Source organism: Canis lupus, chromosome 11, assembly GCF_048164855.1.
Source record: "Canis lupus baileyi chromosome 11, mCanLup2.hap1, whole genome shotgun sequence".
Classification (NCBI taxonomy): Eukaryota; Metazoa; Chordata; class Mammalia; order Carnivora; family Canidae; genus Canis; species Canis lupus.
This window is the reverse complement of record NC_132848.1, coordinates 19,869,086-19,978,532: the sequence shown is the minus strand read 5'-3', so window position 1 is coordinate 19,978,532 and position 109,447 is coordinate 19,869,086. Positions and strand designations below refer to the sequence as shown.

The window sequence follows — 109,447 nt, the reverse complement described above, 5'->3', positions numbered from 1 at the left end:
CGTGCCTGATACTCAGCCCCCAGTCTTCATTCCCAAGCTTGTCCTCTGTTGTCTTCCCCGTCTGTTATGTGTTGGATTGTGTTCCCCAAACGATATGCTGACATCCTGACCCCCAGTAGCTGTGAAGTGGATCTCATCCAGAAACAGGCTCTTTACAGATGGTGAAGGTAAGAGGAGGTCATCGGGGTAGGTCCTCGTCCAACAACTGGTGTCCACATAGGAAGAGGGAAATTTGGACATGGACACACAGGCCGTGAGAAGGCCGTGTGGACAGAGGCAGAGACTGGAGGGATGTAGCCGTTGGCCCAGGGAAAGCCGAGACTGACAGCCACCAGCAGCTGGCAGAGACGGAGGAGGATCCTGCCCTACAGGTTTCAGAGGGAGTGCTGGCCTCTAAACTATGAGACAATACATTTCTGTTATTTTAAGTCATCCAGTTTGTGGCTACTTGGTTATGGCAGCCATAGGACACTAATCCACCTTCTTAGTAAATAGTAACTTCATGTTTCCTGGGTGAGAGGCATTGCCTTCCTGTGCCCATCTGATCCATCAGGAAATCTTATTAGTTCTCCCTTCAAAAGGTGTGCAGAACCAGCCTCGGGTCACCATCTGCTCTGCTACCGGGCCCAGTCACACCTGGATTATTTCAGTATCCTGACTAGTCTCTCTGTTTCACCTGTGAACCCGTATACTCTTTCTCTACACAGCAGCCCAAGTGATACTGCCACCTTGCAGTGGCTCCCCATCTCTCTCAGAATAAAAGTCAACGTCCTCGAACTCACAACCAAAAAACAAACAACTAGCTTAAAAAAGGGTTAAGGACTCAAGCAGACATTTCTCCAAAAAAGACATACAGATGACCAATAAGCAAATGAGAAGGTGTTCAACATCGTTCATCATTTGGGAGCATGCAAATCAAAATCACAAAAGCTGCCACTTCACACCCACGAGGGTGGCTGGAATCAAAAAGTCAGATAATAACAAGTGTTGGTGAGGATGTGGAGAAGCTGGAATCCTCATATGTTACTGAAGGGAATGTAAAAAGGTACAGCTGTTTTGGAAGACAGCTGGACAGTTTCCCAAAATGATGAACATAGAGTTACCACATGACCCAGAAATTCCACTCCTGGTTACATACCCAAAGGAAATTAAAACACGTGTCCACACAGAAACTCATCCACAAAGGTTTGTAGCAGTATTATTTGTGATAGTAAGTGAAAATAAGCCAATGTCCATCGACTTATGAATATCAAGATGTGATACACCTACAAATGGAACAAAAAGAGGTAAAGTGCTGAAATGTACTATGTGGAGGAATCTTGAAAACGCTATGCAAAGAAAAGATGCCAACAGGCCACATACCGAATGATCCCATTTATATGATATGTCTGTAATAGGCAAAGCTATAGACACAGAAATCATACTAGTGGTTGCCAGGGCCTCAGGGGAGGGAGAAATGGAGACCGACTACTAATGAGTATGGAGTTTCTTTGGGGGTGGTGATATTCTAAAATCAAGTGTGGTGAGGGTTTCACAACCTTGTGCCTATACTAAAAACCACTAAATTGTATATTTTAAATGAGTGAATAGCATGGTATGTGAATTATGTCTTAAGACATAATTGTTGTAAAAATATATTGAAGAAATAAATAAGTAAAAATAAAAAATAACACCAGAGACTTCTGGTTTAAGAGTAGATGATGTGGACTCCTCTCTCCGTGCTCATCCAAGTAAATATTTTAAAACCAGGAAATAATACAGCACACAATTATAGGAAAAGGAAGAGAGTCTGGCTGGAGACCTAGGATTGAGGAGGAGTTACACAGAAGCCTGGAGTCTCCCATCCCCTACCCAGCAGAAGGCTGTCCAGGTCCAGTATCTCCAGACCCACCAGTGGCAGAAGGTAGCCCAGGCCCACTGTCTCCCTGCCTTCCCCCAGCAGTGAGGGGAGCCCAACTATCCTCCCATGGGGGAAGAGGCAGAGATTGAGGAGGTACTCTCCATCCCACAGATCCATCCTTTCACACAGCTACCTACTAGCTCTGGGAAGCCTAGGGAATCACCTCTGTCTCCACAGAGAGCACCAACAGAATTAAATGGGAGCCTCTGTGGCCCCAGATGAACTAAACAGACCAGAGTAAGAAAGGAAGGGGCTTTAAAAACTAAATTATCATTGGAACCACAACCCATGAAAATAGGTTAGGATGTGCTGCACCTAAACAGGATGACTGCCTGCTAAAACAGAAAGTTTAAATAGGATTCAGAGTCTCCTAAGATAATATCCAAGTTGTTTACAATTTTTAAAAATCACTTGTCGAGGCGCCTGGGTGGCTCAGCGGTTTGGTGCCTGCCTTTGGCCCAGAGCATGATCCTGGAGTCCCAGGATCGAGTCCCACATCAAGCTCCCTGCATGGAGCCTGCTTCTCCCTCTGCCTATGTCTCTGCCTCTCTCTCTGTGTCTCTCATGAATATATAAATAAAATCTTTAAACAAAATAAAAAATAAAAATCATTTGTCATACCAAGAACTGGGAAATTCATACTTGAAATAAAAAAAAAAATCCAGATTTCACATTGTGGTGAATCAGATGTTGGAATTACCTGATGGGGTCTGTAAAAACGCTTCAACAACTAATTATAAATTACCTTAAAACTAATGAAAAAATAGAAAGTCTTAGAAACAAACAAATGGAAATTACAGAACTGAAAAATACATCAAATAAAACTCGCTGTACCGAGGCTCAACAGCATAATGAATATGACAGAAGAAAGTATCCATGAACCAGAAGATAGAACAATAGAAATTACCCAATAGAGAGAAAATAAATTGAAAAATAAATAAATAGATCTAACATTTGTATAATCGAACCCCAGAAAGAGAAGAAAGGGTATGAAGCCGAAAAAATATTTGAAGAGGTAATGGCAGAAACTTTCCAAATTTGGCAAAGGACTTACACATTCCAGAAGCTGGGCAAATCCCAAATAAGATAAAGAAATCGGTGCCACACACAATAATTAAATTTCTGAAAACTAATGACAATGAAAAAGATCCTGAAAGCAGAGAGAAACAGCACTTTGCCTATAAGAGTAGAACAATGGGAGTAATAGTGGGTTTTTTTGTCGTAAATCACAGACGCCGGAGGGAGGCACTTTTCTGGAGTGCTGGGAGGAAATATTTGTCCATCACGATTCTACATCAGGTGAAAACATGCTTTGGGAATGAAAGGGAAATAAAAACATTGTCAGACAAAGGAAACCAAAAGAATTTGATCCTTGCAGAACTACCCTTAAAGAACATCTAAAGGAAAGACTCCAAAGAGGAAAGAAATGATAACAGAAGGCTTAGAACTTCAGGAAGGGGGGGGGCACCTGGGTGGCTCCATGGTTGAGCGTCCACCTTTGGCTCAGGGTGTGATCCTGGAGTCCTGGGATCGAGTCCTGCATCAGGCTTCCTGCATGGAGCCTGCTTCTCCCTCTGCTTGTGTCTCTGCCTCTCTCTCTCTCTCTGTGTGTGTCTCTCATGAATAAATAAAATATTAAAAAAAGAAAAGAACTTCAGGAAGGAAAGAAAACAAAGGAGTGGGCAAAATAGAGGTGAGTGTAGTGGATCATCCTTATCATGCTTTCTTGTATTGCATGGCTGAAGCAAAACTTGTGACTATCTGATATGGCACTAAATATATAGAGGAAATAATTTAGATAATTATATTTTTGTAAGTGGGGATAGTAAAGGGAGCTAAGTGGAAGTAGGGTTTCCATGCTTCATTCCAAGTGCTAAAATGGAGTCAGTGGCCTGTGACAATTTGTGTGTACTATCATACTAAGAGCGCCCCTGGAAAAGCTATACAAAACATTGACTCAAAACACATAAAAAAATGAAACAGAATTCTAAACAATGTTTAGTTATCCTACAGGAAGATAAGAAAAGAAGAAGAGATGAATAAAAGAGGGAACAAACAGAAAACAAATAATAAAATGGCAGACTTAAACCTTTATATATCAACAAAAAATAATGTAAATGGTCTAAATACACTGATTAAAACACACAGATTGTTAGAGTGGATTTAAAAAAAAAAATACAGCCCAGCTAGGATGCCTGGCTGGCTCAGTCAGTAGAGCATGCAACTTTCAATCTCAGGGTCATGAGTCCAAGCCCCATGTTGGTCGTGGAACACACTTAAAAAATATACAACCCAATTATGTGCTGTCTACAGGAAACTCACTTTAAACATAATGATGTAGGTAGGTTAAAAATAAAAGAATGAAAAAAGATATATATGATGCAAGTTTAGTACAAACGTGGGTGTGGCCACAGTCCCAGAATCTCAGGATCCAGCCCCACGTCGGGCTCCCTGCTCAGCGAGGAGTCTGCTTCTCCCTCTCCTGCCTCTCCCCTCTGCTCATGCTCTCTTTCTCAAATAAATAAAGAAAATCGTGGGATGCCTGGGTGACTCAGTGGTTGAGTGTCTGCCTTTGGCTCAGAGCATGATCCTGGGATCCTGGGAATGAGTCCTGCATCAGGCTCCCCGCAGGGAGCCTGCTTCTGCCTCTGCCTGTGTCTCTGCCTCTTTCTGTGTGTCTCTCATGAATAAACAAAATCTTTAAAAAAAAAGAGAAAATCTTAATAAAATAACAAAAAATAAAATTATAATGAGGGACATCCATACCCCACTCCCAGCAACTGGTAGAACTAAGAGACAGAAGGTCAATGAAGATATAGAAGAACTCTAGGCCTCCTCACCAATGGAATCTAAACAATATTTATAGCACTCTCTGCCAAAGAACAATAGAATACACCTCCTTTTCAAGCCCTCATGAAATATTAACCAAGATAGACCATATCCTGGGTCACAATACAAACCTCAACAAATTTAAAAGAATATAAATCATACAGACTATGTTTTCTAATTATAACAGAATCAAACTCGAAATCAACCGCAGAAAGACCAGGAAAATTTCCAAATACTTGGAAACTAAACAACAAACTTTTTTTTTAAGATTGTATTTATTTATTCATGAGAGACACAGAGAGAGAGAGAGAGAGGCAGACACACAGGCAGAGGGAGAAGCAGGCTCCCTGCGGGGAGCCCGATGTGGGACTTGATCCCAGGACCAGGATCATGCCCTGAGTTGAAGGCAGACACGCAACCACAGAACCCCCCAGTGACTAAATAACAAACGCCCCCCACCCCTAAACAACAAACTTCTAAATAATCCACGGGTCAAAGAGGAAGGTTTAAGGGCATTCAAAAATATTGAACTGAGAGGCACCTGGTGGCTCAGTCGATTGAGCGTCTGACTCTTGATTTTGGCTCAAGGTGTGATCTTGGGGTCATGGGATCGAGCCCTGCATCAGGCTTCATGCTCAGCAGGGAATCTGCTTGGGATTCTTTCTCTCCCCCTCCCTCTGCCATCTCTCTGTCTCTCTGTCTCTCTCAAATAAATAAATAAAATCTTTAACAAAAATATTGAACTGAGAAAGGTGAAAATACAATATATCAAACTTTCTGGGACCTAACTAAAGCAATGCTAAGAGGGATATCTATAACACTAAATCCATAGCTGAGAAAAGAGCAAAATTTTCAAATCAATAATCTAGTTTTTAAAGATTTTATTTATTTATTTGACAGAGAGAGAGAGAAAGAGAGAGCACAAGCAGGGGGAAGGGCAGAGGGAGAAGCAGGCTCCCTGCTCCATCCCAGGACCTTGGGATCATGACCTGAGCCAAAGGCAATCACTTCACCGACTGAGCCACCCAGGTGCCCCTCAAATCAATAATCTAAGCTCCCCCTTTAAGTAGCTACAGAAAAAAGAAAGTGAAATAAGCCCAAAGCAAGAAGAAGGAAGAAAATTACATGAGTAGAAATCAATGAAACTGGAAACAGAAAATCAAAGAAAGAAAAAGCTGGTTCTTTGAAAAGGTCAATAAAGTTGACAAACCTCAGACAAGACTGACTGACAAAGAAGTAAAAAGAGAAACAGCAATTACTAAAATCAAGAATGAACCAGGAGGCATCACTCCAGAGCCACAGACATCAGAAGGGTATTAAGAGGCCTGTGATGGTTAATTTTATGTGTCAATGTGGCTGGGCCACGGTGCTCAGAGACTTAGTCAAACACTATTCTGGTTTTTTCTGGGAGGGTATTTTTGGATGACGGTTACATTTAAATCAGTGGACTTTGTCAGGAAATGACAGATGTTGGTGAGGATGCGGAGAAAGGGGAGCCCCATACACTGCTGGTGGGAATGCAAGCCGGTGTGGCCACTTTGGAGAACAGTGTGGAGGGTCTTCAAAAGATTGAAATAGATTTACCCTGCGACCCAGCAATTGCACAGCTGGGTGTTTACCCTAAGGATACAGATGTTGTGATCCAGAGGGACACCTACACCCCAGTGTTTATAGCAGCAATGTCCACAAGAGTCAAACTATGGAAAGAGCCCAGATGTCCATCAACAGGTAAATGGACAAAGAAGATGTGGTCTGTATGTACAACGGACTATTACTCAGCCATCAAAACAAGAAATCTTGCCATTTGCAACAACAGGGATGGAACTAGAGGGTGTTATTCTGAGTGAAACAAGCTAGTCCGAGAAAGATACCTGCCATATGATCTCACTCATGTGGAATTTAAGAAACAAAACAGAGGATCATAGGAGAAGGGAGGGAATAATAAAACAAGATGAAACCAGAGGGGCACCTGGGCGGCTCAGTTGGTTAAGCATCTGCCCTTGGCTCAGATCATGATCCCAGAGTCCTGGGGTCGAGCCCCACATTGGGCTCCCTACTCAGCGGGGAGTCTACTTCTCCCCTTTCTCTGCCCCTGTTCCTGCTCTCTCTCTCCCTCTCTCTCTTGCTCTCACTCTCTCTAATGAAGAAATATAATCTTTAAAAAAAGGAGACAAAATCAGTGAGGGAGACAAACCATAAGAGACTCTTTCTTAATCATAGGAAACAAACTGAGTGTTGTTGGAGGGGACGTGGTGGGGGGGGACGGGGAAACAGGGAGATGGGCATTAAGGAGGACACGTGGGTGTTACAGAAGACTGATGAATCACTAAGCTTTACCTCTGAAACTAGTAATGCATTTTATGTTAATTGACTGAATTTAATTTAAAAAATCGTAGTGAGAGAGAAAAGTAAGGGACCCTATAATTTAGTGTGAGGAATTGAATATGCACATAGGAATGGAGATGTTGAGAACACTTACAAAGTCAGTAAAAAAAAAAATCTAGATACTGAACTTGTAACAAGTAAAGAAGTCATGCAATAAAAAAAAAAAAATCAGTGGACTTTGGGTAAAGCAGATTGCCCTCTATTATGTGGGTGGGCCTTGTCCAATCAGTTGGAGGCCTGAAAAGCACATAGGCTGGCCTCCCCCAAGCAAGAGGGAATTCTCCGGCAGACTGCCTTTGACTTCATATCAGCTCTTCTTGCTTCTACCGCAACTATTAGCAATCAACACAAGGAAACTGAAGTTAGAAATGCAACCATTTACAATGGCTCTAAATCAGACAAAATACTAAGTGTAATCTCTAAAAAGCATGTGTAGAACTCGTATGCTGAAAGTGACAAAATGCTGATGAAAGAATTCAAAGATCTAAATAAACGTAGAGACATACCATTTGCATGGTTAGAAAACAAAACAGTAAAAATGCCAGTTCTCTCTGAATTGATACACAAGTTCACCACAATTCCTGTCAAAATTCCAACGAGATTTTTCTTAGATATGGACAAGATTGTTCTAGACTGTATATAGAATGGTGAAGGAGGGCAGCCCCGGTGGCGCAGCGGCTTAGCGCCGCCTGCGGCCCGGGGTGTGATCCTGGAGACCCGGGATCGAGTCCCATGTCAGGCTCCCTGCGTGCAGCCTGCTTCTCTCTCTGCCTGTGTCTCTGCCTCTCTTTCGCTCTAAATAAATAAATAAATAAATCTTTAAAAAAAAAAAAAAAAGAATGGTGAAGGAACAATTCTAGCTATAATAACTTTGAAAAGGAGAGTGAAGTGGTAGGAACTGGCCTGCTGGATTTCAACACGGTATAGCTATGGGAATCAGGTCTGTGTGGTATTGGCAGAGGGAGAGACAGATCATAGGGAAATAGAGACCTTGGAAATAGACCCACACACACAGGCCCCACTGATTTTTTTAAAAAGATTTTATTTATTTATTCATGAGAGACACAGAGAGAGGCAGAGACACAGGCAGAGGGAGAAGCAGGCCCCATGCAGGGAGCCCGATGCAGAACTCGAGCCCATGACCCAGGGTCACGTCCTGGGTGGAAGGTGGCGCCAAACCTTTGAGCCACCCAGGCTGCCCAGTTGTACTGATTTTTGACAAATGAAAAGCATTTCAACAGAGGAAGATAGACTTTTCAAGACCGTACTGGAGCAACTGAATGCTCAAAGGGCAAGAAAGAGGGGAAGTAGGAGGAAGGGACTGGGGGGGGAGGAGGGGGAGAGGAGGAGGGGAAGGAGTGGAAGGGAGGGAGAGGGGGAGAAGAGGGAGTTGACAGGGACAGGTAAGAGGGGAAGGGGAATGTGGAAGAAGAGGGGAAGGGGGAGGGGAGGGAAAGGAGGGAGAAGAGGAGAGAGAAGGTGGAGGGGAAGAGAGGAGGGGAGGAGGGGGAAGGGGAGAGAAAGGTGGAGGGGAATAGAGGAGGGAGGAGGGGGAAGGGGGAGGGAAAGGAGGGGGAAGGGAAGGTGAGGAGGGAGAGGGGAGGGGGAGAGGAGGAGGAGAGGAAAGGAGAGGAGGGGGAGAGGAAAGGAGAGGAGGGGGAGAGGAAAGGGGGGGCGGGGGGGGGTGGAGAGGGAAGGAGCGGGAGGGCCATGCCGGGAAGCCCTGCGAGGAGCCTGGGGGGAGCAGGGGGCGGGGAGGGCACATCCGCGGCCACAGGAACTGGCCAAGCACGGCAGGGACACAGAACGCGCAGCCCCGGGGTCAGGAGCCCAAACAGGCCGTCCAGGTCCACGCAAACCCCGCGGGCGGGTGGGAGGAGCCCTTCAACCGAGCTCGAGCGCGTGGGGAGGACGCACAGGGTCGGGCGGGGCGTGGTGCAGGCGGGGCCACCTGCCCACACAGCTTGGCGGCTGCTCTGAGGACCAGGGCGCAGCGGCCACGTGCCCGGGGCCGCGGGGTGGGGAGGACGTGGGCCCGCGTGGGCCGCGAGCGGAGGAGTCAGTGGGAACAGAGCGCGGGGCGACCCGGGGATGGGACGGGGCAGGAGCGGCCCTGCCAGCACCGGGAGGCTCCCGCGGCCAAGAACCTGCGGAAGGAGGGCCGCCCTGCCCGCGCGAAGTCGGAGCAGCAGCAGCCAACTGCGTGGGCATCCGCGCCCTGGCTGCGACCCTCCGACTCTCCCTTTGTTCACTTATTTTTAGATATTTTATTTTTTTGACAGGTGGGGACGGGAGGGAGAGAGTGTCAAGCAGACTCCGTGCTGGCACTGAGGCTGACACAGGATTCGATCCCACAACCCAGAGGTCATGACCTGAGCTGAAAGCAAGAGTCGGTGGCTCAACAGCCTGGCCACGCCGGCAGCCTCCCCACTGTTATTTTTTTAAAAAGGAATTAAAAGCCCATCAGTTGCTGTTGGGTAAAAGCAGCAAACACGTGAGGGGATCCTTGCAGTCCCAGGCGTCTGTCATGAGCTCTGCAACGTTTTCAATTAAAAAAAATCTCAAGAAAAAAAAAAAATCTCAGGGCAGTCCGGGTGGCTCAGCGTCTTAGGCGTGATCCTGGGGTCCCAGGATCGAGTCCCACGTCGGGCTCCCTGCATGGAGCCTGCTTCTCCCTCTGCCTGGGTCTGCAGGATCATTAATAAACAACTTTTAAAAATAAAGTAAAATAAAATGAATCTCAAAAAGAAAAAAAAATCTCACTGCGTTTCCTGAAGAAATAACGTGAGGGGCCCGGCAGGGCCTCAGGGCAGGCGGCTGCCCCGGGAGCGAGGTAGCCACCGCGGGGACCGTCCCCGTGCCCTGTGCCCCTGGGTGCGCAGCGCCCTGCAGCCTGAGAGCTGCACCAGTGCTGCGGGGCCCCGGGGTCACCCGCGTGAGGCCGTCCGTGGGGTGCACACGGCGCATCGAAGGGCAATACCTACAGTGAGGCCCTGTCTGTGTTCTGAGCCGCCAGCCTGGGTGTGAAACCGGGGCTGAGACACACAATGAGCTTGTTTTCCAAGTTGTCCCCCCTGGGGGGTGGGGGGGTGGCTGACGGTTCTCCCTGGTTCTTTATTTTGCTGTTGGCCGGGTGGTTGGGCGGGGGTGGGGGGGGGTGGGAATAGTATTCCTGTTAGGACCGGCTTGCTGGATCAAATACGGCGTGCCCAGTTAAATTTTAAACCCAGGTAGGTAATTTTTTAGTATGAAGCTGTCCGGTGCCACATTTGGGCCATATTGTTACTTTTACTTGCTAGATCTGGCAATCCTGGTTATGACCAGGAACTCCAAAGCCGTTTCCGCCTGGAAAATAAAGTGGAATCTGTTGCTGCTGCCGCAGGCAGGGTCACCGGGACAGGAAGGCCAGGGCTAGCGCGCACCCACCTGAACCCCAGGCACCCCCTTCTCACCAAGGAGGTGTCCTGGGCTCCGTCGGCTCCACCCAGCAGCAGACAGGGCTGCTCCCCCGGGATCCTCTGCCTCCATCTGTCTTCCTCCCGAGCAGACCCTCACGCCCCTTCCTGAGGGTCCCCTCCCAGCCTGCAGGGCATCCCCCTGCCCCGCCCCCATGCTGGTTCCTGCCCCAGGGCCTTGGCGCCTGATGTTTTCCGGGCGCAACCCAGTCACAGCCCCCCCCCCACCCCATGCCCCTGATGTGCTGAGGCTCCTCCTGGCAGGCTCCGCTAGAACTTGTCCCCGCTGTGTCCCCTCCGTTCTGTGTCCACGGAGGTCCTCGCTGCTTGCAGCGGCCCACCTGTGGCTACCGTCTGCCTCCATCCCTCACCAATTCCTGCACCTGTCCTGGGGCCCCACGGTGTCTGCCGCCGATGCCACAGCTCTCCCCACACCCTGAGTGGTCTTGGCAGTCATCCCCAGCTCTCCTTCACCCGCACCCCCCCTCCCCCGTCTATACCCCAGGGAGGGCCAAACCCCAGCGACACACCCAGGGGGTCCCCAGCCTCTTCCTTGTCCTGGCCTTCTCACCAGCAGGTATCTCCACCGCCGGGGCCTCCGATGGACAGGATCCGTCCCCCTCCGAGCAGAGGCGCAGGTCTGGGTGCTCCGGTGGATGTAAGTCCTCCCCACCTGCTTCACGCCACACTCCTGCTTCCCCCAGGTTGGGAAGGGAAGCCCGAGGTCTCAGCAGCAGGCCTGGGGCTGGCGGCTGGCACCAGGGGTGACTGTGCACCTACTCTGCGCCGGGCTGCCCCTGCCTGTTTCTGGCTGCATCACATGCCAGGCTGGCAGCATCCTACCGTCATCGTCCCCTCTACACCAAGACGGCACCCTGCTGGTGCAGCTCTGGGGTTCCAGGGCTGCGCAGCAAGCTTTCTGGAAGCAGAGAAGTGCAGGCTCTTAGAGCTCATCCAGCCCAAGAGGGGAAGGTCACGGGGCCCGAGTCCCCCAGACACCTCCACATGGCTCCATTAGGGGACTGGGGCTCTCTGGCCTGTAAGGGCACAGATGCCGCAAGGCTGGGACAGCACAGGGTCCCTCTTCCTGCGCGTCCTGGGGCAGCTGGAGCCTCCACTGTGGGCAGTGATCACCCCAGGAGGCTAGAGCAGTCCTAGGGCAGTAGTGATGGGGACACTGGGATGGGGGATACCCGGTGGGGGAATCACAGGGTGGGGGCTGGGGGTATTCTGGAGTACGGAGCCTTTGGGTTCACTGCTGCCAGTGCCCAGTGTATCCTGGCAGCTTGGTGTCCACCTGCCGCCACCTTCACCTCATGATCCCGCCAGTCTCCCAGGAGGGAGTAGAGTGCTCCTCAAAGATGTGGACACAGCTCTTCAATCGGGCCACCGCGCATCCTGACTCGAGAGGCGGTCCGTGTGTGCTGCTGCTGGCTCCACGGCTCCCAGCACTGCACTTCAGGGCTCCTCTGCCATTAAGCTATACGGCCACCCTGTGCAAACAGCAAAATCCCGCCCAGGAGGGGTCAGAGCCAGCCACACCTGGCTGGCCCTCAGGATGTGGACGGTGCGGGAGGGAGGGTGGACCTGGGAACGGTTGCTGCCCTTGTGCTAGGGGAACCTTTCCTGTCCACGCCTGGGCGTGGAGCCCTGGGGACACAACCACCTATCCTGCCAAGCCAAGGCTCAGGACGTGCTTGCTCTGTTCGTGCCGGGCATGGCCTCATCAGTGCACGTGTCAGAGAAGCGGCTGCTCGCCCAGAGCTTCTGCTGAGGTCGGGGAGGCTGGGCACCCGTCAGAGAGCAATGAAGTTGCAGGAGCCGGGAGGGGAGGGGCGCTACCTTAGAGGAGAGGGTCCAGGGGCCGCCCCAGCACAGTGGCATTTGGGCAAAGATCTGAGCGGGTGGGGGTGGGGGTGGGCAGGCAGTCAATTGAGGAAGAGCACTGCAGTTGGAGGAACAGCCAGGGCGAAGGGCCTGAGGTGGGTCGAGTGTAGCTGCAGCCAAGTCCTCCCTGGAGGGAGGGTGGTGTGGGCCTGGTCACCACAGCTGCGAGCACTCTGGCCTCGAGTGGCAGGGGAGCCCCCAAAGGTGTCTGGGCAGGCAGCACGGCAGGGGCTGTTCCTTCATCTAGGGCCGGAGTCCACACCTTTTTGCAAGCGGTTTGGTGGCACATACTCCTAGCTGCTGTGGTCACATGTTGCAAGTACTCCTCCACTCGGCCTGCGTGTTGCGAAAGCAGCTGCAGGCAGCGCTGCGCGATCGGGCTGGGCCGGGTCCCAGTGAACTCCATCAGGACGCTGACATTCGAATTTCATAGCATTTTCACAGGTCATGAAACCCTATTCTTATTTTGACTTTCCCCAGCCACTAAAGAGTGAGAAAATATGCTTAGATCGGGGCAATAAGAAAACCCAGACGAACCAAAGCCCACACACAGGTGGCCGGTTGGATTGGACTGTGGCCCTGGTGCATGCTGCCCCGCGCCCCCGCCTGTACCCAAAAATCACCGATACCCCGTGGCAGGCAGCACTCTGGGAGGCGCGATCCATCCGTGATAACAAAATATGTAAAGAGCCACCGCCTGCGGCCGCCGGGACAAGCAACAAGCGAGTGCATCGGAGAGGGCCCGCGGTCCGCAGTCACGGGGTCCCGCCAGCGCGGCCTGGCCCCTCGCCCGAGCGCGGACACGTGGCAGTGCGCACCTGCCCCGGGGCCCTACAGCCAGCTGTCCTCCGCACCTGGGTGACAGCAGGGCTCGGGTCCAGGCCGGGTCTGCGCCGCTCAGCTGCTCTGCACACCGTCCCACTGCTGCATGACCCGAGCCCCGGGCGCCCGCACCCATCCCCACCCGTCCCCATTCCGCGGCTGCCAAGAGCCCCAGGCCTGCGGCGCGGCCCCCACGGGGCTCCCGTTCTAATCCCTGGGGTGCAGGGGGCAGGCCGCGCGTGGAAGCACCTTATCGCCTTAGACTTAAGGGCTTAGATGCACCGGCGCGAAGGCGCAGCAGCCCTCGGAGCCCCCGGGCGCCACGGAGGACGCTCGCGCCGCGCCGCGCCGCGCCGGGGTAAGCGGGTCTGGGCGCGTCCTGCGGCCCTGGGCTCCCCGCCCCGCCCGCCCCGCCGCCGGGACCGCCGCACCCCGGGCCACAGCGGGCGGACCCTCCAGCCGCCCACCCGCCAGCGCGCCCGGACTGCGCCTGCGCCGAGGCCCGAGCCCAGGCCGGAGCGCGGAGTCTGCGCCTGCGCGGGAGGGAGGCCGAGGCCGGGCGCGGGGACCAGGCGGGCGTGCGGAATCTGCGCCTCTAAGGCCGGTCCGCACCAGCCCGGGGCTGGGGACCGCGCCTGCGCGGCCGGCCCGGCCCGGGGGCGTGGCCGCGCCTGCGCGGTCGGCCCGGCCCGGCGGAGGGCGGGAGACGGCGCGTGCGCGTTGGGCCCGGGCTCGCCCCGTCCGCCGCGCCTGGGTCCCTGGGGCCGCCCGGCCCCGCCCCCGGCCCCGCCCCGCGCCGCGCGGGGCCCTGGGAGGGGCGCAGCGTCCGGCGGCGTCGCGGGCGGCGGGCGGCGGCGGCGGCGGGAGGGGCCGGCGGGGGCAGACAAAGCCGCGGCTAATGAATGGGAGCGCCCGCCCGCGCCGGCCGTCGTCCGCAGGAGGGCGGGAGCCGCGCCGCCCGGAGCCCCGCGGCCGCGGTGAGTGTGCGGCGGGCGGGCGGGCGGCCGGGGCTTGCGGCTCGCCGCGGGCTGGCGCCCCGGGCCCGGCCGTCCTGGCGCGCGGCGGGGTCGGGGTCGGGGTCGGGGTCGGGGTCGCGGCGGGGGCGGGGGCGGCCGGGGGCGCGGGCCGGGGCGCCGGGGGGCGGGGCGGGCGGGCGCGGCCTCCGGGGGCCCGGACCCCGCCCGCCCCCGCCCCCGCCCCGGGCCCCCGGCTGACAGCTGGCGCGCGGCGGGCCGGGCGGGCCGGGCTGGTCGGGCCCGGGGCGCGCTCTCCGGGCGGCGGCGGCGTGTGGACAAAACACCCCGAGTGCTGGAAGTTGGGGCGGGGGGCGGGGGCGCGACCCCGAGGCCTCCCCAAGCCCCGGCCGCCGCCGCCGGGCCGCGCTGCAGGTGGGTTCGCTGCTCCGCGCTGCTTCCAGGAAGAGCCCGCCGACGGCCTCGGTTAAATGTCTCAGGAAGCACATGCCGCGGAGGCTCGCTGGCCCGTCTCGGCGCCGCCGCTGCATCTCGTGAACACGATGCGAATCACCCGCCCCGCGCAATCGCACCTGGTCGGGATCGCAGCTGCTCCCCCCGCCCCCGCCCCCGCCCTCCTCCCGGCGCCCCGGGGACCCCCGCACCTCCCTGCAGCCCTGCGAGCCGCTCTCCAGCCAGGACACCGCTGCTCTCATCCTCCTCTTTGTATAAAAAAAAAGGGAAGTCGTTTGTTTTGAAGTTAGCTCCATCTGCATCAAGTGCACAGCCTTTAAAAAATCCACTTTAGACTTCAGTGAGGCTGGTTTGCCAGAGCAGGGGCACCCTTTGCGACTTTTTATATAGGAATATGAATGTTTGTTGTTTTGGTGGTGATTAAAAAAATTAGGAGACTTGAAAGGATTTAGTTGAAGTTTCTAGGTAAATACTACGAATAAGCCACATTTCGGGGTTTTTGTAGAAAGATTTTGTTTATTCATGAGAGACCCAGAGAGAGAGGCAGAGGGAGAAGCAGGCCAACACAGGACTCGATCCCGGGACCCCAGGGCTACCCCCTGAGCTGAAGGCAGATGCTCAACCACTGAGTCACCCCGGGCGTCCCCTAAATTTCAATTATGGATTGATTTTGGTCAGTAAGCAAAGCTGCCTTTTAAGAGGAAAGTGCGAGCAGGAGTTGGGCTCTGCCTTGAAGTCTTCTGCGGGACGTTGGTGCAAGGACACATGCCTCCTAAAAGCGTTATGCAGGTCCTATCTCCCTGTCGTCCTTTACATTTTCTCCAGAAGACGTAGCACAAGGTAAGATGTCTTCTGTGAATCTTCTCAACGTTTCAAAGGACACGGTTAATCCCCGTGTATTGGAGGACAGCTTGGACTCTTATTCTCCCTGACAGGTGATTACCTGACAGCCGCCCCCTCCCGCACACACTGGTCTGGTTATTCCTGATATTTTGGACCTGAAAGCTCTGTTCTTTAACATTACAACGTGCAAATCAGGAGGTTTGTGAGTAACTCATGCTGTGGAAAGAATGTTGTAACAGGGGAGAAAGATTTAAAGTGAATTGTGAGGGCAGTGGCTTGAATTCCACGTCTGTGCCATGGAGCCGATGCAGGGTATTCAGAGAGCGGAGGAACCGGGTGTCCTGTCCAGCACAGAGTAGGGTCGGGACAGTGAGCAGAACGGGGAGGTGCAGCTGTCGCAGCAGGAGGAGCCGCGATCGTGGTCAGTGCCGTGTGGTCTGCGCCCAGCCCCAGCTCCTTCAGTTGGTGAACTCCGGTCTGATCCCCCCCCCCCCCCCCCCCCCGCCCACGCGGTGGTGATGATTACCTCCAAGGGGGGAGCAGCTGGGTGATGCTGGCATCCGAGCCTCCAGTGGCTCTGGTCTCCAGCGTTCTGCTTCCTCCTGAGCTGCTCTGCACAAAGCACAGAGCTGCGGGTCTTCGGCTGTCGTTCTTCTAACGACGATTTGGTTTTTCAGGCACTATTTAAATCCCAGGGCCTGAGAGCGTGAGCTGTAGGAATCTGTTATTTACGCTCTGTTCTTAGCAAATCTAGCTGCATAGTGTCACAGTGCGCCCCTGGTCCTGATGACTGTAGTGTCTGCAGTGTTTGGACTCACGGATGTGCCGTCCACGCCCCTTCCAGGGGCTGGCCCTCTTTACACCCCCCTTTCCTGCTCTCCTCCCTCACCCCACTTCCCTTCCCCCGGTGTCTCTCCATTCGGAGATGGCTCAGATCACTTCCTCATTAATTACTTGGTGATGTGCTCCGGGTGGTTGATGTTCTGGAAAGCATTGCTGCGAGAAAGCTAGCGCCTTTCCTTCTCATGCTGCCTGTTTTTGAGGCAAGAGGTCCTGGAGGAGACAGGTGCTGGACTCAGGATCCTGGCCTCTTGCTCTGTACCCAGCACAGGCCTACCTGCTGAGGGCAGCCCAGCCTACCTGCTGGGCGCAGCGGTGGTTTGTAAAAGGTGGCCTTGACCACAGGGAACCTAAGCCTGATGCTGGGAATAGACTTAAGCCAGAGATAAAGGGCCAGCCAGTTCTTCCAAGGAAAATTCAGGCAGGTGCGAGCAGAGGTGGTGGGCAGAGTCTGTTCGAGAAGTGTGTTCCAGGAAGACCCTTTCTCGGGGAGTCCAGCCTGAGGGGCCTGGGCCACAGATGGAGGCCCTAGGGAAGAAGCGGCAGAGAGGCTAGCCCCACTGCTTGAGCCCGAGCCCTGTGGGTGCCTCCGGGTCCGCAGCAGCCTGTGCTCCTGAGGGGCACCTGCAGTGCAGCCCTTCCCGGCACTCACCCACCGCTGACAGCGGCCTGGGCCTGGGGTGGGCGGGCTGTCCCCTGCCGGCCCACCTTGGGGTTCTCCGTGTGACCGTTCCTTGATCTGGACCGAGTGCCCCTGGCCCCCTGCACCTGCTCTGTCCTGCTTCACTGCCCTCACGGACGTGAGGGGCCGTGTTTCCATCCAAGGCCACCACTGGCTCATCTGCCCCTGATGGTCTGCTCACTTGCCAGGCGAGGGAGCAGCAGCGGGAGCGCTGAGCTCTTCCGGGAGAGCTCCGGTTACTCTGTCACAGAGGCTGTGATCCACATCCTGTAAGTAAAAGGACACTCTAAAAGTCTTGGTAGCTTCCAACCACAGCAGCAATTTCTGACCTATTCCTCGTGGGACTGCCCCATCCCCATGGGAAAAGGTAGGCAGGCAGGGTGCTGCTGTTGGGTAGAGGGGACCCACAAAACGAGTGAGCAGAACCAGCAAATAGCCCCGGTCTGTGACCCAGAACATTTCAGGGACAGAACGGAGACCAGCTGACCTTAGCATGGGCTGTTTGCTTGCTTTGGAATGTGCTTTGTTTCCAAGGTAGCCTTATCGTGATTTCTGACCACATCTCATGGAAACGGCTCTGGTTCTGGGTTTCTGAAGTTTAACCCTTCGCAGCGGTCCCTGGCTCTTGGTTCTGTGTCCCTTCAGGGCGCAGCCGGCCCTGGGTTCTAGTTTTCCTTTGTGTGAGCACAGTGGCTCTTGTGGAACTTCTTCTGGCTTCGAGGTGCTTGATGCTCTGGCCACACCCCAAGGCTGTGTTAGTTATGCCTACGCACACTCAGGATGTGTGAAAGGTACTCTCAGACGGAGGCCAGATCTTAATTTATGACCCTGCTGGGAAGACTGTTGTCTCCAAGCGGGAACCAGGCGGCAGTGTCGCTGTGGCTCACTGACTCATTGAGAGCATGTGAACCTTGAGTTGGACACAAGTGTGCTTCAGGGTTTTAAACGTATGAATTATGAAGTTTCTAACTTACAGAGAGCGCTGGTCGGAGTCACCCTGACCGCTATCTTCTGCCCAGATGCTGCTTGCTGAACTTTTTCAAAGGAAATCGCAGATACTCACCCCTAAATGTCCTTTTCTCCAAAGAAGAGGCAGGTGGGGACTGTTCTATAGGACCAGCACATGGTGCCCGACGACGTCTAGGATGGGGACAGGGATGTCTTGGCATCACCCGGGCCAGTCCCCGCTCCCATCTCCCTACTTGGCCCCAGTCGTCTTTGGTAGCCCATTTCTCCAAACCAGAATCTGGTTTAGGTCATTATTTTGTCTCTTTAAGTCTCTTTTCTTCGGGAGTAATGTCCGCCCACCCAGTTGTTTCCATGACATTGACTTTCTGAAAAGACTGGGCCTGCGAGTGCCCTGTGTTCTGGATCTGGTTTGCCAGTGTCATCTGACGTGTTCCTCTGCTCCGCGCTCCCCACCCCCCAACTGCTCGCCCCTATGCTGGGATCTGATGGCAAGAGGTTTGATGGGCAGCAGGCGACACATGTTCACAGAGGTGATGCTGTGTGCTTCCTGCCACACCACTCTCGGAGGCTGTCCTGCTTCGGATGCCAGCTTCCCTGTGTTCTTCTCTGTGTGCCCACATTGGATGTCCTGAGTAGGCAGGACCGATGCTGGACCCGCCCCCTTCATCCCCACTCATCAGGGAGCAGCGCTCAGGGCATTTAGCTTCACTGTGGCAAAAGCTTTGTTTTCCCTTTTTCTTTCTTGAATATCGGTGCAGGGTCATGGATTTTTATGTATTCATTACATTTGGGTCTATTAAAGTCTTCTGTGTGTGTTTTGATGTTCACACGGTGTAGCTGAGCAGGTTGTAGCTGAGCAGCTGGGCGCCCCGCTGAGCGGGCTCCTGTCCTCCCTCCATCATTCTGAGAGCACTTCCCTGGCTCCTTTCCCACCTGCCAGCAGCAATTGCTCCAGAGCGCTATGGTCCCTTTCTGTGCAGAAAAGTATTTGGAAACTAAGGGCTCAGTGGTGGTGTGTTCACTGTGTTTGCGTATTATTGCTGCTGTAAGGACCCAGCTGATGGACAGAAGTAGGGAACTTTTTTTTAAAGCATTGTCAGTTCATACCGATATATATATATATATTTTTTAAAGATTTATTTATTCATTTATTTATGATAGACACAGAGAGGGAGAGAGGCAGAGACACAGGAGGAGGGAGAAGCAGGCTCCATGCAGGGAGCCCGACGCGGGACTCGATCCCGGGGCTCCAGGATCACGCCCTGGGCCAAAGGCAGGCGCTAAACCGCTGAGCCACCCAGGGATCTCCATACCGATATTTTTAATGCAAGTTTGAAATTATATGGATTTACTTAATTTCTTTGATTTAAAAAATTTATCTTTTCCTTATCCTGAAAATCTTAATTCTTACTGTCATTGGCATAATTATTTGTTCTATGTTCAAGTATATGTAAGAGGAGATACCTAGGTGGCTCAGTGGTTGAGCATTCGCCTTCAGCTCAGGGCGTGATCCCAGGGTCCAGGGATCGAGTGCTACATTGGGTTCCCCAAAGGGAGCCCGCATCTCCCTCTGCCTGTGTCTCTGCCTCTCTATGTGTGTCTCCTGAATAAATAAATAAAATATTAAAAAAAAAAAAGAAAACAAGTATACGTAAGATAGGGTGTAAAATTACAGTACTGTGTCACTACTACTAATGGGGCTCCTTAGCAAAGTTTAAGGCACTTTGGTGTTTGTTTTTAAGATTTTATTTAAGTATCTCTACACCTGTGCGGGGCTCAAACTCAGACCTCGAGATCTAGAGTTGCAGGGCAAGCTCCGAGCCCCAGGCCCCACGATGGAGCCAGCAAGGCGCCCCCAGGGTGCTTGTGTTCTTGGTGCATCCTAAGTTGACTATGGATAAAGTACTGTGTTTGACAACAAGCCTCTTGATGAATATTCTTTTGTCTGTGGTTATGTTGCCTATTTTATATACAGTTAGTTTTTTTTCGTTTCAGATTTGGAATTTTTAAATTTTATGTTCAAAATAGTTACATGGCTCAAAAGTCAAAGTCATATGAAAGATAGCAGAAATCTTACATCCCTGTTTCCTCCACTTTTTATAGGCAACTGTTTTTATTTCTGTTTTTCCTGCAGAAATTCTGGTTTCCTCTCTCATCTGTCATAAAAGGTAGCAAGTACGGTTTCCTCTGTGCCTGCCTCTGGCTTCTGTGTTCCCGGCCTTCCTGGAGGGTGGTTTTCCAGCTTTGACTGCCCCACCACAGTGGCTCCGGGGGCACGTGTTGTTTCATACTCGGGGTCCCCTGGGTGCGGGGATGTGATGTTAGTGCCCTGCTACTCAGAGCCTCGGGGTGGAGGGTGTTCCCAGCTCTGGGTCTTTGCCAGCCTGACCCAGGGAGACCTGATGTTTTAGAGTAGTGTTCCTTTAATAGGCTTTGATTTCGATGTAAAAAATGGAAAAATATATTTTAAATCAGATGTGTTTGGTAGCCAGAGCGTTTGTGATCGTGACATAGACGCTATGTTCTGGAAGTCAGCGAGGGCTGGCCTGCCCCCTGCGCCGCCACTCCTGCCTCCGCGTCGGAGTCGTCGAAAGATGGTTTCTTTCATTCTTTCAATAAAAAATAAGTTGATTTTCCAAGTGAGAACATTGCCATGCGTTTTACCATTTCTAGCCTATGGAAAGGATCCTCTGATTAGCTCCCTTTTACTTTTTGGTATTTTTCTGTTTGAAACTAAAAGTACGATGGAGTCCAGGGACTTTGGTTTGGGGTGCCTTCTTTCCGTGTCCCGGGCTCTCGTCCTAATTTGGGATCTCTGCGCTTACCGTCTGAGCACAATAGGATTTCTTCATCGCTGTGGTGCCCAGCATCCAGGGAGCCCTCGGGGTGCAGAGAGCTGGGGCGGCCACCTGTCCTGGGGGAGCCAGGCTGCGAGGGCAGCAACGACGTTGGTTCCGGAAGGCTCCTGTGTTTTCCGCAGTGTCCTTGATTACACTATTTCTGTTTGCTGGAGAGTCGAGTCAGAACCAGGGCCGTAACTAGTTCCAGATGCCTTCCAGGGAAATCCTCTTCAGAGTTTTGGGGTAGGTGGCAAAAACCAAATTATTCTTTACACATATGTTAAAATTATCAAAACTGCCATAGTAACATAATCCTTTTGTGGTTTGAAAACCAAAGATAACTTGCTTCTTTTTTTTCTTTAATTTGTGCTGAAATAGTAGGCAAATATTTTCTGTAGTAGTTAACTGCTAGATCAAATGACAGTATTTTTCCTAAATTAGCAACATCATTGCTATTTATGATTATGAAATAATATGAACAAAATTAGCAAAGTAATAGAGAAATGTAGAAAGTCGAAAGTGGAAGTCTTTCATGATTATTGCAGTTAAGTTTCATACACCCTTCAGGACATATATGTCTGGATACACGCTTACACCCAGGGCATCTGGGCCACCTCTCCTCTGCCATGCGGGCCGCCATGGGGGCGCTCCCTCCTACTCAGGTGGGACAGGTGCATTGGGGGCCGCTCAGGTGGCTCTGCCGAGGGATGCCTAGATGATTTCCAGCTTTTAACTCTTTTATTTTTATTTATTTTTTTAAGATCTTATTTATTTCAAAAAGAGAGTGAGCGTGCACACGTGAGCAGGGTGGGGGGTAGAGGGAAAGGGACAAGCAGATGCGGGGCTTGATCCCACGAGCCTGAGGTTTTGAGTGGAGCTGAAATCCCACCCAGGCGCCCCTTATCTCTTACTGTGAAGCATCGCATACATGCAGAGAAGTGCTCATCTCAGTGAATCGTCACCAGGTCAAGAGATGGAAAATTGCCCCTGTGCCCCCATCCCCCCAACCCTAAAGTTAATAATTTTGGCAGCTTGTACCACTGTTGTTCGTATCCCGGGATCCCGCAGTGTGTGTTCTTTCTAGCTGGATTGCTGGGTATGATGGCAGTTTCTCTACCTTCATTGCTGTAGGATATCCCGCTGCGTGGACCTATCGCAGCAAGTGTGTGTAGTCGGCAGCCAGCCCTTGACCGTTGTGAACGCTTCCATGAACCTTCCTGGGTTTGTCCTTCTTTGCACATCAGCAGCATCTTGGTTGTGTGACCCCGATTGGTCATGGGATGATACTGTATGTGGAGTTCAGTCTTACCAGGTGCTAGCGAGCGCACCCCAGTGTGGTGGTGCAGGCCTTCACCGGTGTTGTCGGGCCGGAGTATGTGCGTGTGTGTGCACGTGCGCGTGCATGTAGCCATCTGACAAGGCATACATGATTGTGGCTTTAATTCATATTTCCATGATTTTTTTAGCTGCTTAATATTAGTGTAGTCTGATTTGTCCATCTTCCCTTGATAATTCTATTTTGCTCTAAATCAAGATTATAAGAGTATTTTTTCATTGTAATTTTTATTGTTTTCTCTTTATTTTTTTAATTTTTAAAAAAATGTTTATTTTTATTTTTAAATTATTTTTATTTATTCATGAGAGACACACAGAGAGAGGCAGAGACACAGGCAGAGGGAGAAGCAGACTCCCTGCGGGGGCCCCATGTGGAACTCGATTGCAGGTCCCAGGATCACAACCTGAGCCGAAGGCAGACGCTCAACCACTGAGCCACCCAGGGATCCCCAAGCCTTTTTAATTTTAAGGTATAGCACAGACACAGAGACTGTGTGAAGTAAATGTATAGCTTGAGGGGTTATTATATAAGGTGGATGTCTTTGTGATCATCACTTGGGTGAAGAAATAAACTTTTGCTGGCCCCAGAATCCTCCCCTGTATCCCGTCCCTGTCCTGTGTCCCTCCTGACGTAACTGGTGACCTCACCCTTAGCACAGTTCCTTCCTTCATAGTTTGATGACCCCATCGCGTCCCTCCAAATAGGAGTTAGCGTTCCCATGTTTATTCAGAAGCTGTTGTAGTATTATCTGTAGCTCCCCGCTAGCCCCCGTGAAGTTTTTCGCAGTCAGACTTGTGTTTCTCCCCGTCGAGACTTTGCTGATGTCAGTCCTCCAGTGTACTTTGATCTGTCTTTGGTTTCCTTGAAATCCATCCTTGGATATAGAGGTTTGATAAGATTTGGGTTTGGCCTCTGGTGAGACTCCCTCACAGGGTGTCGTGTTGAGGAGGCGCCTGTGTGTGGTGTCTCTTTTTTAAAATAGGCCCCATGCCCGGCATAGAGCCCAGAGTGGGGCTTGAACTCACAACCCTGAGATGAAGACCTGAGCTGAGATGGAGAGTAGAACACTCACCTCGCTGAGGCGCCCAGGTGCCCCTGGTGTCTCTCCTGTGTGATGCCGGGAGCCAACAATGCCCAGACATACAAGCGTTTATTCATAACACGTTATAGACGGTGACGTGGGATCCCTGGGTGGCGCAGCGGTTTGGCGCCTGCCTTTGGCCCAGGGCGCGATCCTGGAGACCGAGGATCGAATCCCACGTCGGGCTCCCGGTGCATGGAGCCTGCTTCTCCCTCTGCCTTTGTCTCTGCCTCTCTCTCTCTCTCTCTCTCTCTCTCTCTGTGACTATCATAAATAAATTAAAAAAAAAAAAAAAAAAAACATATAGACGGTGACGTTGTGATGTTCTGGCCGAGCGGCTGCTTCCGTGTTCCTGAGCTGGACTCCCGTAAGGGGGAGCTTTCGTCATTGGTACCTGGGTCTGTAGTGCTTGCAGGACACCCCAGGTAAAAATGCTTGATTCTTCTCTTTACCAGTTTTCAAAATAATGAATCACTTTTCTGTCATCCTCCAAAGGTGACCCACTGAGGTTATGAACTCAGATTTTAAACATATTGGGTGAATTTTAAAATCTTATTCACGGTCTCCGTTTGTGTTGAGATTGTGTCATGTTTGGGCAGCAGGGGTCTCTGTAAGCTGGCGCTGCACACTTTGGACACAATCTCAGCTCGTTCCCAAAGGTCCCTTGCTCTCTGGTGTGCGACGATGCCCCAGCGTGGCATGTGCTCTTCCCGCCCCAGACCTGGGGGAGCCATTCTGCAGGGGGCCCTGTCTGTTTTAAGGGGAAATGGTGTTCAGAAGCACGATCTGTCCATGAGGGACACTCAGTGCTGTTGGATCGGTGGTGGTTTCTGGATCTTTGCGGTGGACAAAGCCAGGGTGTGTACTCTGACCACAGGCAGTAACGTTGTTCATTGGACCTTTTGTACGTTATGTCCCCACCTCCCTTGTCCACAGGAGCCCAGGTTCTCTAGGGCGGAGGACAGGAGAGCACCAGGCCATCACTAATTGCTCGTTTACGGTCTTGTCGCTGCGGGTGTCACTCTCTCGGGCTGGCACCAGCAGTGACACTACCCCATATCATGACTCAGCAGTTACTGTTTGCATCAGACCTGCCGTCCCTCCGTCCTCCAGTCATTTCAGAGCCTAGCGCATCTCTCCCAGAAACCCTTGTGAGCCTTAGCTCTGCCAGGAAACCCACGCTAAAGGCTCATGCCTGACTTCTGGTTCAGATATCTTCTCTCCTGGGGTTCTCGGAAGGTCGCACGGAAAATACTACCTGAATTCTTATGTCGATAATAGCTTTTATGTGTCCTTTGTACTTGAAAGTCAGTTTGGTTGTAAAGTCTTCAGTTCACATTTTTTTCCTTCAAAAACCTTAAATACTATTTTCTTGTCTTCCAGCATAAAGCATTGCTGTCAATCAAACACATGGTAATTTTCTTTTCTTTTCTTTTTTTTTTTTTTTTTTTTAAGATTTTACTTATTTACTTGATAGAGAGCACGAGCAGGGGAACAACAGAGGGAGAGGGAGAAACAGACTCCTCAAGGAGCAGGGAGCCCAATGCGGGACTTTATCCCAGGACCCTGAGATCATGATTTGAGCTGAAGGCAGATGCCCAACTGATGGAGCTCCCCAGGTACCCTGTAAATTTGCTTTCTTTACTGTAAAAATGACTTTTCTTTCTTTTTTTTTTTTTGCCTGAACAGCATTTTTGCCATCGTTCAGCATAGATTTGTCCTCCACACGGCATGTTCTATCATTATGGGGCTCCACAGAAGGTTTTTAAGTTTTTACTTTCTATTCCCTGGCTTTGTCCCCTCCACTTTTGTGAGTCAGGGAGGTGCTCTGATTATGTGTGTGTTGGATCTTCTTTACGTCTTTTCCATTCACCTCTCTGGGGTCTTTTTTATTAAAAAAAAAAAAAATTATTTTCCTCTTCTGTTTCTCTTCAGTAATCAGTTGTGGAGTTTATTTGTTCCCATGGTGCTTCTAGCTTCATGTTTATTCTCGAAAAACTATTTTACTTTTATTTCTCATGTTTTCCTAGGACCCATAACATCATTTCAGTGTTCTTCTAGCCTCACTTAGGTTGTCCTTTTGTATTATTTTTAAATATTTTTAGCCTCTTTTGAAAGAAGTTGCAGTTTTCATATGGTTTAATTTGAGGTTATGATTTCTGATGTTTCATAATCTGTGGAGATGCTTTCTGCTCTTCATTATTTTTTCTCTTATCTTTTTGTGAGATTTGACCTTAATTATTTCTGCTGCTTATTGTATTCATTTTCTGGTGCTGTTTTAATAAACTGAGTGGCTGAAGACAACATACCTTTGGAGGTCAAATCTGAGATGGGTCACGCTGGGGTGTTTCCAGGCTCTCTTTCTTTCTGGAGGACATCAGAAAGATGTCCTCTGCCAGTGGGCTCCTTCCTCAGTCTTCAAAGTCAGCAGCACCACATTGTGTGGGTTCTTTTTTTTAAGGTTTTATTTATATGAGAGAGAGCACATGCATGTGCATGAGTGGGGAGGGGCAGAGGGAGAGGGAGGAGCAGACTCCCCGCTGAGCAGGGAGCCCGACCCAACCTGGGACTGGATCCCAGGACCCTGAGCCAAAGGCAGACGCTTAACCGACTGAGCCACCAGGCGCCCCAACATGGCCCTTCTCCTGATGGCATCACCCCCTGTCTCTCTTCTGCCTCCTGCACTGTAAAGACCCTGTGATCACATTGGGGCCCCCCAAATAAGCCGGGGTAATCTTCCCTAATTCCACATGCAGCCTGATTAATAATTCCTCCTGGCCGTGTAACCCAGCATACTCCCAGATGTCAGAGTTAGGACGTGGCCTTCTGACGGGCCGTTATTCTGTCGCTTTTATATTTATTTGATGTTAGTGGGTTTTTTGACATGTAAGGAGATACAACCTAGCAACTTCTAGCTTCATGATGCTTCCTTGTCCTGTGAAAACTGTGGGGCCTCCTTTGTGTATGTGGTGACCAGTAGCTCGTCCTTGCTGCTGCTGTCGGGCTTTGGGTCCAGGTGATGTGGCCTCTTGAGCTGAGCTGGACAGCGTCATAGCCTTTTCTGTTTTCAAAGAGTGTGTGGAGAAGCCATAGTATTTCTCCTGTAAATGTTTGAAACAGTTCACCAGTGAAGCCATTGGGGCCTACGATTTTCCTGTGGAAAGATTTGAAATCACTAATTGGATCTTTGTACTTATTTATAGGGTCCATTCTGGTTTTCTTTCTTCTCAAGTCACTTTCCCATTGTCCATGAGTTGTTGAGCTTGTTGGTATGTAGTTGTTCATAGTATTTTTTATATTTCACTCAATTTGTGAGGAATCAGTGCTAACATTCCCACATTTTCTCAAACTTTGTCTTGTATTCTTGGTTAATCTAGCTAAAGATTTGTCAGTTTTCACAATGTTATAAAAGAACCAGTTTTTGGTTTTGTTGATGTTCTGTATCACCTTTCTGTTTCTCATGTCACTAATATCCATTCTAATCTTTATTATTGCCTCTTTTCCTGCCTTTTTTTCTCCAGGGTTTTTGTTTTGTTCTGTTTTTTGTTTTTGTTTTTACGGTTAATGTTTGTTTGTTTTTTTAACATATAAAATATGATTTCAGATTTTAAAAAGTTTTTATTTAAATTCCAATTAGTGGGACACCTGGGTGGCTCAGTGGTAGAGCGTCTGCCTTCGGCCCAGGGCTTGACCCTGAGGTCCCAGGATTGATACCTACCGGGCTCCCTCCAGGGAGCCTGCTTCTCCCTCTGCCTGTGGCTCTGCCTCTCTCTCTGTGTTTCTCATGAATAAATAAATAAGATCTTTTAAAAAACAAATATAAATAAATTCCAGTTAGTCGGGGCACCTGGCTGTCTCAGTGTTTGAATGTCTTGGCTCAGGTCATAATCCCAGGGGTCCTGGCATTGAGTCCCACATCAGGCTCCCTGTTCGGGGGAGTCTGCTTCTTCCTCTCCCTCTGCTGCTACCCCTACTTGTGTGCACTCTTCTCTCAAATAAATAAATAAAATAATAAAAACATTTTAAAAAGATAAATTCCAGTAAGTTAATATACACAGTGCACTATTAGTTTCAGGTGTACAACATAGTGAATCAACACTTCAGTATGATTTTAGGGTTTTTTTGTGGCCATCCACGTGCACTTGAAAAGAATGTGTATTCTATGGTTTTGGATGGAATGCTTTGAAGAAATGCTTTACATTATTGATTTGAGGCTTTTCTTTTCTAATATAGGCATTTCAAAACTATACATTTTTTCCTGAGCACTTCATCATCTTATAAATTTTGATGTGTTATGTTACTTTCATTTGGATGAAATGAAATTACTTTCTAATTTCTCTTATTTCTGACACATGGATCATTTAGAAATATGCTTTTAGGGCAGCCCCAGTGGCACAGCGGTTTAGCACCTCCTGCAGCCCGGGGTATGATCCTGGAGACCCTGGATCAAGTCCCACGTTGGGCTCCCTGCGTGGAGCCTGCTTCTCCCTCTGCCTATGTCCTCTGCTTCTCTCTCTCTCTCTCTCTGAATAAATAAACAAATCTTAAAAAAAAAGAAAAAAAGAAATGTGCTTTTATTTCCAAATATTTATTGATCTCTCAAATTTCCTTCTGTTACTGTTTTATAATCTAACTGCCCTATGGAGAAAGGACATACTTGTATAGTTTCAGCCCTTTTAAAATGTAGTAATGCTTGTTTCCTGGCCTAGCGTGTGGTGTTTTGTGTGCAGGTGAGGGAGGCATGGGTGGGGTGGTTGTTGGTGCAGGGCGGTGGACGGCACTGGCCCGTCTTCTGCAACCCTGCTGGCCTCCCATCCGCCTGTTGTGGCTGAGCTGCCTTCAGGTTTGCTGGTCCTTCTGCCTGCTTCTGAAGCCCTCTCCTGAGTGTCCCCCTTGTAACTTCTGCATTTCAGCATCATGATTTCTGCTTGGTTCTCTTCTGCAATTTTTCTGTCTGTATTGCTATTTATTTGGTGAGACACGATATTCTTTGTTTTATATGTTGTCTTTATACACCATTTCCTTTAATTTAGCCAACACATTTCTTTTTTTTTATTTTAATTTTTATTTATTTATGATAGTCACAGAGAGAGAGGGAGAGGCAGAGATACAGGCAGAGGGAGAAGCAGGCTCCATGCACCAGGAGCCCGATGTGGGATTCGATCTCTGGTCTCCAGGATCACGCCCTGGGCCAAAGGCAGGCGCCAAACCGCTGCGCCACCCAGGGATCCCAAGCCAACACATTTCTAATGCCTGATTTAAAGTCTTTGTCTAGTAAGTCCAACATCTGGGCCCGCTCAGGGACAGCTCCTGTGGACTGTTTTTTTTCCCCTGTGTATGGGCCATGCTTTCCTGCTTTTGTCATACTTGGTTTTGTTGAAAACTGGACATCAGATCATCCTCCCCTTTGTGTTTGGTGTTATTGCTGGAATCTTGTTTTGTTGTAGTCTGTTTCTCCTGTGGCTTTCTTTCTTTCTTTTTTTTTAAAGATTTATTTATGATAGACGTAGAGAGAGAGAGAGATACAGAGAGACAGAGACACAGGAGGAGGGAGAAGCAGGCTCCATGCAGGAAGCCCAAACTGCTGGGTGTGCCGTCTGGCCAGGGGCTGCGTGTGCGGGTGTGCCTCCGACCTTGAGCCCCTAGCCCTGTCCTCCGGCCTGTGCTCGCAGCAGTGCAGGGGCAGTGGGGGCGGGGTGGGGCGGGGGGGTGCAGGTGCTCCCTGGGCTGTGCGCCCTTCCGCATGGGCGCGTCCTCCTGGCTCCCTGGGAGTTTGCCAGAGCAGCTCAGAGCCCCCGTGGGCGTCTTGGTTCCCGGGTGTCCCTCCGACCCCTCCCGGGCTCTTCCTGGCCTGCCGGGTCGTAGCTGCCGGCGCTGTGCCGCAGAAGGCGGAACTGCTTGTTCCTGGAGCTCCCGGGGAGCGGGCTCTCCTCCCCGCAGGCTCTCGGGCCCGTTTCGTCATGGCTGTGGCCTGTGAATGCGGCTTTTCTGGGCCTGGGACGAAGGTCAGGAGGCGGCAGTGCAGTGGCAGGGACTTCGTGTGGCCAGGAAGGTGGCAGGCCCGGAGGCACGGCCTTTCCTGAGCCAATGCCCCTCGCGCAGTTGTGACTGGCCCCTTGCCCCTTGCCCCGGGCCCTCCCGGCCCTTCCCTCCGCTGCTTCGCCCCCCTGCCACTGGCCCTCTCGGTTTCCAACCAATCCCGGTTGCTCGGGGTATCACACGCCCACGGCGGCCACCCCCGCACCCACCTGACCCCACACGGGCCCTGACGCATGCTTGGCTTGTTCTCTGTGCTTTTATTTGGGACTGAAGGAAACCCCTCGCTGGTCTCGCCTTGGCCTTGCTACCCTCCTGAGGGGGCCCTTGCTCTTCTAGTTCTGTGCCCTTCCCACCGGGAACAAGTGGACCCAGTTGTGTTTGAAATGCAAGCAAGAGCCACCCTCCAAGGAGGCTGCCCAGGACACCTGCCCAGGACTGGCCCTGGGACGCCTGCCCCAGGACTGGCTCCGGGACGCCTGCCCCAGGACTGGCTCCAGGACACCTGCTCAGGACGCCTGCAGGGCTGCCTGCCTGCGGCCCGAGACAAGCCCATGCAAACCGCTGTCTCCACATCTCCACAGCGGAAGCTCGCTCCTCCAGGTAACGGATGCTTAGCACTCAGAAACTACCTTCTGGGTATCGTAGGACTTAGCGAATAAGTACCTCTTTCAAGGCTAGGGGGAACCCGAGTTCTCACTGTTGCAGAGACAAGTTCCAGATATGGACAAAGGGAGCGGCCATGACCCTGGGACATGGGGTTGAGACGGGAGGTGCCGGGGTGAGCGTGCTTTTCTGTCACGGCGCATGTGCGTGTAGCTGTGCGTGCGTATTGATGGTTTTAACGAATTCCGCTGGGCGAGCCCGGGGCACGCGCGAAGGGCGCATCAGGTGCCACTCCACACCCCACCTTCACTCTCCGTTGTACTTGCCTCCTGCCTGCTCATGAGCCCCGTGGCTTGTGCTCCCCTGCCTGATGGACCCCCTGGCGCATCCCCTCCAGGGCAGGCCGCTGGCTGACACATGCTGTCTTCGATCTGTCTGATGGTCTGCTTAATTTATATCAATTTCTGTGGGAGGGACGCAGGGCAGCTCCGCGGTGGCGCGTCTGTCTTCGGCCCAGGGCGTGACCTCGGGGTCCTGGGATCGAGTCCCTAGTCGGGGTCCCCACAGGGAGCCTGCTTCTCCCTCTGCCTGGGTCTCTGCCTCTCTCAGTCTCTCGTGAATAAATAAGCTCTTTGAAAAAAACTTTTTTTTTCTGTAGGATTATTTTCACTGAGTATTAAATTCTAGTTTGGCCCTTTCTCCAGAACTTTGAAGTATCATTCTTTTTCTCTTGGTTCACATCGCTTCTCATAAAAAGTCAGCAGTCTGTCTAATCTTTTTTTTTTTTTTTCTTATGGGGACACCAGGGCGGCTCAGTCGGTGAAGTGTCTGCCTTTGCTTCCGATCATGATCCTGCAGTCCTGGGTTGACCCTATACTGGGCTCCCTGGGCAGCGGGGAGCCTGTTTTTCCCTCTCCCCCTCTCTCTGTGTGTCAAATAGATAAGTAAAATCTTTAAGAAAAAAAAAAAACAACAATAATCTTTCATATGCAGTATTCAGTATCCAGATTTCCCACATTGTTTAAAAAATGTTCATATATACTTTGTTAGTTAAGGTCAGGATTCAAGTATAAATTGTTTGTTAAGGAAACTGGGTTGTTTGTCTTGAAGAATTTCCCATAATCTAGATTTTGCTGATCTCATCATTCTGGTGTTGTTTAAACACGTTCCTCTGTCCCTTGTAATTTTTATTTGTTTTATCTCTTGTTTTCAGCACATCTTAAACAAAAATCTTGGGTTTTGTATGGATTCTCAAGCCTGTGGTCCGCAGGCTTTCATTCGTGCTGGGAATTGTGTTGTCGGGCCGTCTTGTTCCCACAAGAACCTTTTGAGAAGGTTTTTAAACTACAGGTTCAATTTTTTTTTTTAAGGGAAGATCTTTTTTAAAGATTTTATTTATTCATGAGAGACAGAGAGAGAGAGAGAGAGGCAGAGACCCAGGCAGAGGGAGAAGGCAGGCCCCATGCAGGGAGCCCAATGCAGGACTCGATCCTGGGTCTCTAGGATCACGCCCTGGGCCGAAGGCGGCGTTAAACCGCTGCGCCACCCGGGCTGCCCAGGTTCAATTTTTTTTTTCCAGGTTCAATTTTTTAAATACATACTTGGCTTACCTCTTTATTGAGTTTCTATAACATGTGTCTTTCCAGGAATTTGTCCATTTCATCTAAGTTGCTGAATTTATTGTCATAAAGTTATTTGTGTATTTCCGTATTTTACCCTTCTTTCCTGTGAGGTCCAGCCTGGCAGCCGTCTTGGGTCCTGGTGTTGGTGATTTGTCTTCCATCTTCCTGACCTTTCCAAAGAAGCAGTGTTTCATTTCAGTGACTTCACATCTTTTCTCACTGTTGTCTTCTCTCGGTTTACTTTGGCATGAAATTTCCTTTCCTGTTCTTCCTGACTTTTGCCTTTGACCCTTGGCTTAATGTGGAAGGGTTATTTATTTGAAAACATTCCAGATTTTCCCAGATATTCTATTGTTGATTTCTTGTCAGAGACCTTTGATTTCAGTTCTTTCACATTCGTTGAAGTTTGCTTTACTGTCCTGAGAACAGTGGATCTTGAGGAACGTTTTGTGTGCATCTGTAAATAACATGGGTTCTATTTTTGTTGGCTGAACAGTTCAATAACTGTCAATTAGGTCAGGCGACAGTGGCATTTTTAAAGCTTCTATTGCCTTTGGTGACGCTCTCTCTGCCTGTTCAGTTGACTGTTGAATTAGATGTGTTGACATCTCTAATTGTGACTCCCTCGTCCCCCTCGTCGTGTGCGCGTCTGGTGACTTGGCCATTGTCCCTTCTCACAGAGTCCCTGTTGTCCCTGGTACGTCATCCTCAATCTCCATCTGAGGTTAATGCGGCCACTGCAGCTTTCTTGTGATTGGTATCAGCATGTGCACCTTTTCTGTCCTTTGGCTTCTAACCTGTTTGTGTCTTTATGTTTAAAATTTATTTCTTGGGGAGCCTGGGTGGCTCAGTTAGGTGATGGTTAAGCCTCTGCCTTCAGCTCAGGTCGTGATCTCGGTCCTGGATCGAGCCCTGTGTTGGGCTCTGGGCTCAGCCGGAGTCTGCTTCTCCCCCTGCCCCTGCCGCTCCCCCTGCTTTTGCTCTCTCCTGCTCTCTGTCTCTCTCTGAAATAAATCAGATCTTTAAAAAAATAAAGTTTGTTTCCTGTGAGTGATAGAGTTAGTCTTGATTTTTTATCCAATCTGACAATCCCTGCCTTTTTAAAAAAAGTTTTTCTGTGTGTCTAGGGAAACTCCCATTTCTCCTTAACTCACTCTCCAGTCACAGACACTTCTGGTCACGAATGTGTGGGTGCTTTTCCCCACCGAGACCAGGTCTCCAACCCCGCGGGGGGGGGTCCTCCAGCTGCACTCACCTCTCACACCATCTGCCCAGAGCTTGTGTCACGTCCCGCAGGGAAGGGCTGAGTCCCACGGGGGGCAGGTCCCCGGGTTACCCACAGCCTCTGTCCAGCACGGCTCCATGGGACCCCCACGAGCCTTTCTGGAGTCCCACTGCTCCCCGGAGCGGCTCAGAGACCTCGGGGGAGCGCCCACTCCCCTCCTCATTGATCCTCAGTGACGGCTGTGGTGAAGGATACAGGTGAGCAGCGGGTGGAGACATGCAGGGCGGGCCCCAGCACAGGCGTCTCTGTCCTCGTGGAGTTGGGGTGCGTCACCCTCCCAGCACGCGGACATGCTCCCCAACCTACGGGTCCCCTGAACCCCATTCCCCATACGTGTGGGATTTTCATGGCGGTTTGATCACATAGGCGTGATCAGGTGTTCCCTGAACCCCCAGCCTGGGATCGCAGCTCGGCATGTCTGGTGACCATTCCCCACCCGGGAGCCCACCCAAGTCGCCTCATCAGCAGCAGACACTCCAGGCTCCCAGGAGGTCCCCGGGGTCTCAGGAGCTCCGTGCCGGGACCCGAGGGCAAAGACACACACGCGTGTTTCTCACATTATCCAGATTGGGATTTATTTATATTCAGTAAATCACACATTTAAAGTATACAGTCTGATGAATAAATATACATACACATTTAATCTTATTTATGTAGGTAAACAGCTGCTATCAACACTTCAAACCTTGGTGTGCACATAAGCCATATATGTATGTCTACATACAACTGATTTTCAACAAAATTACAAAGGCATTTATCCTTTGTTGAAAAGGAAGTCTTTTTAACAAATGGTGTTAGAACAATTAGATATTCATATACAAGCCAATAAATTTAAATATTTCAAAGATCTAAATATAAAACACAAAGTGGTAAAACTTCTAGAAGAGAAAACACAGGAGGAAATCTCTGTGACTAGGGTTATGCAAAGATTTCTTAGTATAATCCCAAAAGCACAATCCATTAAAAAACAAATTGGTAAATTGGATTTTATTAAAATTAAAGGCTTTTGCTTTTCAAAACACACTGTGAAGAGAAGACAAGCCTGAGACTGGGGGGAAATATTTGCAAATCACATACGTGATAAAGGGCTTGTTTGCAGATTCGTGGGGAGCTCTCAGAACTCGTATCAAGAACTGCCCAGGGATAGGGATCCCTGGGTGGCGCAGCGGTTTGGCGCCTGCCTTTGGCCCAGGGCGCGATCCTGGAGACCCGGGATCGAGTCCCACGTCGGGCTCCCGGTGCATGGAGCCTGCTTCTCCCTCTGCCTGTGTCTCTGCGCCTCTCTCTCTCTCTCTCTGTGACTATCATAAATAAATAAAAATTAAAAAAAAAAAAAAAAAAGAACTGCCCAGCCTAGCGAGAGCACAGACAAATATTTCACGAAGAGCTGCGAATGGTAGATATGCGTGGAAGATGCTCAGTGGTGTCAGGCTTTAAGGAACACACCTCCAGTTTTTGTACATCTTAACACTTTTTTCCTTTCTTACTATTGCTGTTTAATACCAGCCATCCTGGTGGGCATGAAGTGATCTTAGTACTTTGGTTTGCACTTCTTGTAACGATTAATGACATCAAGCCTCTTTCCTTGTGCTTTTTGGCCATTTGTGAGTTGGGTAGTTGGCTTGGTTGTAGCAGTTGTCTTTCCTGGATATTAACCCTCTATCAGATATATGATTTGCAAATATTTTCTCTCATTCTACACCTTGTCTTTTCACCCAGTAGTGTCGTTTGATTCTCATGGTTTAAATTTTCCAGTTTTTTTTTCCTTTCTGTGTTTCCTCTTGTTTTATTTCCATGTATTATATCTGCATGTTATCATTTACCTCCGCACATTGTACCATATCTTTGTGTTCGTAATGCCTGTGTTAATATTCCTGTCTCCGGATTTGACCATCTGCGTCCTAGCTGGGTCTGTGCCCATCAGTGATTTTCTCCTAGTTAGGGGGTCATGTTTTCCTGCTTTTTTGTGTGTCTGGTGATTTTTATTTGATGCTAGCCATTTTGAATTTTACTTTATTGTGTGCAGGGTGTTGTTACATTCCTGTAAGTTCTGTTGAGACTTGTTTTAGGACATGATTAAATTAGTTGCAGTTTGCCCCTCTTGGGGCTTGTGCTGAGGCTGCGCTGGGGTGGCTCCTGAGAGATCTTTATTCTCAGCCTCCTGCTGAGTCTGTGCCCTTCTGAGGATTCTCCTTGCTGTTTCTTCTTGGGAATGCAGGCCATTCCCGGCCCTCTGAGCCCTGATAAATATTCCATTAGATAGTCCGTCTCCTATCTGTTTTCTGTTGGAGCCCCCTGCTCCGCTCCTGCTGCCAGCGTGGCCCTGACTGGAGCGACGGGGACGGACACCCTCGTCCGACCTCAGGACGGTGTTCAGTCTCTGTCACTGAGCAGAAGCAAACAGGGACTCCAGGCTCACATGTCCTTTATAGGGTTAATGAAGTTTTCTTTTGTTTATCATTTGCTGAGAATTTTTATCATGAATGTGTTGAATTGTATCATGTTTTTCCGGCATTGTTGAAATGATGGTGCGGTTTTTCATTCTCTGACTGTGGTGAATTATATTAACCTATTTTCAAATGTTAAATGAACTTTGCAGCCTTGGAGTAGCCCCGTTGGTACTACTGAATCTGATTTGTCAATGTTTTAAAAGGAACTTTCTTTTATTTTCATGAGTGTATTGGCTGTAATTTTAAAATCTTTTTCATTGTGGAGATTTTGAGCATACCCACAAGTAGAACCGTGGCGCGCATCCAGCAACGGCTGCCCTGTGCCTGTTCGTGAGCATCCGCACGTGCATGGTTCATGTATGCCTTCTGTCTGCCCCAGCACCAAACCAGATTATTTTGTAGGAAAGTCCAAACACCGTACCATTTCATGCTCCAAATAAATACTTTCTTAGTGGGATTCAAATATGCACTAAAGTGTTCACATTTCTCCAGCTGTCCTCAGATTTTTTTTTAAGATTTTATTTTTGTATTCCTGGGAGAGACAGAGAGAGGCAGAGACACAGCAGAGGGAGAAGCAGGCTCCCTGCGGGGAGCCCGATGCGGGACCTCCTGTAGGACTTGATCCCAGGACCCTGGGATCACGACCTGAGCTAAACCGCTGAGCCACCCGGGTAGCTTGATTCAAGAATCTTTAATTCCTTCCAAAGGAAGCTCCCCGCCCATTACCAGCCCAGCCCCTGGCCTCTGCTCACCTCCCTGCCTCTGGACACCCCTCTCTGCGAACATTGCATGTGAATTCTGTCGCTCAGTCAGTGTGCGACCTTTAGTGTCCGGCTTCTTTCTTTGAGCTCGGTCCAGCAAGCTCGTCGTGGTTCCTCTGTCGCGGCCAGCACGGTCTTGCGGAGGTAGCGCTGCCACACACTTTTTCTGCTTGTGGATTACATTTGGGCTGTTTCCACTCTTTGTCTGTCTGATGCCACTCATGCACAGGTTCTTGAGTGACGACATTTTCATCTGTCCTCGGTATTTACACAGCAGCTGGATTGCTGTGGTGACTTTTTATACATTTGAGTAGCTGCCAGAGTGGTTTTCCAGGGGGGCACCCCATCTTCATCCCAGTGGCAGTGGGTGAGGGTACCGTATTTCCAGATCCTTGTCAGCACTTGTTAGTATCTGTCTTTTTGAGTGTCGCCATCCTGTGAGTGTCTCATTGTGGTTTTGATTTATGTAAACTTAAAATTGTAATTTTTAAAAAGTCTTTTCCAAAACTGACTTCTTGTTTCTTTTTTTTTTTTAATTTTAATTTATTTATAATAGTCACACGGGGCGGGGGGGGGCAGAGACACAGGCAGAGGGAGAAGCAGGCTCCATGCACCGGGAGCCCGACGTGGGACTCGATCCCGGGTCTCCAGGATCGCGCCCTGGGCCAAAGGCAGGCGCTAAATCGCTGCGCCACCCAGGGATCCCTGACTTCTTGTTTTTATAGTGTCTTATGTTTTGCTCATTTTTGTTTGGCTTCTGTACTAAAAAAAAAAAAAATATATATATATATATATGTATGTATAAAATTTATATATACATGTAATTGTTCTTAGGAATTATGTAATTACACATATTGTTTTACAAACACAGGTCCATATAATCACTCTGTGCTCTGTGGTGACACCAGGAAGTCTTCGTTGTTGTAAACCTGGTGCTGCTGCTGGCTCTCGCTCCTGGTGGCCTGCTTCCTTTGTGCTTACTGAGATCATATTTGTAAGCTAATTTTTCATTCTGAGTATTTGCCTGAACTTTGTGCAATTCATTATTTGGGATGTTTTCTGAAAAACGTGAATTTGCTTCTGGCAGGAGCTAGCTGCTTGTGAGGTGCGCACACTGTTTTAGGGTGGCTGCACTTTCTGCTTTGTGCAGCGGGCGCCAGGTGAGCCTGGCATTTCAGCATTCGCGTTGGTTGTGTGCTGGTTTGCAATGGCCCTGGGCCGGCCCCGCAGCCTTGCCTCCTGGCCCTCGGCCACGGCTCGCCTGGCTGGGGTGGCCACCTGGGTGCTGCCTGGGGCCAGCCCTGGTTGGCGGTGCTTGGCCTCCTGGCGGGCATGTCCATGTGAACATGGTGAGAGAACCGTGCGGCCGAGCGGGCGAGTCCAGGGCCGAGGCGGTCCTGGGCAGGGGCCGAGGGCCATGGGGCCCGCTGGGCAGGGTGTGGACGGCAGCCCTCACCGCTCCATCGTGCCACCCAGTGCCCCAGGTGCAGGCCATCCTCACGGCCCCGGCGGCCGTGCGGGGGCTCAGGGACACGGAGGGCAGCCAGCTGGCCCCGGCGGGCGAGGCGCGGAGACCCCCGGGGCTTGGGCTGCCCTGCAGCCGCTGTGCCGCTGGATGCAGTGTCCTCCCCGCACTACGGCCGAGGCGCAGTTGCCCGTGCCGGCCCGGCCTCGGGTGCTTGAGGCGGGTGCCCGGTGTGCTTCAGCCTCATCCAGGCCAGCGGGGGCGGAGGCGGGCGGGGGCAGGCGCGGGCCAGGCAGTGAGCGCATCGTCCCCTTGGCGGCTTGACCCCGCAGGGCCTGCTTGTGCCCGGCCCCAGGCGGCGGGGCAGCCGCCGAAAGACCCCACGGGTGAGAGCGCTGGGCTGCCCGGAGGGCCGCATGCTGGTGGCACCTGGTGCCCCGACACAGCCCTGGGGCCGCTGTGTGACACGCGCCCCTCCCTGCCCACCCTTTGCTTCTCCGTTTGAGTCCTCCTCCTTGCTGGTGTTTATGGGGTGCTGGCTGAGCCGGCGGCTCGGGAAGGGGGGGGCGCCTTCGGGCCCCACCGGCATTCTGCTGCTGATTTATGGGTCGTGTTAATTGTTTCTCTCCCGGCTGTGTTTACACTAAACCCCTGGTCCTGTAGGAAGAAACAACATACATCTATAGTAGGTTTCTAGAATCTGTTTTCATATGTCAGCATGTTCCTTCTGCCATCTCTGCTGCCGGGCGCGGGGAGGCCCCGGTTGCTGTCGTCTCAGGCCTGTCCATGCGCCGCTGCCCGCACATCCCTCCGTGTGCACCCTGTCCCCGGCCCGTGTGCCAGCCCGCCCCGTCCCAGCCTGTCCTGCTCACATGCCTGCCCCGGCGCCGTTGCACACTGGCTGCGAGCGTTCACTGTGGTGCAGCGGTTCCCGGGGCCACTGTCCCGTCCCAGTGCCCGTGTCACGCGGCGGTGCCTGTGGAGTGGACAGGTGGGACCCGGCCAGACACGGGCTCCCTCTTAGGTGTTCAGCGTGTAGTCTGTGAGTTGGTTGTGTCCCAGGCCGGTGGGGTTTGGTCCCCACTTGGTACATTAACTCTGAGAGCAAAGTGACAGGAAAGCGGCTCTCGGGGGCTCTGGGCCCCGCGGGACCCCTCAGCCACCGGCCGTGGTCAAGGTGTTCTTGTTCCCCGGTCCTTGACCAGTAGGTCCTTGACACTTCAACTCCTGTCTTTATTTTTCGCTTATTTTGTAGTCCTAGGGCATTTTCCTCGTATAAGCAGATTGTGAGATGTCAAGGAGCCAGTGCTCTGGATTTTACCTTTGGGTGATGGAACTTTCCTGGGCGTACTGAGGCCGGTGTCGCCGTGACGGGTCGGTTGGAAATGTGCGACTTAGGTCAGCGCTAACCTTGATCCCGTCTTCTTTTACAGATGATGCCGAAGGGTCATTGTGCTGTCCAGGCGACAGCGGCCCAGTTCCCAGGACAAGACGCGGGTCTCCGCCGCGTCAGTTGGTGTCTGCGCCAAGAAGCAGGTCGTGGCGAGGCTGCGGGCAGGTGGCGCTCTGCGCCCTGAGGTGAAGTGGCCTGCCCTCCAGCCAAATGCCCTCTTCAGTCAGATTTATCATCAGCCACATTCACACGCATCTCGAAAGATGGAATTATTTTTTAAGAGCTGAAGATAACGTACATTTGGGGGCACAGATGAGGCTTTGGATCAGGTTTTCACCCACCTAAGAGAACAGGAGGAAGCAGCCAGAGTAGTTATGGTCAGTCATGGAGAACAACCAGGAGACGCGTCCCAGAAGGGATGGTGAATTTGTTTCTGATAAAATAAATTTTAAAATAGAAGAGGAAGATGATGTTCAAATCCCTAATCCCAGTTTGGAAGGAGTGGAGTTTAAAGCGGAGCCGGACGGGAACCGGGCCGAGGGTGGCGGGGGCCGGGCGGAGGCCAGGGGGCCGCCCGGGAAGTGCCCCGCTGCCGACCAGGAGGAGGAGTACGGCTCCCTGTTCTCCCAGTACAGCAGCACGCTGTACGACGTAGCCATGGAGGCCGTGACGCAGAGCCTCCTCTCGGGCCGGGCTGTGAGCTCCAGGAAGAAGTCTCCGGCCTGGAAGCATTTCTTCATCTCCCCACGGGACAGCACCAAGGCCATCTGCACCTACTGCATGAAGGAGTTCAGCCGAGGGAAGAACGAGAAGGACCTGAGCACCAGCTGCCTCATGAGACACGTGCGGAGGGCTCATCCCACGGTGCTCGTCCAGGAGAACGGCAGTGTGCCGGGCCTGCCCTCCCTGTCACCCCCTCCTCTGCGGCTGCCGCCGCAGCCCACCGACCCCGGGGACCTGGGCGCCGTGCTCTCGCCCGTCAGCCTCGCCCCGAAACTGGCATTAAAGGCCCCGTCCCCCGATGACATGATGGAGGAGTCCACGTCTGCGGTCTCCTTGGAAGAAACCCCCTCTGACGCGCCCGCCTCTGACAAGTACGGTAGGGAGGAGGCCCCGGGGGGCCCGCCCCCCATGCCCCCCCTCCCCTGCGAGGACAGCGCGGAGAACGGGGCGGAGAGGAATCCCCCGCCTCCCAAGAGCACTTCGGGCTCCAGGAGGCGGTCGGCTGTGTGGAAGCACTTCTACCTGTCGCCCCTGGACAACTCCAAGGCCGTGTGCATCCACTGCATGAACGAGTTCAGCAGGGGCAAGAACGGCAAGGACCTGGGCACCAGCTGCCTGATTAGGCACATGTGGCGGGCACACCGCTCCATCGTGCTGCAGGAGAACGGGGGCTCGGGACTCCCGCCGCCTTACGCAGCGCCCCCCACCCTGCTGCCCGCCCTGCCGCCGCCCGATGGGGACCCGAGCTCCGTGTCGTCCTCTCCGGGAAAGCTGGTCCAGGAGTCCCCTTCTGCGTCCTCCTCCCCTGACCGGCTGACGGAGGACCTGCAGGTGCACCTGCACGCCGGGGACACGCTGATGGAAGACGCGTCGGCGCTGTCCTCTGACGACGTGGGCGAGGCCTCGCTGGCGTCCTCCCCCGAGAAGCCGCAGGCTGGCGGGATGAGCCCCAGCCTGCTGGAATGCGGTGCCGTGTTCCAGCAGAATAAGAAGGTCATGAAGAGGCTGAAGTCGGAGGTTTGGCAGCATTTTTCGCTGGCGCCCATGGACAGCCTCAAGGCGGTGTGCAGACACTGCGCTTGCATCATCAGCCGGGGCAAGAGGGGCGACGTGGGCACCAGCTGTTTGATGCGGCACCTCTACCGACGCCACCCAGACGTCGTGAGCAACCAGAAGGGCTCTCTGGGTGCTGGGTTGGCAAATTCTCCGTACGCCACCTTGGCTTCTGCAGAAAGTTCCTCCTCCAAGTTGACTGACTTGCCATCTATGGTTACGAAAAACAATCAGGTTCTATTTCCCGTTAACAGCAAGAAGACCTCCAAGCTGTGGAATCACTTCTCCATCTGCTCCGCGGACCCCACCAAGGTGGTGTGCTTGCACTGCGGCCGCACCATCAGCCGGGGGAAGAAGCCCACCAACCTGGGCACCAGCTGCCTGCTGCGCCATCTGCAGCGCTTCCACGGCAGTGTGCTCAAGCCTGACGTGCCCAGGGCGGCGCGGGCCTCCTCGCCCAGCCTCCGCGGGCCCCTGAGCACACAGCTGTCAGGAGCTTCCTCCTTTGACGACACCAACGAGAAGTTCTATGATTCTCATCCAGTTGCCAAAAAAATCACAAGTCTCATAGCTGAAATGATTGCACTTGACCTCCAGCCATATTCTTTTGTAGACAATGTTGGCTTTAACCGGCTGCTCGAATACTTGAAACCTCAGTACTCTTTGCCCTCACCTTCTTACTTCTCCAGGACAGCCATCCCAGGCATGTACGATAATGTGAAACAGATCGTCCTGTCACACCTTAAGGAAGCGGAGAGCGGTGTGATCCATTTCACGTCCGGAATATGGATGAGTAACCAGACCCGCGAGTACCTGACGCTCACCGCCCACTGGGTCACCTTCGCGTCGTCGGCCCGGCCGTACTGTGAGGACCACCACTGCTCAGCCCTGCTGGACGTGTCTCAGGTGGACTGTGACTACAGTGGCAACAGCATCCGGAAGCAGCTGGAGTGCTGGTGGGAGGCCTGGGTGACGTCCACTGGCCTTCAGATTGGGATCACAGTCACCGACAACCCGAGCATCGGGAAGACGCTGAGCGAGGGGGAGCGCGCCAGCGTGCAGTGCTTCAGCCACACTGTCAACCTGGTCGTCAGCGAGGCCATCAAGAGCCAACGGATGGTCCAGAACCTCCTCAGCATCGCACGGAAAATATGCGAGCGGGTCCACCGGTCACCGAAAGCGAAAGAGAAGCTGGCCGAGCTGCAGAAGGAGTACGAGCTGCCCCAGCACCACCTCATTCAAGACGTCCCATCCAAGTGGAACACGTCATTTCACATGCTTGAGCGACTCATAGAACAGAAACGGGCGATTAACGAGATGTCCATCGAGTGCAACTTCAGAGAGCTGATCAGCTGTGACCAGTGGGAGGTCATGCAGTCCGTGTGCCACGCGCTGAAGCCCTTTGATGCCGCGAGTCGGGAGATGAGCACCCACGTGTCCACGCTCAGCCAGGTTATCCCCATGATCCACATCCTCAACAGGAAAATCGAGATGCTCTTTGAGGAGACGATGGGCATCGACACCATGCTGAAGTCCTTGAAGGAAGCCATGGTGAGCCGGCTGGCTGCCACCCTCCACGACCCGAGGTACATCTTTGCCACGTTGCTGGACCCTCGCTACAAGGCCTCCCTCTTCTCGGAAGAGGAGGCGGAGCAGTACAAGCAGGATCTAATCAGGGAACTGGAAGTGCTCAATTCTACCTCAGAGGACACACCTGTTTCCAACGGGTGTGACCCAGGCTCCCCCTCGAAAGACGCGGTGGGGGAGGAGAACCTGTGGTCACTCATGGCCAAGATGACGAAGAAGGGCCCCAGGGAAAAGACGAAGGTGCCCGAGGACATGGTGCTTGCGTATCTGGAGGAGGAGGTGCTCGAACACAGCTGTGACCCCCTCACCTACTGGAACCTGAAGAAGTCGGCCTGGCCGGGCCTGTCCACCCTGGCCGTCAGGTTCCTGGGCTGCCCCCCCAGTATCGTACCCTCTGAAAGGCTGTTCAGCACACCCACGGAGAACGGTGGCTTCGGCCAGTCCAGGCTCACGATGGAACATTTTGAAAAACTGATCTTCTTGAAAGTGAATCTTCCCTTGATATACTTTCAGTATTGACACTCACAGCGGAACCACCAGGCCACAGCTTGTCGCTCACCTGGCACCAGCCGTCCGTCCCGGGGTGGCGGCGCGCTCCGGGCGGGGCCGTGCGGGGTGTCGCAGCCGGCACCCCGAGGCGGGCACGAGCCTCCCCGTCCAGCGTCACTGTAATGTCTACGAGTGCCTTACTCCCCGTCCTGCAGGCCGGGTGTCACCGCGGGCTCCCCACGGGCCCGCTAGGAACAGCCTGTCTTGCCGATGATGAAATACGATGATTAGGGTTTCATTCATAACTGTAAAGTTTTTTTAAAAGTTGGGGGTTAGTAATTTGTCTTACTAGAAGGGCAGAGGAGATGTAAACAATTTTATTCTCTAGGCTTTTTATTCAATTATGTAAAAACCACGAATCAGGTACTGTATTTTAGTTAAAGATTGCTTTAATTCAACAGAACAGCCTTTATGGCTGTTAAGTGAATTCTGTAAATAGGAGGTGGAGTTCAAGCCATCCTGGCTGAGCAGTTTCTAACTGCAGGCTCTATGTCAAGGAGTACAGAGAATATTCTGGAACATAACTGTTGACCGCAACAGAGGTGTGGCATCGGAAGAGGAAACTAAGACGTGCCCTGGAACGTCGGTTATGTAGCGATCTGGTTAAAGAGCACGTTCCTGGTCTGTGCTCCCCATTCAGGTTTTACGTGGTCGGCTCACGCGGAGGCCCCGACCTGGGTCACGAGCCCGCGCGAGGGGCCGTTCACAGCAGGCCCGCGAGGATGCCCCGCCTCGGACCTGCTGTCTCCACACCAGGAAGCTATCCTTTGAAATTTGTGCACTGACCCCACTGACCCCAATTTGATCAAATTATGTATAAAATTCTTTTTACAAGAGATGGCTCATCAACAGGGAGGAGACCGCTGTACCGCAGTGTAAGACTAGCCTTAGGCGTTTAGCTTTTTTATATATATGATAGGGAGGACCAGCCATCGCCGCCGGGTGTGAAGCCCGAGGACACAACGCGGCGTCCGTCGTCAGAGTCTTTTAACAATGATCTCTCTTCAGAAGTTTTGCTTCCACATCTAGAGAAGGGTTCGTTTTCTTATTTCAAACCAATTAAATACTCTGGATGAAACAAGTTACTCATTTGCCTATGACCTTTTAGAAAAGTTGTTTTGTTAAAAAAAAAACTGTACCTGTTATTAATCTGGATTTGCATTGACTATGTTTTAGTGTATTTATAAATGGTGAACTCAGTTTCTGAAATTAAACTTTTTATTTGCAATTTTCTACTGCTGGAGGACACTGGCTTTTTATTCTGAGGATGATAGGAGGGTCCCGCTGGCACGGCCTTCCCTGCTGGAGTTCGCATCCTGGCGCCCGCGGGGAGGGCTGGCGCGGGGAGGACGCGGTTCTGGCAGCGGGCGGCCTCAGCCGGTGCCGGCGGGCAGAGCAGTGGGCGGCGCAGGTGCCTCCCCACAGGGCCGGGGCGTGCTCGCGAATCCTGCCCACCTGCTCTCCACGGGAATTTCTAGGAGCATCTGCGAAGCGATGTGTGCGTCCGTCCTCCTCGTCCTCCCCAGCCAGGATCCGAGCTGCCGATGTGAGTCCACGGCAGGTGTCACGGCTGTGCCCGAAGGAGCTCGTGTGCCTCTGCTTTGCACGAGGGGAGCTGCACGCGCCGGCCTGTGAGTTCTGGGCCCCGGGGGCCTCCGTGGGGCTAGGGTCACCAGGGTGGGGGGCGGCTGGGAACCTGGGGCGAGGCTTGGCCCCCTTCCGACCTTCTGTCTTCCCTGGGGGTGGGTCCGTGCAAGGATAGCAAGGTGAGCCTGCTGCCCGTCCCCATGCCTGGCCTGTCACCCCCAGCCCTGTCCACTCCTCAACCTTATCCTGCCCAGCCCTGTCCCCTCCCCAGCCCTGTGCCCCCTGCCCTGTCCACTCCTCAACCCTATCTCGCCCAGCCCTGTCTACCCCCCCAGCTCTGTTCCCTACCGAGGCCTGTCCCCCCTCAGCCCTGTCCTCCCTCAGCCCTGTGCCTCCCCAGCCCTGTGCCCCCCCAGCCCTGTCCCTCCCCAGCCCTGTACCCCCCAGCCCTGGCCCCTCCCCAGCCCCTTTGTGCCCAGGGCTCTGTGGTGCCTCCCCGGGGTCCTGCGGCCTCTGCCATCCCTGTGATACACCCCAACCCCCTGACCCCGCGATGCCTCCCAGCCCAGCATCACCAGTTTGGCCAGAGCAGGGCTCCACCCCTGGCAGCCGTGGGGCTGGGGATGGGGGTGCACTGCATGGCCCAGGCCTGGCTGCACGAGGGCAGGAGTGGTGACCCACTGGGCACGGCTGCCCCTGCATGAGCAAGCGCACAGTCACCCAGGACGCGGCCTGCCCCCACCTGGTGCCGAGCGGCCCTCCGCCAGTCGCAGCCCGCTGCTAGCACAGCGGTAGTTAAAGCGGACGCTGCCCTGGTCACCGGAGCCCGTGTCTCGGCCGTGTCCCTGCAGCTTTCCTGAGACGTGGCCACCCGGCCGTCTGTGCGGCTGCTCCAGGGCCGTGACGGCAGCGCCCAGGCCCACGACACACACGTTTGCAGGACACGTTGGTCCTGGGCCACACTGTCCAGTGACATGCGGCAGGGCGGCCCCGGGGACAGAGCAGCCTCCGGGTGGGAGGGATGCAGCTCCTGCTGAGGCCGGCAGGTCTGTTGTGCGCGGAGCCGAGCGGGTGGCGAGCTGGGCCTGGCTCCTTGGTCGCTTGTAGGGAGGAGCCCTGTAGGAGCCTGGTGGCCCTGCAGCGCGCGTGCGTGTCAGCCGAACCCAGGACTTTATTCAAAGTTAAAGCTCCCCTTGCCCCCGCGACCCGGTGGCCGCAGCCCGGACGTCCCCACCACCGCCGAGGCCGGACAGACTGTGTGCAAAGAGCTTTGTGACGACGGGAGGGAGGCGCCGTCTGAGGAGCAGGGTCTGGTGCAGGTGGGTCCTGGGGGCCGGGGTGCGGGGGGCCCTGGCGCATGGGGGGATGCGCAGGTTTCCTTCAGTGAACGGGTCCGGAGCTGCTGTGCCTTCACGTGACTCAGCAGGACAGCAGAGACCGGTCCCCGCAGCCACGAGCTCAACCGGCGACAGCCGGGACCGGCCCCGCGCCCTCCTCCGCACCCGCCAGCAAGCCCCACGCGGGGATCAACAGGAAACCTGGGGAGCCAAGAGGTCACCTGCCTGTTGCAGGGTCGTCTGGACACAGCCGATGCCCGGGCACAGGCTGAGGCGGCAGCCACGTGTGCACACGGGACGGAAGCCTCTGCATCGTCCACACACGTGGTGTCACGGGTCCCGTGCAGGGGTGGGGGGAGAGGGAGAGGGGGTCCTGGCCGGTCACCGAGTTACCAGCCCCGAGCCTGCAGCAGGGACCCTGAGCAGGAAGTGTGCGTGGCCCCAGGCCCACCTCCCCTCCAGTTGCCCGGATTTGTGTAGACCCCTCGCTCGAGCTACTTTAGTTCCGCAGCTACTGTTAGTGGATACCCCTGGGTATAAGCTGGTTTTCATAAAATCGGCAGCATCCAAACGAGTTTTTGGAAGTTATTTTATCTGAACACGTGTCAGTCCTGCGGGATTGTTGCAGGCCCAGCACAGGCCGCCCCGAGGCTCACCTGGGCCTCTGCTCGCAGGCCACTCTCGGGCACCGGGGCCAGCCTGCCGGGGGGGAGGGATGGGGAGCTGGGGGGCCGGGGCCAGAGCAGCATGCAGGGGACGGCCCAACCACTTCTGCCACTTACTCCATGGGGCCAGTCCTGCCACGCGGCCCCCCAGCTTGTGTTGCACTGAGCTCACCTGCCCCCCCCCCCCCCAGTCTGGAACATTCTATGTCCCCAACCCCCACACATGCCGGCAGGTGGTCATTCTCTGGAGTGTTGTGAGGTGGTACAGATCACCGGAGTGCGGTTCACCTACCGCCCACCTGGCCCCCACCTGCCCAGGCCCCTCGCTGCATGTTGTTTCCCCTTCATAATTAACAAGTACGTTGTGTGAAGCCCTAAGACAGTGTAGATGACACATTCTCCATAGAATTTTAATCTATTTTTTTATTTTAAAGATTTTATTTCTTCATGAGAAACACAGAGAGAGGCAGAGACACAGGCAGAAGGAGAAGCAGGCTCCATGCAGGGAGCCCGATGTAGGACTCGATCCCAGGACCCCGGGGTCACGCCCTGAGCCCAAGGCTGACGCTCCACCACTGAGCCCCCCAGGTGCCCCTGTATTTGCTTTTTAAACCACATTTTGAACTCTTCGTTTATGACCTGTGCCCCGTCACCCACCTTCTCGGGGGCAATGCCCTTGGAGCTCCTCGCCCACCTTCCTCACCCCTGCGCTGGGCTGGGCATTCCTGGAGGAACTGGAACCGCGGCGGGGAGCCCAGGTCCAGGCACCGGGGTGCTGGTTCCACAGCGCTGGCTCCTCCAGGCCTCAGGCAGTGGGTCTGCTGCGGTGAAACCTGTACCCCGCCCACCTCCAGCCCCTCCCACACCATCCCCTCAGCCTTAGACCCATGGGGGCGGCGTCTGTGGGGACCTGACGTGCCCCTCCCCCTTCCCATGGGAACCCCGCCGCCTCTGCGTGTCCTCCAGACCCAGAGCTGGGCCCCTGCCGTGCAGTTCCCATCTTCGCCCTGGCTCCACATCATCTCCCGTTGGGGCAGAGGCTCATGCTGGGCGCCCCCACAAGTGGCTTCGGGGTCTTTCAGGAAGGGATGTGGGTACAGGGCGTGGCCCCGAGGTGTCCTTGCACGGGGAAGCAGCAGAGAGCAGCTTATGGGGTGGGGGTGCTCCGGCCACACACAGCGCAGGGGGCAGGGGCAGGTCACTGCCCAGGATGCAGCTGGACGTCCGTCTCCAGAGCTGGCGACGCGAGGGGCCCCAAGGACTCACGGCGCGGGCACAGGCGACTGCCAGGACCAGGAGGAGGGAAGAGGGAGGAGGGAGGCCCGTGGTTTCCAGCGCAGGCGAGCAAGTCAGGGTGGCCCTGTGGCCAGTTTCAGCTTGGAGCACTGCAGCCGCTGCCTCCCAGCCCCCCAGCCGCCTCCCCCAGCCCCCTAGGGCCCCAGCTCCCTCCAGCCCCCAGCCTCTCAGCTCCCCCCAACCCCCTTGGCTCCCCCCAGCCCTCCAGTCCCACCCCCCTCAGCCCCCCACAGCCCCCAGAGCAGCTCGCATAGTTGTGGGAGCCACGTCCTCCAAGGACCGGAGGCCTGCGCTCTAACGCGATGGCTCCTCCTGACCCGGCAGGTGTACACGCAGGCAGGCGGCCGCCGGGCTTCTGAAGCCATTTGTGGGGCAGTTGGAGGAACAGACGCCGACGTTACAGACACCCGCACGCGCGGGAGACCTAGATGTGACCCCGGGCCAGGTGGACGACCCACAGAAGGAGGTCCGTGGACAGATGCAGCCTGCAGCAATCAAAATATAAAAGAACAGCAAAACCCGGCAAGCCCCTGGGAAGGGGCAGACCCTGGTTCCAGAGCTGCTGTGCTCGCGGGTTAGTGTCCCTGACGAGCGTGGAGCCGGGGGCAGGCGGCCCACGGCAGCCATCCCTGAGGCCCGACGGTGGACCTGCCAGCCGAGGACTTTAACATGAGGGTCGAAGACGCTCAAGGAAGTAGAGGCGGATGTGGCGAAAGGCAGGAAAAGGAGGTTGGAACAAGCGGACTAAAAACATACAAAACCTAAGAAAGCAAAGGTAAACGGGACTGGAAAGCACCACAACTGAAGTGGACAGTCCACGCGAGGGACTCGGAGGCAGAGTCCAGGAGCAGCAGAAAGAATCTGCAAACCCAAAGACAGCGGGAATCACCGAATCTGAGCAACAGGAGGAGGAGAGGCTGACGGGCCAGAGCCGAGGGCCCATGGGATGCGGCCAGGAAGCCCCACGCTCATCATGGGAGTCCCAGAAGGAGGACAGCATGGGGCCAGGCAGGAGAGGGGGAAATAAAATGGCTGAAGACTTGCCAACCATGACGACGGACGTGAGCGGGACCATCCAAGCAGCCCAACGAGACGCACTGGAGATCCACGCAGAGCCACGTCTGTAGGGAACGGCCGGGAGGTGGGCATCCCGAAGCGGCGAGGGTCCTCCTGAGGGGCCGCCGTGGCCTCCCCCCAGGGTCCCCGCGGCCAGACCCACCGGGTCACTATCCCCGAAGGGCGAAAAGAACAAAACCGCCCTTCGAGAATCCTACATCTGGCAAGACCATCCTTCCAGACCGAGGGAGAAAGGAAGACGTTCGCAGGGATGCTCGTGACCCACAGACCGCTCTGGGCGTCCTGCCAGGGGCGTGAGGGACGCGGGCAGGACCTGGAGGCCACGCGAACACACAGCTCACAAAGGTGAACACGCGGGCAGTTGGGGGGCACATGGCATCGTCATAACGGGCTTGTGACCCCGCGCTTCGTGTTCTGTATGATTTAAGAGACTGGTCCTTGACGAAGCAAACTAACCACAGACTTCGGTCTGGGGTTCCGCACACGGGGGACAGACTGAGGAGTTGGCCACTCCTCCTGGGTCTCCAGGGAGCAGGAGGACCTGGTGTGAAGAGCAGCGGCCGCGGCTCCGGGGAGCGCCAGGGCCGCTGGAGGCTCAGAGCGGACGGCTCCGAGTTAAAACCTTTGGGCTGTCGGGTCGTGAGGCCCCACAAGCCGGTGAGCTCTAGCTCCAAACCTGGGCCATCCCCACAGGAACAGGAAAACCCTCTGCGCCTCGCACAGAGCCATCCTGAACATGCCAGAGCACCCGATGCTCAGCAAAGCCTGCCCTCGAGGGAAACGTGTTAGCCGAGCCTCACTGACCGACTCCGGCCCCCTCCGGGGACCTGTCCCCGCTGAGCAGACGGGGAAAGAGGGGACAGACTCCGTGAAGCTCAGTGCAGAGCCACAGGCTCCCCGGAGCCGGAGTCTGATCACAGGACTGTAAAGACTTCCTCTCCGCGCTTCTTGCCGCCACCGTTCCGAGGCCTGTGATAGCGGCTCCTCTCGCCCATACATCACGTCTGACTATCAAGAAAAAAATCACAAGGCCAATCACACGACTAAACTAACCCAGTATGAAGAGACAGGGCGAGTTTCAGAACAAGCTTGGCAGGGATGTTGGAATCATCAGAGCGGGAACATAGAACATAGGGTCAGTACGCTCGGCGCTCACACAGGCGCAGTAGACGGCGCCCAAGCACAGACGGGCAACGGAAGCGGAGCAATGCAAATCCTGAGAAAGAACAACAACAAAGCGCTAGAGAGAGGACACTGCTGCAGAAATGAAGAATGCCCTCTGCGGGCTTACTAGACTGGACATGGCTTAGCAAAGAATGTCTGAGCGAGAGGACATGTGGAAAGAATCCTTGAAAACTGAAAAATAAAGAGAAAAACCAAACAACACAGAAGAGAACATCCAAAGATGATGGGACAGCCACAGAGTGTAGCCGACGTGGATGAGAACATCAGAAGGAAAAGAAAGAAAAGGAACAGAAGAAGTATTCGAAATGATGGCTGAGAATGTCCCCAACTCAGCATCAGACACGGAGCACAGAGCCAGGAAGCAAACAGAGCAAAACAAAACAACCAATACCTTTAAATATCATGTTCAATTAATGAATTCTATAAATAAATGTTAAGTCCTGAAGAAGCCAGGTGGGAGGGGGGAACTTCCCTGTAAGGAAATGAAGGTAAGAACCACATCTGACTTTTCAGAAGTCACGCAAGCCAAGGAACGTGGACCAAAATACTTAAGGTGTGGAGAGAAAAATCCCACCAACCTACAGCTCTATACACGGTGAAATTATTCTTTTGGGATTTTTAAAAAGATTTTTATTTATTTATTTGAGAGAGAGAACAGGAGCAAGGGGAGCAGCAGAGGGAGAGGGAGAAGCAGACTCCCTGCCAAGCCCCTCACGGGACTCAATCCCAGGACCCCGGGATCACGACCTGATCTGAAGGCAGGCACTCAACCACTGAACCACCCGGGCATCCCTGGTGTAATTGTTCTTAAAGATGAAGGAGAAATAGACGTTCTCAGACAGACACTGAGGGAATTTGTGGCCAGGAGACAGGCTTGGAAGAACGTTAAAGGGAGTTCATTGGAGAGAAGGAAAGTAATGTAGGTCAGAGACTCAGACCTACGTAAAATAAAGAAGACCACTGAAAAAGGAGGAAGTTAGCATTTCATTCTTAATCTAAAGTAAGTTTGTTCAAAATAATGATAACGTAGAATCACATATGCTTACACATGAGATACGTACCTTTACGCTTATGTAGCTTACGTATGAGAAATGAATGCCAGCAATGACACAAGGGACAGGAGGGAAGAATTAGAAGTATTTTATTATAAGGTACTCACATTACCCATGAAGCAGCACAGTGTTATTTGAAAATAGAGTGGGATTAGCTATAAACATATATTCTAAACTCTAGGGCAACCATGAAAAAAAAAGCAAAAATGAAGTATAACCAATTTGCTAAAGAGGAGAGAAAATGGAATCATAGAAAATGCCTGATTAACAGTCTAACAGAGTCAATATAAAAACAAGGCCCAACCATATGTTGCCTACAAGAAACTCACTTTAGGTTTTCTTTAAAGTTTTATTTATTTAAGTAATCTCTTCACCCACTGTGGGCCTCGAACTCACAACCGTGACGTCAAGAGTCACCTGCTCTACTGACTGAGCCAGCCAGGTGCCCCAAGAAACCCACTTTAAATATAAAGACACAGGGCAACCCCAGAGGCTCAGTGGTTTGGCGCTGCCCTTGGCCCAGGGCGTGATCCTGGAGACCGGGGATCAAGTCCCGCATCCAGCTCCCTGCATGGAGCCTGCTTCTCCCTCTGCCTGTGCCTCTGCCTTTCTCTCTCTCTCTCTGTGTCTCTCATGATAAAATAAAATCTTTAAAAAAATATATAAAGACACATATGGATTAAAAATAAATGGAGGCGGGGGATCCCTGGGTGGCGCAGCGGTTTGGCACCTGCCTTTGGCCCAGGGCGCGATCCTGGAGACCCGGGATCGAATCCCACATCGGGCTCCCGGTGCATGGAGCCTGCTTCTCCCTCTGCCTATGTCTCTGCCTCTCTCTCTATCATAAATAAATAAAAATAAATAAATAAATAAATAAATAAATAAATAAATAAATAAATAAATAAATAGAGGCAAGTATGCTAACGGTAATCAAAAGAAATCAGGAAGTAGCTGTATTAATTTCACACAGCAGACTTCAAAGGAAGGAAAGTTATCAGAGAATGAGGAAGGGGATTATATAATGATGAAGGAATCCATTCTCCAGGAAGATGCAATAACCCTCAATGTGTGTGTACCTACCAACAGAGCATCAAAATATATGGGGCAAAAAATAATAGAATGACAAAGAAATAGCTGAATCACTGTCATAACTGGAGAGTCAACAACCCCGAGACATGGATGGATCCAGCAGGCAGGAACCAGTAAGGACATGGCTGAACTCAACGACACCATCCATCAACTGGATATAAATAAGGTCTGCAGACCACTTCATCCGACAACAGCAGAACACAAATTCTCCTCAACCTCATGTGAACATTTGCCAAGATGGACCACATTCTGGGCGTTAAAACACCTCAACAAATACAAGATAGTAGAAGTCCTACATCTGCTATCAGGCCGTGGTAGAACTAAACTACAAACCAGTAACACACAGACAGCTGGAATATCCAGACATACATGGAGATTAAACAACACACTTTGTTTTTCTCCTTGAGAGAGAAAGAGTGAGCATGAGTGAGCAGAGTGGCAGGCTGTAGAGGCAGAGGGAGAGAGAGAATACAAAGCAGACTCCACACCCAGGGCAGAGCCCAACATAGGCTCTATCTCACAACTCTGAGATCATTTCCTGGGTTGAAATCAAGAGTCAGATGCTTAAAAGACTAAGCTACCCAGGCACCCCTAAACAACACCCTTCTAAACAATGCATGGGACAAAGAAATGAAATCTCAAGAGAAATTTTAAAATAAGTAGAACTAAGTGAAAATAAAAACGCAACTTACCAAAATTTGTGGGATGCTGTGAAAGCACTGCTTAGAGGGAAATTTACAGTGTTGAATGCATATATTAGAAAAGAAGAAAGATCTAAATTAAATAATGTAGGTCCCTTTCTTCTAGGAACATAGAAGAAAAAGAGAAAATTATGTCCAAAGTAAGCAGAAGAAATAATAAGAATCAGAGCAGAAATTCATGAAATCGAAAACAGGAAACGAATGGAGAAAATCAATGAAACCAAAAGCTGGTTCTTTGAAAAGATTAATGAAATTGATAAGCCTGTAGCAAAGCTAACTAAGATAACAAAGAGAAAGGACACTAATCACTAATAACGGACATGGAGGAGGAGACATTACTACAGACCCATGGTCATTAAAGGATTAGAGAATACTATTAACAACCAGGCAAATAAACTTGATGACCTAGAGAAGAATGGACCAACCTCTTGAAAGACACATTCTGCCAAAAGTCACACAAGAACAAACAGACAACGTGAATAGGCTTGTATCTATTAAAGAAACTGAATCGATAATGAATAATCTTCCCAAACAGAAAGCACCAGGTCCAGATTACTTTACTGGTGGATTCTACCAAACGTTTAAGGGAAAATTACACAATTCTCTGCAATCTCTCCCAGTAGATAGAAACAGATGGAATACTTCATGTACGAAGCCAGCATTTTCCTGATACCAAAACCAAAAGTACTACAAGAAAACTACAGACCAATATCACTCATGAACAGAGATGCAGAAATATTAAAAAAAAAAAAAAAAAAAGCAAATCAAATCCAGCAATGTATGAAAAGAATTCTACACCATGACTCAATGGGATTTATCTCAGGTATGCAAAACTACTTCAACATTCGAAAACCATTAATGTAATCCATCAGAGAAAAAAGCACATGATCATAATGGATGCAGAAAAACCATCTGACAAAATCCAACACCCATTCATGATCAAAGTGCTCAGTAAACTAAGCCTAGAGGGCATTTCCTCTCTCTCCACTCCTTCCTTCAAATCTCAAGTCATTTTGTGGACACAAATCAATTTTGAAGCTTGTATAGAGAAGCAAAAGACTCCCACGACAGAATGCTGAAGAACAAAGGTGGAAGACCGTCATTACCTGACTTCAAGACTCACTATAAAGCTACAGTTAGTCAGGACAATGTGGTTTCGGCAAAAGAATATACATGGGACAAAATAGAGAGAGACTGCCTAGATAGACACGTCCATAAATCCAGTTAACTGACCTTTGATAAAGGAGCAAAGACAACACAATAAAGCAGAGATAGTTCCTTCTCCTAATGGCGCTGGAACAAGTGGACATCCACTCAGGGGGAGAAAAGAACCTAGGCACAGACCTACCCCCTTCATAAATATTCACATGAATTAAGTCACAAACCTAAATAATCCCAAAACTATAAAATTCCTAGAAAGTAGTGTGGAGATGACTTTTCAGATACAACACCAAAGAGAGAACTGATGGCTAGATTTTGTTAAAATTAAAATTCTCTGCTCTAGGGACGCCTGGGGGGCCCAGCAGTTGAGCATCTGCCCTCAGCCTAGGGCGTGATCCCAGGGTCCTGGGATCGAGTCCCACATTGGGCTCCCCGCAGGGAGCCTGCTTCTCCCTCTGCCTCCCTTTGTGTCTCTCATGAGTAAATAAATAAAATCTTTAAAATAAAAATTCTCAGGTCTAGAAGGACAACGTCAAGAGAACAAGATATACCACAGACGGGGAGGAAACATGTAAAAGACACATCTGATAAAGGTCCGTTGTCCAAAATACACAAAGAACCCTTAAAACTCAACAATAAGGAAACAATTCCATTGAAAATCAGTTTTAAAGGTGTCACCAAACAGCAGTGACGTACAGATGGCAAGTCAGCATCACATCGTGCACACCCAGCAGGTGCACGTGAACACAAGAGACGCCGCTGCACACCTGTTGGAAGGGCCAGAACGTAGGACATGGACAATGCCAGGGGCTGTGCCCATGGTCACTGGAGCGCAGAGGGACTGTAGGGGGGTCGTGGAGGGGCGCAGGGGGGCCACAGGGAGGCGCCTGGCCGCTTCCTACAAAGCCACCCATACTCTACGTCGGCCCGGCGGCCATGCTCGGTACCCACACGAAGGAGCTGGAGCCTCATGGCCCCAGAGGCTGCGCACGGACGTTTACAGCGACTTTGGTCACATCTGCCAGTGCCTGAACCGCACACGTTCGGTCTGTGACTTCAAATCCCTGCGGCGTCGGTGGCTTGGGTGTGCGGCCAGCCCTGGCAGCAGGATAAACTCGGGTCACCCCTCCCACGAACAGAGGCAAACGCCAGCGGATCCCAAGTCTTCGTGCAGAAGCAACGCGAACAAGAGCCCAGAAGGTGCCAGCCGCGGAGCCCAAGGGTGGGACGCAGGCCATGAACCCAGCCGCACACACGAACGTGAACCTGCAGAAAAGTGCCTGGGAAAGTGCTTTGTGATCAGAACACAGACGACAAGGGAGGAAGTGACCTGTGGCCTGGGACAGAAAGGGTGAGCACTCCCAGCAACTGAAGAGTTTTCATAACGTGGAGGGGAAGTGCCCCAAGTGCACGGAAAACAGACCAAAGGCGGACAGACCACTGACCACACCGGACGGTGCTTGATCCTGTTAGACATTCACCTTCCCCTGAAGACACGAAGAAGCATCCGGAGACACCGCCGCTCGGGCATAAGAGCAGCCGGGTCAGGGCTGGCCCTGCAGCCCCGGAGGGGTACCACTGAGTCACATGGCACCCACGTGCAGCCCCGCTCCCAGGGGCACAGCATGAGAAAACACGCGTGAGGCTGTGCACACGGTGGCCAACAGCCGCGTGGCTCCAGGAAGGGGAAGCCTCAGGTCCAACGAGAGGCTCACCGGGCTCCCAGGGAGGACGGAACCCAGTCCACGCAGGTCTGCTCATCTTCACAGGAAGGAGGGAAAAGCCAGGCAGCAGTTACTCGAGTCACAACACTTGGAGGGGTTGTGGTGGAAGCGACGCCCCGAGCATGCTCTGGGAGCAACTGCCACTTCTGGAAGCAGCTCACCCTCCACACGCGGGCGGAAGGCAGATCCTGGGCCACGCAGGGAGGAGGAGACGCCACGGAGCCAAGGCAGACATGGACTCCGCGGCGGCTGGTCGCTCAGGGGACAGGGGATGGGGGGCAGCGCACCCCACAGAGATGGGGACCCAGAGCTGCAGGTGTCCCAGAGTGTGGGACAGACAAGAGTGCAGGCATGCCTGCCCCTTGCGCATCCAGAGGGGTCTGGGAGCAGATGTCCCCGGCCTCGGTGTCCGCAGCCGCTCCCTGCAAGCAGGGCCCCTCAGCCGCTGACCTTCGGGCAGACAGGGAGGCCTGAGAGCCTCGGCGGCAGGCAGGGAAGCAGCCATGAGGGTGCCCGGGGAATCAAGTGTGAGCCAGCCGCCACCCGGACCGACGACGAGTTTGCACGCTGAGGAATCACAAACGGGTGCTAAATGCCAATGATGCATAAATAATAAACACGGCAGACAGACAGACGGGAGAGGCAGGGCTGGCTCGCAGGCACCAGCTGGCGGGCAGGAGGGGCCACCCGGGCTCCGCAGGAAACATCCACGCACCCCGGAGAGGCCGCAGGAGGTCCCCCCGGGGCCATGTCCACGCACACACTGCTCGTCGGCTGCAGTGGACCACAGCCAGGCCACAGGCAGAGCTCTCACCAGCCCAGACATGGCCTTTCCTTAGGGGAGTGCCAGGTGTGCACGCGTGTGTGTACGTGTCAGCACGTGCGTGATGGTAGTACATGTGATGTGTCCACGTGTCAGTGCACGTGATGCCCGTGCATGTGGGAGCTGAGTACGTGCGGGTGATACACATGCGCAGCCACACCCTCCCCGTGTGCTGTCCCCGGGCCCGCTGGTATTTGACGTGCTCGGTACATAATAACCAACGTGTGCTCCTTCAACAAAGCGTAAAGGTGCCAAGGTCATCACTTGAAACACGACCTGCAAGAAGGGAGTCTGTGCAGTATCACCCGTCGCACGATCTCCACTAAGGAAACACAGATTTATTCGCAGCCCCTCTGGATCCCCGGAGCCCCATGTGCGACGGACCAGGTGCACCTGCGCCCGCAGAGTCCTCCCGTGGACTCACGGACCTCCTGTGGGGTGCGCTCCTTGGGCGGGGGGCAGCCACGAGGTCGGGGCTGCAGAGGAGCGGGGCCTGTGCCCTGGGTCCCACCGTCCCGCATGCGGTCCCATCTGCCAGGACACCGAGGAGCCCTGAGGCCTCAGGACGGCCCACGGCGTCTCTCCAGGAGCACCAGCCTTGTCTGCAGGTTGACGTCGAGGGGGGGCAGCCTGCTGAGGTTCAGACTCACACCCGTGGTGCCTGGGACGCTGGCCAGGACACGGTGCGTGTCCCTGTAGAGCGCCAGGTGCGCGGGGGCCGCCTCCATGAGGAGGTGCGTGTAGGCCAGCATGTGCCCCGACCCAGGCCGCACGTCTTCCCTCTTGTCGTACCTGCAAGGTTGGAGCGTGGCCGTCGACCGTGAGCCCCACGCGGCTCCCAGAGCCCAGCTGCCCCCGGGGAGCCACGCATGGCTGTGGGAGGAGTGCCCAGGGGGCAGCAACATACCTCCAGGCACCATTCACTTCTAGAAACCGAGACACGCCCGTCTGCGCAGCGGCCACGTCGATGTGCAGCGCGACATCTGCGGACGACCATGTGCACCTGCTGAGAACTGCGAGCCGCGCCCGAGCCACGCCTGAGCCGCCCCGGCCCCAGCCGCCCAGCACCCACCTGTCCCGGGGGCCACCAGCTGGTGCAGCTTGTGCATCGCCACGCCGCCGGGGTAGTTGAAGTGGGACACGTACAGGGCTGTGGCCGAGTAGGCGGCATTCACCGCGAGGTGTCCGATCACCAGCACGGAGCCTGCTTTATACAGCCAGGACTTCCTGTAGTTGTTTAGCCTGGAGAGAGCGCCGTGTGTCTCACAGGAGGCTGCGGCACACGGACGCCGCCGTCCGCCCTCACGGTCACCGTGGGCCCCGATCGCCACGGGGACGTGATCATCGGGGAGGGTGGGGGAAGTTCCTCTGTCCAACTCCACCCAAATGCTGATTTAAAGTTCATATTACATTTCCAATCATCTCGGGTTATCGCTCATGTCCAGGTTGGAGGGCAGACCCAGCCCAGGCGCGGCCGGGTTTGTACGGGAAGCGGAGGGCGCAGGGCCACCGCTGCCCTGGGAGCCTGGAGAGACCTCAAGGCCACCAGACCAGGCTGCTTCCTGCCCATCCTCCGCAGAAGCCTGGCAGCTCCCACCCAGCACAGACAGCGAGCCACCGCCTCAGCCCACGGCCCACTCCGGACACGGCCCCGCAGCACCACCGCGGCTCCCGGGCACCCTGTTGTCAGGCCCTCATTCCAGGCTGGGCCATCTCCTGCCCTTGGTAACACCCACACCCCTTGTGGTGGTGGGCCCGGAGCACTTCCCTGTCCTTCCCAACCACCCCTGTCCCTCCCAACCACTCCAACCCTCTCTGACCTTCCCCGACCCCCCGCCACACCCCCGACATTCCCCGACGCCCCCCCAACCTTCCCAACCACCCCTGACCCTCCTTGAACTTCCCTGACCCTCCACCTGTCACACGGCCCGTCCCGCTGAGCTCCCTGCTCTGGCCCGAGGGTCAGGTGACCCCGTGAGTGTCGTCCCACGGCAGCTGCGTGTACACGGGCCCAAGAACCACACACTGACCCATCGGCGGGCCCAGGGCGGCCCCTCCTGACCCTGCGGCCCTCCTTTACCCGGGCACCCATTTGGACCCATCTGTTCACCCGAACGCCTTCCCTGAGGGCCCGTGGCGTGGGCCGTGGCCGCCGAGGAACAGCGGAGGACTCACAGGCAGGCGCAGCCCCGGGCGGCCACGATGTTGAGCACGGGGAAGGTGTAGATGACGAAGCGCAGCTCCTTGTGCGGGAGCAGCGAGTACAGGGCCACAAAGCCCAGAGACAGGAGCAGCAGCGCCAGCGCCCGCCTGTCCACGGCACCCAGGGGCACGAAGAACAGGCTGCAGCCCAGGCCGCGGGGCAGGGCCGAATAGAAATACCACAGCAGCGGAGAAGTCTTGGGTGGGACGGTTAAGGAGGCCACACGCCAGCGAGTCACCCGTCAGCGCGGTCACGCGGGGGCGGGGGGTACAGCACCTGGGACTCCCAGCCTCGCCAGGTGGCCAGCCCAGCCCTCCCCCTCCCCCAGAGGACAGCTGGTCCCAGGGCGTCCACAAGCCGCTGCGGCGTCACTGAAGACCATCTGGTGGCTGAGGCGGAATGGAGCGTCCAGGGGCAGGTGCCAGCCGCGGGGGAGCGGGGGGCCGCCGGGGACGCCTACACACGGGAAGGATACGCCCCAGTTGGAGCTTTTGTTCAGGACCGTGTTGTACCAAAGCACCTTTCCCTCTGGCCACACGAGGTATCGCCAGAAACAGGAGTCCACGGCCACCGTCAGTCCTGGGAGGCACCGGAGACCCTCAGAAAGAACTCAGCCCCCAGCCGCTCAGACCCCACCGCTGCCCGGGTGAACAGCAGCCCTGGGGGCCCCGGACCTGTCAACGGGCCGCAACGTGGCCCCAAGGCACCTGCTTCACCAGGAGGAGCTGGCGCCTGGGGCCTGGGCTCCCCAGGAGGGCGGGGCCCCCACAGAGCTGGTGCAGGGACCTGCCACCCCACCCCCGCCTGGGGATGAGGCCCCGAGGAGGAGCCGGTTCAAGCTGTAACTCCGCTGAGCATCAAGGCGGTTTCATTTAATAAAACAACCCTCCCCGCATCTCTCCCTCCTCCTGGCAGCACACAAAGCGCAGCTTCGGGCAGACGCGCCCCTGCAGCCCCACTCACCTAGGCAGAGCGCCCCGGCCGGGAGGGCGCAGCGCAGGGCCTTGGCCACCGTCAGCCTCCGGGTGCCAAGCAGGAGCAGCAGCGCGAGGCCCAGGAAGACGCTCAGCTCGGCTCTGAACACGAGGATGGCGAAGGCCGACAGCCGGATGAAGCGGGCCCACCTCAGCTGCAGCCAGGCCGCCAGGGCCGGCAGGACTGCGAGACACAGCTGCTGACTCCCGCCATGGGCGGCTGTGCCCCACATGCCCCAGCCCACCCCGTGCCCTGGCCTCCCTCTCCGCCTCCCCCAGCCCCCCCACCCCACGCCCCCCGACCCCGGTCGGCCCCCAGGCACGGTGACCCCACGCCCACACCATCCACCGCCTCCCATACTCCTCGGGGCGCCCGGGACCACCCGCCGGCCAGAAAACCCTCCCAGGCGACCCAGGCCCCGGCCGAGAGCTGGGAAGGCACCTCAGCGCGGCAACAGAGGGACGCCCTGGTCCTCGCCACAGGCCAGCCCATCCTCGGCCTTCCCCGCCCGGTGGGAAGCAGCTCTCGTCAGGCAGATGCCCCCCCGACGGTCGCCCCTTCACCAGCGTGGCTCGGCAGCTACCTACCCACGGGCAGGGCCAGCACGTTGGGGAGCGTCCGCGTGCAGTAGAACATGAGGTGGAACTGCGTGGCCGTCACCCAGCAGAACATGGTGGCCACTGTGGCCCCAAACTGCCGCCTCACTTCTTTTTGTAAAGTCCAGAGTCCGAAGATCACGCCGAGACCAAGGACAGCCCTGACTAAACAAACGTGGCGATGTGCATGGCTGGCGGTGAAGAGCTGGGCACAGGGGGTCCTGAAAGGCCACTGGCGACGGGGAGTCAGTGCCCAGGTGGCAGCGAAACAGCCTCGGATGAGGGGAGTGCTCTCTGCTACAGAACATGGACTGGGCGCAGGGAACGGACAGCCTGGGCCTCAGCACCCCGACCCTAAAGCCTCACTGACTGCGGGCCCCGGGGGGCCACGGGCAGGGCAGGCAGTGTCCACAGGTCTGTGTGACCGGCTCAGCATCTCACCGCAGCCTGCGCCACGTGCACGTGACACCCCAGGGCCACGCGGACGGAGGCCTGACGCCCCACACGGCCCCGGAGCTCCTGCCCTATGTAGCCACCTGGGCAGTGGGGGATCTCCACACACGGGTGGACAGTTGGAGTAGCCAGGAAATCTAGGTCTCGTGGGTGCAGACATGGAAACACGGTGGTTGCTGGCTCAACAAGGAGGTTGCACGGTGATATATACGGGACGTCCTAAATTTGGTTTTAAGAGGTATCCACACGTGCACATAGAAAGATCCAGCAGGATTCGCACAAAGTGCAACCATTGGTGACCTCTGGGTGGGGGAAGGGAGGCCTCCGACGCAGACCACTGGTTCCACGGGGACAGTGGCTTCCAGGGAAACAGGCAGCTCTCTGCGGGGTGCGCAGCCCCACAGGTGACGCCACACCTGCTGCCTCTCCCGCTCTCCCACCTGGGGAGGGGCCCCGGAGCCCCCACTTCACCCTCTCGAGAGCAGAAGCAAGACGCGCTCAGCTCGTTGTCCCATGTTATGCCCCAGAAAAGGCGGGGGTCAGACCAAGACACCTGCTCCGGACGACCAGGCTGAGTGGCCAAGGACGGCCAGGCATCCGACAGAAGGACACTCCCGAGGGGGGGAGCGTCCACCTGGCTCACGGAAGTCCCCTGATCCCACTCGGTGCCTCCCTCATCCTCATCGCAAGACCCCCTTACCTACTAGTTGAGAGTAAAACTTGGGCGCTTCCAGCAGGGACAGCACGTAGACCACAGGGCTGGAGAGCGCCGCCACGGCCAGGGGGCCGAGGAAGGTCCTGGGGACCACTCCGGGAAACTCAAGATGGTCGTACTGCAGGGGAAGGGGAGGTCAGCGCATGCCCGTGGGGATCTTGCATGCGAGCTCTTGCACGCAGGCGCTCACCTTGTCCGTGTCCAGCCGGTAGTAAAGCAGGTCGTGCATGGCCTGCAGGTTGAAGCTCTCCTCCACTTTGGCGTAGGGGCAGGTGATGAGGTGGATGGCGGCGACAGCCACCAGCAGCCCCAGCAGCCGGCGCTGCCGGCCCGCGCCCAACGGCCTCTTCCCAGCCATGGCTCTCCCGCCTCACCCGCCTGCCACGCTCATCGGCAGCAGCGCCCGTGGGCCCTGGAGAAAGTGAAAACACAGATGCCCGGGTCACAAGCTCCCCGAGTCAACACCGGGCATCCGGGTGAGGGGCGCATGGGAACTCTCTAAACCACTGCTCTAACGTCTATAATTTGAACGCATGGAGAAAGTTGAGAGAAATCAGGCTTGGGCACCTCCCGCATCTCAGGAGGCTACCCCACGCCCTGAGCTGGGCACCGATCTTTCCAGGAAGAAGGCCGTATTTGCACAACTGAGTCAGCCCTCCCTGTGGCCGGCAGGGTGGGGGGGGGGGGGAGTAGCAGGACAGGGGCTTCAAGACCAGTTACCAAAGAGCACACACTCTTTTCCCAGACCAAGACCCAGGGACGGAAGGGGGTGTCAATGCTTTGTGTCCCTCTTTCTAAAGCGTGAGGTCTGTGAGGCTGAGACCCCCGGTCCCCCCGCCCCGGAGGAGGCCTCGGTCAGCACGGAGCCAGTGTGAAGGAGAGACGTGGCCCACCGTCCTGCCGGGCGCCGGGCTGGGGGCAGGCCCGCCTGCTGCCTGGCCGTTCCCTGCGCAGCACGTGCATCACAAGCTACAGAGGGAAGAAACCCAGGCGACGTGCGCCTGGACCTCACCGCACCAGCTACGCGGTCCTTAAAAACACGTTAATGCTTTAACTCCCAGTAAAGCCAAGGAAGCCACAGACGTTCACGTACTGTTCTCTGCTCCCCATGCTGCTGTGAGGGGGGGGAGCGTAGAAAGAAACAGGAAGCACACACGCAGCAAGTTGTTGGAACGGCTGCCCCAGGTCCACCAAGACCAGGCCCGTCCCCCAGCGCCCACCCTGTGCGGCCTCCCGCAGGACGCTCCCCTGCAGGAAGATGCAAACAGCTGGTGGCGAGCTGCAAGGTGTGGCTGGCCGGTGCCTGTCGCCCCGCAGGACTGGGTGCTCTCCGCTGGAGCCCATATGCAGGGAGGGAGGGCAGGCGCAGGGAGCAGGCAGGTGGGGAGCAGGTGCAGGGGGCAGGTGTGTGGAGCAAGTGTGGGAGGCAGCTGAGGGGAGCAGGTGCAGGGCTGCAGACAGAGGAGGGAGCAAGTGCAGAAGGGAGTAAGTGGGGGGGCAGGTGCGGGGGGGCAGGTGAGGGGAGCAGGTACATGGGTGCAGAAGGAGGAAGTAAGTGGGGGGGCAGAGGGCAGGTGCAGGGATGCAGATGGGGAGGGAGTAGGTGTGGGAGGGCAGGGGGCAGGTACGGGGAGCAGGTGCGGGGCTGCCAACGGGCGGGGGGTGAGGGGGTGGGCAGCTGCGGGGCAGGAACGGAGCAGGTGCAGGGAGCAGGTGCGGGGCACGTGCAGGGGGCAGGTGCAGGGCTGCCGAGGGGCGGGGGCAGCTGCGGGGCTCCAGAGGGAGGAGGGAGTAAGTGGGGGGTCAGGTGCAGGGGAGCAGGTAAGGGGAGCAGGTACAGGGCTGCAGAGGGAGGAGGGAGCAAGTGGGAGGGCAAGGGGAAGGTGCAGGGATGCAGGTGGGGAGGGAGTAGGTGCAGGAGGGCAGGGGACAGGTGCGGGGAGCAGGTGCGGGGCCGCCGACGGGCAGAGGCAGCTGCGGGGCAGGTGCGGGGCAGGAGCGGGCAGGAGGGGGCAGGAGCGGGGCAGGAGCGGGGCAGGGGCGGGGCAGGGGCGGGGCAGGAGCGGGGCAGGAGCGGGCCGCGCGGCGCCGCACACGGACGCGGCTGACCTGGGCCGGCAGCTGCACACGGGGCCGCTCGCTGCGGAGGACGCCAACCGCGAGGCCCCGCCTGTCCCCGCCGCGCCGGCTCCGCTCCCGCTCAACGCGGACAGACGCCTGGCGGGACCCGAGCGGCCGGCTCCCCTCACCCAAGCCGTGGCTCCTGCGGCCTCGGGGTCCCCGCCGCGCGCCCTGAGAGCCCCACCTCTCCGGCCACCACGTCGTCCCTCGAAGCGCAGCCCCCAGGACGGCCGGAAGCAGCGCGGCGGAAGCCGGGCGGGGACTAGAGGCCGTTGCCCACACCTAATATGGCCGCCAGGGCCTCGCTCCCGGCGCGGCGCCCCCTGCCCGGAGTAAAGATGGCGTCCGGGCGGCGCGCGCGAGGGGCGGGCTCCCTTCGCCTCGCCCCGGCCCCACCCCCTCCCGGCTGGACGCTGACCCGGGGCCCTCCTATTGGTCGCTTCTCGTGGCGAGCCCGGATTGGGCCACATGGGGACGGAGTGGGGGCGCCCGGCCAATAGCGGCGCGAGGGCGGCCGGTGGGCGGGACCCCGCCCGGCGCCGTCAAGTAGCCCCGGGAACGGCCGGCTCCGCGGAGCGCTGGGCGGCCGGTTCCCGCTGGACCTGGGCCCTCCCGCGGCCGCGTCCTGCGCAGCGCTGCCCGCCTCGGCCCGCCATGCGCCCCCCGGCCCCGGCCCCGGCCCCGGCCCCGGCCCCGGCCGCGCTGGGGCTGCTGCTGCTGCTGCTGCTGCCGCCGCCGCCGCCCGGTGCGGCCGCCAAGAAGGCGACGCCCTGCAAGCGCTGCCGGGAGCTGGTGGACAAGTTCAACCAGGTGGGCCGCTCGGACCCGGGCGCGGGGCGGGGCGCGGGGCGGGGCGCGGGGGCTGGCCTGGGCGGCGGGGCGGGGGCGTCAGGGTGGACCGGGTCTCGGACGCAGGGTGAGCCCGGGGTGGACAGGGTCACCCCGCCAAGGACCCGGGACACGGACCCAGGGTGACCCTGGTATAGACAGGGTCACCCCGCCATGGACCCGGGACGCGGACCCAGGGTGACCCCAGGATGGACAGGTTCACCCTGCGGTGGACAGGGTTCACAGACCCAGGGTGAGCCCAGGATGGACAGGGTCACGCTACCATGGACCCGGGTCATGGACCCAGGGTAAGCCCACGATGCATATGGTCATCCTATGATGGACCTGGGTCACGGACCCTGGGTCACCGTGTGATGGGCAGGGCACTCCACCATGGACCTGGGTCAAGGACTCAGGGTAAGCCCGGGATGGACAGGGGTCATGGACCCAGGGTCGCCCTGCGATGGACAAGGGTCACCTTGTGATGGACTCCAGGTCATCCTGGTGATGGACCCGGGGTCACCCAACAGTAAATGGCATTGTCCCCACAGTGGACTCAGAGTGACCCCTGTGGTGGACAACGGATGTGTGGGGGCAGCAGCGGAGCCCCGTGCCCACCCTCTCTCCTCGCAGGGAATGGCAGACACCGCAAAGAAGAACTTCGGTGGCGGGAATACAGCTTGGGAGGAAAAGACACTGTCCAAGTACGAGTTCAGGTGGGTGCCATCACCCCAGCTTTGGGCAGCCCAGCTTCGGCGCTGGACACGTTCCCGTGAATGTTGTCACCTACGTGGACAACAGACACACAGAAGGGTCCCTTCGGTGAGGTCACCTGTGCGCTGGCCCCTACACGGCCCTTTGCTTCCACACTTGTCCCCCTGCCCCCTCCCCGCACGGCCAAGGCGACTGAGTCCCACCCCCCCACTCTGACCCCCACCCCAAGTCCCGACTCTGCTCGTCCCTAGTGTGTGTGTCGAGCGTCTTTTTTCACCAAAGTGCCACCATCCTTCTGGCATGGCACCACGCAGGGCCTCGGGACGTCCCTGTGGGGTGACGCCGACGCCCTGGGCTCGCCTCCGTGTGGGGCTGACGGGCTTGCGTTTCAGTGAGGTCCGCCTGCTGGAGATCACAGAGGGCCTGTGCGTCAGCAGTGACTTCGAGTGCCACAGCCTGCTGGAGGAGCACGAGGACCACCTGGAGGCCTGGTGGCTGCGGCTGTGAGTGCCCCCATGCCCCCTGCGCCACAGCCTGCCTCCCATAGCTCCAGCCCCACTGCTCTCCCCTGGGTGTTCGTTGAAACTAGCATTTGTGACTTAGTTTTTAGTTTATAAATTTGCAATACTTTCAGAATTAGGAGAGTTTGCACATGCTCCCTCAGTCCTTGTTATGCTCTGCAGCAGCTGCAGGCGGGTGGCACCTGGAGCACCTGCTCGCTCCTGGACGGGCGCCCCCTGAGGCCGGGACATGCTGGGGCACGTGCTGTCACACACCGCGTTTTTGTTTTGAAGAAATCTGTCACGTAAGCTTCAATGACCACATTTTTAATTCCTCAGGAAGAAGGAGTATCCCGATTTATTTGAGTGGTTTTGCGTGAAAACGCTGAAAGTTTGCTGTTCCCCAGGAACATATGGGCCACACTGCCTTGGTACGTTGTCAGGGCATCTCGAGCGTCCTCCGTTGTTCCCGGTGTCTGGGTGCTGAGTCCCAGGTGGGCAGAAGCACGGCTGGCACCGGGGGTGCCACCCGCACCAAGCCCCGGGGCTGCCGCGGCCCTGCCACCGTCCCCGCGGGGCCTCTTCCCTGGGCCGGGCAGCCCTGTGTGTCCGAGCCAGCCCTGCTGCCCTCGCAGGGGCTTCCGCGGCCCCGGCCCGGCCCTGCGCATGGAGGAGACGAGCCCCGCGTGTGTGAGGCCAGGGGCAGGGGCGTCTGTTGGGTGGGAGGCGTCACCTGCTGAAGCCAGGCTCTCCTGTGAGAAAGTGCGCACAGAACCAAAGCCACGGTTTGCCGCGGGCACCACGTCCACCCACGGAGGCCGGCTGGTGACGTCTCGTTCTCCCGCCGCGGCCCTGGCTGTCCTCACGGCCCCAGCTGCGGACCCCAGCGGGTCACCCCACGCACAGCCCCGCGCCCGCCTGCGCTCCCCGGAGGATCGTAGTGACTCGGGCAGGAAGCGGGGTGTGTGTGGACTTGAGAGCGAGACCCATGAGCTGCCCTGGGTGAGCAGGGGGCCGAGCGAGGTGCCACTCCCTGTGAGGCAACGTGTCCCTGCCTGCAGGCGTCTGAGTGGCAGGTGTGTGTCGCCTACAGCATGCCAGGGCGGCTCCGAGAGGCCGTGCAGTGGGAACGGGCGGTGCAGCGGGGACGGCAGCCGGCAGGGGAACGGGTCCTGCCAGTGCCACCCTGGCTACCAGGGGCCCACGTGCACCGACTGCATGGATGGCTACTTCAGCTCGCTGAGGAACGAGACACATAGCGTCTGCACAGGTACATTGGCGGCGCCCGCTGAGCAGCCGGGTAGGCACAGGGCCCCCTTCCTGCAGCTGCCGGCGCCCCCACACACCAGAAGCACAAGCAGGCCCGGGGGTGCTCTTGCCTCCTGTCTGAATGACCCCGGGAGGAAACAGTGGGTCCCCTTCCCCTGGCATCCTCCAGAGAAGGACGGGGCGGGTGGACAGGGAGGACACAGCCTCCGAGTCACGTGCCCACTGCTTCGGGGTGACCCGGTCCTGCATGTCCGGGCGGAGGTGTGTGTGCTGGGCTGCAGCTGCGTGGGCAGGATGGCCCAGCTGCAGGGTGTGGGGAGCGAGCAGAGGCGGCCCCGGCCCCCGGCCCCACACGAGGTGCTGGAGCAGTCAGGAAGGAGCGCACCTGCAGCCCCGGGCTGTGACCTCCTGCCCCCATCCCCTTAGGAAGACATGCGGCCTCGGCTACTGGGCACCGGGCCAGGCGGGCCCCCCGGCCCCGTGCTCTGAGGCAGCCTGGCCGGCCCTGGGCTCCCCTCGGTCGGGGCTGCACGTGGCCCCGTGGGGTCCTGCATGCAGAGCCCTGTCCACTGTGAGCGAGCATGCTGGACGTGGGGCGGGCGCTGCCATGCCTCCTATCGGGGCCAAGGCCCAGGGGCGACCACGTGGGCACATGGAGGTTGTGATGCCTGGAGGACGGCATGCGCAGCACCCTTCTGGCATTCTCTCGTCGGTTCTCCCGATGTCGGGAGACTCCTTGGCGTCCCCAACTGTGTTTACCCCCACATCAGGGCCGGGCCCTGGCCTGTGGCCCTCAGAGCTTCCGTGCAGGACGTGCACGGGGCGCTGGGCAGGCCACGGCCTCTGCCTCGAGTGCCCGTCCCTGCCTGGCCTGGGATATGGGGGCATGTGGGGCATGCTGGGCGGGGCTATGTCCATGGAGCGACCAGAAGGGGCGCAGGAAGCCCGCTTGGTTGTTTTCTCGTTAAGCTCAGGAATCTTGTGAATCACAAGGCTCAGTTTTTCTGTTGTTGAATGAAGTTTGCTTTCTTGGGGTTTTTTTCTTACTCATATTGGGTTTTTGTTTTCATCGTGCAGAAGGTAAATACCTGATTTCTGAAGTGATTTCTGTGTCGCGTGGGTTACTGAGAACAGGGTTCACGCGTGCTCACGGGTGTCCCTCCCCCGCCTTCTAGCCTGTGACGAGTCGTGTAAGGAGTGCACGGGCCCAACCAACAGGGACTGCAGCCAGTGTGCCGCGGGCTGGGTGCAGGAGGACGCCGCCTGCGTGGGTGAGGCCGGGCGGGCTCTGGGTGGCCTCTCCTCTCCTCCGCCACCCCCGCCCCCCCCCCTCTGCCTCTCCCGTCCTCCCTCCCCCTCCCATCTCCATGAATAGGCAGGCCTGCTGGTGTGCAGGCAGGGAAACCGAGGCATGGGCCCCCCTTTGGCCTGGAGAGCCGTTCGGTGGGCTCAACGGCCACAGTGCCTGCCCGGTCCAGCCGTTGAATGGGGAGGCGGGCCTTCCTGGCGCACACCCAGCCGCGGGGTTCAGGCCCTGGGCCCCACCCGCCCAGCCTATTGGCCACCGTGCCCTCTCCTTGGCACCCAGTGGCCCCGGGGAGGCCTGGGGGCAGTGGGAGGAATGGCCGGTGGAGCCGGGCTGCCCTTAGGCCCGTCGGGGGCAGGCTCCTTCCTGGGGTCTGGTCCCGAGGGTGGTCGTGGCCCTGACGCTGACCTGGAGCCACGCGAGTCCACGCGGAAGCACGAGACTGTCCTGTGCCTGCTGGGGGTCCCTTGTGGGGGCCGCGCCCCTGGCCCCCGTCACCCCTGCACAAGGGAGAGCCGTGGCCGAGGGTCGTGTCCAGTCACTGCCCGCGTCCTCCACGAGGTGGCCGGGGGTCTGTCCTCACGGCCGTGCTGCTGTGTTCCAGATGTGGACGAGTGTGTGGCAGACACGCCGCCCTGCAGCGACCAGCAGTACTGCGAGAACACCAACGGCTCATTTGTGTGCAAAGGTGCGTGGCGGCGGGTGGGCGGTGGGCGTGGCCGGGCCTCACCGCGGGGCTCCAAGGCGCTCTCCCCACGTTAAGATGTTAAGACCTGTGAGGGGCACCGAGTGATAGACGTTTGCTTTGCAAAATCAGAAAATTCAGATATGTTGAAAAGCAAGTAACTTTTAAAGCTCCAGTTTCCTCCATCCGTCATTTCACGGCGCTCGCCGTCCCCGCTGCCCTCCCCAGTGGGCCCTGTCCCCATGTCGCATCACAGCTCTGGGGTGCCCGCAGCGTGCCGCGCCCTCCAGCTGGCTGTGTTGCTGGAGGTTTGGCTCAGGCCGGTTTCCCACAGCCGCGACTCCGGGTCCTTCCTTGTTTCCTTGGCAGAGTCTCCAAACTGCTCGGGAGTGTGGACGGTAGGGCTGCGGCGTCCCCGGAGGTGGCGACCGGCCACTCTGACCGCGAGGACTCGCCTGTGAGCGTCCCGCGTTGTCCCATATGTCCCTCCTGAGCTGCTCGCAGTGTCCCCACCGTGAGGTGACTGGGGAAAAGCTGCCATGCGGACGCTGGCTTCGGCAAGACAGTCTGCGGGGGCCTGGCAGCCTGCGGTCACAGCTCCAGGGGCACACGGCACACGTCACTGGACCACGTGCAGATGTCGGGGACGCACAGGTCCTCACACGGCGGGCTTCCGACCTGTTCTGCTCACGGGAGGCGGTCCGATGTTCTGTCTCTCCCTTTGTTTCTAGAATGTGATGCTACGTGTGTGGGCTGCACAGGGAAGGGTCCCGGGAGCTGTAAAGAGTGCATCCCCGGCTACAGCAGGGAAGGTGGCCAGTGCACAGGTCAGTGCACTGCACTAAGGGGTCGGGGCCGGGGGGGGCACAGACTCCAGTGCTCCCTGCGGGGCAGGGGGTGCAGGCTCTGTCCTGCGGCCCCCAGGGGTACACGGTCCTGGTGACCCTGTGGCCTGGGGCTCTGCTCCAGCCCCCCACCCAGGCCCCCGTGGCCACTGAAACCCCGTGGAAAGGGGCGGTGGGCAGACACCCCCTGCGTGAGCGGCCCCAGGCCCAGCTGCACACCCGCCCCTGCCGCCCCTGCTGCCCCTGCCCGCCCACCGCCCGACCCAGAGCCGCCCTGGATCCTGCCCCGAGCCCTCCCCAGTTTCCGTGCTCCCTGTGTGGGAGCGAACCAGGCGAGCATGTGCCCATGATGGGCCAGGCAGCCACCCAGCGCAGCCCTTCTTGCAGACGTGGACGAGTGCGCGGGCGTGGAGAGTGTGTGCATGCGCCACAACGAGAACTGCTACAACACTCCTGGGAGCTACGTGTGCGTGTGTCCCGATGGCTTCGAAGAGACGGAGGACGCATGTGTGCCCACGCAGACCCCGGGCATCGGTGAGTGGCGCGGCTCTAATGGGTGTGCGCGGGCGCTCCCAGCTCAGGAATCACCCCAAAGACAGCCCTCGGGGGTGACATGCCCACCCGACGGGAGGGGGCCGCACGGAGACTCAGTGACCGCGGGGTTAGCAGGCTCCCGGGGCCCCGAGGGCAGGAGCCTCGGTCTCTGCTGGCCGCTGTCGGCCGCTGTCGGTGTCAGCTTTCCCTGGGCCCACGGCTACACCCCTCTGGTCTCTGCCTCTGTCCACACACCTCCCGGGGCCTCTGTGTCCATGTCCTAATTTCCCTCTTCCTACGTTGACGCCAGCTGTTGGATGAGGACTCACCCCGATGACCTCCTCTTATCTTGTCCATCTGTAAAGAGCCTGTTTTCACATGGGATCCACTTCACAGCTACTGGGGGTCAGGATGTCAGCATGTGGGGGGGGGCACAGGTCTTCCCGGGACAGAAGTGTGAGAACGTGGAGTGGCGGGGTAGTGTCAACAAAGCACCGATGAAGAATCTTACTGAACAACTGCCCCGACACTGACTTCAGGAGCTTCCTGACCCCAGCAAGGATGGGGCAGGGAGGGCAGGGCAGGGGCTGGCAGGGTGGGCAGGGGCTGGCAGGGAAGGCAGGGCTGGGCCAGACGGGCAGGGCTGGGGCAGGTGGGCAGGGCAGGGGCTGGCAGGGAGGGAAGGGCAGGGCAGGGCCAGATGAGCAGGGCAGGGAGGCCAGAGCTGGGCCAGGCAGGCAGGACAGGGCAGGGTGGGCAGGACAGGGGCAGCGAGGGCTGGGTGGGCAGGGTGGGCAGGGGCAGCAAGGCCAGGGCTGGGGCGGGCGGGCAGGGCAGGGCAGGGGTGGGAGGGAGAGCAGGGCAGGGGCGGGGAGGACAGGGCTGGGGTGGGGAGGGCTGGGGCAGGCAGCAGGGCAGTGGCGGAGAGGGCAGGGAGGGCAGGGCAGGTGCAGAGCGAGGTTCCTCTGAGGAAGCCCTGGCGCCAAGAACAGGGAGGAAGGAGCGGGGAGTAGGGCCACAGCCACCTGTGCCCCCATAGCCCTGGGGCCCGCCCTGCCCACCCTGCCCACCCCTGCAGGTCCCTGCTGTCCCCAGCCCTGCTCCCGGCCGCCAGGGAGCATCGCCAGCTTGTGTCTACGGCTCGGGTCTGCGGGGCGAAGCGGGGTGACCCCGCCGTGCCTCCTGCCTGACGCCCCGGGCTGCTGGTCCGCGGGCAGCAACCCCATCGGGATGGGGGCGCCGCCTGGTCCCCCCAAAGCCTCCCGCCCCAGGTCTGAGCCGGGATTTCACCTCCCGCTGTTGTCTCCCCACAGAGCTCACAGCAGGCCCCACGCAGCCGCTGCCCCCGCGGGAGGACTTGTGACGCGTGTCCAGAGCCCGAGCCAGGCCCCCCCTTAAATTATTCACTGAGCCCGGAGCGCTCCTCACCCCCGCCCCGGAGCTGCGGACGGGCAGCTGCCGCCTTGGGAGTCTCTCGTGCCCGGTTGGCCCTTAGAAAAGCTGCAATTCTCGGTTGTTCTTAAACAGATTTGTATATTTTGATACTGTTGTTTATAATAAAATTGACCGTTGAGGGTAGACAGCCACAGAACACGCATCTGCTTCTGGTTTCTCTGCGTCCTCGCGCGCTTCCGCTGACCCCTTTGCCCTGCCTCTGTGTCTGGGGGGACCAGGCCAGGCGTCCCTGAATTCCTAGAGGGGACACGAGTGGGCAGCCTGCACGGGCGGGGTCTGCTCTTGACCAGGGGCACCTGTTGGGGGGTCCACTGGGGGTGGGGCGAAGAGCACGGTCCTCGCGCGGATACGTGGTTTGCTTGTGGAGACGGGGCTGGAGGGTCCAGGCCACGTGGCTGGGGCAGGGAACTGGTTCCCGTGGGAACCCAGAGGGTCCTGAGTCCCCGCGTGGTGGGGTCACCAGGGCTCTGTGGACACGCGACCCCCCTCCACAGGCGGCATGCAGCGGGGGTGGGGGAGGCCCATGCTGGAAGCCTGGAACCGCGCTGGCTCCTCTGTGGTGCCCTGGGGGCTGTGCCAAGGCCCCACCCTGGGCCAGCAGGTGGCTCTGGGCCTAGGGTGCCCCGTTACCCCCACCACGTCCTGCTCTGGAACCCCCACTCAGGGCCCCCCAGGGCGGCAGAGCAGCAGGCTGACCCGGCCCCCAGAACCCACCAAGGTGGTCTGTCCTCAGGGCCTCTGCACCATCCTGCGGGGGGGAGGGGTATGTGGGGGGGCTGGCTCCTGCCCTCCTCCCGCTCCATCCTCCCTGGCCCCCTGGTTGTCAGCTCCCTGCCCCTGCCCCTGCCCCTCGGTCTGGAGCCGCCTCCCCTGCAAACAGGTGCGTGTCCCCGGCCCAGGCACGGCCTGCTGTGTGAGTAGCGGCTGGACCGGGGGGCCACGTGGGCAGGAGGGCGGACCTGACCCCAGCAGCAACTTGCCACCCAGGTGTGGGGCTCCGGGCATGGGCGGGGCCCGCGAGACCACGGGGTGGGCGGCCCACGTGCACAGGTGGGGGGCCCGGGCGCTGACTGCCATACCGTGGGAGCCCCTCCAGGGGCCTTGGCTCTGCTGGGGTTGGGGTGACTCAGTGGAACCCCCGCCCAGGCCCTGCAGCCTCCGCTCCGGCCTGGGCAGCGTCGGGGGCAGCCTGGGCCCGGAGGCGGCGCGGCCAGCAGGTGGCGCTGCGGGACCGGCCCAGGGACGCCGTGTGGGGACCCGCGAGGGGCGGGGACGTCCCCAGGAGGGCGGGGTCCCAGGGCAGGCTCCGTGGTGGCCAGGCTGGGCCCCTGAGCTCCGGGCAGAGCGGGACAGGACGCAGTGGCCGCGCCCCCGCAGAGGCCCGTGACGCGCCTTCCGCTCCCTCCTCCGCCCCGCGTGCTGCCCGCCAAGGCCCCCGGGACACCCGCCTCTCCCGCTGGCCCCTGCCGCGTCCCTGGGGGACCGGACTCGCGCTCGGGGGCCGGGACGCTGCCCCCTCCGGGGTGTCCTCCTGGCAGGTTCCCCGGCCTCCCCCGCCGAGGGCCCTCCGTCCACCTGGCCTCCTGCGACGGCACCCTCCGGCTAGAAGCTTCTGGCAGCGGCGCCAGAGCCCAGCTCACCCACCCCGCCCGCCGGGCTGTGCTGCACGCTGGGTCCCTGGGCCTGCAGTCAGCCTGTTGGGGCGGCAGCATCAAGAGGGTCTCGGAGGCGCCAACAAAGTGGCAGCGACCGTCCATCTGTCACCCGCCTCGGGACTTTCCTGCCACCAACAGACCACCCAAGGCCACGTCCTCAGGGGGCAACAGAATCCAGGCAGGAAGCCGAGGCCGCACCCTGCCCTCCCATACCCCGCACAGACGCCAGCGCGGTCACCCTGTCCCGCAGTGCCCTACCCTTCCCCGTAAAGCCTGCTTGTGTCACCCGCCACTCCCGCTGTCCCTGCCTGCGGGCCGCGTCCCTCCCGAGCCGCCTTGGCCCACCCTCGCCTGGCATCTCTGCTTCGTTTCACTACCCACCGGATCGAAGCTGACGCGGCCCACGGGCGCCGTGCACACCCTCAAACAGGCTGTGAGCGCGGGTGTGCACAGGTGGCCCGGGGGACGCTGGTCACACCCGGGGCTGGGGTACCACAGGCTCCAGGGGGCAGGCCGGCCCGCTGCTCAACACCCCCTGCACCCAGGCCACCCGCACCCCCCAAGGCTTCAGGGATGCGGGTCGCCAGCTGGGCTGTCCTGGGCTCAGCCCGTCTCCGCTGCCCACAGGCCGCCGTGTTCTGGGGGGTCGGCGTGGGATTCCAAATGCCCCCCGGTGCCGCTCCTTGGTGTCCTTGGCCTGGAAACTTTCATGTCCGCGCCCCCCCCCCCCGCCCACGGCCTCCACCCATATGCCCACACGCATGCTGACCATCCTGGGCCCACGACTGAGTCCTGCCCTACCTCAGCCGGTACAGGGGCCCCTGGAGGCTGCAGGTGTGGGCCATGGGGGGCACCGGGGCAGGGGTGTCGCAGGTCTGAGCCCCGCGTGTGCAGTGTGGCGCCGTTGCTCGTGCCTCCTCTCAAAGCCACAGGGCAGGTCCGAGGCAGCCACTCTGGGCAGCGGGCCCCATGGGACGATGGCCAGGCCGGCCCGGGCCACCTGCTGCCCCACGGCCCCGCTGGGCGCCTGCTGCAGACCCTACTCAAACCGTCCCAGTGGGGCCGTGGGGCACCGGGCCTCCCGTGGCCCAGCTGCCGGGCCCCCTCCTGGTGACGCTCGGCCGCCCCATCCCCCGTGTGAGGGCTTCCGGCGAGCTTGGGCCCCTGGGTTCCTCTCGACGAAGGCCCGGGGTACCGGCCACGTCCCCCTCACCTGGTCTGATTAACACGGGCTCACCGGGGTGGGGGACGGGGTGCTGCTCTGGGGACGCGTGGCGGGCTTGCGTGTTCTCCGACCGGGATGAGAACGCAGCCGGGGTGGCGTCCCTAAGGTCGCTGTCCTCCTGGACCCATCCCCTGCCTTTCGTCGCAGTCTGACCGTGGGGTAAACAGAGCTGTGATGGTCATTAGGTGTCGTCACTCACCTGGGAGGTCATGCTGCTCTTCGCTGTTGGCTGAGGGCAGTTAGGGATGCTTCCCCCGGGCCATCCACGAGGGTGGCCAAGGACATGGTGTCACCCGTGCAGTACGTCCACTCTGGCCTTCGGGAAACGAGCACATGGCGGGCATCACGGATTGGGCCTGGCTCGGACGGCGTCTGAGGGAGCCCCGCGCCGGCAGGTCACCGCGTCACCCAGACCATGTGTCCAGCACTCCTCAAACATGTGGGGCGTCCCCTCCCGTGTGTAGTTGGGGGCCGCCCGTGGGGAAGGCCGGCTGCCCCCCAAGGCCCCGGCCCCCTTCCACTCCCTGGGTCCTGGGAGGAGACGGCAAAGGACCGCAACCTGCGAGTGGGAGCTCCGGGTCACAAGTCCCCGGTCTCCCCCGGGTGCCCGGCAGTGTCCGGGACCACTGCGTCCTGCTCAGCACGCCGCCCGCACCGCAGGCCCTGGACGACCCCACCCTGCTGCGTCCACCTGCCCCTGGCATCACCCTGTGACAGCTGAGCCCGCCGGGAGCCTCCACTGGCTCCCCACGATGCTGTGCCTCTCCGCTGTGTCCTCAAGGCCACCTGTGCAGCCCACCCAGCTTCCCGCCCGTCCGCAGGGTCTGCCATGGCCATGTGCTCCCCGCCCTGTGCCCGCACCCGCTTGTGGTGGGAGCCGCAGGCCCCGGGAAAGCTCCACGGCGCAGGATCTCCCTCCAGCCTGGGACGAGGTGCTGCGACCTGAGGTCCCTCTGCCCTGCACCAGGCCACCTCGTCCCCAACAGGCCATGACCCTACGTGTTCCAGGAAGGAGGCGAACGGGTCCTGAGAGGTAAGGCTCCTGGTTTCTTGAAGGAAGGCCTGCCGTGAAGGCGTGGCCACTGTGTGGGCCGGAGGACTGGGGGCCTGGCGGTCACCCCTGCGGGCTGTCCCCCAGCCAGCACCTGGTCGGCACACAGGTCCTGCCGCCTGGGGTCCCCCACCCCTGGGAGCCGGCTCCTCTGACCATGGAGTCCTCCTAGCCTCCCTGCAGCCTGTGGCCCCTTCCCAGGTACAGGGGACACCACTGTCCCATACTCTCCACCACAGAACGACCCAGCCAGGGCAGCCCCCGCCCAATTCACCATGGTGACCCTGGAACACACGCTGCGCCGTGCGGGCTGGGCCGGGTCTCCGGTCTCTGCAGTGACTGCCCGGACCACCCTGGCTCTGTCTGCCCACACTCCTTCTAGAAGGCCAGTCGGTCCTCAAGCAGCCCCTGGAGCGTCCATGTGGTGGTGAGGGGCCGGCCCCTGATCCCAGTGGAGCCACCGTTTGGAGGGACACCCGAGGACAAGGTCCGCACACTGCGTGCTGACCACCCCCAGCCGGGGCTGGCACCCTCACCCCCACCCCGACTGCGCCCACCTGCAACCCGCAGGCCCCCGCCCGCCTCCTCCCTGCCCGTTCTGTGGGGGCTCCTGGCACCCCCCACCTGCAGCCCTCAACTGAAGACCATCCTTCCCTGCACCCCACTAGTCCCTGAGCCAGGCCCCCCCCCCTGCAGCCATGTCCCTGTGGGCTAGGACAGACTCCTGGGGACCCTACTCACACATGCCCCCCATACACCTGTCCTCCAGGCCCCACTGGCTCAGCCCTCTGCCCTCTGCCCCGCGGGGGCCACTCCGCCCAGGGTGTCAGGCAAGCCTGGGCACGGGGGCTCCAACCCACTACTGGGTACCAGATGCTCGCCCCATGACGGGGGTGGGGGCCCGGCCGTGGAGTCACTCTCTGGGGTGTCCAGGACCAGACCTGCCTGGGTGGGCAGGGGGACTCCGGGAAAGCAGGGGCATTGGAGCCTGGGGCAGGGGGCGGGCACAGAGGGCTGCAGCCCTACAGAGGGTGCGACCTTGGCCGAAGCCCTCCGTGGGCCTGGGCAGGCGGCTCCCTCTGTGGGGCCAAGCCGCCATGCAGGCCGTGAGCCCCCTCCCAGGCCGGGGGCCCCTCAAAGCCTTCATTGTGCCTGGATCATCCCAGACGCCGGGTGGCTCCCCACCCCCGAGGGCCCAGAGGCCCCTCGCCCAGACCCCAGTGACCTCCGCTGGGCAGGGGCAGCCCCCAGACAGCCAGGGCCAGGGCCAGGGCCTCCCGCTCCCCCCACCTGCAGAGGGGAGGAGGAGGGCGTCCCGGGGCTGCGGGGAAATGACGGAGACGCGCGGGAAGCCGAGTGTGCGGCTCGACCTGGAGGCCCGGGCGCTCCCGGGAGGGGGTCCAGGCAGCGCCCCTCGGGCCGGGCCCAGAGCGGCCCCCGGAGCGTCCTGGCCGGGACCGGGGCACGTGGCCTGCAGCCCCGCGTGCTGGTGCGGACGGCGCCGCAGACTGCGTCCCGGTGCCCGGACCCTCCGGGGGCGCAGACCCGGCCGTCCCCCGCCCCACGGGCCCCTCCGCCCCTCCTGGCCGCCCTCACGCCCCCTCCCCGCCCCCCAGCCCCCCGCAGCCCTGTCAGCGCCCCCGCCCCCTGCAGCCGGGGAGGGTCGGCCCCACGGGGCTGCTCCGGGGCCGCTCCGGGGCGGGCGGGCGGGAACGGGGCGCGGCGCCGCCGGGAAGGGGCGGGGCCTCGGGCCGAAATGGGCGGGGCCGAAAGGGGCGGGGCCGGGGCGGGGCGGGGTCCTCGGGCCGGAAGGGGCGGGGCCGGAAGGGGCGGGGCCTCGGGGCGGGGCGGGGCGGGGTCCTCGGGCCCACCCCACGCCCGGAGCCGGGGCCGCGGTGCTGACGCTGACGGGAAAGCCCGAGGCTTCGCGGACGTAGGCGCGGCGCGTGCGCGGTCGGCCGCGACCTTCTGGGAAGCGCCTGGCGACAGGTGGCCGCGGGCGGGGCGCTCGTGACGTCACTGCGGGGGCCCGGGGACCCGCGGGAGCACGACGCCAGCCGGAGGGTGGGGGGCGTGGGCGGCCGGGCCCCGAGACCCCGCCTGCACCCGGGGGTGCGCCCCGGGACCCCGACCCGGTGGGCCGCTGGGGGCGCCCCGCTCCCGCCGCCAAGGCCCTGAGGCTCAGCGGGGACCATCGCCGCCCCCAGCACCTGGGCTCCGTCCCGGACGCCGGGGATCGGGGAGCTGGGCTGACCTGCATCGCGGCCCCCCCTCCCCGGTCCCTGAGCACAGGCCACCCTCTTGAACGTCTGCCGGCTCAGCCTCGGGGGACCGGGAGGCCGACGTCGGGTCGTCATGCTGCCCCCCCCCCCACCTCGGGGAGCAGCGCTCCTCCCTCGGCCCTGGGCCCTTGCCGCGGCCCTCGCCCGCCGCCCACCCGAGCCCGACCGGCCCCTAGCCGGCCCCTAGCCGTCGGCAGGAGAGGGCATCGCCTGCATGTCCAGCCATGCCCTGCCTCCGACTGGCTCTGGTCTCGGGCTACAAACGGGCGGCTCGTCCAAGAGCACAGGGTCCAGGCAAGGGCTTGAGGCGTCACTGTGACCCCGTGGTCAGCACGTCCCTCCTCAGGGGAAGGCTGGGGGGCACGGCCCCTGGGGGCACCAACCTGGGCCCAGGTGACCCGCCCGCCCTGGCTCAGCCGTTGGCCAGATAACAGGGTCCTTGTGCGGCGCTGGGCGGAGGCTGGGGTGCCAGCCCCGGGTGTCTCTGGTGGGGAAGGGCACCCACCCCCCCACCCACCCTATATTGTCCATTCACCCTCCCCCTGCTATTAATAGCTCCTCCCCAGGCCAAGCAGCTATAAATAGCCCCTGCCCCTCTCACAGGCCCCTTCAGAGCCTGCCGCGGCTGCACAATCACCCACACACGCAAGCACACTGGCCCCCTCAGTGCATGCACGCCCGGGCACACAGCCCACTCCTGCTCTGCTCCACGGCTGGGCGCCATCAGCTGCCACCGTCCCTACGCTCTCGTGGGCCTCCCCCCCCTGACGTCCACTCCCTGAGGCCCGGCGCCGAGGGGCCAAGACTGGGCATTGTGGCCCTCCCTCCTCGGCCAGTGGGCCCCCCTGGACGGTTCCACTCGGAGGCCCTCAGACCCTTGAGCCTTTCCTTCGTGGAGCGGGCACTGTAGCACCCACCCAGCTGAGCACCCAGGGGCAGCACCCCAGCCAGCACTGGGCCCTGGCCACCTGCAGGGACGGCCACCTGGAGGGAGGGCCACCAAGAGGGAGGGCCACCAGGAGAGAGGGCCACCTGGGGGGAGGGCCACCAGGGGGGAGGGCCAGCCACCGGGAGGGAGGGCCACCTGGAGGGAGGGTCAGCCACCAGGAGAGAGGGCCACCAGGAGGGAGGGCCACCTGGGGGGAGGGTGACCTGCAGGGAGGGCCACCTGGGGGGAGGGCCACCAGGAGAGAGGGCCACCTGGAGGGAGGCCCTGGACCCCACCGCTCCCTCCCAGGAAACCAGCCCCTGCGTGGACTCAGCCCCAGCCCTCTGGTCCCGGGGCTGTCGGGTCAGGGCCCTGCCAAGCCCAAAGGGGTCACGAGCTCAGCCGGGCCCCCACCCACCCCGACCTGGCTCTGGTGGACCCCAAGGCCGTGGCCGCTGCCCGTCTGTCCCATGGGGTGGGCCCACCAAACAACTGCCCCCTGCTTGCTCCGGGGGCCTGGCCTAGGGCAGCTGTGCCCTCGGACCCCAGGAAATGGCCCTGCGGGCCCCTGTGGCTGGTGCTACCCAGGGCCGGGGTGGGGGGCCCGGAGCCTGCTGTTATTGTGACAAGAGGAGAAAAGGAAAACAACCCTGTTTACGGAAAAGGCGCGTCCGCCGCCACTGGCCAGCGGCCTTCCTGGGGGGACAGAGGCCCTTTGTTGGGAAAACAGGAAGAGAGGACTTCCAGGACCCATCGGGCCGCCCGCCGGCCACCCGCCCCAGCTTCCGCCCATTCTCGGCACTTCTGCCGCCCGCCCGCTGCCCGTCTGTCCGTCCCTGGTCTCTACGTCCCTCTGACCATGGGGTCCAGGCTTCCAGCGGCGGGGGTCAAGCCACCCTCAGAGCTCAGTCCCCTGAGAAGTGCCCCCTCGGCGCCCAGCTCCAGGCAGGGCTGGGGCAGGGCAGGCCTGGGCACCCTGGAGCCCCCAAAACCCGCTGAGGCCGACCCCGCGCTGTGTCCTGCCGTCCTGCCGGCCCGAAACCGGAGTGACTGGGGTCTCAGGCCAGTCACATCTGGGGCACCCCGACGGCGGTCTGGGATGGCAGCCCCACGCAGGGCAGAGCCAGGCCTTGTGAGGCTGGGGAAGCAGCGGGGAGGCCCGCTGCTGCCTCCTCCTGCTCCCTCCTGCCCCCTCCTGCCCAGGGCAGCCAGCGTCTGGGGTCCAGTGGCCACGTCATGGTTACCCCGGACAATGTCCAGCCCAGGTCACATGCTGCTCCCCGGCAGCCCGACCAGGCATGGGCACGTGTGCACGGGTGCACGTGAGGGGCTCACATGCGCACGCCCTACATTCTCACCCAGGTGCATACATATTCACACGCACACACGTGTGGTCACACACAGCCCACAAGCCCTGATCATCAGTTCAGCCACCCTGTCCTCGTGGGCGGCCGTGAGCAACTGTGCCCCCCACACCCCCCGCACCCAAGCCACATCGAGTCCAAGGAGGTGCAGGAGACTCGGCCGGCTCCCTGCCACCCGCACCCCCATTTCAGCCCCCCCAAGTTGCCCTGTGCGGGTTGCCCTGCCTGGCAGCTGTGAGTGCCACGAGGTGCCTGGCACCGGGAGCGAGTGGGGCCAGCCCTGTGGCAGGTGCCACTTCCCCACCCCTGCCCACCCTGAGGTTGGGCTCTCAGGGCCCAGAGTCAGCACCGTGGTTCCGCAGTGACCTTGGGGGGCCCCTGGGTGGGTGCGGACCTCGCGCTGCAGCGGGAGTGCCCAGGAGCAGCCAGCAACAGAGGAGGCGGTGCCCGGGAGGCTGTGCCGGCCCTGTGATGCCCCCCGGCTGGCGGTCCAGCCGCCCCCATCAGTCGGCCTGGTCATCCCTCTGCACGGTGCCCGGTGGTACCCGGCTGTCTGCGCGCGGATAGCTGGGGAACCCCGACCCAGGTTCTCTCCAGCCCTGGGTGGTGCCCCCATTCCCCTCCCAGCTGGACGCTCAGCCTCCTCGGGCTGGGGGGCCGTGTTTGGACCCCTGCTCCAGCCGCTCTGAGGCTCTCTAGCGCTCTTTCTTGTGCTCCACTGACGGAAGTGGTGCGGTGACCGCCTCATGCCAGGCCCTGGGCCGAGAGACCCCCGCTAGGCTGGCGGGCAGCCGGACGCCGGGGCCTGCACCACCAGAGGGGCTGCCCCAGGGCTGGTGGGGTGGGTGCGGAGGTACGGGCCCCCCGACCGCACAGCCCAGCTCAGCTCTGGCCCTGGAGCCTGCGGGGCTCGACAGAGGACCCCTGGACCCCCGGGCCCCTTGCCCCCACCTGCCCTCCCCCTACTGCCCACCTGGGCCTGTGGGGAGGCCCGCTGGAGGTGAGGGAGGAGCCACATGGGTAGGGGGCCCTGGTGGGGCTGGGGACAGCGGGAGCAGAGTGTCGTGGAGCCGGTGTGTGGGGCAGATCCAGGAAGGATCCGGAGCCAGGTGGGTTCCACGCGGAGGGGCTGTGAACTGACAGGGCTGGTATCCCTCTGCTGCGCGGTGCTGGGGCCCGCAGGGATCCCTGGCCGGAGCGAGGCCGTGGGGCACACGGAGGCCTGTCCTGCTCTCCAGGCGTGGCGGCCACAAGGGCTCTCCAAGGCCGGGCCGGAACCAGGCCCAGGGCGGCGCACGGGTCCGCAGTGCCTCCTTCCTGCACCCAGGCCTTGGTGCACGTCCACATGGCCCCTCCTCTGTGGGCGGGCTGACAGCCAGCAGCTGCCGAGGCCCCCACGTGCCCCCACGTGCCCCCACGTGCCGCCGCGGCCCACGGGACAGGGGCCATGTTGGAGGAAGAGGGGGGTGCTAGGGGCCTGGCTTCGGGGGACTATTTCAGGGTTGCCCCCACCCCTGAACCCACAGCCAGGGAATCGTGTGTCTCTCCGTGCAGCCGTCCAGCCGTCTGCCGTGCTGCAGACCCAGAGCCTCCCCTGAGTGTTTAACGGCAAATCGGTGAGCAAGCCCGCCTCTCAGTCCTGCCACTGCACCCCCTCGGGGGCCTGACACTGGCCTGGCTCAGAGTTGGCTCTCGGGAAAGAACTACTTACTGAAGGAAGAAAGGGGTGAGTAAATGAGGGAGCAAATAAATGAGTGAATTCACGAGCGAGTGAATAAATGAGTGAACAACGCAATGGATGAGTGAGTGAATGAATGAGTGAGTGAATGAATGAGTGGACCAGTGAAGGAACGAATGAATGAGGGCCCGAGGCTCGGAGCGCACAGGTGAAGGCAGGAGCCGGGGTGCCGCCCCGCCCCCGCCCCTCGTCTGCGCAGGGCTCCTAGCCTGCACCCCCAGCAAACAGCAGGAACAGCCCAAACTGCTGTGCCAAAGCTTCGTGAAGCCGCCTCCCACCCCCGAGGACACGAAGCCTCAGCTGTTCCCGCCACCCCATGCCCGTGGGGGGCCGTGGGGGTGAGCCCCTTCATGGGGGGAGGCACGCCCAGGCCGAGGGGCCCCCCAGGGCGAGGAGACCACGGCCTGCCAGGCCTCAGGACGTCCAGATGCTGTGCCCCCAGTCAGCCTCCAGAGCAGAGCCCCAGGCAGCACTCCCCGCGGGAGGCTGGAGGGGTGCACGGCTCCCCAGGATGTTCCTGCCTGCGCCTCTCAGGCCCTGGGCCCTGTCTCCAGGAAGGACCCGCAGCTTGTCAGGAAGAGGGGGCTTCTCCATCCCCGGGACGCCTGCCCCCAGGGTCCCACGCGGCACCCCCTCCCCGGATGCAAGGTCTGGCCCTGCTGGGGCCCAGCAGCAGCAGCCCGCCCCCCCGCTACAGTGCACCCTGTGCCCTGGGGCAGCCAAGCCCAGGGCTCTGGGGCCGGGCGCAGGCAGTGCCCAGGCGGTGCTCACACGGTCACGGCAGTGCCCACTGCTGCTCCGGGGCCTGGTCCGTGTGTGGCGGGCTGGCAGGGGCCCTCCCGCCGTGAGGACCGCGTGACGTGCTGGGGGTCCCGGTCCCCCCGTGGCAGGACCATAAAGCACACGCCGTGTGTTCCCTGGGGGAGCCACATCCACTGCACTTTCCGGGGGACCAGAGAGGAAGGGGCACATGTGCCCTCCACAGAGCTGCCCTAGCCCCCGACCGGCTCCCCTTCACAGGCCCCCGTCATCTGGCCCCACGCGCCACGCTATGGGGTCATGGTGCTGCTTGGGGTCTGCGGGTCATGCCCACAGGGCGAAGCCCTGGCGCCCCACAAGTAGCCCAGGAAGCGCACAGGGCCGCCCTCCCCTGCCCGTGTGCCCAGCCAGTCTCGGGCCGCCAGGGGCCTCAGCCAGACGCAGCACCAATGACGCCACGAAGGCCCTGGAGGACCGAGGACAGAGAGGCAGTGACCCCAGGCCCTCTGGCCACCCTGCCGGGGGCGGGGGCAGTGGGGAGATCAGGGAGGAGGGGCAGGGGGTCCCCCAGGTGGGCAGGACGGAGACGAGGTCTGGGGGGGCCACAGGGAGGACTCTGGATCCCGCCTCCTGGGGTCGCGTTTGTCCAGTGCAGTGTGGGCCTTGAGCCGACTTGTAAGGCTCTGCCGGAGGCAGTCCCGTGGGGAGGCCCATGCGGTACAGAGCTGGTGAGGACCTGAATCCAGCACCTGCACAGGAGGCTGCACGGCGACAGACTCGTGGTGCCCGAAGCCCGTAGGCCTGGGAGAGGTGCTGGGCATCGGAGCTCACCCCACAAGGCCGAGGGGAGCCTGTGCTGAGCTGAGCTCCGGTGGCCAGGAGAGGAGGGGGTGGCAACGGCCCCCCCAGGAGGCTGATGGGAAAGTCCCATGGTGGGCGGGCGGCGGCCCCTGGGCCCTGTAAGGCTGAGAAGTGATGCCCCATTGTCTGTGGGACCTGATGATGGGGACACAGAGGCTCTGAGGGGCTCCCTGAGAGGGGGAGGGCAGGGGAGGGCACCTGTGCAGCCGGGCTTTGAGCTGGGTGCAGAGGCCTGGGGGCGGGGAGACAGGCGCTCAGTGGGGTGGGTGCCCTGAGAGTCCCCAGCTGCTCCCCTCACCCAGGCTGGTCAACCGGGTGGACACATGGCCCGGCTGCGAGCTGTGGGGTTTGTCCTCCTGTCTTGCCGCGGACGTGCACGCACCCTGGGGCCCCGTGCAGCGGGCTCGGGCTGACGTCTGCGCTTAGAGCGTGTGCCGCATGACGCAAAAATCGGGACATCGAGGAAATGACCTGACGGTTCAACGGCTCTTTGGGGAGAACAACGTTACATGACAAAATCTTCGTGACCACGTGAAAGGGAAAAGCTCAGTTCTTTCAATGTCACTTCTTCCTGTTTTCTGAGCAGGGGGCCCTGGGCAGGTGGTGGTGGGAGAGCACAGGGGTCATGCAGGGGGAGCGTGGGGAGCTCAGGGACAGCACAGGGTGGGGGTGTGGAGGGGGAGCTCAGGGAGAGCACAGGGGGGTGTGCAGGGGAGCTCAGGGACAGCATGGGGGATGCGGAGGGGGAGCTCAGGGAGAGCACAGGGTGGGGGTGAGAAGGGGGAGCTCAGGGAGAGCACAGGGAGAGCACAGGGAGAGCAAAGAGGGGTGTGCAGGGACAGATCAAGGGATGTACAAGGGGAGCACAGGAAGGTGTGCAGGGGGAGCTCAGGGAGAGCACACACGGGTGTGCAGGGCTCAAGCAGAGGGAGCTCGGGGAACTCAGGGACAACACAGGGGTTTGCGCAGGGGTGTGTGTAGGGGGAGCTCAGGGACAGCACCAGGGGGGTGGTGTAGGGGTCGTGCAGGGGGAGCTCGGGGAGCTCAGGGACAGCACAGGGGGAGCAGGGGGCAGTGGGGAGAGCAGGGGACCGGCCCGGAGGTGGTTTTGGGAAGGGATCCTGCAAGACCTGTTGACAGGTCAGCACAGGTGGTAAATGGAGGGGCAGCGGGACTTCCAGTGCTGCCCTGGTGGGGGGGGGGGGGTGGTAGGGGCTGGGCCTCCGGGCAGGGGGCAGGGGGCAGGGCAGAGAACTCACTTGTCATCTGTCATGCAGATGCCCCCCCTGAGGCGGTGGGGTGGGGAAGCCGGCATCCACCAGGGTGGGCTTCAGACAGGTCCCCTCCCCCGCGGTGGGTGCGGCTGAGAGACGCCTGGCTCCCCCAGACCATGAGGGAAGAGGGAAGGGTGCTGACCTCCGTGCCCCCCCGCCCCTGCCCCCTGCCCACCCAGGGCACACAGCAGGCGTCCAGGGGAGCCAGTGCCGGGTCAGGCAGCCCCCGGGTCCCCTCGCCACGTGGCTCAGGGTGGCAGGCCCTGGGGGGAGGGGATGGGCGAGTGACAGGCCCCTCAGCTCGTGGGGGGCCAGCGGTTGAGGCTGGGGCTCGGGGAGCCCACGGGACGCACGCGGGTGGCAGGGGTGGCACTGGTGTGTGCCCTGGCCCAGCGCCACAGCTGCCCGTCCCAAGACACCGTGTGCAGCCGGAACAGGGCATGTGTTTGCTCAGGGCGCCCACACCCCAGGGCCCTGCCCAGCACTTGGGAGCCCCGGCAGGCCCACAAGCGCCCCTTGTGTCCCTGGGCGCCCCCCCAGCCGCGGGCCACAGGGCTTCACCGGGTCCCACGCCCACGGCTCCTTCCCCGCCGCCAGGCCTGTGCCTCCCCTGCCCACCCGCCTTGCCTCCTGCCCCCCCCTCCCCCGCTGCCCACTGTCCCTGCCCTCTGCTCCTCTCCCTTGCGCCCCCGGCCTGCGCCCCATCCCACTGCCCACAGAGCCCATGTCCTGGCCACCCGGGCTTCCCGGATCAGATCTCTGGTGCTGCTCCCAGTCAAGACACCACCCAGGACACCCAGTCACGCTTAACGGACCCACCTGCCTCCACACCCCCTGCCCCACCCAGAATGCCATCCCCAGGGCGAAGACCCTCCCAAGCAGCCACCTCACACAGGGCAGGAGGGTGGGGAAAGCCAGCTCTTCCCAGTGGGGGAGCCCGCGGGGTGGGCCTCGCTCGGGTGGGGCTGAAGGTGCTGGGGCAGGCGGTGAAGGGGCAGGTGCCGGGCCTCAGTGCTCAGGGTTGCGGCCCTAGGACGGGGAGCCATGCTGCTGCCTGGTCGTGGTGGCCCAGCTACACCTGCCCGCTGCCCACGCCGATGCCCGCACCCCTCCAGTCCCACAGGCTGGCTCAGGGGCACTCGCCCAGACTCCCCTCAGACACCCCCAAACCTGGGGGCAGGGCCCAGCAGAGGTTGAGGGGGCGCCACAGCCAGGATGGCCTAATGGTTGTGGTGACAGGTGGGGGCAGGTGTCCCCATCATCCAGCTGGTGAGGCCGGTGTGTCCTGGACGCACGCACGAGGCACCCCACCAGCTACTGAGCAACAGGAGGGGACCTGGGAGCTGCCAGCACCGGGGGGTCCACCCACCGGCCTGCCCCACGGGGCTCTCAGGTCCATCGGTACCCCCCCCAGGCCCGAGGGCGGGGGCTGAGTGCAGGTGACGTGGAGCTCGAGGGCCCAGCTGGAGGCGCCCATCGGGGGAGGCTGGGTGCTGGCTGCACCTGCATGACCTCACCAGCCACTCAGCCACACGTGGGGGTCCCCAGGGTTCCCACCGCCAGGGTCTGTCCTCTTCCAGCAAGGGAGCCCCGGGGGAGCCAAGGCCGGAGGCAGGGAAGGCAGAGGACAGCCTCCGGGCAGGCTGGTGCTCCACAGGCCAGGGGCCACCCACGGAGAACCGGTCTGACCGTGTGTGTGCGCGTGTGTGCGTGTGTGCATGCGTAATCGTGCTCACGTGTGCATGCGGGCTGAGATCCGGCCAGGAGGCCGGCGGAACAGAGGCCACAGCCTGCGTCATGGGCAGCACCCTGGGGCGCCCGCTCAGCGGCAGATGGCACAGCTTCGAAGGCCGGGCCACAGGAGCGGGGCGGGGGTGGGGCGCAGGGCTGGGTGCAGGGGAGGTGCGACCTGGCCTGGGGCCTGGCCACTGGGTGGTGCCAATGCCCGGTGGCCCTGCCCCTGCTCTGTCCCCCAGCGCCCCCCACCCGCCCATGCCCTCCAGAGAACACAGGTCCCCGCGCGCGGTTTGGATGGGAGGTCTGGGTCCAGCCCTCCTAGGGCTGTGGAGGCTGGGCCGTCTAGACGCTGGCCCTCAGCCCCACCCCCCGCTGAGAGGCTCCCCACTCAGGAGCACAGTCCTGGGGTCCTGGCAGGTGAGACACAGGAGGGTGGACGCTCCAGCGGCCTCCTCGTCCAGGCTCGGCCCAGCCCCCCACAGCTCCCAGCAGGCCTCGCCTACCCCAGGACAGCTCCTCTAGGCCCAGCCGGTGCCTTGGCCCCGACCTCCTCTCCTGCCTCCTTGACCCGCGGGAGACACCCCGTCCTCCATCCTGACAGCGGCTGGCATGGGCTCTTGGCTGCCCCCCCGCCCCGGGACCTCCACCTGGGCTGTCTGGCCTGCAAGCTGGCACCACTGCCCTCAAGCTGGCAATGGGGCCTGGTTGGCCACTTGCATTCCCAAACCTCAGCTCCCCAACATGCAGGTGAGGACTGAGAGGGGGCCTGCAGGCCTGGCGTCTGCCCCCAGACCCCCATGTGGAGGCGGGGTGGTGGGCCAGTCCTGAGCGGGGGTCGGCCTGGCTGCCTGCCCCCCTCCCTGTGCTAGCCCTGCTCGCCAACATCCAGGACTGGGCACGAGGAGGGATGCCAGGAGCCGGGATCCAGGGCCCGGAGCAATGCCTTGGGCCTGGGCTAGTTCCTGCATGGTCTCCAAGCCCGCCTCAGCCTGGCACGCGCCCCGTCGCCTGCCTAGCCCTGACCCGGTGAGAGGCCCTGGGCCTTCGGAAGAGACTAAGGCCGGGGTGAACCTGAGAGGCAGCGTGGGGTGTGGCATGTCTCAGAGCCTCGGGGTCAGGAGCGGTTGGAGAGGGGCTGGGGTGCCCAGAGGGGTGGCGCAGACAAAAGGTCAGGGGGCTGCAGGGTGCCCCCAGCTGCCCACCCCGCCGCACCTTGCCCTGGCAGCCCCATGGAGGCAGCAGGGCTCCCTGAAGACCCATTTTGCAGCTCAGAGGACAGAGGCCCAGGGGCTCTGCTTCTCCACAGGTGGGAGGGAGCCCCTAAGGGAGTGTGAGCAGGAGAACGGTGGGTTTAGAGGCTCCGGAGGCTTTGTGTGTGGGGGGGGGGGGGGCCCAGAGGGCAGCAGAGGGCAGTGGCAGAGCCTGGAGCTGGGGGCCCGGGGGGGCCACGTGGAGACCCCAGTGAGCCCGGTTCTCCCGTGGCCCAGGGGCGGCCTCAGCCACGGGTCCCTGAGTAGCTGACTCACCGGCCTGGGAGGGACTGTAGGGCCGGGTCGAAACCCCATCCCGGCGTCCCAGAAACCACAAGTCAGTGGCTCCCCTGCTGCGGGGAAGCCACCCTGGGCACGCACAGCCGGGCGGGGCAGGGATGCGGGGTGCCGGGCAGGGGGCAGCGCGGGGCATGCCTGGGGCCTGGAAGCTGGAGGGAGCCGTTGAGGAGCAGCCGGTGCGGGGTTGGGCTCCGGCAGCTTCCCGCCCCCGGGGTCCCCACCAGCAGTGCTGAAGGACCCATTTCTCAGATGGGAAGACCCATTTGACCGGGAAGCCCCTGGGGCCCCCAGGACAAGGCGGAGGGGCCGGCACGGGGACCGCTGTGGGGCCAGGACCCAGGGCTGAGATGACAGCGGGTGACCTGTATGACCTGTTGTCCCCGCTGTCCCCCAGCGCCCAGTGCCAGCTCTCCTCCCGCTCCAGGAAGCAGGAAGGGGGGCTGGCGGCCTGGGGAATTTGGGGCGGAGGGGAGCTTTGCCAGAGGGTAACAGCACAGAAATCTTTCCATTGCTCTGCGGTGACTCAGTAGCTGTGCCCCCGCCCCCCCAGCCTGCGTCAGCCCAGGAAGGCCCGACTGGGAGCCCGGAGGGCGGGCTCAGCAGCGCCCTTCCAGCTGGGCCCCAGCCCCCACTTCCTTCCCTGTCAGGTGCCCCGCCCCGCTCGGCCCACGCGGTCCCCTGCTCCCCCCTCAGGACCCCGGTCACCCCCTGTAGGGCCCCCGTCACCCCCCACAGGACCCCCCGTCACCCCCGGTAGGACCCCTGGTCACCCCCCGCAGTATCCCCAGTCACCCTCCTGTAGGACCCCCAGTCACCCCCAGTAGGACCCCCAGCCGCCCCCTCGCGGGACTCCTGGTCGCCCCCGCAGGACACCAGTCACCCCCAATAGGACCCCTGGTCACCCCCTACAGGACCCCTGATCACCCCCCACAGGATGCCTGGTCACCCCCAGTAGGACCCCCGTCACCGCCCCCCCAGGACCCTGCCCCCTCTGCTGGCCGTGTGTCTCCACGCCCGCCTGGCCTCCCTCCCTCCCCACCCTCCCCACCCTCCCCCCGGGGTCACCATAGGGCACGTGGCCCCCACCCCCCGACAGGACCTGGCTCTGGCTCTGGCGTGGGATGTAGCACCTGCCACGGCGGCGGGTCCACACAGGGGTCCGCGAGCTCTGCCCCCCACTGAGATGCAGGTGCCCCGCTGTGGGGTGTGGGTGGGGTGGCCCCTCCTGGGCCTCGGGCTCCCCAGCGGGATGCAGAGCCCCGTTCCAAGCGCTCGGCCGGCCGCACTCAGGTACAGAGTGGGCTGCCTCCGGGGGAGACGGAGAGGGACGGGGGCGCCGGGGCCGCGGTACAGGACCCATGGAGTACCCACCTCGTACGTGTGGACACGACCTGCCCAGCGCACGTGGGCCAGTGGGCTGGGAGCTCACAAACCCCAGCGCTCAGCTGTCCCCAGGGCTCGCTGCTGTAGCCTGAGCTCCGACACAGGCTGCTGGGGGGCTCTGGGGCCTCCTCCCGGCCAGCCTGGGCCCCCCGGCCTGGGCCCCGGGGTACGCACGGTGCTGCACCAGCCCTGGGAAGCCCTCGGGGTCACACGGTCCTCCTCGGGGGTGGCAGGACTGAGCAGGGGCCAGGGCTGGGGTCACCTCCAGGCCGGGGCCCACTCAGCTTCGGCACCTTCAGGGCCCGCCCTCCCGCTGGGGCCTCTGGGAACGGGGAGGGAGCCCCAGGGAGAGGCCGGCCCAGCCCCCACTTTCGTCCTGATGCTCTGTCCAGGCCCGCTGTCACCTCAGGGCAGGGCCCCTCCGCAAGCCTCAGTGGCCCCCGGCCTTAGGGGGCAGCCCAGAGCCCTAGCAGCCCCAGCCACCCTTCCTTCAGCTTCCTCTGTTCCCCTGACCCCCAGAACAATGACAACACAGGAAAGTCCTCAAGCCCTGGGTGGTGCTCAGGGTCACCAGACTGACCCCCCAGGCCGGGCCAGCAGCTCCTGAACACCCACATCCCCAACAGGCACCCTTCCTGGCCCGGGGGCCGGGGGCCTCCTCACCCTGGCCCTGCCACGTCTTGGGATCCAGGTGCCCAGGAGCCCTCAGCACCCAACCAGGCCTGGGGAACGCTCCCGGGAGCCAGACCCGGGTCCTTCTGGCAAGAGCCCCGTGAGGAGAGTCTGGAGGGCAGCCCGGGCTGCGGGGCGTCCAGGGCTCACCCTGCCCTGCCCCGCTCCCCTCCCCGCCTGGGGCCACCACGATCTGCCCCTGCCCCCCAGGAGGGCGCCGCCGGGACCGTGGGTTTGGGAGCCTCGTGTGCCGACCCGTGTCCCCAGGTGCTGAGCACCACGCAGGCCTGGGCCTGAGCACGCCTCATGCTTCATCCGTGAGCAGAACTTCAGGCCATGCTGGACTGGGACTCCCAGAACCAGTGCCCTGGCCTGGAGGATCGCCCCGTCGGCTCTCTCTGAGCCAGACGCACAGGCCTGGGGCACCAGCCTCAGCAGCTCCAGCCGCGCGGGTGCTGCCTGGGGCCGCAGGGAGGCCCAGATCGAGCTGGACCTGAAATCATCCCCTTGCTGCCCGCCCGTCCCCAAGCCCGACCTGTTCTTGGGGCGAGTTCATGCCTTGACACAGATGCTGGAGTCTGCAGGGCTGGGCCAGTTGCCCCGTGGGCACATCCTCCCCCCGAGGACCCCTGGGCCACCCCAGCCTGCTGCCTCCAGCAGCAGGCAGCCTGCTGCCTCCAGGAGGTGGTGTGCGAGCCATGCCCGTCCAGGCGCTGAGGTGGGGGTGCGTGATCGTGCGGCACGTGCATCTCTAGGGCTGGGCTGTGTCTGCCGGGCCTGGGCCCTCAGGTCCTGGCTCTGACAACCGGGGATCCGTTTGTAGGGGCCGTGCCCCCCTCGCCAAGGGCGCTCTGCGGCCTGCACCACAGCCCCGGCGCCGTCCCAAGCCCCTGGCATCACCGCCGTAGCCTGGGCTTCTTGGGCTTCCAAGGTCCCTGATACCCCGCCCGGACTCAGGACTCGGCCCATCCCTGCAGAGCGAGCTCCCGCCCCCCGGCCTGCACCCCGGCAGCCGTGCCGAGAGCCCCCACACTCTCCCTCCGCTCTCAATCAGCCCTGGAGGCCCAGTGCCGGGCTCCTTGGCCTTGAGGGTGCACCGGGCGCTGCCCCAGGCCTCCTGGTCCTGGGGAAACCCTGGCCTCCCTCGAGGAAGTCCAGGGCTTGCACCCAGGTCAACAGCCAGCTGCCCGCAGCCACGGGTGTCAGAGGCCTACTACGTGCCAAACATCTGCACGCGTGTCAGCGGATCCTCCTGGGCCCACGCGCGGTGATCAGAGTCCCCATGGACGGGGAGCTCCGGGCAGGAGGGGCCGCAAGGGGCCCACGGTTCCAGCATGGCTATGGCCCAGCGGGCACTTGGCCTGAGTGGTGGGTGGGGGCTGGGTCAGAGGGTGGTCCTGAGGGAGGGCAGGGCAGGGCACCCGGGGCACAGCACGGGGCGGGGCAGGAAGGCCGCGGGTGTGAGGCCCTGCCGAGCAGCGCGCAGTGCCCATCCCGGGGGCCGCCTGACCCCCAGCCCGGGCCCGGCGGGCTCCGTGAGGAGAGGACTCCAGGAACCCAGGCCGATGCCAACGTGGGGACGGCCACCAGCACCGCCGCAGCCGGCTTTGGGGTGTCGGGCCCAGCTGCGCGCGGCCAGCCCTCCTGGGCACCTGCGGCCCCGGGTCAGGTGGAGGCTCTGGGGCTGCTTTGGCCTTCAGGGTCTCCTGGGCCAGGGGCGCGGCTGGCCGTTGCCAGGCCCCGGGGGGCCGGCGGGTGGGGGGTGTCGGCGGAAAGGCAGCGCTCGGGTGCAGGCTGCCGGGGGTCTCCTGGAGGGGAGGCCAGGATTCACGCTGCCGCGGGTTCCCCAACTTCGCCATGCCCCACCCCGACCCTGCCCTAGGCCGCCTTTGGGAAATGTTGCAAGACCCTGGCGCGGTCCCGCTGGCTCCGCTCCCCAGCAGGTGAGAGGCCACACCGAGGTGAGGCGTGGAGAGGCTGCTGCCAGGTTGCAGTGCGTGGGCTGCGGGAGGGGCGAGCGCCCCACAGGGCCTCTGGGGGACCGCGGGCCAGGTGCCAGGCTGCGGGGCCAGACCCAGGGAGGCTAGGGGTTCCCGCGGGGGGCTGAGGGGTGCCACTGTGACTGGGCCGCGTCCCGGGGCTCACCTGGCGGCCGGGCAGCCCCGGGGATGGGGTGGCAGCGGCGGGGAAGACTGGCCTGGGGGACCTCGCGAGCAGGGGGGGTGCTGGCGGTGGGGGGGCTGGGCAGGCGGGACAGGACCACAGGCCTTGGTGGCGGTGGGGGGACAAGGGACCGGCCTGGCCAGGGCAGGACGGAGGGGGCCTGGGCAGGGCAGGCTGAGCCCCAGGAAGCCAGGAGGCGCGGGGACAGCACTGCCGCCAGCTCCGCGAGGGAGCGTGTGCACGTGTGGTGTGCAGGCACGAGCGTGTCTGTGAGGCGTGCGTGTGTGGATGAGACACAGATGTGTGCGTATGACGACCTGGGCCATCTCTGTCCACCCCCCTCTTCCTTCGTTCTCCCGGAGACCAGCCCGGCTCCCGTCGCCTTGGCAACAGTGCAGCCCCTCCTGCGAGCAGGACAGGGTGACCTATGGGGCCAGCTGTTTCCAGAGCCGGGGGCGGGCAGGGAGCCTCTCCCAGTGTCTGCTCTGCTGTCCACCTCAGGAAACAGCTGCCTGGGGAGGACAGCCACTCACAGGCACCTGGCTCCGGTGCCAGGCTGCCTCCCTCAGCATGGCAGCCCGGGGCCACGCGGGTGTCCACAGCACAGCGGCCCGAGCCCCAGACCCCTGGAAGGGTGATGGGAGGCCAGGGGACGGGGTCAGCGGGCAGCAGGACAAGGACCCAGCAGGTCCGCCTAGGACCCTGGCTTAACCCCAGCTGAACCCACGGCTGGTGGCCGGGGGCAGGAGCGTCCCCAGCTCTGCTGCTCCTGGAGAGGCTGACCTGGGCCACTCCTGCCTGTGGGTGTCACAGCCTGAGAGGCTGTCGACAGGACGCAGGCCGCCTCTTTCTGAAGTGTGAGTGGCTGCTGCTCTGAGTCTGGGGAGACTCGGGAACAGGGTGCTGGCTTCCAAGGCGCATCCCACTGGGTGCACAGGCCAGGGCACATGAGGAGGACCGGCCGGGAGGTGCGCACGATGTGCTGGAGGCCCAGGGGTGGCCACTGAGTCAGGCCTGCCTCAACCACAAGTCGCCGTGGTCCTCACCTAGACCCGGAGCACCCTCCATCGTTCCCATCACAGCCCGACCCGAGGGGCAGGCTCTGGAACCCTCTGCTGGCCCTTGGGAAGCCCTGCGAGTGCACAACGGCCCCTCCTCCCTGGCAGGTGCTGGGTGGATTCGGCGGAAGGGGGGCTCCTGTCTCCTACCTTGGGTCTGACTCCCCCCCAGCCCGCCCCCACGCCCTTGCTCAGGAGGGCGGCAGGTAGAGCTCCTGGAAGCTGGGAAGCTGGGGGCTGGGCCTCGGGAGGGTCCAGGTTCTGCCCCGGGGACAGTCGTAGCAGCCAGAAGGACAGCCAGGGTTTGCGGGGAGCCAGCAGGCCCCAGGTCCGTCAGGCAGGTGGGTGTGCCTGCGGGGGACACACCTGGAGGTGACCCGGGTGACCCCAGCCCGGCCCACAGGCCACACGAAGCCCAGACGATGCGATGCTGGCCTGGGCCTCTGGGCTACCCGGATCTCTGTGGGTCGGGGAAGGGGCCGCGGGTGTGGACAGCTCCAGTATCTACCGTCGCTGGCAGCAGCGGCTCACTCTCGGGCGGTGACCTTGGGCCGAGGTCGGCCGCCTGTTCCGTGTGGACCTGGGCTGCTCGGGGCCGGGCCGCCGCGCTCAGGTGCAGCCCCCGTGACGGTGGTCGGCTGGGGGCCCGGGGAGCGGCAGGCGGTGGTCCAGGCGGTCCAGGCGGTCCAGGTGCCCAACGCAGAGCAGAGGGACCCCGGAGGGGGGGCGCGATAGGGGAGGGACCTCGAGGTCAAGGCCGGGTCAGACGGCGGCTCAGGGGTGCGAGCTCCCGCCGGGGCGCAGGGTCGGACGGGATCCCCGCGGGGGCGTGGGCAGCGCCCCCCCCCCCCGCTGGGCCAGCTGCGCGCCGGGGTGCGCGGACGGCCGGGGAGCGCTCGCTGGCCCGGAACTCGCGGGGGCGCCCCTGCTCGGCACCCGGGCCACGGCAGAGGCGGTGGGCGCGCGTGCCGCGAGTGACCTTCCCGGCACGGCCTGGGGCGGGGCCTGCAGAGGCTTCGCCCCGCCCCCGCACCGCCATTGGCTGGGGCTTCGGGGCCCTTTGGAAGCCCCGGCTTCCATTGGCTCCCGCGGCCCCGCCCCACGCGCCTCGGCCGCCGCCCGCGCAGGGGCCGCGCGTGCGCGGTGAGTTCGTGCGCGCGCGCGGGGGAGGAGTGACGTGAGCCGCCACGCCACGCCGTGCACCTCCGCGGCTCGCTCACGGCGAGCTAGTCCCGGGCGGCCCGCCCCGCGCCCCGGGCCCCGACCCCCGCCGACCCGGGGTGGCCGCGCCCGGCCCCGCCGCCCCGCCGCCTCGGAGCCCCGCGCGCGTCCCCGGGGGCGGCCCCGCGGCGCGGCCCGGGCGGAAGGGGGCGGGGTCCCGCTCGCCCCGCCCCCGCGGAGGGATCCGGCCGCCGCGGCCCAAAAGCCCGGGGCGAGGCGGCGGGGCGTGTGAGCGGCGGGGTGCTGCGCGCGCACGCGGTCCACGCGCGGTCGGCCCGGGGCCCTGTGCCGCGCGGACGGCCTCTCCCGAGCGGCTCTCGGCGCTCCCGCCTGGCCCTGCGGCCGCCCCGGTCCGCGGCTCGGGAGGCCGCCGTCCCGCGTGTGGGCCGCGCGGGGAGCCGGGCCGGGTGAGAGGCGGCGGACAGCCCGGGGGCCGCGGGCCCGCGCCCCGCCGCCGCCCGCGATGCTGCTCTCCAAGTTCGGCTCCCTGGCGCACCTGTGCGGGCCGGGCGGCGTGGACCACCTGCCGGTGAAGATCCTGCAGCCGGGTAGGCGGGGGCGGGGTGCGGGGGACCCGGGGGCGCGGGGGCGCGGGGGGCCGGGGGCTGCGGGGCCGGGGACTCGGGGGCGCGGGGGACCCGGGGGCGCGGGGGCCGGGCCGCAGCAACCCCGCCCGCGCCGTTCCCGCAGGCAAGGCGGACAAGGAGAGCTTCGAGAAGCTGTACCAGGTGGGCGCCGTGCTGGGCAGCGGCGGCTTCGGCACCGTGTACGCGGGCACTCGCATCGCCGACGGGCTCCCGGTGAGTCGGGCCGCCGGGCGGACCGGGGCTGGTCGGCCGCCGCGCGCCGTGGCGTGTGGGCCGCGCTGACCGCCCGCGCCCCTCCCCTCCGCAGGTGGCGGTGAAGCACGTGGTGAAGGAGCGGGTGACCGAGTGGGGCAGCATCGTGAGTGCGGGCGCCGCGGGGGCGGGCGGGCGGGCGGGGCGGGGGGCGCGCTGACCGCCGTGTCCCCCCCAGGGCGGCGCGGCCGTGCCCCTCGAGGTGGTGCTGCTGCGCAAGGTGGGCGCGGCGGGCGGCGCGCGCGGCGTCATCCGCCTGCTGGACTGGTTCGAGCGGCCCGACGGCTTCCTGCTGGTGCTCGAGCGGCCCGAGCCGGCCCAGGACCTGTTCGACTTCATCACGGAGCGCGGCGCCCTGGACGAGCCGCTGGCGCGCCGCTTCTTCGCGCAGGTGCTGGCGGCCGTGCGCCACTGCCACGGCTGCGGGGTGGTGCACCGCGACATCAAGGACGAGAACCTGCTGGTGGACCTGCGCTCCGGGGAGCTGAAGCTCATCGACTTCGGCTCGGGCGCGCTGCTCAAGGACACGGTGTACACGGACTTCGACGGTGAGCGCCGGCCGGCGGCCCCGCGGTGACTGTTGGCGGCCGCGCGCGGGGGGGGGCGCGGGGGGCGCGGGCCCGGCTCGAGGCTGCCCCCGCCGGCGGCGCGGGGGTGCGCGGGGAGTGCCCGGGCCTCCCCTGCGCGGGGCGGGCGCTGCGTGCGTGCCGAGCGGGGGCGGCGCCGCAGAAATCCCCGCATTGCGGAGCGCGGGGAAGCCGGGGCTCCCCGCCCCCCGCCCCCGCCGCTCCCCCCGCCGCCTCCCGGCGCCTCCGGCCTCCGCTTACATCTGTTTGTTGTGAAACCCGAGCCCGCGCTCATGTGACCCGCCCTCCCTCCTGCCTCCTGCCTCCTCTCTCCTTCCTCCTCCCTCCTCCCCCTTTCCCGGGCCGCGCTGGGCCAGCTGGGGAGGCCGCGCCCGCCCGGTTTTTCCAGGGTGATGACGAGCAGGATTTGGAGGCCGGCCCGGCCCTGGCCCCTGCCGCCTTAGTCACTGGTTAGGGCGCCGGTGCGGTGGGGGCGCCGGCCCCGGGCGGACGCCCTGACGCCCGTGTGTCCCCCAGGGACCCGGGTGTACAGCCCCCCGGAGTGGATCCGCTACCACCGCTACCACGGGCGCTCGGCCACCGTGTGGTCCCTGGGCGTGCTGCTCTACGACATGGTGTGTGGGGACATTCCTTTCGAGCAGGACGAGGAGATTCTCCGGGGCCGCCTCTTCTTCCGGAGGAGAGTCTCCCCAGGTGCGCGCTGGGTGCAGGGCTGCTGTGGGGGCACGGGGGGCTGGAGGGCCTGGCCGGGCGGCGTCCTGACCCTGCGGCCTGCGCTCCCCAGAGTGCCAGCAGCTCATCCAGTGGTGTCTGTCGCTGCGGCCCTCAGAGCGGCCCTCGCTTGACCAAATCTCAGCACACCCCTGGATGCTGGGCGCCGAGGGGGCCCCCGCCGAGAGCTGTGACCTGCGCCTCTGTGCCCTGGATGTGGACGACGGGGCCAGCACCACCTCCAGCAGCGAGAGCTTGTGAGGAGGCGCCCGGGCCTGGCTCGCGGGAGCCGGAGGGACCGACCCGCCTCAGCTGCGGCCGCTTCTTGCGGAAGCAGTGACCTCTGGCTCCCGGTGACCTCTGCCTCAGGCACCGGGCTGCTTCCTCTGCTTTGAGTGCCTTTCCGAACGCTGCTGTCGCGGGACTTGGTGTTCTCAAGCTCTGTCTGTCCAAAGACGCTCCGGTCCGAGGGAGGCCCAGCTGGGCGGGTGCAGGCCCTCTGGGACGGCCCATCGAGGGCCCAGGAGCACGTCCTGTGGCCTCATCTCTCTGGGACACCGCCGGCGTGCCCCCCTCCTGCGTGTCCCCGGTGTTGGTCCGGGCAAGTCCGTGCACAAGCAATGCAACGTCGGGGCTGGCGGGGTGTGCACCCGTGCCCCTCTATTTATGGTCTGACCCCGAGGAGGGCTATTTATTGTTTAATTTATTCGTGGAGGTTCCCTCCTGGCGCCCCCACCTTCTTCCGCCTGGAGTGGGGGGCGCGGCTGTGTGTACCCCAGGTCCTGATCCTACCTGTGTCTGTCGGAAGATGGACTTGTACAGTGGCTAATTTAAGGGGTGAGGGTGACCGCCACCAGGGCTCTGCGCCTCAGGGGCGGGGTGGGGGCGGGTTTTAAATTATTGACCTTGTACAGTCTGCTTGTTGGCTCTGGAGGCGGGGGGTGGGGGGCAGAGTCTCAAGCCTTTAATTTATTGTAGCAGCCGTGTTTCTGTGATCCTGGTGTGCGTAGGCATCGGGGATGGGGTTTCCTTCAGTTCAAAAGTGATGTCTCGAGATCATATTTTTTATACAGGTATTTCAATTAAATTGTTTTGTATATAACAGTCGCTGTGTTTATTGGGTAAGGTGGTGGGGTAAAAGGTTTGGGGGAGGGGCCCTCCCCCGACAGAGCGCCGGCCTGTGTGCTTGCCCGCCTTGCCACCCCTAGTGTGGGGGCCGCATCTGGAGGTGGCCCCAAGAGGACCTCTGGCTTCTGTTCCAGGGATGCTCAGTCAGAAGCGGAGGAGGAAGGGGTCTTCGCTCAGGCCACTCAGGAAGAGGTGGGGGGTGGTCCATGCTGCCCCGCAGGTGGCTGGGAGGGGTTCTGAAGGGTGAGTAGAAGTTTGCTAGGTGGAGGGAGTGAGAAGGCCTTCCTGGCAGAGAGCAGGGGCAGGTGGAGTCAGGTGGGGGGCAGTGCCGGTTGCTTGGGCCTTGGCCTGAGAGCTGGAGGGCAAGGTGGTGGGTGGGAGCCACGGTCAGGTCCAGGCGTGGTCGCAGCAGACACACAGGCCTGGAGGATGGTCAGCTGCCTGCAGCCGGGGTTCCCCGTGCCCCCGGGTGTCCTGTCCCCGCGGGCTCACCCTCGCCCACCGCCGTGGCGCTGACTGCCCTGGGAGCTCGGAACCTGAGACCTGGAACCAGCAGAGGCGGGAGGGGGCGGGGAGGGGCCCCGGGGGCTGAGGGGGGTGACCGGGGGGGGGGGGCTGAGGGGGGCTGGGCTCAGTCTGCGGGGAGTCGGGGATGTCCCCCGCCTGCGGGGGGCTTGGCAAGCCTTTCCTGAGGAATCCTTAGGGCCCAGGGACCCCCAGCGCAGCCCCCTCCACTCGGGCAGATGGGGGGGTGGATGGGGCGTTTAGGAACACAGCCCGCCTCCTACTGCCCTGCCCCGGCCCCCCTGCTATGGCCCCTCCCATGCCCCCTGCTAGGACCCGCACCTGGCAGCCTTGGGGGACACTCGAGGACAGTTGAGGATCTGCAGCCTCCGGGTCTGCACTCTGGTGACGGTGACTCACATGTCACTCTCCAGCTGAGGATGCTGGGCTGGGCGTGGGCACCATCCCCTCTGCCCACATGCCCGTCCTGGTGTGTGCACCCAGCCCCCAGCCGTCACCCATGGAGCTCGAGCGTGTGGGGGACCCCAAGCCAAGCGGGGGGAGTGCCACGTGCCTCTACTCAGGCGCTAGGCACTGACCCCTCAGGGGGAGGCCCTGGGCAGGGCTGGTCGCAGGCAGGGGCCGCTGGTGCCCAGGAGGCCTCGTGCAGGGAGGACGCCCCAGGGGGCGCAGGGGGTGGGCACCAGTCAGTGTGCGTGCGCAGGAGAGGCTTGCCCTGTGGAGCGGCGCTGACCCGGTGCTACTCCCCCCGGGGACACTGTCCTCTGTGCCTCATCCCCCACCGCAAACGCGGAGCCGCGGCTACCCCGTCCCCCCAGCCCGGGCCCGCACGTCGTAGCCTCGAGCAGGGCCCTGGAGGACAGTGTGTCACGTTCAGAGCTCGGGAAGGGCTGGTCCCAGAGTCACTGCGCAGGGTGCCGGTGGGTGGGCAGCCTGGGGGGCAGCCCCGGGGTGTTGGAGGCCCCAGATCTGCTGGGGATGATGGGGAGCAGGACAGGATGCGGCTGGGGGCACCCAGGGGTGTGGGGGCAGCAGGGCAGCTGAGGCCAGAGGAGGCCGAGGTCAGGCCCAGGTGGGGGCCGCGTGGAGCCCCCCACAGGAAGGGGCAGAGGGAGGCAGCTTGGCCACCCCACTTCCCAGGTGACCGCACAATCGGGCCACCCCCACGGCCCCCTTCCCCCATGCAGGGCAGGTCTGTGCTTGGGAAACAGGCCTGAGAGGGGCCCCCCCATCGAGCCCGCACATGGAAACGAGCAGCCGTGAGCCTGGCTGGGGACCCCTGGGGGGCCTGGGGCGGGGGCCTAGGCTGGCTGCAGGGCACAGGCCACTGGAAGTGCCAAGGATTCGGCCCCCGTGGGGGTCCCCCCAGGGTGAGATTTCAGAGTACCAGGGCTCTGGCTGCGAGGGCTGCCCCGTCCTAACCTGCCGCCTGAGCCCCGGGCTCCCTGCTCGTGGCCCGGGCACCCCCACCCTGGACGGCCACCTGCAGGGCCCCTGCAGGCCCCTCAGTGCCCAGGGTCAGAGGGCTGTGCAAGCACCAGGGCAGGTGCGACCTGGGACCTGGGACCTGGGGGACCCACCGTGGGCCGGCCTCTGACTCCCCGCCCCTGGCTGCCACTGTCCCATTGTCCCGCTGTCCCCCTGTCCCACTCCTAGCTGCGCAGGTGGCCCTGCGGACGGCCTGGCTGGAGCAGAGGGGACAGTCCCTGAAATGCTGGCCTGTCCTCTGAGACCGGCTGCTGGCTCCGCCCGGTCCCCTGGCTCCCGCGGGCCTCTGCTGGGTGGGGGGCGCCGAGGCCACTCATCTTGGGTCTGTTTACACTCAGGGCTCCCCTAGAGCCGCTTGGTCCAGTTCTGCACAGCGTCCACCCTTCAGGACTCATGGGGGGCTGCGTGGAATCCAGAGATCATTGTGGAAAGAACCAGAATCCGGAGCCACATCCAGGTTCGGCCCCCCTGCGCTTCCGGAGCAGCCCCGGCTTTGATGGGTGCCCACGGCCGGGCCCTGGGAGGGCGGTGGGCGCCCCGGGCTGCCGTCGGGGGCCAGGCCTCAGAGTCACTGGAGGGGGGTACAGCCTAGGGCAACGGCTGCAGCTGTCGGGGCCTTGAGTCTCTATTCCCAGCGGCAGCCCATCGAAACGAAACCTTAGGGTGGCTTTGATGCCGGAGCTTCACGGAAAAGGGAAGTGATCCCTGGCAGGACCCCAGGACCCCTGCCTGGCCCGGGGTGACCTTGGCTGGCAGGGCCCACACCAGTGGGAGCGCGGAAGGAAGTGCACTGGGCCAGCTCTTGGTGGGGGGGGCCGGGGAGCAGGACAGGCCCGTGGCCCTCCCCGGGGCACCAGGAGTTCCCAGGGCAGGGCGGGGGGGGGGGTGCCAGGAGGGTGGCAGCTGGGCCGAGCGCCAACCCTCGGGGCTGAGGGGTGGGGGGAGCTCCCAGGGCCCCCACTCACCTCCTGAGGACTGGCTGTGGCTGAGGGGTGCAGGGCCCCATGCAGTCGCTAGCCCGGGGCATCTCAAGGGGCCCGTGTCCTCTCCGAGGCCTCAGATCAGGGGGGCCGAGGGGGCCCCAGCCTCCAGCACATGACTTCCAGGCCAGCAGCTTCCCGGGCGGCCTTGGCCAGAGCCCGAGCTTTGATTACACAACCGCCCCCCGAGTTCCTGGCACTCAGGCCTGCCCCAGCCCCGCACAGCCCCCCTTCCCTGGCCGGGCCCCACACAGGAGGAGGAAGCTGGGTCAGGGACCCCCCCACCTGGGGAGGGGGAGGAGGAGGGTGCCCTGGGGACCCAGCCAGGTGAGCTCTCTGTGATCTGGCCACCGGCCGCCCTCACCTGTCCGGCCAGGAGGCTGCACGGGGAGAGGCAGGGAGCCGCCTGCCTGCCGGGGGGGCCGTCGGGCTCACCTGAGAACGTGGGACGCCCACCCCACCGGCCCCCTGGGTGGGTGGGAGGGTTGGAGCCAGGTGCTGGCCCCGCGGGGGAGAAGGGGTGGTAGGTGGTGGGGCCTCCCTGGGTTGCAGGTGCACTTGCTCCTGGGGCCACAAGACCAGGAAGGGCTGGGCCGGGCCAGACAGGAGTCCGGGACCCCAGACACCAGGAGCTGCCCCGGGTGGTGGGGTCCTGGGAGCACGGGGATGCTTGTCCACGTCACCAGCTTGGGGGCCGGGGGCACACAGGGCACTAGGAGCCCAGCGATGCCCGTGTCAGGGTTTGGGCCCCGGCGTGGCCACCCCGCAGACCCCACATCCTAGGAATCCCCCCATCATCTGGGGTCTGTTCACCCAGCCCGGCCCACGTGAGCTCAAAGGGCCCTTTTCACTCCAGAGGGAACCAGGCATTCCAGGTTCTCGGGGCTCACCACTGCCAGAGACAGTGACCCGGACAAACCGGCCTGATGCTTTTAGGATGTGACAGAGAGATGGGGTGATGGGGATCTTAGGGGTCACCGTCAGCTTTTCGACAGAAGGAATAGCGGGTGCAAAGGCCCTGAGGCCGAGCCAGGAGCCTGGGCCGTCTCCCTACAGAGGAACAGAAGGGCCAGCGCAGAGTCCCCTCCGAGACGGAGTCCCGGCCTCTTCCCCAGCCCAGCTCTGTGGCCGGAGTCCCCCCTCAACCTGCTCCACGTGGGGTGGGCTGAGGCCCAGGGCTTGGGGCAGAGCTGGGGCGGGGTCCCGCAGCCAGGGACCAGAGGGGCTGGCTGACCTAGGACCTGGCGGGCCTCAGGAGCAGGCCCCGCTGCTGTGGGGTCCCTGAGTCTAGCAGGGATCAGGAGGGCCCCTTGGGCCACACCAACGGTGAGCGATTCCATGCGTGTGCTTGTAGGCATGTGGGCAGCCGCGGGTGTGTTGATCTGTGTGCGTGTCGGGACAGCACGTCTCGTGGGCGAGTGTGAGTGCACGTGGGCGGGACCTCGGGCTGCGGAGCCTGGTCCATGCCTCATGCTGTGGCCGCCACTGCTGCTTCGCCCTCCCCTCTGCGGCCCAGCAGCCCCCGGTGTGGGCAAGGGGACGGGGAGTGTTGGGGGGCCAGGCTGCAGCCCAAGGTCCTGCCCCCGGCCCTTCTGTCCCCCACCCTCCTGCCCCCCCCACCCTCCTGCCCCTCTCCTGCCCCCCCCCCCGCCTTCTTGCCTCCGGCCCTCCTGTCCCCTGCCCTCCTGTCCCCTGCCCTCCTGTCTCCCCTGCCCTCCTGCCCCCCCACCCTCCTGCTCCCCAGCCCTCCCGTCCCCCCATCCTGTACACCCCCCCGCCCTCCTGCCCCCTGACTGTTCTGCACACAGCTGCAGGGCCGTCACCTGTGAAGCGGGGCCGGGCCCACAGGCTTGTGAGCCCGGGTGGGTCCCACAGGGTGATCAGGATGTCCCTGGGCCCCCCAGGCAGCCCGGGCCTAGCAGAGCCTACAGTCAGGGAGCCGCGGGGGGATGTGGCCCGGGGAAACGGGGGTTCCCCGAGAGGGGGATGGAGGCGGGAGGAGGTGTGGCCCAGGGCCGAGGGGACCTGAAGGGCGCTGAGCTGAAGCTGGGGGCGGGCGTCAGCTGCGGGCACCCTGCAGCAAGTCCACTGGGCGTGCTCAGCACCCAGGCCGGGGGTTCCGCCCAGACCAACACTGGGTGGGTCCAGGTGCTTCGGGAGGTGGGAGGTCGGTAGGACCCAGGGAAGGACGAAGGCTTGGGAGGACCCCCCAGGAAGCCCCCAGGGGAAGTACAGTGACCCCCGCAGATTAGGGCGACAGCGGCCCTGGCCCCCTGCCTTGTGCTGGGCTGAGCGGGGAGCCGGGGCTGGGGGCAGCTGAGGACTCATCACTTCGGTCCACTGCCCCCCGCCCCCCGCCCAGTCTCTGGGACACTGTGTCCCTGCTGTCATCTCACGTGGTCCCCGCCCTCCCCTGTCCCCCCTGCTCCCCGCGGCCTCAGGAGCTGATGGGAGTAGCTGTGGCCCCGGAGCGGCAGGCGGGGGACAGGGTCAGGCCACAGTCTGGGGGTGGGGTGGGGGCAGGGCAGTTTCATGCACCTGAAGAAACACACCTCCTGGGCCCAGAGTGTCCTACCAGGAGGGCAAGCCCCTGACCCCATTCCCACCCCTCGCCCTGTGGGCCTCGGGCGCTGGCCAAGGTCTGGGACGTCCCCGAGGAGCCCCCGGAAGGGCCTCTGTGCACAGGAGGGTAGACACTGCGCCGTGTGCCTGTGCACGGGGGCGTGAGTGAGGCGCGTGAGGTCAGTGGGTGTGTGTATGGGGGTGGGGGTGTGTGTGGTGCGGTGGCTCCATGACATGGGAGGGAGGGTGGGCACACCCCGAGGGTGTGGGGGTCGCAGGGGGGCCAGGCCAGCCTCTGGCTCTCAGCTGGCTCTATTTTTGATGAAAAACAAAATTCTTCTCATACATACTAATGCTCTGAGCCACTTTAAACATTTCTCAGAGAATTAAATGGAAATCTAAAAAAAAACACCCCGAGAAGTATTTTTAAAACGGCTTTACCGACGAGTCATTTACATCCCATAGAATCCACCTACCTTCAGCAGTTGCGGGATCCGCCCCGGGCCCACGACTCCGCAGACTCCCGGGCAGGCACCCTGCCCGCGGTGCACCTGCTGTGCCCACCTCCCCGCGGGGTCAGGCCCTACGGTCCTGGCTGGGGCGCCCTGAGCAGAGGCCGCCCCAGGTAATCGGGCTTGCAGGCGGATCCCGTCGTCTGTCCCCGACTGGCGGGGGCCTGGCTCTTCTCAGGTGTGCGGGTCACGGGTCCTGGGGCGCAGAACCTCCCTGCACAAGCTCCCGCGGGCGCCCGAGCTGGCACTGCTCTCGGCCAGGAGCCCAGGAACCCAGGGGCCCAGGAGCGGCGATCCCGAGGCTGCGGCGACCTGTGCTTGACCTTGAGGCAGTGGCTTTGCGACCTACTGCCCCACAGACCGGTGGGGGTCCTGGGGCCTCCACAGCTTGTCAACACCTGCTGTCGCCTGTCCCTCTGACTCCAGCCGTCCTGCTGGCGGTGAAAGGCTGCTGCCTGTCCTTCCAATTTGGATTTTCCCAACAACTAAGGATGCTGAGCATCTTTTCGAATCGTATCAGGCCTTTTAGAAGGTCTTTAGATCTTTAAAGATTTTTTTTTTAATTTATTTATTCATAGAGACACACACACACACAGAGAGAGGCAGAGACAAAGGCAGAGGGAGAAGCAGGCTCCACGCAGGGAGCCCGATGTGGGACCCGATCCGGGGTCTCCAGGATCACGCCCCAGGCTGCAGGCGGCACTAAACCGCTGCTCCACCGGGGCTGTCCAGGTCTTTAGATCTTTAGAAGGCACCCAGCTGCCCTCCTCCTTCCTTTGCTGAATGTCTCATAACATTTTGGGCCTATTTTTTACTTGGTTGTCTTACTCTTGCTATTTTATTTTTTTTTAAGATTTTTAAAATTTATTTATTCATGATAGACATAGAGAGAGAGAGAGAGAGAGAGAGAGAGAGAGAGAAAGGCAGAAGGAGAAGCAGGCTCCATGCTGGGAGACCGACGTGGGACTCGATCCTGGGACTCCAGGATCGCGCCCTGGGCCAAAGGCAGGCGCTAAACCGCTGAGCCACCCAGGGATCCCCACTCTTGCTATTTTACAAGTGATGTGTTTTGGGGGCGCCGGGGTGGCTCAGCCGCATAAGTGTCAGACTCTTAATTTCAGTTCAGGTGAGATCCAGCCCCACATCAGGCTCCTCACTCAGTGGGGAGTCAGCCTGGGATCCACCCTCTGTCTCCCTCTGCCACTCCCCCCACACTCACTTATGCACACTCTCTCCCTCTGTCTCAAATAAATCTTAAAAAATTTATATTTGTTTTTAATTGTGGTAAAATACACATGACAATTTCAAGTGTATCTTTGTCTTTTTAAAAAAGATTTTATTATTTTTTAAAGGTTTTATTTATTTATTCATGACAGACACAGAGAGAGAGAGGCAGAGACACAGGCAGAGGGAGAAGCAGGCTCCATGCAGGGAGCTCGACGTGGGACTCGATCCCGGGACCCCAGGGTCACGCCCTGAGCAGAAATCAAGAGTCAGATGCTCAACTACTGAGCCACCCAGCGCCCCTTATGTGTATGTTTGTCTTATATTTGAGTCACAGGTGTTCTAAGTACAAACCCCTAGTCACATACGGTCTGCAAACTTTTCATATTCTTACTGTTGTCCCTTGAAGTGCAAAACCTATACTATTGATCAAACTCTAAATCTATTTTTTCTTTCACAGATCCCTGCCCGTGGAGCTGTACGTGAGACACTGCCCATCTCAAGGTCACATAGATTTTCTTATGTTTCCTTTCAAAAGTGTTATAGCTTTAGCTCTTATATTGAGGTTTATGGTTGATTTTGAGTTAAATTTTTGTGTATGGTGTGAGGTAGGGGTCCAGATGCTGGTTTTTACATGGGTTTCCAGTCGTCACAGCCCTGTTTGCTGAAAAGAGTGTCCTTTTTTCCCATCGAGAGCCTTGGCACCTTCGTCAAAAATCAATTGACAATAGATCTGAGTCTATTTCCAGACTCGGCCCTGTCCCATTGATCTCTATGTCGATCCTAGCACGAGAACACACTGTCTTTATTGCTGTCGCTCTATAGTTAGGTTTTCAAATAAGAAACTGTAAATTCTCCAGGTCTGTTCCTTTTCAGGATTGCTTGGCTATTTTCTGTCCTCTGTATGTCCATACAAATATATATATGATCAGATTGCTAATTTCTGCCCAAAAAGTCCCTCAAACACTCTGACTTTGCTAGGGATTGCATTCAAACTATCAATCAGTTGGGGAGTGTGGCCATCTTAACATTAATGAGTTTTCCAGTCCATAAACATTGGATGTCTCTCCACTTTAGATCTTCTTTACGATCATTTAGAAATGCTGTGTAGTTTTGAGTGTAGAAGTCTTACACTCCTTTGCTCAACATCCTCTGAATTGTTTTATTCTTTTCAGTGCTGTTATGAATGGAACTGTTTTCTCAATTTTATTGTTGGAATGAGCATTGCTCACATAAAGAAACACAGTTGGTTTTTGTATACTGATCTCAGATCCCGGAACTTTAATGAACTTGCTCATCAGCAGCCTTTTTCCCTCTACGTCCTCCTGCCATTTGGCCCCAAATGCGTCACAAATGCAGAAGTGGACAGTTTCTGGTGGAGGAAGGGGAACCTCAGGTAACTGGAAAGTACCAGGAAAATAGTGGAGAGAAAGAAGCTTAGGGCAAGGAGCCCAGGAGATTAAGTTTCAGACTCCTGGGCTCACCTCTGATCTAGTGCGTGTGGATGTCATCCCCATTAGCATATCAAATATTTGGAGAATTGATCTAGTAGGTAGACCACTCAAGTCTCAGAGTGACCACAGGATGGCCCTGACTAGAACAGCAAAGACTTGGGGTGCCTGGGGGGCTTAGTCGGTGAGGCGTCTGCCTTCATGGCTCAGGTCATGATCCTGGGGTCCTGGGATCGAGTCCCGCATCATCGGGCTCCCTGCTCAGCAGGGAGCCTACTTCTCCCTTTCCTTCTGCTGCTCCCCCTGTCCCCCTGCTTGTGCTCTCTCTGTCAAATAAATAAAATCCTGGAAAAAAAATAAAAAGAACAGCAACGACTTTGAATACTAAACTTACTTTGGAACCACAGCCCACAGAGGACCAGAGCAAGGCAATGACATTCTCCATGGGGCAGGGGGAAGATCCAGAGTCTCATGACATAACACTCAAAATGTCCAGGATAGAAACTAAAATCACTTGCAAACGAAAAACATGAAAATCTCAACTCATGTGGGAAATGGTAATAGACACCAGTGATGTGATAACCCCAATGTCTGAATGATCCGACGGGGACTTTAAAGCAATGATTACTATACAGATGCCAGAAATTGCAAATAGTCTTAACACAAATATTAAAATAGAATGACTGAGCAGAGAGAAAGACTGAAAGAAAAAGCAAATGGAGATGTTGGAACTGAAAAATAGAATCACTGAAAGGGGGGAAAAAAACCTTCACAAGATGGATTCAATACCAGCATGGAGATGACAAGAGGAAATCAACGAACTCGAAAATTCAGCAACAGAAATTCATCTGCACAACAGAGAGAGAAAAGACCTTAAAAAATGAGCAGAGTGTCAGAGACCCACAGGACAACAAGAACAGGGCAATGCCTATGACATTGGGGTTCCAGAAAGAGAGGAGAAAGGCTGTGGGGCTGAAAAATATTTAAGGACATTATGTCTGAAAACATCTCACGTTTGGTGAAAGACATAAACTTATAATTCCGAAAAGCAGAGCACATCCTGTCCTGGGAAAACTGGGAAAGAAATCCACACTAAGACATTTCATAATCAAGTTGCTGAAAACCAAGAACAAGGAAAAAGTCGTAAAGCAGCCAGAGGAATAAGATGTGTTACCTACGGAACAACTGGATTTCTCATTGGTCATACGACATCTTTTTCAGTGCTGAAAGAAAAGAACCGTGAGTTCAGATTTCTCTATTCGGCAAACTTCCTTAACCCAGTAAAGGGCACTGACAAAAATCCCACAGCTGACATCATACCTCATGTAACAGACTGAATGCTTCCCCCTGAGATTGGGACCAAGGCTGGGTTGCCCTCTCTCACCACTCTTATTCACCAGTATTAGAATTCCAGCCAGTGCAATAGGGCAAGAAAAGGAAATAAAAGGCATATTGATTGGAGAAGAAGAATAAAACTGTCCTTATCTGGAAACAACACGGTTATCCATGTGGAAAATCCCAGGAAATCTATTAAAAAAAAAAAAAGAACCAAACTCATAGAACCAGGAAATGAGTTTAGCAAGATTGCAGGATATAATAAGCTCAACACATAAAAATGAATTGCCTTCTCATATACAAGCAATGAATAACTGGAGACCACATGTTGAGAACGTTGCCATTTATAATAGCTCCCCAAAATGTCTAGGTGTAAATGTAGCAAAATATGTAAATGTTCTCAGCGCTGAAAGCTACAAAATGCTGTTGAAAGAAATCAGATAAGATCTAAATAAATACTTACCATCTTCATGAATTTGAAGGTTCAACGTACTAAAGATGTCAGTTCTCCCCCACACGATCTACGGATTTAACACATCATTAGGAAAAATTCCAGCAAGATTTTTTTTTTTTATAGACATAGACAAGCAAATTCGAAAATTTGTACGTAAGGGCAATGGAAGCAGATTAACTAAAACAATTTGACAGAGAAGAACAGGATTGCTGGGAAATGCCTTAATTGCAGCCACAGTAACTGGTGCTTGTTGGTGGTCGAGGACGCATCAACGAGCAGAACCGCCGGGTGGTCCAGAGCCCGCCCCGCCCGGGGAAGCGGTCCCTCGTCTCCCCTCGGGGGAGGTCGCCGCACCGGAGCGCGGGCTGCAGCCGCCCCAGGGAGACGGAGACGCGCGTTCACCCAGACGGGAAGGTGCTCCAAGCTCTGTAACAGGTGGGAACCATCCAGAGGCTCTTCCCGGGGCGAGCGGGTGCGGATGCGCAGACTGCGGCAAACAGGGGCAAAGGGCCGAGCCGGGGTGAGGAGAGCCCTGGACCCCCGCCCCCACCCCTACATCCGCCCCAGCGGGGCTCGAGGTCTCCCAGGGCAGCCCCTCCCCTCGACAGATGCGGCCCCTCCCCCGGGCCTGCGGGGCTGTCAGCCGAGCCTCAGCCTCCTCCCCCCGGGGGCACCCTCCGCCCCTCGGCTTCTCCCTCCGCCCCGACTTCCATCCAGCGCGCTGCCTCCCGGGGTCGCACCAGGCCGAAGCCAGACCAAGGCTTGGGGTGGGGGCCGGGACCACGAGGTCGCGCGGCCCCGCCTACGGCCCTGGGCACACGCCCCGCCCCCTGCCCCGCCCCAGCCCTGAGCGCTCGCCCCGCCCCCTGCCCCCGCTCCAGCCCTGAGCGCTCGCCCCGCCCCCTGCCCTGCCCCAGCCCTGAGCATTCGCCTCGCCCCCTGCCCCGCCCCGGCTCTGAGCACTCGCCCCGCCCCCTGCCCCGCCCCAGCCCTGAGCATTCGCCCCGC

General features: G+C 59.9%; 4 protein-coding genes and 4 long non-coding RNA genes across 19 annotated transcripts; 5 read left to right on the top strand and 3 right to left on the bottom strand.

The window, feature by feature from the left end:
- Positions 1-9,807: 9,807 nt before the first annotated feature.
- LOC140642631 (uncharacterized) lies at positions 9,808-13,832 on the bottom strand. 6 transcript variants are annotated; one of them, XR_012039049.1, is made up of 4 exons: positions 13,746-13,832; positions 12,719-12,939; positions 11,883-12,062; positions 9,808-11,488 (listed from the first exon to the last, which is right to left on the bottom strand). It is a non-coding gene; the product is annotated as an uncharacterized lncRNA (long non-coding RNA). The 6 variants fall into 6 exon arrangements; XR_012039047.1 differs by lacking the exon at positions 13,746-13,832 and adding an exon at positions 13,528-13,665; XR_012039046.1 differs by lacking the exon at positions 13,746-13,832 and adding an exon at positions 13,311-13,498.
- Positions 13,833-14,106: 274 nt separating this feature from the next.
- Positions 14,107-44,059, top strand: ZBED4 (zinc finger BED-type containing 4). 5 transcript variants are annotated; one of them, XM_072843485.1, is made up of 4 exons: positions 14,122-14,255; positions 24,752-24,915; positions 29,672-29,935; positions 38,955-44,059. In XM_072843485.1, the coding sequence occupies exon 4, from the start codon at positions 39,299-39,301 to the stop codon at positions 42,794-42,796; it is 3,498 nt and encodes a 1,165-aa protein (XP_072699586.1). In that variant the 5' UTR covers positions 14,122-14,255; positions 24,752-24,915; positions 29,672-29,935; positions 38,955-39,298; the 3' UTR covers positions 42,797-44,059. The 5 variants fall into 5 exon arrangements, with proteins under 5 accessions (XP_072699585.1, XP_072699587.1, XP_072699586.1 ...); XM_072843486.1 differs by lacking the exon at positions 24,752-24,915 and having other exon boundaries at positions 14,111-14,255; XM_072843484.1 differs by lacking the exons at positions 24,752-24,915; positions 29,672-29,935 and having other exon boundaries at positions 14,107-14,255.
- Positions 44,060-44,478: 419 nt separating this feature from the next.
- On the top strand, positions 44,479-46,321 carry LOC140642630 (uncharacterized). The gene is made up of 2 exons (XR_012039044.1): positions 44,479-45,732; positions 45,837-46,321. It is a non-coding gene; the product is annotated as an uncharacterized lncRNA (long non-coding RNA).
- Positions 46,322-56,841: 10,520 nt separating this feature from the next.
- ALG12 (ALG12 alpha-1,6-mannosyltransferase) lies at positions 56,842-63,886 on the bottom strand. Of its 3 annotated transcripts, none has more exons than XM_072843480.1 (10): positions 63,771-63,886; positions 61,656-61,877; positions 61,451-61,583; positions 60,289-60,462; positions 59,690-59,884; positions 59,202-59,305; positions 58,699-58,922; positions 57,596-57,765; positions 57,431-57,506; positions 56,842-57,315 (listed from the first exon to the last, which is right to left on the bottom strand). In XM_072843480.1, exons 2-10 carry the CDS (start codon positions 61,821-61,823, stop codon positions 57,084-57,086), a joined length of 1,476 nt encoding a protein of 491 aa, XP_072699581.1. In that variant the 5' UTR covers positions 61,824-61,877; positions 63,771-63,886; the 3' UTR covers positions 56,842-57,083. The 3 variants fall into 3 exon arrangements, with proteins under 3 accessions (XP_072699581.1, XP_072699582.1, XP_072699583.1); XM_072843481.1 differs by having other exon boundaries at positions 63,715-63,821; XM_072843482.1 differs by lacking the exon at positions 63,771-63,886 and adding an exon at positions 63,575-63,711.
- A 153-nt stretch (positions 63,887-64,039) lies between these two features.
- On the top strand, positions 64,040-71,858 carry CRELD2 (cysteine rich with EGF like domains 2). Its single transcript, XM_072843483.1, has 10 exons — positions 64,040-64,396; positions 65,048-65,130; positions 65,521-65,631; positions 65,968-66,059; positions 66,722-66,898; positions 68,073-68,168; positions 68,808-68,891; positions 69,620-69,715; positions 70,121-70,267; positions 71,581-71,858. Exons 1-10 carry the CDS (start codon positions 64,055-64,057, stop codon positions 71,628-71,630), a joined length of 1,278 nt encoding a protein of 425 aa, XP_072699584.1. The 5' UTR covers positions 64,040-64,054; the 3' UTR covers positions 71,631-71,858.
- A 23,174-nt stretch (positions 71,859-95,032) lies between these two features.
- On the top strand, positions 95,033-97,882 carry PIM3 (Pim-3 proto-oncogene, serine/threonine kinase). Its single transcript, XM_072843478.1, has 6 exons — positions 95,033-95,191; positions 95,334-95,443; positions 95,538-95,588; positions 95,661-96,030; positions 96,586-96,762; positions 96,854-97,882. The coding sequence occupies exons 1-6, from the start codon at positions 95,107-95,109 to the stop codon at positions 97,039-97,041; spliced, it is 981 nt and encodes a 326-aa protein (XP_072699579.1). The 5' UTR covers positions 95,033-95,106; the 3' UTR covers positions 97,042-97,882.
- Positions 97,883-99,489: 1,607 nt separating this feature from the next.
- Positions 99,490-107,016, top strand: LOC140642624 (uncharacterized). The gene is made up of 3 exons (XR_012039042.1): positions 99,490-100,378; positions 105,352-105,508; positions 105,660-107,016. It is a non-coding gene; the product is annotated as an uncharacterized lncRNA (long non-coding RNA).
- LOC140642625 (uncharacterized) lies at positions 106,348-108,998 on the bottom strand. Its single transcript, XR_012039043.1, has 3 exons — positions 108,449-108,998; positions 107,971-108,177; positions 106,348-107,873 (listed from the first exon to the last, which is right to left on the bottom strand). It is a non-coding gene; the product is annotated as an uncharacterized lncRNA (long non-coding RNA).
- Positions 108,999-109,447: the final 449 nt, after the last annotated feature.

Coding starts and splice junctions, on each gene's coding strand:
- ZBED4 (XM_072843484.1), top strand. CDS start 39,299: ATGGAGAACAACCAGGAGACGCGTCCCAGAAGGGATGGTGAATTTGTT.
- PIM3 (XM_072843478.1), top strand. CDS start 95,107: ATGCTGCTCTCCAAGTTCGGCTCCCTGGCGCACCTGTGCGGGCCGGGC. Junction 95,444..95,537: donor GCATCGCCGACGGGCTCCCG/GTGAGTCGGGCC, acceptor TCCCCTCCGCAG/GTGGCGGTGAAGCACGTGGT. Junction 96,763..96,853: donor CCGGAGGAGAGTCTCCCCAG/GTGCGCGCTGGG, acceptor TGCGCTCCCCAG/AGTGCCAGCAGCTCATCCAG.
- ALG12 (XM_072843480.1), bottom strand. CDS start 61,823: ATGGCTGGGAAGAGGCCGTTGGGCGCGGGCCGGCAGCGCCGGCTGCTG. Junction 59,306..59,689: donor GGCCGGGGCGCTCTGCCTAG/GTGAGTGGGGCT, acceptor GGTGCCTCCCAG/GACTGACGGTGGCCGTGGAC. Junction 57,316..57,430: donor GAAGTGAATGGTGCCTGGAG/GTATGTTGCTGC, acceptor CCAACCTTGCAG/GTACGACAAGAGGGAAGACG.
- CRELD2 (XM_072843483.1), top strand. CDS start 64,055: ATGGGGACGGAGTGGGGGCGCCCGGCCAATAGCGGCGCGAGGGCGGCC. Junction 65,131..65,520: donor CTGTCCAAGTACGAGTTCAG/GTGGGTGCCATC, acceptor CTTGCGTTTCAG/TGAGGTCCGCCTGCTGGAGA. Junction 68,892..69,619: donor CGGCTCATTTGTGTGCAAAG/GTGCGTGGCGGC, acceptor CTTTGTTTCTAG/AATGTGATGCTACGTGTGTG.